A 144,179-nucleotide genomic window follows, 5' to 3' on the forward strand; every position below is an offset into this window, starting at 1 on the left:
AGACTACAATACAATCACACGTCACTGCAGTGTGGTCCTGGTTTATCACACTGGGTTCTAAAGCCAAAGTGAAAGTAAAGTCAGATTTATACATGTTCCACCTAACTGATATTTTTCTTTAATGCAATTTTTGCTTTTTTGAAAAAATCCATTTTATTTAAAAACTTGAAATCATTTTCTACTTAAAATAAATGTAATATATTGATGTCTCTTATATAACCTCATTTGAAAGGGAAGTGACGAGAGAGCTCAATATTATGGGTGAGATTGATATATTATTACCCATCCCCCAAAAAACCCCTACAAAAAACCCAGCAGACACAAAGACTTCTCAATTCTTCTCTTGGAACTAGTATTTTATGTAAACTTGTTTATAGATTTTATATTTATTTCACTTTAACAAATTGTTTCCAAAATTATTTGCTCGTTTTTTCACACCAATGCTGTATTTCCTCACAATACCCTTCTCGACTTTAGAATTCATTTTATTATCTAAAGTTGCACGTAAATAAATCATTTCTTTGCCTCACTGCCTTCCAATACAATTTCTGGAAGCCCATTATTCAGTACAGAGTGCTGTATTTTTAAATACCAATCACTTTAATGTTGACTTGATAGTAGTCTACTTCTTCCAGTAAATAAAATTGGATATATATAACATACAAAGCTTATATACATAGAAATTTTAAGTAGTAGACCACTAAAATTATATTTAACCCGAAAATGTTATCATCAATAATATTTCCTTCCCAACCCTAACATTCAACTTTTATGTTATATTGTTAACTTTTCAGCTATTTACTGTTAAGTTTTTCAAAGAGAAACTTGAAAGAAAAATATCATGAACACCCACATGGCATGCATTATGGCATTCTCCTTCAGTTTGAGTATCCCTCTCCTGAGAGATGTTATTCTTGGTTTCATTTTCATATCTAGTAAAATTAACAATAATTCCCTAACATCTAGTCTATTTTCAGATTTCTCCAGTTTTCTGAAAATTTTTTATAGCTGGTTTTACTTTTTGTTTTCAAGTTAAATGTAATATTCATGCTGTTGGGGCCCAGGGCAGGCTGTCCCAAAATATGCCTCAATGGCATATTATTTTTTTTTTTAAATTGAGGTATAGTTGATTTATTAATTTTGGGTATACAACATAATGATTCAATATTTTTATAGAATATACTTCATTTAAAGTTATAAAATATTGACTATAGTCTGGGAATACCTTGGTATCTCAGTGGGTTAAGGATCCAGCAGCTGTCAGTGCTGTGGTGCAAGTTCCATGCCTGGCCCTGGAACTTCTACAGGCCATGGGCTTGGCCAAAAAAAGAAAAAAAAAACCGAAAAACAAACAAAAAACCAAAAAAACTTACAAAAGAAATACTGGCCATATTCCCTGTGCTGTTCAAATATCCTTTTTTTTTTTAAATTTATTTTATACATAGTAGTTTGTACCTCTTAATCCCCTAAAGCTCCTCTTCCCACTGATTTGTTTTCTGTATCTGTGATGCTAATCAACATCGCTAGTCATCAGGGAAATCAAATCAAAACCACCATGAGATATCACCTGACACCATGGCTATCAGAATGGCTATCATCAAAAAGATAACACAAATAACAAATATTGCTGAGGATGTGGAGAAAAGGGAATCTTAGAATACTGTTTGTAATGTAAATTGGTGCAACCACTATGGAAAACAGCATATGGATTATTTTCCCCCTCTTTCCCCCTGAAAATGGAAAATAAACCTTCTATGTGAAGGTATTCCTCCCTATACCAGGAGGATAGAGTATATCGGGAGTTAGGGAATCCAAGGCTAAGACATCTATATAAACAAACTTTATTACTTCTTCCTTAGTCAGCTACCCCAAGCACAAGCCCCTTTGTTGTTAAACCTTCACAAATAATTGTTTCTTTATCTAAAAATGATACATAGATAGTCTGCTTCAGTTACTTGGGGGAGTTCCCAATTCTATGAGACTTTCATGTGTATGAATTAAATGGGTGCTTTTTCCCTCCAGTTAATCTGTCCCCTCTCAATTTAATTATTAGACCAGCCAAAAGAACCTGAGAAGGATAAATGAAATTTCATCCTCCCTGCTAGTGCTAAAAATAAAAAAAACAATCCACCAAAAGTATGTTAAATTCAAATTTGCCAAAAGGGCATAATTAATACTTATTTGACATTACAAAAGTGCTTAGTAAAATAAGACTAATAGGATTCTTAACATATGGGTCAAATATATCTCAACCTCGAAGTTCCCGTCGTGGCGCAGTGGTTAACCAATACAACTAGGAACCATGAGGTTGCGGGTTTGGTCCCTGCCCTTGCTCAGTGGGTTAACGATCCGGGCGTTGCCGTGAGCTGTGGTGTAGGTTGCAGACGCGGCTCGGATCCCGCGTTGCTGTGGCTCTGGCGTAGGCCAGTGGCTGCAGCTCCGATTCGACCCCTAGCCTGGGAACCTCCATATGCCACAGGAGCAGCCCAAAGAAAAGCAAAAAGACAAAATATATATATATATATATATACACACACATATATATCTCAACCTAAAGCCCAAGATCATTCCCAAGAGAGCCAGGAATGTGACCAAGAAAACTTTGTGCTGCCGTCATTATTTGACGATATTTTGTGATATACTCAGGCATCTTAGTCAAGGAATTTTCCAAGCAGTTGATTTATTGCGCTGAGTTTAGAGAAACATCTAAAGAAGGAAATGAAAACAGAAATCCAATTATTGTACTGTACATTACTGTATAAAAGTAAAAGCTTCTTTTTTTTTTTTTCTATGAGACTATAAGGTAAAACAATGTAATTCATATACTCACTAATTATTACATAGATACAAAAGCTACAGAAGTTTGGGACAAACAACAAAAATGTGCAGGGATGTTGTGAAGAAAAGTCTAAAGCTCTTTAAGAAATTTTTGAGAAGAAATGACATAATTTGTAGCTAAAAATAATCGAATTTGTGAGCTAGATGTTTCACGAATTAAGCACATGTGCCCTGTGGAAGGAGGAGGGCAGCCGAGGGTTTTATTTTTCTCAAAAGAAATTCTGGGACATGTAGAGAGAAAAATTGAATCATAGATAAATTATACAAAAATACATTTCTATTTATGTAGAAAATGTAATAATATGATAAAACCTAATGACAGTATGCTCAAAATTGTTCAGAGTGACTGATTTTCTACACTAAATATTAAGAGTCAACTCCAGGAAAACAAATAATTAACACACAAGCACAAACTATAATCCAGATAGTTCGATATTCAGTAAATATACAGGGAGTTCTTGTTGTGGCTGATCAGGTTATGAACCCAACTAGTATCCATGAGGATGCCATGTTCCCTGGCACTGACAGATAAGCCCTGAGAAGTGACCACTGGATTTGCCAGTACGGAGGTTGGTTTGACAAGTGCTGTCTTGTTGCTTTGACAAGTGCTGTCTTGCTGCTAGTGGGCTCCAGAGAGAATAGCTTTGTATGGAGTATAATCATATTCAATTACTATGTTGTACATCTGAAACTAATACAATATTGTAAGTCAATTATACTTCAGTTGAAAGAGAGAGAATTGGAGGGTGAGGAAACAGACTACAAGTATGCCTGGGTCTTATGAAATGCTTTGCTACTAAAGGGACCAGAATCACAGGGTGTCAAGTTTCACAGAAACCTCAGTGGCCTTTGCGCAAATAGTTAAAGTCAGAAAACTACAAAATCCATTCAAGTTTATATTATATTAGTTCTCCACAAATATATTAGTTCTCCACTCTGGGGAGAGCCCAGTTCTATGAAACAGGAGGATGATGGAGAGAGGACCAAAAAGGGACAAGGCATATCCTATCCTCATGAAGAATATAATAACCCTGAGAGACCCTATAGGGTGACAGTACTTAAATAAGGAGCATGGGCTGTTAGGCTCCTATAAGAAGGGGCACTGATGCTGAATGGAAGATAAGGGAAGATGGAAGTGACCATTTGGGCTTGAAGCATGAGGAAGATTTAACGAGCTGAATATACTTGTCAGGGAAACAATGAAAGTACAGTTAAAAATTAAACCATTGAGCCAATGAGATTCTCCCCTCTGGAAACAGAAATGCTAAAACTTTGGGCTAATCATTTACCTCCTGGGGATTAGGAAATTTGAAGAAGCTTAGAGAAATTTATTTGAATGGACTGAGGACCCTGCACCCTACCTCCCTCAGGTTAGCCTTCAATATTTTGCCCTTTATTACTCTGCTTTTGAGGTGGTAGGAATGGGTTTTTCCCATAGAGAGCAGCTTAATTTGCTATTTCAGGGTAGAGATTGTGGGGATGGAGAAAGGAATTCTTTTCTGAGATAATTCTGAAAATTAAGATAAAATGTCATTTTTCCCTCAAAGAAACAAGAGCTCCAGAACTCCAGGGAATAAAACTGGGACTAGAACCATCCAAAAAGATGGCTCAGGAGTTCCCATTGTGGCACAGTGGAAATGAATCCGACTAGGAACCATGAGGTTGCGGGTTCAATCCCTGGCCTCGCTCAGTGAATTAAGGATCTGGCATTGCCATGAACTGTGGTGTAGTTTGCAGACTCAGCTCTGATCCTGCGTTGTTGTGGCTGTGGCGTAGGTCAGCAGCTATGGCTCCAGATTAGACCTGTAGCCTGGGAACATCCACATGCTAAGAGTGTGGCCCTAAAAAGCAAAATAAATAAATAAACAAAAAGATGGCTCCCAGAGACCTGGAGGCAAACCAGCAATTTTCAGTTATATTTTTAGTGTTGATATCACTCCTATATTGAAATTAGACTAGATGACCTGCAGTTTAAGATATCTAAATTGGGCTTGTTTTTTGTGGAATATGTTAACTGAAAAAAATTGATCACATTACACTTAATGTGAATTGATTTACATTAATTGTAAGTTCTGGCAGAGTAAGATTTTCATCGGGGCTAAAAATTAAACAATCAGAATAGACTAGACCTTTCCAATTAATTTAAGTATGGGGAAAAGTAAAACAAATGCAATCCCACATGGCTTTGGGAAGTAGTTAATGAGTGAAGAGTTTGGGGCAGACAGCTTTTGTTTTGGGGGTCTAAATAAGAACCATGAACTCTTCCTAGTGCAGGAAATGTTCAGTGTTGAGACCAGACACAGATAGCATTTGATCTATTAATATCTCTGCATAGTACCTTAAGGAAGAATCTCTTTCTACAGTGAGCTAGTGAATGGCAAAAGAATAGGATGTGTTTAATGCACAGAAACAGTGTTGGCCAGAAAACCTGACAGGAACATTGATAGAAGAATGACTGGCCCAATTTCTTTGCTGATTCTTCCTCTTTTACCTGGTCTCTAAATAAATAAATAAATAAATAAGGTCAATGGCTTTCAAATTTGCATTTCTCCCTGGGCCATCTGTTCTAAGCTGTAGGCTCAGACAAAATATCTACTTGGCAATTTTCCCTTCGGGGTCTAACAGGCATCTCAAAGCCAAGGCATCCAAAATGAAACTCTTGTTTTCTTATGGAAAGCTGCTCCCCCTCTCTCATTTCCCTATCTTCATTGAGCACAACACCATTTACTCATTTGCTCAAGCTGTAAATCTAGGAGTCCCCAACTCCCCTCCCCCCACTCCTTTTATCACCCTTCCATCTACCTCATTAGCAAATCTTCTTGGCTCTAACTCCAGTAGATCTCTGGTCTGGTCTTTTGCATCATGACCAGCCTAGCCCAGGCCCCATAAACCCTTGAATAAATAGGTGACTACAACAGCCTCTTCCCAAGTCTCTTGGTTTCTAGTCTTGTCCCTTGTAGACCAGGCAGCCCAAAGCAAGATAAATAAAGATAAATCCAGTCCCCTGACCCACCCCATGGGACCCTACATGGGGCCCCTTTCCACAGCTTTGACCTCATCTCCCACCCTTGACCCCTCACTCACTCTGCACTGGCTACATTGATAAACTTGCTGGTTCTTTTGTCTGGAATGCTCTTGCTCAGAGCTGTTTCCTTCTCATCATTCCCATTTCGGGTCAAATAGAACTCGCTTACACAACCAGGTAAGGCAGTTCAATTTGGCAAAGTAGTCAAATTGACTTAGTCGCTGTCACTGCTACTCTTATTTTTTTCATGGTCAAGGTCATTCTTACTTTCTTTTCATTGTGTGCCCCTCCTAGAGACTTTGCTGAAGTTAACAGGCAGTGGAAGTTGGCAGTGGAGGGCGAAGGTGGGACACAGCTGATGTAGGGTAAGGGAATATAGGTGTGGACAAAATGGTGGCATTGTTGCAAGTTACCAGAAAAACTAGCAAGTGCTTCTGTAATAAGAATAGAGGGGGCAGTTTAATGAGAACTAAGTCCTTCAGTCATAGATGCAGGAAAGAGCTAAGGTAGCAAAATGTTCTATTTATTAGTTCAACAAATATTTACTGAATTGAATGAACCATTGGTCAGTGAACTATTAGGCACTGGTATGCTAGAGGAGTCCTTATAGGTATAATCCTTGGGGAAAATCCTACTCTGAAAGTATTTTGATGATGGCTATAACCCTTTCAATTAAACTGATTGTCCTAAAGTTAAACAAACATGATAAGCAAATTACTTTTATAAGGGGATATTCAGTCTTCTTCTTCTTCTCCTGCTTCTCCTTTCTCTCCTTCTCCATCTCCTTCTTTTTAATGGCTGCATCCGTGGCATGTGGAAGTTCCTAGGCCAGGCATTGAATCTAAGCCACTGCTGTGACTACGACACAGTTGTGGCAATGCCAGATCCTTAACCCATTGCTGCCACAGAGACCCAAGCTGCGCAGTTGGATGCTTAACCCACTGTGCCACAGTTGGAGCTCCCAGTCCCTTCTTTTGATAGGTTTATTCTCAGTTACCAGAGCCACTCTGTTTTGCCAATAAACAATGATTTGGATCTCAGTTTCTGAGTTTTAATGAGGACTGGAAGTCTCCTTGGTCTGTAACATTTGTGCTTTTGACTGATGTAATGACACTGTTCTGTTAGTTAATCACTACCAACTTCAGTTGAAACGTCTATAGACATTACACAATGTTTCCACTTACAGTTAAAAGCAATATCATAGAAGAATCAGATATATACTTGCTTTTATGTTAATTATTAATTATTGCAGTGCCTTTTAAAAATCTGCCTGTTCTTATCAGTATCATTTTATGTTTTAGAGTCTTATTTCTTCAGTTATTTTAAGAATGCTTATATAATGTGCTTATCAGTGTATTCTATTTTTGGAAGTTCTCAGCAGTTTAACCTGTATACATTGTCTGAGGACCTACTTTGGATGATCACTTCTTAGCTTGTTTATAGTTTTGGATCTTGAAGTCATATCAAGTGGAGCTTTGTCTTCAGTAATTCTCTGTGTTCTGTTTTGAACAAATCAGCCTGGGCCCAATACTTAGTTCAATTTTTCAGCTGAGAAAGAGTTCTCAGACAAAGAAGACAGGGTGCCTTACAACCTTCAACTCCCCATAATGTAGTTATGAATTTTTGTAATATTTAGGAGAGACTCAGGACAATGTAGCTGAGAATTATCACTGTCTCACTGTTGCAAGAGGCAGAGTTTTGAACCCTCTGAGGCTTTTGGCTCTATGTTAGACTGGCATGGGTCTAAAGCTTCATCTTTCATCCCCAAAGGGACCTAGGTCTCAAGCCCCTGCATCACTGAAATTGATGCTTCTTCCCCTGGCCCAAGGTCTCTGAAGAGTAAGTTCATAGCTCTAACCCTTAATGAAATCCATGTGGATATCTCTCACTATGTTTGGAGCTATGTATTTAAAAAGATGTTTGATATATTTGATCTAGAATATAAAGATTTTACCTATTAGATCTAATTATTCAGATAATTTAATCTACTGGAGTCTTCTGGGTGAAATTTCAAAGAAAACTGTTAGCCTTTAACATCCAGTTGATACTGATATTGGTTGAGAGACATGAGGACACAGAACAGGAAAGAATATGACAATCCATTAAGCCAATCCAGGCCAGACCCCTCATTTTAGAGAAGCAGACATGTGATGCTTCCAAAGCCACACATTTGGATAGTGATAGATTCTTGACAACCAATCAGGTCTCCTGAACCATAATCTTGCACTTTTTCCACCAAACATTTCCTCTTAATTCTTAGAAGAACTGAGTCCATGACATGTATGATATAGGACATCTCTCTCTGTATTTGCTTTTGCATTCTTTTGTTTCAGTAGGTAAATGGCAGTTCCTGGAAGAAGAGAACCAAAATGTCTACTACAGTAGAAGCTGAGGCCACAGAGGGTGGTACTATCAACGATGGTAATTTAAACATGGCTCAAGAACAAACCTCCAGGAGAGGTAAAATCATGTACTGGGGTATGGATAAAAATGGGATCTATGTCTCCTCAACTTCCTTTTTGGTGATATACAGCATCTTCTTGCTACCACCAATTGCCAAGCATTCTGTACATCTGTAAAGCACTTTTTTTTTTTTAAATCAAGAATTACTTCATTTCTTGCAAGAAACCCTGGAAGTATATAGGACAGGAGATATCAAGATATTATTTATAGTTAAAGAAATAAATTCAGAGCAGATGCTGAGTAGAAAATATGGAAAACAATCTTGGCTTTTCTGATTTTAAGTCTAGGGAGCATCCCATTAGCTCTTTCTGTTCTTATTAGATCCAGACTTGCCTCAAGGAGAATTGACTTTTGCTTTACACCGTAACATAGAAGTTACTTTTCCTCCTCCCTCTAAGTTATATTACACCTTTCAATAATATACCATAAGGGAAACTGTTGAACACCCTGTTTAATTCTAAACTTTTAATACATGACTATTTTATTCATTAATTCTCTTAAGGATATGGCTTTTCACAAGATAATACATTAAAAATTAAAACTTTAATCAAGATGGAATGCTTTGCAAGACTCAATATTTTAGCCACTATGTCTGCTGGGAAGTGAACATGTCTTGAGGAAAAGGAGATTCTCTTAATCTTAACCATCAAAGAAGAAATCAGGAGACATGCATTCTAATACCTCCTCTACAAATAACAATCATTTGGTCTAGAAGGAATATTGTTTGTTGCCTCAACTTCCTCACCTGTAGAATGGAAGAGTTTATACCCCTAAAACCTCATCCATTTCTAAATATTTAGGTTACGATTGGATTGTAATCCATTGGCGTAATTCTCCTATGCTAACTCTCTCTAAAAATCAGTTATATAGAGAACTAATATATAAAAACTTTCCATGGCACAGTATAGCACATTGGGTAAGAATATAGATTAGATGCCAGACTGCCTGTGTTCGCAATCTTTTTTTTACTTTTTTTTTTTTTATCTTTTTGCTATTTCTTGGGCCGCTCCCGCGGCATATGGAGGTTCCCAGGCTAGGGGTCCAATCGCAGCTGTAGCCACTGGCCCACGCCAGAGCCACAGCAACACAGGATCCGAGCCGTGTCTGCAACCTACACCACAGCTCACGGCAACGCCGGATCGTTAACCCACTGAGCAAGGGCAGGGACTGAACCCACAACCTCATGGTTCCTAGTCAGATTCGTTAACCACTGCGCCACGATGGGAACTCCCGCAATCTTGACTTTGCAATTTATGAGCTATGTGACCTTAGGCAAGTTACTTGAACTTCCTTTGTTTCAGTTTCCTTGTTTATAAAAATGAGTTGATAAAATAGTGTGTTTTTCCTTGAGGAATAAATTAGCTATAATGAGTAAACCATTTAGAACAATGCCTGGTATACAGTAAGCACAATATAAACGTGCCATTGTCACCTCTCACACGGTGTCCCCTTTTCAGCCCATTTTTCCTTTTTTTTTTTTTTTTTGCTTTTTTGGGTCTGTACCCACAACATATGGAGGTTCCCAGGCTAGGGGGTCTAATTGGAGCTACAGCTGCAGGCTACAGCCACAGCCACAGCAACCCAGGATTCAAGCCACATCTGTGATCTACACCACAGCTCACGGCAACGCTGGATCCTTAACCCACTAAGTGAGGCCAGGGATCAAACCCACAATCTCATGGTTCTTAGTTGGATTCGTTTCCACTGTGCCATGATGGGAACTCCAGTCAGTCCATTTTTTCAGCAGTCATTAGAAGAACTCTCTGTGATTATTTGTCTAAAAGTGGGACTCCATGTGGTCTTTCCAGTTTCTACTACAGTCTTCTAGGGCATCCACCCCACCATACTGCTTAGTCCTCCGGAGAATACTCCTTGACCTCAGCCTGTTATTACAAATGGGTTTATACGAATACTGGTAATCCTTTTTGGCTAAATATCTTCCCACCTGATAAGGCAGAACCTCAACTACTTCTTGAAGCCCCACCCAGTTATTTTGTTGAGTCTATTATTCATTAGTGTTTATGAATAAACCCTGCTGGCTGCTTCATCAGTTGTTGTCCAATATCAGTTTTCCTCTCATCTCTCTCTCTCTAGCCCATTCTTACTGGACACTGCTGGTTCTTCTGTATCACACTGCTGGGTCTTTCCCCCAGCACCAGTACCCCCAAAGGCTATGGACTAGACAAAGAATGAAACTGTGCTTTGGCCAGACCCATGCCAATTATGTCTGAATAAACAAATCCACAGTGAAAAAAACAAGACAAAACAAACAAACAAACAAACAAAAAAAAACAAAGGCTACTGATGTCTTTGCTGAGCATGACTGTTCTTCCGAGATACAGAATCAAATCCAGGTGTTCCCCTCCCCCTACTATGTGTCACATCCGGCCACATGGGTTCCATTCCTCTATTCTTAGAGATTCTGAGTGAAAAGAGCTGGACCTTTAGGTTCTGCCAGAAAGTGAGTCAATTCTCTCTCTCAGGCTCAGTTAAGGGTTCATGAGCCAGAGTAGGAACAGACATCACATTGACCTTCCTAACCCCTTTCCTCCCTGAGGCCCATGAGCTTCTGCCTGCATTCGATCAGATAAACAGAAGTCACTCTAGGAACTTCAAGAAAAAGGGGGTTTAATATAGGGGCTGGAAATAGTCCAGAGACTTTGGGAGGCTGAGGAAACAAGAGTCAGTTTAGTCACTTTAGGAGATCCTAAAGTGTAGGATGAATGTGACACTGCTAGCCTTCCTGTGCAGCACAGGGTGGCTGATTTCCAGGAGGATTCCCACAAGTCACAGTCAAAACCCCCTTGTCTACCATCACTGATCCTCATAGTCCTGTCTGTGGCTGCTTCTGGGTACAGTGGTTCTCATTGTGCTCAACCTCTCAGACCTTGTCTGAATTCCCTCACTATTGGAATCCTGCTTGCATGCAGGTTTCCTGGGATGTTTCTATTACTGTAAAGAACTTAGAAGGGCAGGGATGGCAGTGAGAATTAATATACAATAATGAATACTGCTTCCCTGCTCCTTAACAAAAGCCTACATGGAGGTAAATGTACCCCAGGCTGCATTAGGAATGTCCCCTAAAGATGAGTCTACAATACTATCCCCTTCTAAAAGTCACAGAAATCAATAAAACAAGCACAACACTTTGAGAAATATCTCCATTTAGGTTAAAATTTGGGAATTATTCCTACTACACACTATAAACTCTATGGCTCATTGATAAATTTAATGCAGTTTGGATGAATTAGAGAGGATGCCAAGAGCAGACAAAACTCATCCTTGGAGCATGCCCCAGTGTTACTGGGAGGAAAAGAGAGGGTGCTGTGAAGCCCCAGCTCATGCTCCCCCACTTAGAGCGACAGCATCTTTTCTCAGCTTGTAGACCACAGGCCTCAAGACAAGGCAAGGTGAGGTCCATAGTGCTAGGATATGGTAGGTGAAACTACTATATGCCCATATCCTGATGTTTGCCTCTGGACAACTTGCCATTCTCTCTAAAGATCTGCAACTTAACATCTTGGGGCCAGTGCAAAAGAGCAGAGGACAACATGCATGACTACAGAAATTAACCTGGAAATTTTGGAGGACTTTTTTAAAATTATGTCATGTCATTGAAGAGTTAAAGTGGAAGGATAGTTAGTTTCCCTTGAATTGGCGAAGACTTCTAAGATGACATCCTCCCACTGTCTGCTTCCTGGCCATGCACATACACACTATTGTCAGCACATGACTGTAGGCCTCCAACCAGCTAAGGTGACCATTGCAAGGGTTATAACACATGGGAACAAAATCACACATGATTGGCCTTTATAGTCCAAAACTTGGGGTCTGAGTGAGAATGACAATGGACCTATGTAAATACTTGGGCACAAAGAAACAGGAAATGTATATGGTAAGTAAAAAAGTAGATGATCACATAATGAGGCATCAAACACTGTTCTAAGCAGTTTATATGGTTTAATTCAAGGAAGGTACAACCAGCATCATCTCCATTTTACAGGAGCAGGAACTCAAGCATAGAATAACTCATTTAAATCATCCAGACACAAACATATGTTATCCAGATTCAAACTAGACTGGTTGGTTTATTTATCCTTATATTATAGTGCTGTGCTTATCTTATCTTGGGAAATCAAAGAATATTTTCATTTTCAATTTCTCTAAGTTCCCAAGAGTTAAAAAAAAAGCTTAGAGTGTATGAAGTAAATCAACATCGCATTTCCATTCAATAGCAATAAATGTTGAATTGTCCAACACTGCAGTAATATACGTATTAGAGAAAATTTCTTTACTAAGGATTAATTTCATTCCACATCCAGAATGAAATCTGCTGCATACATGTACTTCTGCTAACACTTAAGTGCTAGAGATAGATAAGAAAAGATGGAATAATGACCTAAACTTTGCAGAAGCATGTCTAGTAGGAGAGGTGCTGACTGATACTTCAACAGTTTAACCTGCCATATCAATATGATATTGAAAAAACTTCTAGGGTAAATTTTGTGGATGGGGGAGGAGAGAGTCTCAACTAAATGCTATCAGAGTTAAAATCAAAGGTGGGGAATCTGTCAATTCCTTGAACTTGACAAGAGTATTCCTACACAACAGGGAACAGTGCTGGCCACTTGAACTATGTGTGCTCCCTTGCAGGAACCAGGAAATGGGGCACCAACATGACTTGGTGACAGTGATCATGTATTATACCTCTGGGATTTCTCTCCAGAGGTATTCAATCCATCCTGCCAGCTGTTGTCAAACTAATGTATCTGGACTCAACCCCCGCGATAACCCCAGAATTCTCATGGATCACTGGCAAATTTTGTGCAAGCCTAGGTTACAGATCAACATGGTGTTTAACTACTTCTCTAGCCTAACCTACCTTTCAAATCTCATCTCTTCCCAGTCCCCAAACATATTAATCTTCCATGTTCCCTGTTTGCATATGGTGCCTAAAGCCATCCCAGCTGGTTTGGGACACTTGGGAATCATTTCCAACAATTTTTCTCCCTTGCTATCCATATCTAGTCAACTCCAGCTTCTAGTTAATTCTTGCTCTAACTCCACTTCTTTCCATTCTTGCTCTCACCAGCTCATCCCAGGACCCCCCTGGAAAACTCTGTCTTTTCTTTCTTTTTTAAAAATGTATTATTATTATTTTTCTTTTTAGGACCACACCTGTGGCATATGGAAGTTCCTGGGATAGGGATCTAATTGGAGCTGCAGCTGCCAGCCTATGCACAGCCACAGCCACAGCCACAGCAGATCCAAGCTTCAACTGTGACCTATACCCCAGCTTGTGGGGCAATTCTAGATCCTTAACCCACTGAGTGAGGCCAAGGATAGAACCCACATCCACACAGACACAAGGTGGGTTCTTAACCCACTGAGCCACAACGGCAGCCCTGAAAACTCTTTCTTAATGCTTGCTCTGGCAAATCCCATACATTCTTTGTCTTTGGTTGAGTAATGGTTCCGAAGGACTATACTCCCCTATACTCCCGGGGGGTATACATGTTTGCAGATAACTAGAGAGTAAGGTCTGCTCTCTCTATACTTTTTCTTCCAGACAAATGGCAATCTTTTCCCGCTTTCAGAATTAGGAAGGGTGGGAGAAAAGCACCCTGATTGTAAGACTTTCTGTATCCTTTTGTCTCAGGCTTTTGTTCAGTGCGTCATGGGCTGGCCCTTATCGTGCATCTCTGTAATTTTTCAATTTCCACCCAACAAATGAACATGAGCATTGCTATGCCAGCTATGGTGAACAACACAGCTCTGCCCACCCTACTCAATGCCTCTATAGAAGGGCCACCCACTGACTCCCAGGACAACTGGAATGAAACTCTGAAGGAAGTTAAGGCAGTGGTAAGTTTAATGAGTCTCTGGTTATTTCTTTGACTCAAATGTTTCAACTTAGGAGTTCCCGTCGTGGCGCAGTGGTTAACGAATCCAACTAGGAACAATGAGGTTGCGGGTTCGGTCCCTGCCCTTGCTCAGTGGGTTAAGGATCCGGCGTTGCCGTGAGCTGTGGTGTAGGTTGCAGACACGGCTCGGATCCTGCGTTGCTGTGGCTCTGGCGTAGGCTGGCGGCCACAGCTCCGATTAGACCCCTAGCCTGGGAACCTCCATATGCTGCGGGAGCTGCCCAAGAAATAGCAAAAAGACAAAAAAAAATGTTTCAACTTAAAGAGTTATATATTTACTGTCTACTATGTTCAAAGAACCATATTACACAAAAACATAATATGTATTTGAGAGTTTATCTTGACAGTGTTGATAAGTATAACTAGGGACTAAAGTTAGAATGAAGGAAGCAGATTTTTACCATTTAGTTAAGGTTAATTCCTTCCTCTACAATGGTGAAAATCACCACAAAATAAGTTTCACAGATTTAAGTCTACTTCCTCTTTCTTCCTTCACATATATATTTTTTTCATTTCCTTGGCTATGATGCTTTCTTGTTTCTAGGTTTTCTTTTTCTACAGGCTCTCATATTCTAATTGGCCAGGTAATTTTGTAACTGAGGAAACCATGTAAGAGGAAAGGGTATGTTGGGTATATACTTAGGTTTGTAGATTGGAGGAACTGGAGAGAGAGAAAAGGAATTAGCATTTTCTCTTACTCTCAAGTCCTCACAATAAAAATTGTCAACTCTCTAGCCAAAGATAAACAGTGAGCTTCTTTTTGTCATTAAGGCTGCTATATACGACTGGAGTCCTGAAATCCAGGGAATAATTCTCAGCTCACCCAACTATTGCTCTTTCTTGGCACCAATTCCCTGTGGATATATGGCTGAAATGTTTGGAGTCAAGTACTTGACTAGTGCTTGCTTACTTATTAGCTCAGTCCTGAACCTCTTCATTCCACTAGCAGCTGATACTGGAGTGACTTGGCTCATTGTCCTACGGATTGTCCAAGGCATAGCCCAGGTACCTGTTTAAAATATTTCTTAAGTAGAATATAAGTTCCCAAATGACCTCAGTCAGTCAAGAATCAACTTTTTTCCAGGTTATGGTATTAACAGGTCAGTATTCCATCTGGACCAGATGGGCTCCACCACTGGAAAGGAGTCAACTCATCACACTTAGTGTATCAGGTAATTGATATCCTAATTGTCACCTTAAGTGCACTGTCCACGAGTACTCTGTCCGGGCCTAGCAACAGAAGCCAAACATCGCATCCTAACTACTCTGTCTCCTTGCTCTAAAGCGATACCCTATGCTATTTTTCTTGGTCATAACCAAATGCCTCTGGGAAGCCAAACATTCTTGCAAATACTTTTAATTTCATTTTGGCTTTAGCACAATCTTGCAACTTAGTTATGTATAATTATTTCCATTTCACAATAAGGGAATTTGAAACACAAATAGACAAATAACTTGTCCAAAATCACATAGCTACTGAGTGGAGGAGCAGAATCTGTACCTAGGTAGCCTGGGTTGCAACTTAGCTCTGTGATGAAGTCAATCTGTATGAAGCACTCAGAACATCCTCATCCTCATCTCTTCTGCTTAGGATCAGTGCTGGGCTCCTGCACCATCCTCTTTATTGGTGGTTTCCTCTGCCAGACCCTAGGATGGCCTTCTGTCTTCTATATCTTTGGTGAGTTTGTGCTTTTCAAATACGTCTGATTTTAGGACAGAGACTACTCAGCATGATTTCTATGAGGAAAGTCATCTCTGGTTAACCAAATCCTAGTAGGTATAGATATTTATAAAATTAAAGATGATAGTGTTCAGAAATAATCATGTTGTGAATCTTGCAAATGACATTTGTTTCAATATTGTGAGTGTGTACTTAGAATAACCTGATGACTCTAAAGGCAGCATAACATTCCTTCCTGCTTCTAAATTGAACCCACAAGGACCTCAGAGGGGTTTCTTTCATAAGATGCTGAAAATGTAATCTTGGGGGGATTGTTTTTAGTTATGCTATTTATTTAATACATTCTTTTAAATTTCTTCTATTATTGCTATAAACAGAAAATTATAAGAATGTGACCTAATTATAGGTAACATATTAATTGGAGTAGAGAATCAACCAGTAGAGGCGGCAGGACAGAGTTGATCATGTGAGGCCTCCAGAGTGTACATGCTGCATAGAGAGATGCTGTGAAAAGTTTCTAAAGATATGTGAAACATTCCAGAGGCAATATTCTTCCACTTCAAATTTTTGCCTTTACCCAGCCCAGAGTGGGATCTTCCCAGATGCTTTTAGCTAATGTTTGTGTTTATTTGACTTTTGAAATGTTCTCTTGGAATCCCATCTGTAAACTGCCTGATTCCAGTGGAACCAGTAATTCCCACTGGTGTTTTCATTAGAGGCTAATACTCCTAAATCCAGGGCTCCTATAACATCAGGCCAATACACTTACTAGAAAAAAATTTATAAAAGATTGATTGCTATAGAATATCAACCTTCAAAGGCTCTGTCATGGAAACTTCAAAAGACAGGTGATAAAATTTTCGAGTAATGAGAGAGGCTTACTGTGCTCCTGGTTTTGAGAAATAGTAAGCAGTATGTACAAAATAAGAACTCACTAAGTATTTGTTGAACCAATGTTAACATCATCCATCCTCAGTGTGCAATAGTACTAACTTTCATCTCTTTCATTAACTTTTGCTTTTAAGTTCCTTGATGACAAAATTGTGTCTTTATATCCTTATAGTCTCAACATCTAGCAAAATGCCTGGTGTGTGGCAGGTATTCTGTATTTGTGCAGGACCATATAAAGAACAAGCTAGCAAGTGAACTCTCAACTTTCTTAAGATTCTAAGAAGGGAATTTTAAGATGCATCGCACTTCCACTCAATAGCAATGAATGTTGAATTGTCCAACACTGCAGAAATATATGTATTAGAGAAAATTTCTTTACGGAGGATTAATTTCATTCCATATCCAGAAATCACCTGTATAATCTGCTGCATACATGTACTTCTGCTAACACTTAAGGGCTAGAGATAGATAAGAAAAGACGGAATGATGACCTAAATTTTGCAGAAGCATGTCTAGTAGGAGAGGTGCTGACTAGTACTTCAATAGTAACAGTATTTTGAAGCACACGAGGCAAACACAGTAATAACTTTTCACAATGAGATCCAGTCTTAATCATGGTGCATTTCAAGACCTCTCCAAACTCAGTGATTTTAAACAACAGTCATTTAGTCTTTGAGTTTTGTGGGACAGTTGGGAAGCTCTGCTCTCTGGGTGTTTCATCTACTTTGGACAATGGAGCTGGAGCATGTTCTTCCTATACTAGTGGCTAAGACTCAAGAGGACAAGTGAACAAACCCAGGGCTTCCTAAGCTCTGAACTGCCCATGCCATTGATGAAAGCAAGTTACATGGCTAAGAGCAAAGTCAGGTGATGAGGAAGCACCCTCTACCTATGACGGGGCTATGCAAGGGATGGATGCAGGGAGGAGTGGAGTACTGGGGCCATTCTGTACAACCGCAGCAATTGTATCAGAGCAGAGTCAAACTGCTAGAACTCCAATCCTGTGCTAAATATTCTTTTCCTAGGTGCAATTGGCTGTTTCTCTTCTTTTCTCTGGTTTGCTCTCGTTTATGATGATCCCATGAATCATCCGTTTATCAGCACGAGTGAGAAGGAATACATCGTCTGTTCACTGGCTCAAGAGGTGTGTTGGTGAAACCCCTCTGCCATTTCCCTATGTCTGGATGACTGAGAAAAACTCGGGTCTTCAGAGATGAGGTATCGATATGTACTTTTTTCCAGGATTCTCCACCAGGCTGGTCTCTTCCCATTAAGGCTATGATCAAATCCCTACCACTCTGGAGCATTCTCATCTTTTACTTCACTGATTACTGGTATTATTATATTATAACATCATACACACCAACATACATCAGCTCTGTACTTGAAGTTAACATCAGAGATGTAAGTAAAGAGAAAACTCATTCTGTTCTTCTGTTGCTTCAAATGCAATTCTCTATCTCTCCTCTGTTCATGGTCTTAGGCCAAGGCTCTTCATAGGGGAAATGCAACCTGATTCAATTGAATTCTGATTCAATTTAATATGTCCTACTGCTTATTGTGGCAGAGTGTTAAGGCTCTAGGTCAACTTGATGGTTCATAGAATATAATACATTTTAAAGGAATTTTGCAAAAATTTTATGTTCAATCCAATCAACATTTGCAAACAAGATACTAGAATATCTAGAAGAAGCATAAATAATAAAGCAGTAACAAAACAAAGTCTTCCTTCAAGAAGGCTGAGACAGAGAAGCATAAACACACGTTGAAAATAAGACACTATGATAGACCTAAAGCCCCAAGTAGAAGTGGTACAAAAATCCTGTAGATAATGTTTTCTTAGATTTTTTTTTTTTTAGGGCGGCAGATGTGGCATATGGAAGTTCCCAGACTAAGCCACAGCCATGCCAGATCTGAGCCGCATCTGTGACCTATAGCTCACGGCAACACTGGATCCTTAACCCACTGAGTGAGGCCAGGAATAGAACCCGTATCCTCCTGGATACTAGTCAGGTTCATTTCTGCTTGAGCCACAATGGGAACTCCAAAAAACATTTTATTCGAGTGTAACATATAGAGAAAAATGTGTATATGACTATAGCTCTCTGATTTTTCACAAAATGAACAAATGCTCTGATCAACTGATAGGAGCCTGTCAGTTCCTATCAGATGAATGCCTCAAAACTGGCTTGTTAGTGACAGTTCACCTGTATTTGGATTAGTGTTTCATTCTTGTTCTTTGTACTCAAAAAGCAGTACTTTCATGTTGACTAACTTATCTCGTGAAACCACACTAAGTGGTCAACAGAGAACTGACCTTCTCAGAGTCTGGGGAGCATACATGCAAGCAGGCTGGAGGTACTAAGATCAGAAAGCCCAAGGGTAGAGTAACTCTGAGTCTTCCCAGAGGAGGATGGGGGCCAGAAGCAGGCAATGAAATCAGAACCACCATCCAGGGGCTCAGGGCACAGGAGGTCCAGACAAGCAGAATACCAGTACTGAGAGTGAGACACCCTGAGGCTAGTTTTTGGAAATGATTGGTCCCTGGTGTGAAACAGGGTGAGCTTTTTATCCTCAGAGGCCAAGGCTAAGGAAAAGGAGGATGGGGGAATGATGGGAAGGACAAAGTTGAAAAGAGACAGTAGAGTTTTCCCAGCTTGAGAAGTCAAGACATCTGGATTTGCATTGCTCTAAGAGTATTTTTCTCAGAAACTTGCATAACTTTGTGGTGACATTGGTTTATTCATCTGTAAAACAAACAGCTTAGACCAAGTAACAGTGAGATCCTTTTCATTGTTTGGATTACATGCAACAAAAAACGGTCTTTTTCCCTTACATTTTCTTTAATAGCTTTTTAATTTTGGCATTGAATTGATAGTAGCAGGGTTCAACATTTTAAAAACTATGTGAAAAGATAAAGAGTGAAAAATCTTACTTTCATTCCTGTCTCCAACCTGCCCTGTTTTCCCAGCTCATTCCACAGATAACTATTTTTTAATTAATTTATTATACATTTTTCCATTGCTTATGATAATGCAAGCATACATGAACATATATTCTTACTTTGCCAACTTTTATTTTGCATGAAACATTAAATATTGTACATGTTTGTATTCTTTTATTTTTATTTTTTTACATTTTAGGGCCATACCCACAGCACATGGAAGTTCCAGGCTAGGGGTCAAATTAGAGCCACAGCTGTCAGCATACGCCACAGCAACGGGGGATCCGTGCTGCATCCATGACCTACACTACAGCTCATGGCAATGCTGGATCATCGAGCCACTGAGCATGGCCAAGGTTGGGACCCACATCCTCATGGATACTAGTCAGATTCACTTCCACAACAATGGGAATGCCTTGGTATTCTTTTTTAAAATTGAAGTATATTTGATTTACGATTTTGTGTTAATTTCAGGTATACAGCAAAGTAATTTAGTTTATTTTTTAGATTCCTTTCCCTTACAGGTTATTACAAAATAGTTGGTATTCTTCATATACTATACAATGGGGATCTTTTCCTATTAGTACATGAGAAATTTGTTAAACAACATTTGGGTTATTTCCAATCATTGAGCAATGCTGCAGTGAGAACCTTGTTCATTCATCATACATTTGTACAATCAGTTCTGTAAATTTCTACATATCTGAATCAAGAGTAAATGCATTATAAATATATATATATACATATTTTTAAAATAGAAGATTTATATATTTTGTTAGTTTTAGGTCTACAGCGTAGTGATCCAATATTTTCATAGATTATACTCCATTTAAAGTTATTATAAACTATTGGTTATATCCCTTGTGTTGTATAATATATCCTTTAGCTTATTTATTTTTTACATAGTAGTTTGTGCCTCTTATTCTTCTACCCCTATCTTGTCCCTACATCCTTCTCTCTCCCCACTGGTAATAACTAGTTTGTTCTTTATGTCTGTGAATCTGTTTTTTACATTCATTCATTTTATTTTTTAGATTTCACATATAAGTGATAACATGCAGTGTTTGTTTTTTCAACTGTCTGACTTACTTCACTATACATAATACCCTATAGTTCCATCCATGTTGTTGCAAATGGCAGAATTTCATTCTTTTTTTTTTTTTTTGGTCTTTTTGCTATTTCTTGGGCCGCTCCCGCGGCATATGGAGGTTCCCAGGCTAGGGGTCTAATCGGAGCTGTAGTCTCCGGCCTACGCCAGAGCCACAGCAACGTGGGATCTGAGCCGCATCTGCAACCTACACCACAGCTCATGGCATGCCGGATCCTTAACCCACTGAGCAAGGGCAGGGATCGAACCCGCAACCTCATGGTTCCTAGTCGGATTCGTTAACCACTGCGCCACAACGGGAACTCCAGAATTTCATTCTTTTTATGGCTGAGAGTAACATTCCATTTTATATATACACAACTTCCTTATCCATTCATCTGCTGAAGGACACAATTCCCTTCTTGGCTATTGTAAAAACTGTTGCTATGAACACAGGGGTGTGTTTATCTTTTCCAATTAGTGTTTTCATTTGCTTTGGATATATATCCAGGAGTGGAATTGCTTGGTCATATGGTAGTTCTATTTTTAGTTTTTTGACGAACCTCTACACCATTTTCCATAGTGTCTGCACCAATTTCCATTCCCACCAACAGTGTACTAGGGTCCCCTTCTCTCCTATCATCTTCAACATTTGCAGACTTTTTTTTTTTTTTGTCTTTTTAAGGCTGCACCCATGGCATATGGAGGTTCCCAGGCTAGAGGTTGAATTGGAGCTGTAGCCACTGGCCTACACCACAGCCACATCTGCAACCTACACCATAGCTCATGGCAATGCCAGATCCTTAACCCACTGAGCGAGGCCAGGGATGGAACTTGTGTCCTTATGGATACTAGTCAGATTCATTTCCCCTGAGCCACAATGGAAACTCTTAGAGTCTTTTTGATGATAGCTATTCTGACAGGTAATGGATAATATGTCATTGTGGTTATGATTTGCATTTCTCTGATGATTAGCAACAGTGAGCATCTTTTCATGTCCTCATTAGCCATGTGCATATCTTTGGAAAAATGTAGATTCAGGTATTCTGCCCATTTTTTAATTGATTTTTTAAAATATTGAGTTCTATAAGATATTTATATATTGTGGAAATTAACCCCTTGTCAGTCATATCATTTGAAAATATTTTCTCCCATTCAGTAAGCTGACTTTTCCTTTTTTCCATGGTTTCCTTTTTCTTGGCTCTCTATTCTGTTCTGTTGGTCTATGTGTCGGTTTTTGTGCCAATACCATACTGTTTTGCTTACTGCAGGTTTATGATATAGTCTGAAATCAGGCAACATGATACCTCTACCTTAGTTCTTTTTTTTCTCAAGATTGCTTTGACTATTTGGGGGTCTTTTGTGATTCCATGTAAACTTTGGAATTATATGATCTATTTCAGTGAAAAAATGTCATAGATATTTTGATAGTGATTGCATTAAATATGTTGGTTGCTTTGGGTACTATGATCATTTTACTAATATTAATTCTTCTAATCCATGAATATGCAATATCTTTCCATTTGTTTGTATCAGCTTAAATTCCCTTTATCATAATCTTACAGTATAAGCTTTCATGGTAAAGGTCTTTCACCTTCCTGGTTAAATTTATTCCTAGGTATTTTATTCTTTTTGATACAATTGTAAATGAGATTTTCTTGAATTTTCTGATAGTTCATTATTAATATATAGAAAAGCAACAGGTTTCTCTATCTTAATGTTGTGTCCTGCAACTTTGCTTAATTTATTAGTTCTAATGGGTTTTTGTTGGAGGCTTTAGGGTTTTCTTTATGTAGTATCATGTCATCTGCAACTAGTACCAGCTTTACTTATTCCTTTCCAGTTTGGATGCCTTTTATTTCTTGTATGTTTGCTGTGGTTTAGATTTCCAAAGTTATGTTAAATAGAAGAGGCAATAATGGGCATCATTGTCTTGCTCCTGATTTTAACATCATTGAGTATGATGTTAGCTGTGGGTTGTCATAAATGGCTTTTATTATGCTGAGATATGTTCCCTCTATACCAGCTTTGATGAGAGGTTTTATCATGAATGAGTGTTGCATTTTGCCAAGTTCTTTTTCTTCATCTATTGAAATGATTGATTTTTATCCTACCCTTTATTCATGTGATGTTTAACATTGATTTGTAGATATTGAATCACTCTTATATCCTTGCATTTCTGGAATAAGTCCTACTTGATCATAGTGTACAATCCTTTTTATATATTGTTGAATTTGGATTGCCAATATTTTGTTGAGGTTTTTTGCTTCCATATTCATCAGAGTATTGGCCTATAATTTTCTCTTTTTTTAATAGTGTCTTTGTGTTTTGGTATCAGGGTAATGATGACCTCATTGAATGTGGAAGTGTTCCTTCCTCTTTAATTTTTTGGAATAGTTTGAGAAAGATCGGTGTTAGCTCTCCTTTATATGTTTGGTCAAATTCCCCTGTCAAATTGTTTGGTCTGGGACTTATGTTACTGTGAGTATATATATATTTTTTATTACGAATTCAATTTCACTAATAATTATTGGTCTGTTCAGATTGTCTAGTCCTGGTTCATTCATGTATGTTCTAGAAATTTATCTATTTCTTCTAGGTTGTCCAAATGGCATATAACTGTTCATAGTATTCTCTTACGATTTTTTTTGTATCTCTGTGGTGTCAGGGGTTATTTTTCCTCTTCCACTTCTTACTTTGTTTGAGTCCTCTCTCTTTGTCTTCTTGATGAGTTTGGCTAAAAGTTTATCAATTTTGTTTATTCTTTCAAACAAAGTGGTTTTGCTTTCGTTGATCTTTTCTATTGTTTTCTTAAAATTTATTTTTGGTCTCTATTTTATGTATTTCCTCTCTGATTTTATTATTTCCTTCCTTCTGCTAACATTTTCCAGTATATGGATTACATGCCAGACTATAAAACAAGTTTTATCAAATTTAGGAGGATAGAAATTATATCAAGCATTTTTCTAAAAGCAAAATGGTATGAAACTAGGAATCAATTATGTGAAAAACCTACATGCAGAGACTAGATTTTGGAGTGTTGTTTCCATTTTCATTTGTCTCAAGGTATTTTTTGATTTCTTTAATTTCTGTAATGACCCACTGATTTTTTAAGTAGCATGTTCTTTAGCCTCCACATGTAGGTTTTTCCCATCATTGATTTCTACTTTCATACCATTGTGGTTGCAGAAAAATGCTTGGTATAATTTTTATCCTCTTAAATTTGATAAAATTTGTTTTCTAGTCTGGCATATGATCCATACTGGAGAATGTCCCACGTGCAGTTGAAAAGAATGTGTATTCTGTTTTTTTTTTTTTGGATGAAATGTAATTCTAAGTGGCCTATTGTGTCATTTAAGATCACTGCTTCCTTACTGATTTTCTATCTGAATGATCTGTCCACTGATGTTAGTAAGGTGTTAAAGTTCCCTACTATTACTGTATTGTTTTCAATTTCCCCCCTTATGTCTGTTAATATTTGCTTTATATGTTAGGTGCATATATGTTAAAGAGTGTTATATCTTTTTGTATTGGCCCATTTATCATTATATAATGGCTTTGTCTTTTGTTACAGACTTTGTTTTAGAATCTATTTTGTCTCATATGAGTATTGCTGGTTTTTTCTTTTTTTTTTTGTCTTTTTGCCTTTTCTAGGGCTACTCTCCATGGCATATGGAGGTTCCCAGGCTAGAGGTCCAATCAGAGCTGTAGCTGCTGGCCTACACCAGAGTCACAGCAACATGGGATCCAAGCCACATCTGAGACCTACACTACAGCTCACGGCAATGCCAGATCCTTAACCCACTGAGCAAGGCCAGGGATCGAACCCCCAACCTCATGGTTCCTAGTTGGATTCATTAACCACTGCACCACCACGGGAATGCTGAGTATTGCTGTTTTATCATTTCCAATTGCATGAAATATCTTTTTCCATCCCCTTTTAGTCTGTGTGTGTCTTTAGTTCTGAAAAGTGTCTTTGTAGGCAGCATATAGATGGGTCTTGTTTTTTAATCAAATTAGCTACTCTGTGCCTTTTGATTGAAACATTCAGTCTACTGACATTTGATAAGCATGTACTTACTGCCATTTTAAAATTTTTTTCCTGGTTGTTTTTGTCATTCTTCTCTATTCTTCTTTTATTTCTTATGGTTTGATGATTTTTAGTGGTATGCTTGTGTTCTTTCTCTCTTATATTTTTGCATCTATTGTAAATTTCTGATTTCTGGTCACCATGTTCACATATACCAGGTTCATGTATGTTTACCTATATCTACTTTTAAAATGGTAGTCATTTAAGTTCAAGTGGTTGCTCCACAGCCTTTACTATATCCCTTTAATAGTAGCATTTTTCCTTTTCTATAGATTCTTACTTCTTTCAGCCTTTTCTTTTCCATTTGGAAAAGACCCTTTAACATTTCTTTTGGGGTAGGTTCAGTGTTAACTCTTTTAGTTTTTGTTTGTCTGAGTAGTTTTTCATCTATACTTCAATTATAAATGATAATTTTTCTGGGTAGAGTATCCTAAGTTGCAGATTTTCCCTTTCAGGACTTTAAATATATCATGCCACTCCCTTCTGGCCTGCAGTTTCTGAAGAAAAACCAGGTGATAGTCTTATGGGGATTCTCTTGTGAATGACTCTACTTTTCTCTTTTTGCCCTTAGAGTTCTCTTTTTAACTTTTGTCATTTTAATTATGATACATCTTGGTGTGGGTCTGTTTGGGTTCATCTTGTTTGGGACACTGTGTGGTTCCTGTACCTGGACATTTGTTTTCTTCAGTTTTGGGAAGTTTTCAGCCATGATTTTATCAAATATATTTTTGACACTTTTCTTTCTTCTTCTAGGACATGCCATGATTTGCTTATTGTCATCCTAGAGATCTCTTAAAACTCTTCTCTTTTTTCCCTTTGCGCAGTTAGTTGGGTGATTTCCATTATTCTATCTTCCAAATCACATGTGCATTCTTCTGTATCACCTTGACTGCTGTTAACTCCTTCTAGTGTATTTTTCATTGCAGTTATTGTATTCTTCATTTCTGGCTGGTTCTTTTTTATGTTTTCTACTTTCTTGTTAAAATTTTCACTGTATTCATATATTTTTTTCTCTAATTCAGTTAGCATTCTTACAACTAGTACTCTGAACTCTCCCCTTATACATTATTTTTATTTCATTAGTTATTTTTTTCAGTTTTCTCTTGTTCCTTCATTTGAATTAAATTATTTTATTATTTCATTTTCCTTTACTTTTGCTGTCTTCATGAAATTAGGTAAAACAGTTACCTACCCCAGATTTGAAGGAGTCTTTGTATAGAAGCATCCCTATTCAGTCTGCACATGAACACAAGTCTTCCCCCATAGTGTGCTGGCAACTGCCACCTTGGTAGGAGGTAGGGCTGGAGGTGGAGAGGCTAGAGCAAGAGTCAGTTGTGAGCCAGGGCCTCTCCTTGGTTTGGTGGCCCACACCACACTATTGGGGTGGGGATAGTTCCCAAGCTTCTGAGTCAGAAGCCCTGAGGGTTGGTCTGAGCTGGCTCGATTCACTACATGTGTGTACCCTCTTCCTAAGGGGGAATGGTGCTAGAGCAAGAGGAGCTGAAGTGGGTGCTCAGTGTAGGTTGGGGTGCAGGCTGTGGTGTTCCTGGCATCAGAGTCCTGGACCACTCCTGATCCATTGCCTTTGAAGGCAGCAGCAATGTTCAGATGCTCTGCTAAGTCCAACCTCTATCTTTCCCTCACAACCACACATTCTCCTTGGCCATGGCAGCCTTCTTCCCAGTGTGGGCTTCACTGGGAACATGTGAGGCTGGAGCAGGTGTTCTGCTTAGGCTAGAGTGTGCACTGGGGGCAGTGGTGGGAAACCAGCCAGAGTTCCTGTCAGTTTTAATCTGCTTCTTCTGACTTTTTTTTTTTTTTTGAGAGTAAGCAAGTATGTGCATGCTATTCATAAGTGGAGTAGGTTTCTTACAGTCCTGTGATCAGTCCCGTTGTTTTTCAAACAAGTTAAGGGACTTGTCCTCCTGGTGTCAGACCCCAGGGCTGGAGCACTCAGTATGTGGTTCTCACCACTCACTCCCAGGAAGGATCTCAGCCTGTGTAATCCCTCTCCTCTTCTGGTGGTGCAAGTCCTGATCTGACCAATTCTCTCCCAATTCCCAAAGTGTAGATCTTTTCTTACAGCCTTGGTTGTATATGAGTTTGTAGTCACCAGTCTCCAGTGAGAATTTCTCCACAGGTAGATGTATTTTTGATGTTCTCATGGGGGGTGGTGAGCTCTGCATCCCTCTACTCCACCATCCGGATCTCCCTCCCCTATAAATTTTTATATTTATTGTCAAATTGCCTTTCATAGGACATTAATAATATTTGGAAGTGCCTGATTCCCCCTAGCATCACCACAGATCATTTCAAAAAACTGTTGCATTTTTGCCAGTTTTGTCCATGTAAGATTGTATTTCACAGTGGTTTTACTATTATGAGGTTGGATACATTGTAATATGTTTAGGAATTACTTTTGTTTCTGTAAATTGTATATTGCTATCCTTTGACTATTTTTTTACTGAGTTTTATTCTTTTTAATATCTATTTCCACATAATTCATATATATCAAGCATTAGTCCATTTTTTTTCAAACTTAACTGTATGCATATTTTTCCTCAGGTACTAAAATTATATTTGCTCATTCCAGTAACTGGAATTTGTATTAAAGGTGATGTGTATATAAAGGAAAGCTATAGATGTAGACAGTGAACCCAGCGATCAGTCTGTGTCATGATGGGGGTAGTGAGCCATGTACCTTATCTCGACTCTGGTTCTCAGAATGGGATCCTGTCAGCCCTGCCATATGTTCCTGCCTATATCTGCATCGTCCTTGGAGGTCTATTGGCAGATTATCTCTTCTCCAGAAAAATCCTAAGACTCAATACCATCAGGAAACTCTTCACTGTCATAGGTAAGAACTGAGGTGGATACAGGGGTGGATATGGGATACTCAGGGCAGCCTCCTATTCACTTTGTGTTTGTTCTCCTGCCCCAGGGGTTGTCATCCCATCTGCATTCACTGTGTCCCTTTTCTGGGTCAGATCCAGCTTTGGCGCCACCATCGCCTTCTTGACACTGGCTTTTTCCTTCAAAAGCATTGTCCAATCAGGAGCCCTAATCAACTTCATGGATATTGCTCCTCGGTATGGACCCCTTTGCCTGATCCTCACAGAAGCTCAGTTCAGGTCCAGTATCCTGAAATCTGCTCAGATATATGGGTACAATGTGACATGTCAATGAGTCACAGGAAATTTCAGCACCAGCCCTACATTCAAATAATTCCTAAAAGGGATCTAAAGCTAGCCCACCACTGTGTACTTAGTTTTTGTAGGGGAAAACAGGAGGCGTCAGAGGCCACACTTACAGTTTAACAGCTGGAGACTCATACCAATCTCTTTCTATTGGGGAATGCAGCAGTTACAGAGCTAGATAAATGAAAAGACTCATGAAACATCACAGGGTGTTCTCATGGAAGGCTTTAATAAAGGTAGAGGATACAGGATAGATGGAGAAACATATACCTCTGATATAGGCAAATATCAGAAATGACTGAGACTTCCAAACATAGCTCCCAGAGACCATCTATAGACCATTCACAGTCAACAGGATACATTTCATCTTCAGAAAATGAACTACCAAAGTATATTGGAGATACCTTGGTCCCAGAGGAGCCAATGTCTCATCCAATGAGAGGTCTTTTATACCTAGAAATAAGGCTAAAATCAGGCAGGCTCCATAGCAGGAGCCAAGAGAACATATAAACTAGGTGCCAACCATCCATCTGTACATTTTGTATAAAGAATGTTGACAAGTTAGTACAGGCTACTCCTTGGACATCCCAGACCCTATCACTGGATTATACTAATCCCTAGTCAGTACCTTTCATTCAGATTTAACTAAGGGTCATTGTAACTCCAGGAATCCCCAGAGATAGGCAGAGAGTTGCAACAGATCAGCTGAGAGTAACATTTTGCTTACATCGGAATATTGTTTTCTCACACTTTCTCTTTCCTAGGCATGGAACCTTACTCAGGGGACTATCACAAATCTTTTCTTATTTATCGGGAACCATCTCTCCCACAGTTTCTGGATTTTTAATCAGTCAGGTAAGGTCAAACATTCTGATGATTATAATACTCACAAGAGTCTCCAAGAAAGGTCATCCAGCTTCTCATTCTCACCCTAGGCTCAACTCATGCAGAGAAATGACCCCCTGGTCAGAGTGTGAAGGGAAGGAGAATGCTCCATTGTATGATTTTATGCTCTATGAGTTCTTAGAAGATAAATTTCTCATGGTAATGATCAAATTTTCTAGCAATAATCATGGCATTTCTTGTAAAGTATAAAATGGCCAACCATTCTGATTTTTCTTGGGCTAAGGGATTTCCTGGGATGTCGTACATTCAATGCTAAAACCTTGAAAATTCCAGGCAATCTGGAAAGACTTGGTCACCCTATGTAGGAACTCATCAAATATTTATAGAACAAATGAGTGAAATGCTGAGTGAATAACAGAGTGAAGGAGCAATCAGCACCTTACATGTATGCTCATCAGTGGTTAGTGCAGAAATCTCTCTGCCCAGTATTGCCTGCATAGTGTTTTTACATTCATACAGACTTCCATTCTTAGAGATGCATTTAAATTTGTCAGAATGAAAAAATCCATCTGATGACTCGACAATTTCCTAAGAATCATACTGACACAGACGTGACTTGAAAGATGACATTCACATGCTATCATTCCTTAAGTTTCCTGTGGTTCCCGCCAGTAAGCCAGGAAAATGAATGGAGAATTACATGAAAAGGTAGTTTTTCTGACATCAATGCTTTCTTTTTTTGAAACTTCCATTCTCTTCCAGCCACTAACACACTGTTGAGAAATGGCAGTTTACAACAGAAATCTCAAACTGCCCTTGTTTCCCTTATTACCCACTCATTCACTCATTCCTTTCTTTTGTCATTCAACAAATATGCAGTGAACATTAGCATGTGCCATGCACTGTAAAAGTGAATAAAACAAACAAATGCCCATGACCTTGTGGAGCTGTTATTGTAGGAAAGAAACTGTTAGAAAACTAATGAACTAAACAAATACATGGTATATTAAATGGTGGTAAGTGAAAAGTAAAGAGAAGAAAAAAGGGCATAGTGTTTTTACATTCATAAGGAGTGGGTGGGATTTCAATTTTAAGTAGGGTGCCCAAGGAAAGGCTCATTGAAAAATAACATCTAAGCAAGGATGAGAAGCAAGCAAATGGATGAGACAAGTGGTTGAGGGGAAGAACATTCCAATGGAGGGAAAGGCCAGAGTACCAGAAATGTACCCGAATATTCTAGGAGCAACAAGGAAGCCCACAGAGGCTGGAGGCAGTAGGACATGGAGCCAGAGCCTTCCTGACCCAGGAGGTCCAAGAACTAGAAAACCATTAATAACATGTAGTTTCTTGCCTACAGGATTCAGAGTTTGGTTGGAGAAATGTCTTCTTGCTTTCATTTGCTGTGGGCATGGCAGGCCTGGTTTTCTACCTCATCTTTGGCCAAGCAGAGGTACAGGACTGGGCAAAAGGCAGACCTTCACCCACTTCTGAGCAAACTGAGTGATTCCTCAGATGCCAGCACTTAGATGGTCATTGTATCCTCATGGACATTCCCCTCTTATGTCTGTTTGACTGATTAGCTTTTCAACTTGAATGGACTTTGTTTCCACTATCTTCCCAGAGACCTTGGCTATGTAATACCGCAAGTTCTTCCTGGAGTTTTATAGGGGACTGGAAGGGGAAGGTGAATCATTTAACTGTGGGCTCCTGAAAGTAAAGGTGTATTTGAATCTTGATGGGTTCTCCACTCTTTCCACCATTATTGTGGCATAATAAGAAGTGTATATTTGGTCGCTATCCTCCATCTCTGGCACAGGGCTCCTAAAACCCTTGTAATTTCTTGGTTTTAGTCACTGGTACCTGATAGAAGAGCTCCTAAGATCTTTTGGTATCTCTGGAGTGACAAAAGTGTCTTTTTGGTGTACTAATGAGATGATTGGTTGCTAGAAGCTCTATGTAACTTCAGAATGGGGGTTGATTGACAAAAAGACCAAGGCTTGATTAGAAGGTTAGAACTTTCGGTTCTACCATCCCCTGTCTAGGGAGAGGAGAAGGGCTGGAGATTTAGTTTTTCATCAATAGGCAATTATTTATTCAATCAACTATGCCTACACAATAAAACCTCTGTAAAAATCCTAAACAGGGGAGTTCTGAGAACTTCTGAGTGGTGAGCACATAGAGGTGCTGGGAGAATGGTGCACCTGGAAAGGGCCTGGATGCTCTGCATCCCTTCCCACATAGCTTGCCTTCTGCACCTCTTCCATTTGACTGTTTTTGAGTTGCATTCTTTAATATAGAAACCAGTACTAGTAGGTAAACTAACTTCCTGCATTCTGTGAGTCATGCTAGCAAATTATCAAACCTGAGGAGGGGGCTATAGGAATCCTCAATTTCAAAGCTAAATCAAACAGAAATGTAGGACCTTGGGCACCTACTACTTTGATGTCTGGGTAGTTGCTATCAGAATTGAATTAAATCATAGGACATCCAGTTTGTGTCTGCAGAGAACTGCTTGGTGTGGGAAACTCACATATTTGGTGTCTTATGTATTTTGAGTAGCGAAACAATTTTCCTTTAGTTATTCTGGTAAAAGCCTCAGGGGCTGGAAGACAATTTCTTACCAAAGCAAAGGAAGCCAGAACCGTGAGAGAAGAAATTGAGAATCATCATAGGGGTTGTACCCAAATAAGACGAATCCTGAAAGCTATCATCAAAAGAAAACCTGAAACACAGAAACCACAGTGCATACAATCCAAAGTCCTGGGCTAAGAGGACAGAGCAGGAGAAGTCACCCTCATATTAAGTGAGGAGGGATGCAGAGCTATTCTGAGGTTTGTCATGGACTAGATGCCCAGGTGAAAAATGCCAGGGAGGCAAGGACAACAAAGGCTGTGTCCATTGTACCAAGAGGAAGAAACATGTCTGCAACTAATTGGGGTAGAGTAGGAGACTTCAACTCTTTCAGACAACTTGCTTTCTATAGATGCCAGCTTTTGAATCAGACCTCCTGTGGAACCCTGCAGTGTTGGGGCACTCTCCAGAGTCAGCTCTTTCACAACTATCTTCTTTCTGGCCATCATGACCTCTGTCTCAAAGCTGGCTTGCAGATCCATGCAGATTTCTTGTATCTTGGTGAACATTGTCCAATTTCTCCCCTACCCCATTAAACATTTGTTCCTTCTGCCATTCCTGTCTCAGACACCTTTCCTTTGCCCCTCTATTGGCATCCTACCTGCCTTTGGTGGGGCTCATTCATCTCATTAACCTAACACGTCTTCCAAAATGCAGGTATAAGACCCGTGCTGGCTTACCCCCATTCCAAATGCCTGGAGAGTGTGTTTGGTGGATCTGCTTTCATTAAGAACCCATTTGGGCAGCCTGGGGACCATAAAAGAGAGCACTAACTTTAAGCACTAAATAAATATTAATGAACATAAAACATGGGACATGGCAAAGACCAAAGCCAAACATAGCTTCAGGGAGCTCAACATCTCAAGATGGTGGATGACTTTTAATCAAATTACCACACATGTGAATGTGCAATGATTGGAATGAGAGGTATATCGGGCTATGCACATGAATGATAAGGGCATACAGGTGAGTCTGAGGGTGAGGGAGGGCCCCTACTACAAAGTTTCAATTCAACTGGGATCTGAAGATCAACAGTTAATGCAAGGATTGGATGGAGAGGATGTTCTAGGAATATGGTACAGAATAAGCAGTTTTGGTGGCAGGAGGGAGCAATCAACTATGGCCAGAGTACAGAGAGTAAGAGAAGCACAGTTTTTGAGGAAACTGTAGTAGGTAGAGTGATGGAGTTCAGGACAAAACATGGCACTTTGTAATATTAGCTATCTTAAGCTGAAGGAAGTTTTTTTAATGGTAGAAGAAGGAAGTACACTCTGATCTCTCCCCATTGCCCTACTTTCTGAAACAGGTCATAAAACTCCTATGTGAAAGGTGCCCTCTCTGCACCTGGAGGAAAGGAGACATTATCACCAGAGACAGAGAACTGGGGGCTAAGAAATCTGTACACACCAATCTGTTAAACTAACCCTTTTCTTCTGAGTCACTTCTTCACTATTTACTACCCTTTGCCCAAATCACTTTATCTTGTCAATTCTTCACAAGTGTATTGTTTGTCTAAAAGGTATAAAACCTTCCTGCTCTGGTCACTTCTTCAGGTCTTCATTCTCTGAGAGGGCTCCCTTGTGCATGTTAAAATTCAATAGAATTTGGATGCTTTTTCTCCTATTGATCTGTGTCTGTCAGTTTAATTTCCAGATTCAGCCAGGGACCCTAAGAGGGGAAAGGAAAACTTTCTCCTTTTCTATAAGAGTAAGAATGCACAGGGCACTGTGGGACCAGGGAGGTGCATTGATCTTTATCTGTAAATCAGTGGGAGGTGTTTCAATTGGGGCAGGGGAGAGAAGTAACCAAGGTTCTCTTTTTCAAAGGTTCCCCTACATGAGGGACTAGGTTGAAGTAGGAAGGAGTTCACCGTGTGGTCCAGGGCAGAGTGACAGCCCCTGATAGGAGGGGGGGATATGGTGAGAGATGAATAGATTATTTGACTTAAAGGATAAACCTGACAAGACTTGCTAAATGAGAGAGGGGAAGATGTCTGGAGTGACTCCTAGGTTTTGGTTTGATACTAGAAGGATGGGGGTGCCTCCCATTTCGAAAGAGATCATACCCAAGTGAAGGTGACAAGGGAAATGGATACATACATCTGAATTTCATATGGAAGATCTGGGCTCCAGTTATAAATTTAGGAAACATCTAGATGTCAGAGTGGCCATTAAAATTCTTAGCATGGTTGAGATTGCCCAGGATGACAAGAGAGTGTAAGAAGAGAAAGCCTGGGAAAAAACCTTCAGGAATGCTAACATTTAATGGCCAGGTAGGAAATGTTTAGTCTTAATTAAAAAAAAAAAAAAACAAAGGAAATGCCTAGAAAGATAGAAGGAAAATCAAGAGAATATGGTGGTAAGAAGGGGAAGGAAAGAGAGAATGTGTTCCTCAAATGAGTCAATACGCATCATGTCAAATTTGCAGAGATCAGGCAAGAAAAGGAGTGAGCAGAAAGTGGAAAAAGAAGTTAACTGCTATGAAGTTTGGCTGCAGAGAGGAAGAAAGAGACATTAGAGCATCTGCAGGAGGGTATGGAATCAAAGAAGTTTAGAAAGAGCATGTGTAAAACCTGTGAGAAGAATCCAATTAAGAGAATAAAATTGAGTATGCTAAAGAACATGGCTTAATGGAAAACTCCCTAGAAGGATGGGAGGAATTTTATGATCTACCAGTTGGGAGGATGATGAGAGATGGAGAAAGGGCAGCTTCTGCCTTTTCACCAGACAGCTTGCCATCATGTTCAATTCTGCTAGTGAGGGGTTCAGGGAAAGCTGACTGAGTACTTTTATTTATCTTGCCTCCTACTTGAAAGGGATTAAGAGAAAGGCCTCAAGTGCTCTTGTCAGACAAGAGGACTAGATTTGGTGAGACATCCTGCAGGTGGCCAGGCAGGGTGATCACCTCCTGCAGAGTAACTCCAATACCTCATATTGTTCCTCAACTGCTTCATTTATGACAGTTCTCTTTATGCATTCTGATTGTAAACTCCTAAGTTTCAGGAACTATGACATACATTACTCTGTAATATCTTTAGCACAGAAAAACATCTGGTACATTGTAAATGGTAAATTCGTGTGTGCGCGTATGTGTGTGTAAATGCTTGATTAGTCACTGTATGAATCAACAATGAAATGGCTTTGGGTGGTATGGGAGATCAGCTAGGGAAGAAACAGTGACCCTATTTTGACCCAATTTTAAATTCCCTTTGTTTCACAGAACGTAGGATCACCTACACTCATGGATTCCTTTCCTTATCTTATTTGATATTAAGATAATCAGAGACCAGGTCTGCTCCATTCTATTTCTCTAGAGATATCACAGCCAACACTAGGCCTCATCAGTGATGGTTAAGGTGTATGCCATCAAGGCACAGAATCTCTTGCTTATTTCTGAGCCAACCACTCTTCCTTTATTCATATATTTTCCTGGTCCTTTTCTTTAATTCAGAATCTGTTACTTCTCGTTGCTTCTGAAAACAAGTGACTTCTCCCTGGGCCTGACACAGGCTGTCCTTTTTTTTTTTTTTTTCGCTTTTTAGGACAGCACATGCAGTATATGGAAGTTCCAAGGACGGGTTGAATTGCAGCCACAGCTCCTGGCCCACACCACAGCTACAGCAACAACAGATCTGAGCCTTGTCTATGACCTACACTACAGCTCACAGCAATGCAGGATCCTTAATCCACTGAGCGAGGCCAGGATCGAACACATATCCTCATGGATACTAGCCAGGTTTTTTACCACTGAGCCACAATGGGAACTCCCCAAACAGGCTGTCCTTAATGTACAGAAATTCCAGCTGTTCCACTGGCCACATACCTAGGACATGGAGGAGTGAAAGCTGAAAATTATGGAGAAGCTTTTTCACAAATTCTGAGAATAAAATTTAGTCTTCTTGTGCCTTTTGGCTTATTTAACAATCATTTATAAAGCAAATGAGGCAGAGCAGAAGGTAAATAAACCTGAATTTAAAAATCAGACATGTTACATGTTATCAACAATACATGAAAAAAAGAGATGCCTAGAAGGTGGGTGTGGTGGCAAGGGATGGTGGTGGGATTGACCTCCTAGGAATCTCCACTCCAGCTTCTTCCTGGGCTGGTGACTGCCATGTGATGGTCCCTCTTCCTTTCGATTAGGAGATTAGTCCCAGAATCACCCAGCACTCTGTTTTACACTAAATTTTGTAGAGAAAAAGCAAAGCACATGCAAATGTCATTGGTGAGTCCTTGTACCCAGTGGATATAAGAAAGCTTTAAAATATTTCAAAGGAATAACGTGGCTTAGTATATTTTTTAAGTTTTCTTTCTTATCCCAATTATAGTTTATTCTGGGCATTTGTCACATGACCCATTTCTTGACATAAGACTGGTACAATTTTGTCGTACTTCCTTTCTCTCAAAAGTCTCTCTGCAAGTGGTCCAAAAAATTCCAACATTTTGCTAGATCCACACACATGGTATGAAACCATCCATCATTTGCTCTATATCTATGTTGTATCCTGAAAATAAAAACTGCACACTCATGGGGTTTGGGACTCACGTAGTCTGATATTGCTGTTCTCCCTAATGGGGGTGCTTTGTATTCTCAGTATTAACAAGGCACACTTTTTGTACTTGACTAAATTCCCATTCTTTGTAACAAGTTTGTTACTAAGAAAAATGAAAATAAAACTTCTTTTTCTGATCCTGAACCAACCACACACTTTGGTCCTGCTCAGAAGCATCCCCGGTCCTTTCAAAGAACAAACTACCATATCTTGTGGCAATTGGGACAGAGCAATCTGGAAACCTGGACTGAACCCAGCTTCACCTGGTTAGCAGGTGTGCAGATTTACTCCTCTGATGTAATGTTCTCCAAAATCCAAAAAGGGAAGTGGCTAAGGTGCTTAAGCCTATCTGGGGTGACAATGAGGAAAGCACACTAAAACATGTCATTCATATAAACAGACATTTTCTGAGTTTCCCAGTGGGAACAGTTCCTTACATTGCCTAATAACAGTCTACATGTCTTTCTAGTGTTAAGTGAATATAAGTATTCTTTTAACTTAGCAACTATAATGCATTTTATACATAGGAGGGAAAATGCTATATAACAACAGGTATTTCACCCATGACTGAGAAAAAAAGTTGACATTTCTAACCAAAATGTCACTGCTTTAAGTGCACACAGTCCATTGGAAGAAGGAAAGGTATCTCTTGTTTCATCTTTTCTGGGATGGCCTATATTTGACCAAATTTATGGTGAATAATTCTGTAACAGGGTGTATCATAATGTTACATTGAAGATTTGCTGTAGGTGGTGACATACAGTAGATGTAAATTTTGAAAGTTGGCGGGGGCTGTTAGGATATCTTACAGATATTGTTCAGGATGTGATAAGAAAAAAAAATCACATGGTGCTAAAATAAATTAGGATTACATAAAAGTGAAAGCCTCAGGAGAGTGGAGATGGAGAATGGCTTTGAAAGAATTTTTAAGTGTATGTTTTCACCCTAAGATCAGGAACAAGAAAAGGGTATCCACTCTTGCCACTTCTACTCAATATTCTATTAGAGGTGCTAGGCAGGGCAATTAGCCCAGAAGAAGAAATAAAAGGAATCTAGGATGGAAGAGAAGAAATAAATTTATGTTCACAGATGACGTAATTTTCCACATAGAAACTATAAGGACTCCTCTAAAAAAACTATTAGAACTAATAATGAATCTAGCAAGATTTCAGGATACAAAATCAATATGCATGTCATGTTTCTATATACTTGCAATGACCAATCCAAAAATTAAATTAATTTTATTTAAAGTAGTACAAAAAAGAATAAAAATACTCAGGAGTACATTTAACAAAAAAAAAGTAAGACCTGTACTCTGAAAAGTACAAAACATTGTTGAAGGAAATTAAAGAAGAGTTTTTTTGTTTTGTTTTGTTTTTTGGTTTTAGGGCTGCACCAAGGCATATGGAGATTCCCAGGCTAGGGCTCGAATCAGGGCTACAGCTGCCTGCCTACACCACAGCCACAGCAACGTAGGATCCAAGCCATATCTTTGACCTACACCACAGCTCACAGCAATGCCAGATCCTTAACCCACTGAGCAAGGCCAGGGATTGAACCCACAACCTCACAGATACTAGTTGGGTTGGTTAACCGCTGAGCCATGAAGAGAACTCCCTAAAGAAGATGTAAATGAACAAAAAAAAAATCCATGTTCATGGATTGGAGGACTTAATATTGTTAAAGCTTCTGACTTGATTCAACAATGCAATTTTTACTGGAATCACAGCTGTTCTCTGTGGAAGTTGACAAACTCAGTCTGAAATTAATATAGAATTGCAAGTGACCCAGAATAGCCAAAACAGTCTTGAAAAAGAAGAACAAAGTTGGAGGACTCACACTTCAAAGCTTTCTACAAAACGATAGTAATCAAGACAGAGTCATACTAGCATAAAAGTAAATTCATTTTATTTTTTGCTTTTTAGGGCTGCACCTGCAGCATATGGAAGTTTCTAGGCTAGGGGTCAAACTGGAGCTGCAGCTGCTGGCTTACACCACAGCAACATGGGGTCCTAAACCCACTGAGTAAGGCCAGGGATCGAACCTGCATCCTCATGGATACTAGTTGGATTTGTTTCCACTGCACCACAATGGGAACTCCAAGAATAAATTTATAAACCAATGGAATAAAATTAAGGCTTCAGAAACAAACAATATGTCTATGGTCAACTGATTTTTGACAAGTATGCCAAGATCATTTAATTGGGAAAGAATAGGCTTTTTAACAAATTGTGCTTGGACAACTGGATAGCTGCATTCTAAAGAATGAATTTAAACCTTTAGCTCATACCATTTACAAAAATTAACTCAAGATAGATCAAATATCAAAATAAAAGAGTTACAACAACAAAATTCATAGAAGAAAACATAGGAGTAAATCTTCACAATCTAAGACTTGGTATTAGTTTCTTAGATAAAACACCAAAAGCACAAGCAACAAAAGAAAAATAGATAAAGTGGCTGTCATAAATATAAATGTTAAAAAATTTTGCGAAGCAAGGAACTCTATCAAGAAAGTAAAAATACAACCTCAGAACAGGAGAGACTGTTTGCAAATCACATATCTGACAATTCCATAATCTAGAATATATAAACACAGCAACAAAAAGATAACGCCCCCAAAATGGACAAAAGACTTGAATATTTTTTCAAAGAAGATATACAAATGACCAATAAGCAATGAAAAGATGCTTAACATCATTAATCATTAGAGAAACACAAATCAAAACCACTTCAAACCCAATAGGATGGTTACAAGATAAAAACAAAGCAGAAAAAAACAAACACAAGGATGCAGAGAATTGGAACCCTCAGTGCATTGCTGGTGGGAATGCAAAATGGCGCTGCCACCATGGAAAACACAATATTCAAAAAGTTAAACACAGAATTACCATATGATTTCAAATTTACACTCCTAAATACATACCCAAAAGAACTAAAATTTTCACACAACAGGACACAAAGGTCTACAACAGTCTATTGACAATGGCTAAAAATTAGAAACAACCCAAATATCCATCAAAAGATAAATAAACAAAATGTGATGTATCCAAACAATCGAACATCGCTCAGCCACAAAGGCAGAGTAGTACTACTTGGTACACCATGAATGACACTTGCAAACAGTATGCTAAGTAAAAGAGGCTCATCACGAAAGACCTACTACATGACTCCATTTACATGAAATGTCCAGGAGAGGCAATTCTATGGAGACAGGAGTGACTGCTTAGAATTGGAAGGATGAGGAAACTGTGGTGATGGTTACATGTATCTAACTATAATAAGACTAACAATAATGACTATCTTGACAGTGTAACATCTTCTGGGCATGTCTTTGTAGGTGTATCACCCATGCGTGTATTCTTACAGACTTTCATTTTGCCAGTTTTTAAAAATTTAGTGTCTTTTAAGTCTCTTTTAATCTAGAGACTCCTCCATCACTTTTGTTTTTCCTTGTAATTCGTTTGTTAAAGAATCTGAGCCTTTTGACCACAGCTTGTATTTGCTGATATCTTTAGTTTGAAGGTGACCTTGGTGGTGGTGTGATCTTTCAACAGAATGAAACGTAAGATCTCTGTGATAACAGCCACTGATGCACGACCCTGGGTCCCTTAATTCACTGGGGTTTGCAAGATAGGGATATTCTATTTGTGTGTTAGTTGAACTGATTCTACAAAGAAACATTTCTCCTACCATTTATTTACCACCAACAGAGTTTAGAGAAGAAAGGCACAATACCAAATTCTCCTTTGAACTCTAATAGACCCTTTGTCTCTGCTATTCATTTGAAAACCATTCTAGGCAGGATCACCTTTAGGGTGCCTCTTACCAAACCCATTAGTAAATTCTCAGACTTTATATAATTTGACCCCGTGATAGAATTTGCCACAGATACTCATCCCCACCTTTTTCACTTTTCTTCTGCAACACTGCATTCTCCAACTGTCCTTCCCACTTCACCAAAGGCAAAGCTTCCCAGCTTCCCTTGCAAGTCTCCCCCTCTGTTCCTCACCTTTAAATGTTAGGCCCAGGTTCCCAAATTTATATCTCTAATCTCAGTATCTCCCCAGAATTCTAGAGCAGTTCATCTCCTGGGCTGCATGCCATCTCTATCAGGATGTCGAAGTTTCAAACTTTACCCAGTCCCCTCTTCTCCCCCAAATCTGCACACCTTATTTTCTCCTGTCTCAAGTCAGCAACAACACGGATTTTTGCTCAGGGGCCATCTTCATTCAGATCCCCTCTCTTTTGCATCCCCAGTTTCAAAATCTGTCCTTAATCTGATTGTTTCTTACCTTCAGAGATAGGTGTTTTGTCTTTCTTTAGCCCAGTCCTGAACTTCTGCTTTAGCAAATATAACGTAGAGAATTTGGCTTATCACATTAATGGCTGCCATCAGGAAGAAGATTTTAAACCAGGAAGATTCTGAATCCTGAGAAATTAAAGTGCAAAGTCATTATAAACTATTGGTCTTGTGGTTGTATTTTGTAGCATTTAAAATGCAATGTTAAAATTAATATAGGCTCAACTCAGGTCATTTAAACATAGCAAAACACACTCATTAGGAATAAAAATGTCAAAATTTCACGCTACAAAGATAACGACTATTTGTCCATGTTTTGGTTTATTTCAATGTACATATAATTTTTCATTATAGGTATATAACAGTGCTAATGCCAAGAATGTGTATGGTTTTTCACTGAGAAATATCTCATCAATGTTAGCATATCAGGAAATATTTGACTGTTCTTGGCTGGTTAGAAATACAGCATTTAGACTTATAGAATTTATAAAAGCATCCCTTATTTCTTTTTTTGTTTTTTCTTTTTAGAGAGGTTCCCAGGCTAGGGGTTGAATTGGAGCTGAGGCTCCTGGCCTATGCACCAGCCACAGCAATGCCAGATCTGAGCCACGTCCGAGACCTACACCACAGCTCCTGGCAATGCTGGATCCTTAAACCACTGAGCAAGGTCAGAGATTGAACCCCCATCTTCATGGATACCAGTCTGGTTCATTACCACTGTGCCACCATGGAAACTCCCCTTATTTCTTTATATTTCAGTTGTTTTTCACTTTTGTTGTTTCTTGGGTACAATAAGGTGTTATACTTAATATACTTAGTGTTACATACACAGCAATGTTTCTGAATAAGATTTATCAGACACCCTTTCCTTTTTATGAAATGGGTGACATTTTCTCTTTCAGCCTATAATATGATCAGTTTCATTAATACATTTTATTAATAGAACCACTTTTACTTTCATAGAAAATGGCTTAATCGTGGTGTCACATATATTTTAATATGTTGGTGGATTCTATGTATAGGTAATTTATTTTCTGCATCTATATTCAGAGATGACATTAAATTTCAGTTATATTACAGATTTGTTTCACCATTTTGCCCTTTCCTTTTTCATCAGCTGAGGCTAAGCTTTATGTAGTTAAATGTACAATGCATCATGATTGGGTTTTGGTTTCTGGTGCCATGCTTTTGAAGGATATTCTGCCCAAAGTTTAAATAATTATTAAACTCCTATTTTACTTTAGTAACTTTTCTTAATTTACATTTTTTTAATCATCTAGGATTAACTTGGGGGTAGATATGAGAACAGAGTGTAATTGCATTTTTTTTTTTTTGGAACTTGACCAAATCATCATCAGTTTCATTTAAAATATAACTAAAAGTAGACATGGAAGAAATAAAACAGTATGCTTCCTGCCAAATTAGACATTAAATATATTTGTAGTGATTTCTATAATTAAAACATGCCAAATTTGATAGGTAATAGGCAAACGAACTGGAGAGAGAGAAAAAATAAGATGCGCTTAGAAATATAATGATAAAGTTTGTGATAATTTTAATAGAATTCATTTTGATTTGACATTGAAGTCCAACCTAGAAACTTGATGTGTTTCTTCCTTCTAATATTTCACTGATGTTGCTCAGTAAGTGTGCAGATTTCTTCATATGGACTTGGCACAATTTTTGAAATACCCATAGGTATTTTGCAATATTGGTTAATACTGTGCTTTAGATTTTTCCACATTATGCTACCTGATTTTTTCCCCCAGAATGACAATAATATTCTCTGTATATGATGTTATATTTTTCCTCCACACTTATGTTGTCTCTATCTGTAATTTAGTTTTTTTGACAGTTGTGTTTGCTAACATTTTCAGAATGCTAAACAATAGCACACATAGCAAAGACACTTATTTCTGATTTAAAAGTATAAGAGAATAAAAATACTAATAGCTATTATGCATTGACCATATAAACATCTAACACTCGCATGCATGACCTGATTTGGTAATTACCTTAACCTCATGAGATTTCTATGTCATCTTAGACATTTAAAGCTGGAAACACTGAGATTTAGATTAAGTAATGTTTCCAGGTCACACAGCTTCTAAGTAGCTGAGCTAAAACTTGAATAAGATAGTTCAGTAGCTACTGACAGTACAGTTAAGTAGCTGATTCTTAATTGTTTTAAAGAAAACCCTTTTTTTTCTTCCTAATACTATTTTTCTTTGGTTAATGTTTACTTCATTTTTTATGTTCTCTTTACAACTGTCAATGTTTCTATGTCTTTATTTTAGGCTTGCATTTTATATATAAATAGCATATGAATGGCTTTTGTTTTGAATCCAGTCTTAACCTTTGTCCTTTAATTGCAGAGTATAGTCCATCTATATTTATTGTGAGTTCTGGTATATTTGGATTTCTAGCATCTGTTTGTGCTTTCAGTTTTTCTGATTTTCCACCTATATTCCTACCCACCTACCCCATTTCTTACCTTCTTTCACAATGAGGGGCTTTTGCTTCCTTTTTAAAAATTCCATGTTTTCCCTTCTCTCCAGGGTTGAAAGTTCCACACTATGTGTCTTAAAGTTGTAACACCCATACCAAAAAATGTAATATTAATCATTATATTAAAAAAAATTAGAGGGTGCAGGAGGAGGGAAAACAAGGAGTTGTTGTTCAATGGGTATGAGCTTCAGTCATGCAAGATGACAAAGTTCTAAAATCTATTATACAACAATGTGCATATAGTTAACAATACTAACTATACAATATTGTAAAACACTTAAACTTTGTTAAGAGGGTAAATTTATGCCTTTTTTTAACATACACAATTTAAAAAAGAAAGTTGAAGAAAAATCCTGTAGTCTCTCTTTAACTGATTCATTTTTAAAAAATAAAAGAACACCTGAGAAACAAAAACCAAGCAGGAGGCATAACTCTCCCAGACTTCAAGAAATACTACAAAGCCACAGTTATCAAAACAGTGTGGTACTGGTATCAAAACAGACAGACAGACCAATGGAACAGAATAGAGAACCCAGAAATAAACCCTGACACCTATGGTCAATTAATCTTTGACAAGGGAGGCAAGAACATCAAATGGGAAAAAGAAAGTCTATTCAGCAAGCATTGCTGGGAAACCTGGACAGCTGCATGCAAAGCAATGAAACTAGAACACACCCTCACACCATGCACAAAAATAAACTCCAAATGGCTGAAAGACTTAAATATATGACAGGACACCATCAAACTCCTAGAAGAAAACATAGGCAAAACACTCTCTGACATCAACATCATGAAGATTTTCTCAGGTCAGTCTCCCAAAGCAATAGAAATTAGAGCAAAAATAAACCCATGGGACCTCATCAAACTGAAAAGCTTTTGCACAGCAAAGGAAACCAAAAAGAAAACAAAAAGACAACCTACAGAATGGGAGAAAATAGTTTCAAATGATGCAACCGACAAGGGCTTAATCTCTAGAATATATAAACAACTTATACAACCCAACAGCAAAACAGCCAATCAATCAATGGAAAAATGGGCAAAAGACCTGAATAGACATTTCTCCAAAGAAGATATACAGATGGCCAACAAACACATGAAAAAATGCTCAACATCGCTGGTTATAAGAGAAATGCAAATCAAAACTACTATGAGATACCACCTCACACCAGTCAGAATGGCCATCATTAATAAATCCACAAATAACAAGTGCTGGAGGGGGTGTGGAGAAAAGGGAACCCTCCTGCACTGCTGGTGGGAATGTAAGCTGGTATAACCACTATGGAGATCAGTATGGAGATACCTTAGAAATCTATACATAGAACTTCCATATGACCCAGCAATCCCACTCTTGGGCATCTATCTGGACAAAACTCTACTTAAAAGAGACACGTGCACCCGCATGTTCATTGCAGCGCTATTCACAATAGCCAGGACATGGAAACAACCCAAATGTCCATCGACAGATGATTGGATTAGGAAGATGTGGTATATATACACAATGGAATGCTACTCAGCCATAAAAAAGAATGACATCATGCCATTTGCAGCAACATGGATGGAACTAGAGAATCTCATACTGAGTGAAATGAGCCAGAAAGACAAAGACAAATACCATATGATATCACTTATAACTGGAATCGAATATCCAGCACAAATGAACATCTCCTCAGAAAAGAAAATCATGGACTTGGAGAAGAGACTTGTGGCTGCCTGATGGGAGGGGGAGGGAGTGGGAGGGATCGGGAGCTTGGGCTGATCAGACACAACTTAGAATAGATTTACAAGGAGATCCTGCTGAATAGCTTTGAGAACTTTGTCTAGATACTCATGTTGCAACAGAAGAAAGGGTGGGGGAAAAAAATGTAATTGTAATGTATACATGTAAGGATAACCTGACCCCCTTGCTGTACAGTGGGAAAATAAAAAAATTATAAAAAAAAATAAAAAAATAAAAGAACATTTTCATTTCCCTCAGTCTTTCCAAGATTAGATACACTATTTTTCTTATACTTTAGCTATATCTTGTTTTTATTTATAACTCTATGTGTTGCATTATTAATAGTATTTTATAAAGTCAGTATTTAAAAATTTCTCCATTATAATCTTACATCTTTTTGTTGCATTAATTCCAAAATAGTTACAACATTTGTTACTAGAATGAATGGCATTTATATTTATTTCTAGTGTTCATAAGTATTGTGATTTAAATATATTAATTTCATTTTTGAGTAAACTTACTAAATTATTGTTTACTTTTCCTATTTTTAAAATTGTATTGGTTTTGTTGGTTTTCTTAAATAATTATAGAAGCATTGAAAAATTGAAGCTTTATTTTATTTTTTTATTTTTTATTTTTTGTCTTTTTGCCATTTCTTGGGCCGCTCCTGTGTCATATGCAGGTTCCCAGGTTAGGGGTCTAATAAGAGCAGTAGCTGCCAGCCTACATCAGAGCCACAGCAACATGGGATCCAAGCTGCGTCTGCAACCTACACCACAGCTCACGGCAACGTCGGATCCTTAACCCACTGATCAAGGCCAGGGATCAAACCCACAACCTCATGGTTCCTAGCCGGACTCGTTAACCACTGAGCCATGATGGGAACTCCTATCCTAATTCTTAAGTCTCTTATTTTTTAGAACAGTATCCAGAAGCTCTAGTACAATATTAAAAAGTGAAATAAAAAGATAAGTAGAATAGGCTTGAGCATGTAGAGTAGGTGTGAGCATCCTTTTCTCATTTGTCACCTTAAGGGAAATGCCTTATGTTTCTTCATTGTGTAAGAATAACTATGTATTTTGGTATATAAGAACTTCCAAATTAAATAATTTCCATTCCTTTCTTGGTGCTAATAGGAATTTTGTTTTAAAATCATGCGTAGCTATTGGAATGTTCTGCAACAATTGACGTAATCTTTTTTTTTTTTTTTTTTGGTCCATTCACCTTATGTGATGAATTATACCAGAAAATTTCTTACATTAAACCATCTTTTCTTTACTGGGATAAAATATGCTTGGTAATAATACATTGTTTTTTTCATATATTGTTGGCTTTGGCTAACTAATAATTTCTTTAGGACTTTTGCTTATAACTTCATAAGTAAAACAGGCCTAAAATTTTTTCTTTTATTGTTATCATCTGGTTCTAGAGTCAAGATTATACTAGCCTCAAATTTTTTTTTTTAACTTTTGGCATGAATAGTATAAGACAGGAATAATCTGTTCATTGAAAATTTTCTTTAAACACAGCTGGAATCCAGTCTAGGCCTGAGTTAATCTTTTGGAAGATATGGAGATGTTTGACCCCTATTTCAATTTCTTCTATTTTTATTCATCTATTCATAGTCTTTATTTTTTTTGAGCAATTTTGTTAAGTGATTTTTATTTTATTTATTTTATTTTTGTCTTTTTGCCTTTACTTGAGCCACTCCCAAGGCATGTAGAGGTTCCCAGGCTAGGGATCTAATCGGAGCCGTAACCACTGGCCTACACCAGAGCCACAACAATGGGGGATCCGAGCTGCGTCTGCAACCCACACCACAGCTCATGGCAAGGCTGGATCCTTAACTCACTGAGCAAGGCCAGGGATTGAACCTGCAACCTCATGGTTCCTAGTCGGATTCGTTAACCACTGCACCATGATGGCAACTCCAAGTGATACATATTTTAGAAATGCATTTGATCATCCAATTTTCCAAAGTTTTTGGCATAGAGTTGTTCTTAATATCCTTAGCTTTTAATCTATATAGTCTTTGAAAAAATCTCATTTTGCATTTTATTTATTTGAACCTTCTCTCTTTTATCTTGCTCCAGAATGTTTATCTTATTAATATTTTCCAGTTTCCAGGTTTAGATTTTGTGTAGCTCCTATTACTGTTTTATTAACTATGGAATTGATTTCTACTTTTACTCTTATTAAATCAATACTTATTATTTTGGTTTGCCTTTTTTCCCAAATTTTCTGGAGTTCTATGATTTCTGATTGTGAAATCATATTTACTGAAACTTTATGCATTAGTAAATTCTGGAGTATGGATTTAGGGTGAGTTTCTACAGAAAAAACTTTGCTTCCACTAGGCATCTGTGGACCATTTGAAATTCAATTCTTGTCTTATGGCATTTGGATCCAGTAGAGTTTGGATTGAGCATCAAACCCTTGAGAGGATTAGTTTATTGTATCAAATATTTGGAAGAGTCTTAATTCAATTTTTCCTCTCCTTTTGTAGTGAGGCTGAGATGGACAAGTCTCCTCACTGGGAAGAGACCTCAGACAGTTCTGGAGGCATGTTTCCTGCCATCTTTTGGGCAAGCCAGCTCAGGAGGTCTGAGTGAACTCCAAGCTCAGGGAGAGAAAACACACCCTGGTCTCCTGAGTTCTCTTCTAGTGAGGTTACCTCTTTGATCAGGGAGCTTCCATGGTTATAGTGATGTTTCCAGACTTTCTGATACCCTAAGTTCTAGCACATGATGGTGGAAGGCTTCTCTCTATGGGAGATTTGGCTAAGGTGAGTACAAATTGTCTTTCTTTGGCCAAAGTCATGGGATAAGGAACATTTGGAGGAAATGCCTGCACATGGCTTCTTCTCAGCCTGTAGGTTTTACTTCAAGTTTGTAGTAGTAGTGTGAGGTTTCAGTCCTTAGTGATTATAGATTTATGCCAGCATTTTCATTCTGAGTCTTCTTTTATGAGCAGTTTAGGGATATTATCTCTCACCCTCTGTCTGTCCAGTATAACTGAAGCTATAGATCACCCAGGATGGGCAATTTCCCCAAGGGATCCAGTAGCTTTAACAGTCATTTGCTTCTCTGGAATCAAGCTCTTCCTTCATTTTTAACCTCTGAAATTTCCCCTTACATTTTTTTTTTTGACATCAGGCATGCATTTAACAAAATTGTTAAAATTTGATAAGGCACTTAAAATTTTTTTAACATAGATTCTTGGAGCACAGAATTCATCAAATTATATTAGCAAAGATTGCAAAGCCAATCGTGTATAGTGTGTTGGAGAAAGTGTATTCAGGTGTATCTAAACCTAGTCATAATAGATCAGTCAATCCTGGCCACAATAAATCCTGGCCAAAGATGAATTAACCTAACAAATAATAATGAAACAGTATTAATGGTTAGTGGGTAAGTTATGGCTTAAGAAGAAAAGCCAGAACAAATGTGATGGTTCAGAAATGTTTACATGTTTTCAAATATTACTTGGATGATTATAGTGGTTTTGCCTCCACTAGGCAAGCAGCTTTGTGAACTGGGGTTTCTTATCAATTTATACAATATTTCTTAAGAATAATCCATATATTTGTCATTTCTGTTGCATCTTTTCCTTTTTGCATCTCCAATCTACCATCTGGGATAATTTTGATTTCTCCCTAAAAAACTAACTTTAGTTTTTCTCTCAGTGTTAGCCTAGTTTTGATGAATTTCTATTTTTGTTTGAAATGGATGAATTTAAATTTCATTTTTGATGATGGATTTCTTTTCATGGGTTGTAGAATTCTAGACTAGCAGTTATTTTCCTTCAGCACCAGATAAGGTAGTTAATTTTTTTTTTTTTTTTTTTTTGCCATGCCCACAGCATGTGGAAGGTCCCAGGCCATGGACTGAACCTATGCCACACAGCAACCTGAGCTGCTTGCTGCAGTGACAATGCCACCAACACCAGGTCCTTAACCCTCTAAGCTACAAGGGAACTCCATGTTTTAAGGGGTTTTATTTATTTATTCATTTTGTGTTTTTATTGCCACACTTGTGGCACATGAAAGTTCTCAGGCTAAGGGTCGAATTGGAGATGCAGCTGCCAGCCTACACCACAGCAGCACAGGATGTGAGCTGCATCTATAACCTATGCCACAGCTCACAGCAACACTGGATCCTTAACCCACAGAGTGAGGCCAGGGATTGAACCTGTAACCTCATGGATATAGTCGGGTTCATAAACCCCTGCGCCACAGTGGGAACTCCCCACATTTCAGGTACTTTTAAGAGGACATTTTCAGATAACTTTGTCTGCAGAAACAGAAATCAGCCTTCATAGAATTGTTTTTTGGTCATTTGAAAATTCTACTTGTTCCTAATTTTTCATTCCTTCTTGACAAAACTGTATCTTGTTACTTATGTTACTATTCACTCAGGCAATGACTTATTTTGATCAAGACCCCATACATTGTTAACAATCACAGAGGTCCACATGTGTTCCTATAACCAATGGTTAAAGAGTTACCAGCACAGCTACATGACATGTAACAAGAAAAAAATTGTATCATCTGTAAGTTTGGAGGGAATGATTGGTTTGGCCAAGTATAATATGGCCCCAAACTCATAACTCACCTCTTGCTGATGTTTCCTCTGCAATTTTTATCTGCATTACCTTCTTTTCCTGTGCAATTAATACCAGAAAAATAATTACCCTTGTCTGGATGTTCCTTACCTGACTAAGCATCATTCCAGTCAGAGTGGAAGAAACTAATCCTCCTGTTAGTCCAATTACATTTGTAACTCCTTTAAGAAATCCATAATATCTATACAAAAATGAATGACAATGCACAGATATAAATTGAAACTTTTCAATTTCATCTAAATTGTCAGATTTTTTGGTAAAGTTGTTTATAACATTCTGTTACTTTTTTATTCTGTGCTAAGACTTACCACAATACACCCATTTTCATTACCCATGTTGATAATTTTCCCTTTATTTTTCTTGATCTTTATTTCATTAATTTTATCAGTTTTCAAAGGAGCAACTTTGATATTGTTGGTTTTACACTTTTTCTTTGTTCTAATCTTCATAATTTCTTCCATCTACTTCCTTTGGGTTTTACTTGCTGCTTTTTTCCCTACCTGAGATACAAACATGACTATTGATTTTAAGACTTAACTGCCTTTCACTACATATGTGTAAAGCTATACATTTCTCTGGGAGTGATTTTAAATGCATCCCACACGCTTTGATATGTCATATTTCATTGTAATTTAAAGTATTTTCAAATTTCAAAAATGATTTCTTCAATTTAAAGGTGAATTTCAAAGCAATGGGTGTTATCTATCTTTTGCTTTTGATTGCAACCTTAACTTCACTGTGGTGAAAAATATATTCCAAATGATTTCAGTCATTTAAAATTAATTGCACCTTGTTTTATGATTCAGCATATTGTCAATTTCAGAAAACTGTCCCATGGGCAACTGAAAAGAATGGGAGTACAGTGTTCTACATAAGTCTATTAATTTTTGTTGTTTAATCATCCATATCCTTACTTTTTTTTGTCTACCTCTTTTTTTATATAAGCTATCAAAAGAAGTGAGTGAAAATCTCTTCCTTCCTTGTAAATTTGTCTAGTTCTTTGAATTCTCTCAATTCATGATGAATATAATTTAGAGCTGTATGATTTGGTTCCAAAAAAGTAGAATTCTGTTATTTTTCTCTTTACCGTTATGAAGCATCACTCTTTATTTCTAGTAATGCTCTGTGCACTAAAGCCTATTTTATCTGATATTAACATAGTTATCCCAGGTTTATTTTGATTACTACATGTTTGGCATTTGTTTTCCCATCCTTTTATTTCATCCTGTCTCTATCCTCATGCTTAATGTGTGCCTTTATTTGTAGCATAGAGGTGCATTTCTTTTTATGAGTTTGACAATCTTTTTACTTTACTTGGAATATTTCTCCACATTAATTTAACATAATTATGGATATACTTGTGGTTATATTTATCTGCTCACTATTTTCTATTTTATCTACCCTTTCTCATGGCACTTTTTATTTAGATTCATCCATTTTCATTTCATTTTCCTTCTATGACATTATTTCACTATTCTTTTCAGCACTGATGATATTATAACATGTACTCTTAAGTGTATTATGAATTGTAATTTTACTATATTTTCTATAATGCCAGAATATAAGAACATTTTAAACTCTAGGTATCTCCCTATTCTTTGCATTATTGGTATTTTTATCCCTAAGCATATTTTATTTCTTCCTGCATTTCAACTCACAAGATAATCTCTGTTGTTTTTAAATATCAAAGTCTTTTAATTATACATGCATTTTTCCACACTCCCCACCCCCATTTCTCCTTGGTCTGTCTTGCATTTTCAGGTTTCATCAGGGATAATTTCTTTTTGACTCAAAATTGCTTTTAATATTTCTTTTAGTGAAGATCTGCTGAAGACAATTTCTCTATTTGCCTGTTTGAAAAGGTTTTGCTTTGATTTTTGAAGAATATTTTCACTAGGCATAAAATTCTAGGTTGCTGTTTATTTTTCAGCATTTTATAGAGCTCATTTCATTATCTTCTGGTTTTCATAGTTTCTGTTGAAAAGTCCAATGTCAGGCTTATTATTGCCACTTGAAATTTAGCCTATCTTTTCTCTCTAGCTCCTTTTAAGATTTTTCTCTTTATCTTCGGTTTTCAGCATTCTAACTACATACATCTATTTTTTAAATTTACATTTTATCATAATTTCAGACCTTTGTGCATGTGTGAATGTCTTTCATTGCCTTTCAGTCATTTGGGGCTGTTTTCTGTTAAAATATTGCTTACATCACATTTTATCTCTTTTCCTTCTGAGACTCAAGTATAGATTTGTTGGCCTTTTTACTTAATTCCACATTTCTGCTATTTATTTTCTATTTTCTATATGCTTTGACTTGGATTTTGTTAATGATATATTTTCTAGTTTATCAATCTATCTTCTCTTTGTGGTTAATTTGTCATTAAACCTATCAAGAACTTCATTTCATATATTTTCCATTTGATTGTTTTTATAGATTCCAAATGTGCCTTTTCAACTATTTTCTTCAGTTTTCCCCCTGGTTTCTTGGGCATAGTAATCATAGGTATTTCAAAGTTCTTCTTTCCTGATAAGTTTAATATCTGTATCAGTTGTAGGACTCTAACTGCATTTTATGGTCATTGATCAAAGGGTCCTGTCCTTTGGCATACCTAGTAATTTTTATTTAATGCTGGACATCATGGAAAAAGATAAAGAGACTTTAGAATATATTTTATATATATATATATATATATATATATAAAAATATATAATTTTTTTTTTTTTTGCTATTTCTTGGACCGCTCCTGCGGCATATGGAGGTTCCCCAGCTAGGGGTCAAATCTGAGCTGTAGCCACCAGCCTACACCACAGCCACAGCAATGCAGGATCCGAGCCAAGTCTGCAACCTACACCACAGCTCACAACAGAGCCAGATCCTTAACCCACTGAGCAAGGGCAGGGACCGAACCTGCAACCTCATGGTTCCTAGTTGGATTTGTCAACCACTGCACCACGACGGGAACTCCTATATTATATTATACTTTTGACAGAAAAGATTTACTCTTTCCTCTTATAGATTTGGAGGGGAGGAAACTGATCACTTTAACCTAATTAGGAAATTAACTGAGATGAGGCTAGGTTTCAATTTTTTTTTTTTTGTCTTTTTGCTATTTCTTGGACCGCTCCCGTGGCATATGGAGGTTCCAAGGCTAGGGGTCCAATCGGAGCCGTAGCCACCGGCCTACGCCAGAGCCACAGCAACGCGGGATCCGAGCTACGTCTGCAACCTACACCACAGCTCATGGCATGCCAGATCCTTAACGCACTGAGCAAGGGCAGGGACCGAACCCGCAACCTCGTGGTTCCTAGTTGGATTCATTAACCACTGCGCCACGACGGGAACTCCCAAGGCTAGGTTTCAATTTTGAGAAGACTCCATTTACCTCTGGTACCCTGCCCCACCCTCATTCATTGGGTATAGCCCTCCATGGTATTAAATAGACAGCTCAGTATAGTCAACTATGTCTCTCCAGGCCCTGGTAGATTTTGATTCCTTAGTGTAGATTGTATGGGAAATTCTGCCATGTTTCTTACTGATTTTTAGCTTAGATTTTTTTTTCACCCCTACCTATTGAACTTCAGAACTCAACAAACATCTCAAGAAGAGAAACTAATTTTGTGTTTAAGTTCCCTTAATTTCCAGTTCTGTCACTCTAGCCCTGTGCAACTGCCAAATGCTTGGCTAATTTCTCTGTCTAGAGCAATAATCTGCTACCAGGGCCAAATCTGGAATATCAGCTTTTTGCCACTTTCCAGAATGGCAGCTCACCTCTTCTGATGTCTTTGGTCTTAATGGTTTCTGCTGCTGTCTGATGCTTTTTAGTGAATACTTATGGTATTTTATCTGGACTTTTCCAGTTTTACCCAGCTGGAATATATGTCATGCACAAGCTGTTCAATCCTATGTGGAAGTTTAACCATTTTTTTCAAATTTTGCTTTATGTTTGTAGAATGTCAGGTGCTTAGAAATATCATCTAGTGAATTAATTATAAAATACTCTTTTTTATTTCTCATAGTGTTATCTTGCCTTAAAGTCTACATTGCCTGATCTTCACCTGCTTCACCCCCCCCCCAATGGTTTTTGTCTTTTTAGGGCCAAACCTGTGGCATATGGAAGTCCTCAGGCTAGGGGTCAAATTGGAGCTGCAGCTGCCAGCCTACGCCACAGAAATGCCAGATCCGAGTTGCATCTGCAACCTACACCACAGCAACACCAGATCCTTAACCCCCTGAGGCCAAGGATGGAAGCTGAGTCCTTGTGGATGCTAGTCAGATTTGTTTCCCCTAAACCATGACATTTTCCCCTTTTTCATTACTTTTAATCTATTATGTTTTAGTTTTGCTTTTATTTCAATCTAGATTAATTTACAATTTGGAAGCTTTAGATCTTTTATATTTCATGTCTTTCTGATACATTTGACTTAAAATTACCAACATTCTATTTTCCCCATCTATATTATGTTCCTTTTAACTTCATTCATTTCTTTTTCATTGTTTTTAAAATATCATTTCCTTTACATTCTTATTATCCCTCAATAGTTATCATGGAGATTAAAACATGTATCCTTGACTTATTATAGTCCAATATAAATTAATATTTTAAAAATTTCCTTAATGAAATCACCTTAGGACATTTATACTTTCTCATCTTTTGTGCTATTTATTGTTGTGCATTTTTAAATTTTAATTTTTACTTAAAAATTATTATTATTATTTTAATAGGTATTTCCCCAATACAATTTTTTTCTACTATACAGCATGGTGACCCAGTTACACACACATGTATACATTTTAATTTACATGTTTTTATGCCCTATGGAGTATTACTGTTTTTGTTTTGTGAATTCAGTTATTATTAGATTTACTGTAATATTTTTTTCTCTCCATCTCTCTTTACTTGTTCCTATATCTCCATGCTTCATCTTTCTTTTACTTCTGCCTGAAGAATTTTCATTTAATAATTATTTCATTGGGAGTCAGTTGCTGGTGTATTCTCACAATTTGCCTGAAATGTTTACATATATTATTTTAATTCTTAAAGGAAAACACGGGAGTAATGATTTTTTCCCCTTTTTTTCACTTGTTAGGAATTGGCCTTCTAGCTTTCATAGTTTCTGTTGAGAATTCACCTATCAGCATTACTGCTGCTCCTTTGAGAGTAATGTGCCTTTTGTATATGGCTGTCTTTAAGAAAGCACTTTTTTTTTTTAGCAGTTTTGCTATAACAAGTCTAGGTGTGGTTTTCTATTTATCCTATTATATATTCTGTAACTATAACACCTTTAGTGACTACTTTCCCTTTTCAGATTCAGAAGTCTTCAGCATGCTGTGATGGTGGGAAAGGATTTAACCTATTTTTTACTGAAAGAGGTGCCTTCATTCCTTATTTAGAGACACACACAAAAAAAATCCCCAGTGTCAAGAGTCTTGAGAACCATGACAATTCCTCTGAAAATCGATTACACATCCATAGTACAAAACAGTTCATTGATCTGAGAGTAGCAAGGTGAGAGCTTCTTATGCTCCATCCCTCATGCCACCCAAACCTCAGACAGTGAGGTATTTGACATGGGAAATGAAAACAACCCTGAGATTGTTTTAATGCAGGCAATTTTTTGGACAGCAATTAGCTCTAAAATTGCTTATTCTTCAGTTGCAGTGGCCCATGGTGAAAGCATTTTGGAAGTGTAAATAGCTGCTGAAATAGACGTTAAGACTTTCAATTTTATTGATTGTATATTTTGGTGTAATAATGATTTAGTAGAACCTAAATAAGATTCAGATATCTGAACTCTATACTTCAGTCCCACATGGAGGGAAATTCAAGGGTGCATGACCCATCCATCAGTCAAAAATAATTGAAGGCAATTTAAAAAAACTTTTGGAGCCTCCCTTTAAGAAATTCAAGGGAATAACAGTGCCTTCTTAATACATCTTTAGACTCCTATGTGCTTTTCTACTCTTGCTACCCCCCAAAGAGAGGGTCACTACATTCCCAGATCTTCTCTCACTCAGTCTCACTTCCCAAATAGTATTCTCACAGAACCACATCTATGTGTCCCCTCCTCTTCCTTCCAGACCTTCTTTCTTGCTACTTTCTTTCAGCTCAAATTTAATTCCTTGCCTTATTTCTCAGTTATAGCAAATATCATATTCCCCTAAAAGAACAATTTATCCTCTAAGAGAACTCTTTAATAGTTCAGGGAAATATATGATTAGGAACATTAGGAGTAAGTGTCATTCCTAACCCATTAAGAGTTTAAGCAAGAGAAATCAATATGGTTGCATCATAACACACATATGCCCTAAGTATCGAGGATGAGCTAGCTTAAGAGACTAAGATTTTTCCAAATTGCACCCAGCTAACATGCAATTTAGGCCCAGTGGAATGATGCAACTCAGGCCAAGTTCTATGTTTTCCAAGTCATTGCTGGCTAGGCACTGGCAAATAACACTAGTGAGGCATTGTCTGTATCTAATAAGCTTTGGAGGCAGACATATGTAAGTATAAACTCTCCCTCTATGTCATCCCTAATCATACAACTTTACATACATTCATTTCTCTGGTCTTTTGTTTCCTCACCCACCCTATATTAGTAATATTATCTCACTCAGACTGGGGCTTGACAGACACAAAAATAATATTCAGCAAATGTCACAAAAACAGATATTTCTTTTATCTGTTTGTATATACATTTTAAAATTTATCTGCTTTTCAGAGTGCGTGTGGATCAGTTGGCATTTTGCATTCTATATCAAATAATCTTTTTATGTTTTTATATAATTCCAAATAATCAGAATGCCTGTAGGCACTTTTTTTTTTTTTTTGCACATTTTAGAGCCATACCTGTGGCATATGGAGGTTCCCAGGCTAGGGGGTTGAATTGGAGCTACAGCTGCCGGCCTATGCCACAGCTATGGCAACTCAGGATCCGAGCCACGTCTGCAACCTACACCACAGCTCACAGCAGTGATGGATCCCCAGCCCACTGAATGAGGTCAGGGATCAAATCTTCAACCTCATAGTTACCAGTCGGATTCATTTCTGCTGCGCCACAATGGGAACTTCCTGCAGGCATTTTTAAGGAGTGTCTCAGAACTGAGTAAATCAAATGGATGCATGTCTTCACTACTCTAGCACTCACTTAGTGTAGAACTGATGGGTTAAGATTCTTTACAAAATTGTGACAAAGTGGACTATTCTTGGTTGATTTTTACCTCTCTACCCCAGGGCCACTACTTTAAAAACTTCATAGAATTCTCTCCATATTGATCTATGTTCTCTAGGGAGTGCTGGCCCCATAAAGTACAATATGAACAGCACCCACTGAGTTGTGCAAATGGCAGAACTACTTCCTTCAGTCACAATAAATATATCTAACAGAAGATATAACATAGTAAAAAGAGGAAAATTTTTTTGCCAAACAGATTACCTGATTAAAATCCTAGGTAAGGAGTTCCCGTCATGGCTCAGTGGCTAATGAATCCGACTAGGAACCATGAGGTTGCGGGTTCGATCCCTGGCCTTGCTCAGTGGGTTAAGGATCTGGCGTTGCTGTGAGCTGTGGTGTAGGTCACAGACGCGGCTTGGATCCCGCGTTGCTGTGGCTATGGCATAGGCCGGTGGCTACAGCTCCGATTAGATCACTACCTGGGAACCTCCATATGCCGTGGGAGTGGCCCTAGAAAAGGCAAAAAGACAAAAAAAAATCCTAGGTAATATTCAACGCCAGTGATGAGATCTCAAGCTAACAATTTAGTATCCGAACTTCAGGTTCTCTAATTATAAAATAAACATTCCTAATTTATGGGATTTCATGAGGAGCAATAATATACAAACACATAAAATAAAATAATATTATTAATGAAGTAGTTATCACTTATAGATGTTTGCTATGTTCCAGGCACTATTCTAGTTCTTAACTATATTAACTTGTTTAATCCTGTTATGAGGTAAACATTTTCTTATTTCTCCTATTTTGTAGGTGAGAAATAGGCATACAGAAGTAAATAATTTGCTTGAGGAAAATGTTCATGAATCCCAGTAGTCTGACTCTATGATTTGTTCTCCTGATCATTTGGTTATTCTTCTTCATACACAAATGAGTTGCATACATTTACATATATCATTAGGTACATAATTATTACTTAAGTTTTTATGTCTGACTTATATGGATGCTTCTTCAGAATTTTTGTCCTGCTAATCATCAACTCCAAAATAGCTGAAATCTTAAAACATCCTTGAGAACTTGAATACAAGAAAGAAAGATTTTTAAAACCCTACCTGGGAGCAATATCCAAAACATTTATTAATAATCCACCCATACTAAAGCTTCCTGTTGCATTAGCAAGTGTCAGGAAAATCATAGTGGCATGGAAGCTGGAACTCAGGTAAAGCAGGCTTAGGCTGAAGATGGCAGGCAGCAGAAGTCCTGTAGAGTGATTCAGACAACAGAGTCAGGTGCATCCTCCATACTCCCCAAAGATGGGGGAGAGATACCCCCAAGTGTTTGAATGTTCTTGTAGTTCCTTACCTAGAGAAGTGAAAAGTTTCCGGATGGTGAGTAGGCTGAGAATATTCTTGGATAGGAAGACATCTGCCATATGACCTGCTAGGACAGCAAAAATCCAAGCGAACAAATGGGGGAGGGAAGACAGCAGCCCATTCTGAGGAGGGAATGTTATTGTGAGAGTGAGTATGAGTAGAGTAATGCCTACACTGAAATTCACTATCTAAAATTTATACTGTCGTACAGGAAACCATCAACAATACAACCTCAGAATTACTGCTGGGGACACACTACCCAAGAGAAAGAGAAAAACAGTTTTGAGGCCAGAAACAGTTATCACAATCTGTCTAGCTTTCTATTGTTAGTATCATGGGACCCTGAAAGGACCAGATGGTAAATAGGAAAACTGGGTTGGGAATGAGAAACGCTGTCCCTGGGGAAAAAGCTAGAGATGAAAATGTTAAGCATTGAAAACATGTATATGATGCTTCTTCTGGACCAGCTGCTGTTAATCCTTGCAACATATCCATGGTCTCATGGAAGATAAAACTGAATCAGAGAGAGCTTACACAGCCTCACTGTTAACACTGGTCCCTAGGTTGGGTTACTGGAAGTTTGTCATAGAATGACTCAAAGTGGGAATAGCAGACTTCATTTTTAAAGGAGCCTTTTCTGGTTATTATGGCATCATACAGGGGAAGGTTCCAGGCATCAGTGATTTTCCAAGTCAGATAAACAGTGAGGTACTAGCCCTTTCAGAACAAGACCTGAATCATGGGTTCACAACCCAGGACTCTTTTATTTTCCCCAGGGGTGGGGTGGGGGGAAGGATTGGTTTGAGCTGGCAAGGGTGCTAGAGCCTGGGCCAATTGACTTTCAGGGAAGGTTCTCAGTCCCTGTAGGGAACAATGGTGTTGAGCTTTAAGTAATACAGAAGGGTGATCATATAGTGAATGGGAGATAGGGAATCTGTGGGAACGTGAGTGAGTGTTTATTTTTGTGGGAGTGCTAGATACTGTGTCCACAACTTTTGCTCTGGGAAATGTTGACATAATAATTGGAAACAATGAAATCTCCAGATAAAGAACTTCAGCTCAACAGAATGGAGGTGGACAAGGGCTAGAGTCACAGGAAAAAAAAAGTGGGTGCAGTCCTTCATAAAGTGATGAACAAAAGGTGTACTTACCTCTCTTATGTTAATTTGAAATCTGAAGTTGATAAACATTGGTGTATACATACTCAGGATGCTATTTGTCCAGAAAAAAGCGAAATTAGTGAGGGAAATGATCCAGAGTGGAGGAGACTTAATCATAGCCTTGATGGGCAGAGATGGTGAATTTGAGCTGTCCTGGAAAGGAACCCATTAATACTTAGCACAGTGGACAAGCTGGAACACATTTCATTTGGCACAGAATCTGGGGGATACCAAAGTGAGCATGCGCATTCTACCTGCTGGTCGAGGGAGGACGTGATATATTCCTTCTCACCGATGCTTATAAATGGGTGATCCTTTGGGTATTCATAATACAGGATGAACCAGAGAAGACTTAAAGCACAGCCCACAGCACCTATCAGAGTAGTGCAAGTTAGAATTAGAATTGTTTCTGACTGTAGTGAATGTTTTTGCCAAATTGATGTTTTTTATTATTGGTTGGAGAACCTTGATCCCCTCTTTCTTTTTTGAAACTTTGCAACAAGGTTCACATTTTAATTGTTTTCTCTATATCCACAGCTGGCTCTCCCGACAGAATGAATTTCATAGAAATGGTGGCTAACCCTTTGGCCTCTCCTGATCTCTTAGTTTCTCTCTCTTTCCACTCAGGACAGCTGGGCCTCCTGGCTCTTAGGCCTTCACTCCACAGATTCCTAAGGTGTTCTATTTGAGAGTAGGGCACAGCTGAGCCCACACCAGGCTTGCTAATCACCCAGTTTTGAGAGCTAGGCCTTAGCCACGCTCCTAAGATATAGCCCAGGCCTTAGGAATTGTCCAAGTCCTCTAAGAGTTTGCCAAATTATTTGTTGTTTTGGGGTTTTTTTATATTAATTACCTGACTGGAAGGAATCCTCTGTTAGGATAGGAAGTAGGGTTCTAGAAGTGCACTTGTTCATTTAACAAGTATTGGTTAAATGCCCCTTATGTACCATGTACCATTCTAGGTACTGGGAATATAGCAGTGAATAAAACAGACAAAAAGCCCTGCCTTAACAGACTTTCCTTTCTAATGGATAAGAAAGAGAGATAATGAAAAGTAAATAAATAAAAAGTAGAATTTGTCAATGACAAGAGATATGAAAGGAAATTGTGGGGAGAGGAAGTAAGGAGTACCATGCTCAGGGAAGGCTAGGACATGAACATGGTCATGGACACTCCAGGCAGAGGGAGCAGTATGTGCCATGGTCCAGAGTTATGAGGCCAGCATCCCTTGGCAGGGAAAAGGTGAAGTTGGAAATGAATGAGATTGAGAGCTAATGAGATCAGACTATGTGGAAACCTAGAGTCATTGTAAGATCTTAGACTTCTACAAGACACTTTAAGACAACATTTAACAAAATGTTTTGACAACATATAATTTTCATCTTGTTCTGTGTCCTGAGATCCCAAACCCAAGACAAAAGGTAAGTGGATAGAAGTAAATACCTAGTAAATACACATGCAATACATATATTTCTATATATTACTGTATTCAACCCAGAGAAAATTCATTTGATGCTATTAGCTCTTTTTCAAAATGAGAAAACAGATGCTCAGAAAAGTCTACCTACTTGACCAAGGACATAGAGTGAGTAAGTGGTAACTGGCATGTAAGAATGGATCATATTGCCTGGGGACAGCAACTAGCCCTAGAAGGGAAGCTTGGAGAAAACTTTGAAGGAAGAGAGAAGTTAATGGCAAGCAGAAAAGGAGAGGTCTGCAAAAGAGAGTGAAAAACAATGGTCAGAAGGATGACCTTCAATGCAGGAAGAGGAACCTCAAACAGACTGAGATGAAAAGGAAGTGTCTGATCACTGAGGTTCAGTGTATGGTGTCAGAGGCAAAGGAACCAGGGAAAGGATGGTATTGTTGGGTATAGCTTAGAGTTCAGGTCTAATGTGGACTGAAGAACTTCCACTTGATACAGACATGGAGGCTTAGCCAACTCTAACATCTGAGAGGTATATAAAGAGTTTGGAAATCATCACTCCCAACTTCACAACAAGGAAAATGCTGAACAATCTAAAAATAAAATACTCTGCTTTGATCCATTAGAGACTTGAGGTCACAGGTCATATCACTGCTCCCCAAATTGGAGTGACGGACAGCCAGGTACAGAGAATAACAACTTCTCAGAACAGAAGCCCAGAAACAGAAAACTCCATTGGAACCAGTCAGTACTATGGTGGGAAAATCTAGCAATGGATGGCTTCCTGTAAACAAGTTTGAGAGTGCCAAAGTCTGAGGGAAGGGGGCCTAGTGCTATGCAGACCCTCACTTTTGTGAGTTTCCTGTCCTACCAGGTTCTCACAGTGTATATAGGAGGAAAATCCCTTAACTTTTCCTGGAGAGAAAGGGAAAAATAGCCATTTTGAATTACATCTAGAACATTCCTTTCTCAACAAAAATTGTTCAAAAGGAAACTATTTTACCAGAGCCTAACCAACTTAAGGGAAGGGCAATACACAACTCCAGCCTCTTCTTCCTGTCTCACTTAAGGGGAAAAAAAACTGAGAAGGACTTGTAAAGGTCAATCTCAGGGGCACAGTCACCAAAACACTGAGACCTAGTCACAGGACTATAGAACACTGTCTCCCCACATACACAACTTACCACAATATCATAAAGGTTAGTTAGTGGAAAACAATTGGAAGAAGTGAGTGTCTCAAACCTTTTTGGAGAAATCTCTAGAGAAACTCAAAGACAACAGGAGAGGCAAAATTAAAGACCTCAGAGGAAAGTGTAGTTCTGAAACTTATAATTACAGCACACAATAAGCACAGCCTAACCCCTAGCCAGAAAAACATAAAACCTCACTCTAAAGGGATATTTATCTCAGTTCCTTTTACCTAGCACATCTTGTTGAGTTTTCAACAAGAAAAAATATGAGGCATACTAAAAGATAAAAACATAGATTGAAGAGAAAGAGCAAGCATCCGAACCAGATATAGCAGAGATGTTGGAATTATCAGATCAAGAATTTAAAACAACTATGCTTAAAATGTTTATGGAAAAATCAGACAATGTACAAGAACATGATTAATGTTAAGTAGAGAGATGGAAACTCTAATAAAGTATTAAAAGCATATGCTAGAAGTCAAAAGACATGAACAGAAACGAAGACTGCCTTTCATGAGCTCATTAAAAGACTACACATGGTCATCAAAGAAAAAAATCACTGAGCTTCCAGAAATGTCCATAGAAATTTCCAAACCCAAATTGCAAATAGAAAGAAATAAAAAAGAACAGAATATCCAAGAATTGTGGGGAAATTACAATGGTGTAACATATGTGTAATGGGAACATCGGAAGGAGATGAGAAAGAACAGAATATTTCAAGCAATACTTACTGAGAATTTCCCAAACATAATGACAGATAGGAGAAGCTCAGAGAACACAAGCAGGATGAATGACCCCCCCACCTCAAATTTACATCTTAATATGTGGTTATCATATTCTAACTATAGAAAATCAAAGAAAAGAGAAAAATTTGAAGGGAGCCAGAAGAAAAAAACGATCTGGGGAGTTGGGTTTAAATATAGAATTCTTAGATTCCACTAGTCACAAATCCCTGATCACTGGTCTGGAGACTGTTCCTTCCCAGATCCACACCACCAGGAGTTTTGAATGGCTCTTTGTGGAAATTCTTGCCTTCCTCATCATGCTCCAACTACATTTTCTGCAAATAGTTTTGCCTGTCACGCCCATGGCCAAGTCTCAATTCAATGAATGCAGGGAAGACTCCTGCCAAATCTGAAGAAGTCTTGGTGGTATATGAGCCAAAAATTCTAGAATGATGATTAGAAGGGTCATGGGCCCTGATGAACCTATAATCTTGATACCAAGACTTCTATCCTATGATGAAGACTTGACTGAATGGGGAAGAGAATGGGCCGTCTACAGAGAGAACCCCTTTCCCGATAAAGTTTGTGTAGTATCACAGTACTGACACTTACTACTGATGGCTAATGCAATGATGAATAGAAATTAAATTGTGGAGATAAAAGACTTTATGGATCTGCTCGCTGTGTGTACTGGAGGTCTTCTGTTTGTCCCTCTAGGACAATTCTCCCACCCCCTTTTTTTTCCCTGTCTTTTTACCATTTCTAGGGCCACTCCCATGGCATATGGAGGTTCCCAGGCTAGGGGCTGAATCGGACCTATAGCCGCCGGCCTATGCCAGAGCCACAGCAACTCGGGATCCGAGCTGCATCTGCAACCTACACCACAGCTCACGGCAATGCTGGATCCTTAACTTACTGAGGAAGGCCAGGGATCAAACCCACAACCTCATGGTTCCTAGTCAGATTCGTTAACCACTGAGCCACGACGGGTACTCCTCTCCCACCCTTCTTTACCCTGCTTTGGCCATAGATGGCTGACTTGAATGAACATCAATAAGCTCCCATGTCCTCTGCTTTCCAAAAAGATTTGGGCAGCAGAAAGCCTGAACAGGAGATGAGAGGAAGAAAGTTGAGTGAGAATAGGGTGTCTCTTCCTTTAGTTATCACCTTCTTAGCATCACCTCATCTATATGCCCTTTCATGAAAAGTCCTGGGTCCTCTCAAGGCAGTCATCTCTACAGGACTCTCCCCTAGTGACTTTCCACCAACTACTCCCTTGCTTGTCCCTTTGGACCTGGGGATGGCATTAGCTTCCATTTTGCTAGCTCCAGATTACTGCTCTATCCCTGTGATGCTGCCATATCTTATTTGTCATTTTAACTAATCACTTTGTAAATAGATCCTTCTGAAATAAGCATCTGTAATTTTCCTTACCCATCAAATAAGCATAATGTCAACATCCATAGTCCCTTATTCACAAACCTGAAACTAGGATTTGAAAGCCAAATGAGAATTTCATGTTTCACCTCAGAAGTTAATGTGTTTGATTATGAGATAGAGTTCCAAAATAGTATAAATAATATACTCATATTATCTTTATTCTGATCATCGCTTTCTCCAAGAATTTCATATAAGGAATATGGATCTGTAGCACTGATGCTGTAGATTTGTGAAAGTTATATAATAATGCATGTATAATTCTGAGCATGATGCTTGCTTATAATAAGAAATTAATGAGTATTGACTGCTTTTTCCTTCAATGGGATTTATGATTTTTAATACTGCTAATTTCACATAAGTTGTAGATGGTTTTTATTTTTAATTTTTTAAAAATTTTGAATAATGACTGGGATTTTAATAAAAAGAAACTCACCAAAAATATAAAAGACCATGGGCCATCCTAGGGAGTCACAGATGAATCCAGTCATAAGCATGACAACACAGGGTCCTAGGAGAAGACCTAATAAGAAGGCACAAAGAACCCCCCCTAATGAATGCAGGCAAGTAGAGATAAGGTAGCCTCATGGTAGGAGTATACAATTTCTAGTGAAATAAATTTTTATAACACTAATACTGAAAAGAAAATAATAAAGTATCTTCTCTTTTTAAATTTAATCTTTATTTTATATTGGAATATACTTGATTTACAATGTTATGCTAGTTTCAGGTATTAATCAAAGTGATTCAGTTATACATATATCCATTCTTTTTCAGATTCTCTTCCCATATAGGTTATTACAGAATATTGAGTAGAGTTCCCTGTGCTAAGCAGTAGGTCTTTGCCGATTATTTTCTATGTAGTAGTGTATAGTTAGTCCTAAACTCCTAATTTATCCTGCCCCACTACTTTTCCCCTTTGGTGTCTATAGCATGTTTTTTAAGTCTGTGAGTCTGTTTCTGTTTTGTGAATAGGTTCGTTTGTATCATTTTTTTAGATTTCTCATATAAGTGATATCATATGGCATTTGTCGTTCTCTGACTCACTTCACTTAGTATGATAATCTCTAGGTGCATTCCTGTTGCAAATGAATGAGAGAAAATATTTGCAAAGAAAGTGGCTGACAAGGGATTAATACCCAAACTATACAAATAGCTCTTGCAGTTCAATGTCAAAAAACACACAACCCAATCAAAAAATAGAAGATCTAAACAGACATTTCTCCAAAGACGACATACAGATGGGCCAAAAAGCACAAGATGCTCATCAATGCTAATTATTAGAGCATTACAAATCAGAACTACAATGAGGTATCATACCAGTCAGAATGGCCATCGTTAAAAAGTCTATAAAGAACTGCATTGCTGTGGCTGTGGCGTAGACCGGCAGCAACAGCTCCAATTAGACCCCTAGCCTGGGAACCTCCATATGCCATGAGTGTGGCCCTAGAAAAGGCAAAAAGACCAAAAAAAAAAAAAAGAAAAGTCTATAAAGAATAAAAGCTGGAAAGGGTGTAGAGAAAGGGAACCCTCCTGCGTTGTTGGCAGGAATGTAAATTGGTATAACTACAATAGAGAACAGTATGGAGGCTCCTTAAAAGACTAAAAATAGAACAACCATTTGATCCAACAAGCCCATTCCTGGGCATCTATCCAGAGAAAACCATAATTCAAAAATATACATGTAGGAGTTCCTGTCATGGCTCAGTAGTTAACGAATCTGACTAGGAACCATGAGGTTTCAGGTTCAATCCCTGGACTTGCTCAGTGGGTTAAGGATCCAGCATTGCCGTGAGCTGTGGTGTAGATCACAGACACGGCTCAGATCCCGAGTTGCTGTGGCTCTGGCATAGGCTGGCAGCTACAGTTCCGATTCGACCCCTCGCCTGGGAACCTCCATATGCTGTGGGAGTGGCCCAAGAAATGGCAAAAAAGACAAAAATATATATATATATATATATACACCCCAATGTCCATTGCAGCACTATTTACAATAGATAAGACATGGAAGCAACCTAAATGTCCATTGACAGAGGAACGGATAAAGAAGATATGGTACATATATATACAATGGAATATTACTCAGCCACAAAAAAGAATGAAGTAATGCCACTTGCAGCAATGTGGATGGACCTAGAGATTACTGTTTTTTTTTTTTCCCTGTTGTTTGAGATAAGGAAGCCTCTTCTCAATCCTAGACAGTTTCCATATCTTTAAAGTGAGGATGGTTTCCAAAACTCTTGACAGTTCGAAACACATGTTTCTATGGCTCTTAGGGCAGAATATGCTACAACGAAATGACAATTCTAGGCCCTTAAGTCATTACCTGATAAACTCAGAGAGGTAAGTCGGCCTTGTTCCAAGGGAGGAGCCCACTTGGTCCATATTACTTGCTGAGCTGTTAATGTTACCCCCTGAAAGAAGAATGATTAGAACATTTTGTCTCTGATACTTTCTGGGAATTTAAACTCTTGGTTCTAGTTTTTGCATTATCTTAATACCTGGAATAGTCCCTTGATTATTCGGCATACAATGACAAGAGTTTCTCCAAATTCAGCTACTGGTGGGATGAGCAGGGTAAAGAGAGAGCTGAAGAATAATGCAAAGCCAATCATTTTCTTTAAGGAGTATATTCCAGATAAATATCCAGCAGGAATTTGGCTGATGAGTACACCATAGAAAATGGAACTTAATATGATCCCCTGGATTTCAGGGCTCCAATTATACACAGGGTTCTAAAAAACAAAACAAAACAAAAAAACAGGAGATACATCTAGCCACTCTACATATGATTTACCATGATGCTCAGGAATGTGGGAAAACTGGTCTTCCACCTTACCCCATGTAAAAAAGCTGCCCTCTGTAATGGGAATTCTTTGTTCCTTTATAACATCATTTTTTTTGTGTATAACTACATCTTATCATTGATATCTTCAACTACAATGAAAAGTACTTTCAGTCAAAGGTAGAATCTGTTCTGCCAGTACATCTTACACCACAGACATTTAATACCTGTTTTTTTTAATTTTAGTAATAATTGGCATATTACATTAGTTCTGGGAGTACAACATAATGATTAAATGTTTGTATACATTGAAATGATCAAAGTCTAAATAACATTGATCATTACATATACTTACAAAATTATTTTTCTGGTGATGAAAACTTTTAAAATCTACTCTTTTACCACCTTTCAACTCTACAGTACAGTATTATTGACAGTATGATATGCTGGTGAACATATATCATTCCCATAACTTATTTTTATAGCTGGAAGTTTGCACCATTTAACTCCCTTTACCGATTTTGCCCAAATGGCTCCCTACCCCCTCTACTACAGGCAACTACAAACCTACTCTCTGTTACTATGAGCTGTTTTTTTTTTTTTGATTCCACATATAAATGAGATTGTATAGTATTTTTCTTCATCTATTTCACATAGCATAATGCCCTCAAGGTCCATTTGTGTTCACAAATGGGAAGATGCTATAATTTCATGATTAATATTCCTTTGTATATATACACCATTTTGCTTTATCCATTCATCCATTGATAGACACAGACTCTTGTAAATAATGCTGCAATGATCATGGAGGTAAAGATTTTTTTCAAGTTAGTATTTTATTTCTTTTGGAAAAATACCCCGAAGTAGAAATTGCTGGAGCATACGGTAATTTTAAAAAAATTTTGAAAAACTTCATACTCTTTTCCATAGTGATTTCATAATTTACATTACACCACCAACACACAAGCGTTCCCTTCTCTCCACATCTTAGCCAACACTTATTATTTCTTGTCTTTTTTTTTTATAATATCAATTCTGACAGGTGGGAGGTACTACCTTATTGGTTCGATTCACATTTCCCTGATGATGTTGTGCAGCTTCTCATGTGCCTGCTGACAGTTTGTATGTCTTCTTTGGAAAAGTATCTGTTCAGATCCTCTACTCAATTTTTAGGTTTTTTTTTTTTTCTGTAGAACTGTAAGAGTTCTTCATATATTTTGGATATTAACCCCTTATCAGTTTCCTTTTCATTTTGTTGATAGTTTCCTTTGCCATGCAGAAGCTTTTTTGTTTGATGTAGTCTCACTTCAGTTTGCTTTTGTTGCCATTGATTTGGATGTCAAATCCAAAGGGTCATAGCCAAGACTAATTTCAGTGAGTTTTACACTTATGTTTTCTCCTAGGAATTTTATGTTTCTCGGTCTTATGTTCAAATATTGGATTCATTTTGAGTTAATTTTTGTGTATAAGAAAGGGATCCAAGTTCATTCTGCTTGTAGCTTTCCAGTTTCCCCAGCAGCATTTATTGAAGAGATTGTCTCTTCATCAAAGTATATTCTTGCCTCCTTTGTCATAGACTAATTGCTTGCATAAGTATGAGTTTATTTCTGGACTATCTACACTGTTTCATTATTGATGAGTGTGTTTATGTCAATACTATACTTTTTGATTACTATAGCTTTGGAATATAATTTGAAATCAAGGAGATTGATGTCTTCAGCTTTTCCTTTCTCATTATTGCTTTGACTATTCTGGGTTTTTTGTAGTTTCACACAAATGGTAGTATTGCTTTTTCTATTTCTGTGAAAAACGTAATTGGAATTTTGATAAGGATTTCATTTAATATGTAGACTCCTTTGGGTAGTATGGACATTTTAGCAATATGATTTTTTCCAATCCATGAGCACAAAATCTGTTTCATTTGTATCCTGAATTTCTTCCATCAGTGTCATATAGTTTTCAGTGCATAGGTGCTACATCTTAGTTAAATTTATTCCTGTATATTTTACTCTTTTTGATGCAATTGTACGTAGAATTGTGTTTTTACTTTTTCCTTTTTTGTCTTTTTAGGGCTGTAACCACAGAATATGGAGGTTCCCAGGCTAGGGGTCGAATTGGAGCTGTAGCTGCTGGCCTATGCCACAGCCCCAGCAACTCGAGATCCAAGCCAAGCCTGCAAACTACTATACCACAGCTCATGGCAAAGCCAGATCCTTAACCCACTGAGTGAGGACAGGAATTGAACCTGTGTCCTCATGGATGCTAGTCAGACTTATTAACCATAGAGCCACAAGGGGAACTTCCCATGGATCATATTTTTGACATACCTTTATGTTATCCTGGAGCTCTTTTGTGGAGATGTTGGACAAAGCATGCGGCTCTGTGCTGTTCACCATGGCGATCATAGTGAGGCTTATACACACACGCTGTGACATTACCACAACATTACAGAAGAGCAGTAAGATAGCAATTCCGTAGCGAATGGAACAGAACTTTGGAACTGGAATGAAGAATGGAAAGTTTAACATAGCTGAGGTAAAAAACATACTTTACCTTTAGGAAGGGCCTCTCAGCAATTTGGACCGCTTGGTGTCAATTTAAAATTTTATTTTACTAACCGGCCTTTGAGAAATTATGATACAATAGGAAGATGTGAGACTGATCTTATAATTTCATACCCCCTAACACCTCATCCCTAATGGAATCTCCCAGAAAATTAAGCCAGTCCTTGAAGTACTTTGACTCATGTCTATTTTAAAGGAATTGTTTACAAATATCCTGAGTTACACTTGAAAATAAATACCCTTAATAACAAAAAAAGCCCTTCCCTCCAGTAAACTGCTTTTGTCTCCACATTTACATGAATAATCTGGTTGGGAAACTGATGCACATTTCCAAGTAACATTGCATTTAAAAAAAAAATGCAATGAGAGTTCCTGTCCTGGCACATCGGAAATGAATCCAACTAGGAACCATGAGGTTGTGGGTTCAATCCCTGGCCTTGTTCAGTGGGTTAAGGATCCGGCGTTGGCATGAGCTGTGGTGTAGGTTGAAGATGTGGCTTGGATCTGGCGTTGCATAGGCCGGCAGCTATAGCTCCGATTTGACCCCTAGCCTGGGAACCTCCAGATGCCACAGGTGCGGCCCTAAAAGGACCAAAAAAAAAAAAAAGCGGTGTATTTAAGGTAGTTTCAAGCTAGAATACTCAGCGCTATGTTGTTGTAAAGCCAAATAAATTCATCAAGAGTAGAACGTAGAAAGTCGAGAGAGGCATATATATGGTCATATGCTTTTGAATAAATATACTAATGAAATTCATTGGAGGAAAGTACAGTCTTTTCAACAAATGGCACTCAAGAGAAATAAAAATATGTGTCTACAATAGGCTGGTGCTGAAACATTTATAGCAGCTTTATTCAAAAACAGCTGAAGTGGAGTACCTGTCATGGATCAGTGGTTAATGAACCTGACTAGTATCCATGAGGAAGCTGGTTCAATCCCTGACTTTGCTCAGTGGGTTAAGGATCTGGCGTTGCTGTGAGCTGTGGTGTAGGTCACAGAAACAGCTTGCATCCCGCATTGCTGTGGCTGTGGTGTAGGCCAGCAGCTGTAGCTTTGACTCGACCCTTAGCCTGGGAACCTCCATATGCCTCGGGTGTGGCCCTAAAAAGGCAAAAGACAAAAAAAAAAAAAAGCTAATGTTTGGAATGGATAAACATACCGTAGTGTATTAATACAATGGATATTACTCAGAAATATAAAGGAAGCACTGATACACTGCACAATCTGGATGAATCACAACGAAAATATACTCAAAGAAGATAAATGACAAAGAGTGCATGCTATTTTTATGTACATGATTTCTATCAATTTCAAAAAATAGGCAAAATTCATTTATGTGACAAGATATTAAAATAGCAATTTCCTGTTGGTGAGGAGGACAAGGGACATAGTGAGACTCGAAAGTAGTGTTCTATGAGTCATGTTCATAAGGTTATTTTTAAAATTGAAATATAGTTGATACACAATATTAGTTTCAGGTGTACATCATAGTCATTCAATATTTTTATAGATTATTCTCCATTTAAATTATTATAAAATAATGGCTATATTTCTCTGTACTGTACAAAATATCCTCATTACTTATTTTGTACATAGAAGTCTTTATCTCTTAATCCCCCATCCCCATCTTGCCCATTCCTCCCTTCTCTCTCCCCACTGTTAATTACTAGTTTGTCTCCATATCTGTCAATCTGTTTCTCTTTTATTTTTTTAATTCATTAGATTCCATATATAAAGGAAAATATAGAATATTTTTCCTTCTCTGACTTATTTCACTAAGCATAACGCCCTCTATGTCCATCCATGTTGTTACAAATGGCAGAATTCCATTTTTAATGAATAATATTCCATTATGTGTATATGTATATATATATACATATTCATATACACACACAAAACATCTTTTCTATCCTTTCATCTGTTAATGGGCACTTAGGTCACTTCTATATATCTTGACAATTGTAAATAATGAGGCTATGAACTTTGGGTCCATGTATCTTTTGGAATTAGTGTTTTAGTTTAAAAAGAAAGAAATCTTGCCAACAATATGGGTGGGTCTCAAGGGCACTAATCCTAGTTGAGTAAGACAGAGAAAGACAAATACTGTGTATCTCTTAAGTGTGGAATTAAAAAAAAACAACAACATCAAGCTTGACGTTCCCGGCATGTTGCAGTGGAAACAAATCCAACTACTATCCATGAGGATGTGGGTTTGATCCCTGGCCTTGATCCCTCAGTGGGTTGGGGATCCTGCATTGCTGTGGCTGTGACAGAGGCTAGCAGTTGCAGCTCTGATTCAACCCCTAGCCTGGGAACTTCCATATGCCACAGGTGTGGGCCTAAAAAGCAAAAATAATAATAATAATGATAATAATAATTAAAAAAAATAAAGTTCCATATACAGAGAACGAATTAGTGATTGCCAGAGGTGGGATGGTGGGGTGGAGCAATGGGTTAAAGAGGTTAAAAAAATCTATTGGAAATTATGTGGTTTAATGTCTAAATAACAAATGTTCCAGAAAAGGTTTGTGCCAAATAGATTTCTACAAATAAAATTGCATCTTAAAATAAGTAGAACTTGTTTCTGTGGGTTGAATTCATTATAACTCAAATAACTGTTATGGATCGGTGGTAGGTAGAATAATGCCCCCACACATTTCAAAAAATGTGAAGAGAGAATCTATGATCGCATATCAAATTGGCATATATCCAAAAGCACACTTGCTGGTAAGCTTGCAAGAAAAGAGGAGGGAACCTGCATTGTTACAGCACAGTGGAGGGTAATTTGGTATTTCTTTAGTTCTATTTTTTTTTTTGCCTTTTCTAGGGCCTCTCTAGCGGCATATAGAGGTTCCCAGGCTAGGGGTCTAATTGGAGCTGTTGCTGCTGGTCTACACCACACCCGCAACCTCATGGTTCCTAGTCGGATTCCTTAACCACTGCGCCACGATGGGATCTCCCTTTAGTTCTATTTTTTAACTGTCTATGGTTGGGATAAAGAAATAAATTTGACTTTTAAATACTGATGCTATAACCAGCTAGCTAGCCAAAAGTTAATATTGTTTCTAAAAATTCATTTGCTAGTTTTGAGAGATTTTCTATGTAGGAACTGTACATATAATGCTGATTTTATTTTTTTCCTATCCCCCTATCTTTAGTTCCATGGTCTCACTGGATCAGAACTACTAGTACATTATTGACGGCCTCAAGCATCCCTGGTTTTATGCCATTGTTCCTGATTTACACAGAATGATTCTAAAATTTCTACATTTTGGATAATGTTTGAAGGTTTTGTTATCAATGTGCTTTATGCATTATAAAGTATATTTGTTTTCTATTGCTGTGTGAAAAAAATTTTACACCTTTAATGGCTTAAAACAACAGCCATTTATTTGCTTACAGTTCTGTAGGTCAGAAGTTTTAGCCAGGTATGGTTGGATTTTCCACTCCTGGTCTCAGAAGCTAAAATCAAGGGATCAGGAGCCCAAGATGAGTTCTCGGCTGGAGATTCTAAGGAAGGATTTATTTCGGAGCTCACTCAGGTCATTGGAAGAATTCAGTTTTTTTCCAATTCAGTACTAAAGCTGCCATTTCCCTGCTAGTTTGTCAGCTAATTGCTGCTCTCAGTTTTAAGAAGCTGTTCTCATTACTTGTCACATAGCTCCCTCCATCCCCAAAACCAGCAAGGAAGAATCTCCTTTACACTTCAAACCTCTTTAACTGCTCTCTGACCCCTAGATCCAAATTTAGAGCTCATGTGATTAGATCAGTTCTACCTGGATAATTTCCCTCTTTCAAGATCAGCTGATTAGGAGCCATACTTAGATCTGCAAAATCGCTCCCAGCAGCATTAGGATTTTAGGGTTTGCTAATTAGAGGAAGGCATGTGTACACCAGGGGCCAGAATCTTGTGGGAAGTCTTAGAAATCTGCCTATTACAATTCACCCTGTGGTCACAGAATATACATGTTCAGCCCATCACAAAACATACTCATCTCCTCCCAAGGTTCCTAAAGGTCTCATGTCATTACAGAATCAACTTAAGTCCAAAATCTCATCAAAATCCCATTAGCTCAAACTTACAAAATTTTATCATCTACATAATTTACAACTGGTGTAGATGAGCCTTCATAAAAGTAATCCACCCCTGGGTACAGTATCTATCTGTGGATTTGTGAAAAAAATAGAGACAAATTGTATGCCCCCAATGGTGGGACAGGCACAGGATAACTGATACAGACATTCCAGTTCCAAAAGGGGAAAAATGGAGAGTAAAAAGGAGTCACTGATCCATAAGGGTTTTGAAATTCAGCTAGACAAATGTTAGATTTTTCTCAAGGCCTGGGAATAATCATTGTGACTCTTGGCTCCACCCTCTGAGCTCTCTACTTCATCCTCTGCACTTTGGTTCACTCAAGACTGCAAAGGCGCCATCTTAGAATTCTGCCTATCACATATTCATAGTTACCTAGCAGTTTTCACTGGGAGTAAATGTTTATCTCAAAGATATTTTTCTCTACCCATTGAGGTTGATCATGTAGTTTCCTCTTTAATTTGTGTTGAATGACAATTATCTACTTTCTAATATAAAACTATTCTTTCAGTCCCAAGATAAAGTACACTGTGTGATTTTTAAAAAATTTTTACAAACTGATTTTGTTTTGCTAATATTTTATTAGGGTTTTTGTGTCTTTTTATAGTACTGTTAATTTTACTTTATATACTTGAAGCTATTTTATTTAGTTGCATTAAGTATTTCTTATAAAATCCCACTAAATTGAATTTTAAATCATTACATACAAGTTTTGAAGAACTGTTTGAAGCAGTAAGAGATTTGAAACAAATTAGATAAATCAGTAATTAAATTATATTCATTCCAATTCATATGCATCTCCAAAAAATGAAGAGCAAGATCCTTAGGTATAAATGTGGGATATGACTTAGATATATTGTTAAGTGAAAAAAAAGCATTATTGCCTGTAAAATTAGTTTTCTGGACTGATCTCCCTTTGTAAACAGATAAGCGTATCAGGTAAACTATATTTAAAATAACATTTCATTGAAAGTGTGAATGATCTGGCAGGAAAGATTCAGGCCAAAGGTCTAGTGAAGACAGAGTCCTCAAGGCATAAAACCATCAATGAAGGCAGATTTTTGCCCTGAAGACATTTGATCTCAGGGGTTTCTTCTCCTTCCCAGGGAACAGGAAAAACAGGAGTCAAATACAAAGACCTGGCAATGGGAAGATCTAGTAAGAGACCATCTCCCTAAATGTTTAGATGCTAAAGACTTACTGAGTAGGCAAAGGGTAAATGCACTGCCTGACATGTCCATGCAAACTGAAAAAAATTTCTGCCCTGTTTGAACCTTGGAACAGAGCAGAAGGAAAAAAAAAAAAAAGCCTCTGAAATTTAATCATCACCCAGCCTCTCGTTTGACTTTAAACTCACTGTCCTTAGGTCATCTGAAAAACATCTCAAACCACGCTTGTATACACACATACCCAGGATGACTTGCTCCAAAGCTTTCTAAACAACCTCATTCTTTAAAAAAATTATCAAAAGGAAAAGGGAAGTGAATAGTCTTGGAAAGCTGAAGGAAATACTGGGAGAATCCCTAGAGGAGGGGAAAAGCCTCTACAGGGCAAAGGTGAAGCAATTCTTATTGTGTGTGGAGGACGACTTGTCATGGTCAGTTATCTGTGACCTTTTGAGTTTTGTTCATTTTTTTTCCTCCACATTTCCCCAAGAAGAACATGAACTACTTCTAAATAAGTCTTGAGTTAAAAAATACATCATACTGGGTGTTTGTTCCAAGGTGCTTGGGACTAAGTAAGAGTAGGATATTGAAGGTCAAATTCATGGAAATTTAGAACAAAAAGTATATCCCTGAACATATTTATCAGAAGAGAAGAGAAAACTCAAAGACTTGGAAAATGAACAAAGGGACAAACCCGAAGACCCTAAAAGGAAGAAAATGTCAAGAATAAGGACAGAAATCCTTATACACATACACCCACACACACATATATATACATTTATATATATACATATGTGTACATTTAAAAGCATGTAAACATTTATACATATAAACATATAAATGTTTATATCATTTACCTATTTTATATGTTCATGTATAAATATGAATGTAGATGAAAGGGATAATGTAAAAATATCAAATATCAAAATTGATATAAGAATATAAAATTTAATAGACTACTAACATTTATATAAATTGAAAAAGTATACAACCTGTTGCCCACCCCTTCCTCTGGGATTTTTGTCCCCATGACATGCACATAACTCTAATTTGACAGGAGTAATTCCTTATTATAGTTTTCTCCCTGCCCTACTCAAGATAAACAATTGATCTTAAAAAATGTTCTGTAAAATCCAACTGTTGTATTCCAAGGGTGCAAAGATTCAAGAACATTCACCCTGCCTCAGTTCCATCCATGGATACTGCCAAAGTCATGGACCTCTTTATGATATTCTCCATAAGCTGACAAGTGTATAAAAATCAAAATATCATAGTTAAGATACATGGATTCTTTTTCTACAGGGTTTTTCTAATGGAAACCCATAACAGGGCTTGTGTTTTTCAACCCCATTTCCTGAACGCTTCTGAGATCTCTTACATTTATGGGGGGGAAAAATCCTCTCACATGGAAACTATGCTGTCCTATTCAAGAAGAAGAAAGCCTATATGATGGAACAGAGAATAATTCCTACCTTTCTTGGGAGGGACCTGGTTATCCATTTGCATAAGGGTGCTCCAGTTGCTTCTCTTCCTGCTGAAAAGTTTGTTCTCTATCCACTGCAAATGCAAAACACATTGACATCAGCATAATGTAGGGAGGAACTGATCAAAATCCACCTACCACTCCTCTATGATTTAAAACATTAATCAAAAGGAAACTTGATTTGTCACACTTAGCACACTTTCAATTCTATCAAACATTTGCTCTGTTTTTTCACTTTTATGATATTTTTGCTGATTCAAAATATACAGAAAACCTGAAAACTATAGAAAATAAAAAATTCTGTCAAATCGTAACTCTACATCCAGTGAAGAAATCCCTCAAAAGTGAAAGAGAAATAAAGATGATCAAACAAACAAACCTGAGGGAATTTATTGCCAGGGAACCTATCCTGCAGGAATGTAAAAAGATTTTTCAGACAAAAGGAGATTGCTAAGGGTCAGAAACTTTGATGTATAACAAGAAAGGAAGAATGTCAGGAAAGGAATTAAAGGTAAAGTAAATTCTTTTATTTTTCTTATATCTTCATAGAACTAAAAGATCTGTTTTTTTAACAGTGCCCTTATAAGGAGAGGCAAATAATTTGCTACACCCTCCCCATTACCCTGGACAAATCAACCCCAGGTCTGCATTTGCTGGTGGGAAGCTCAACAGAGTGGGTGAATCCAACGAAGTTTTGACCACATCAGCTTATGTGACACCAAAAAAACACTTAAAATTCCTAGGACTGCATTTGCAAACTATTTTTAAATGAGTAATTTGCCAATCACCGTTATTACACATTGGAACATCTTTTGGGACTGCTCTTTATTTCAGTACACAAACACACACACCACTACCATATGCACCACAAATACATTTACACATACTGTCTATCTCATACACCACAGACACCATACAATGCACACTTTTCTTTCCTTGTCTTTTCATGTAACTCTCTACTTCACACTCACCCCTAGAAATGTTTAATTTCCCTTGTAAAAAACCTGTGAAAATAAATATCTTTCCCCCAAATTTCCCAAGATTACAAAATACCTTTGACAAGATCTCTAACAAAGAAGCCCACCTTATTCATCCTTCTGAGGAATTATACATTTTATTTAATGAGTTACGTATAAACATCTAATCACTAACCTGATTCAGGACAGACAAGCAATTCTTTCCTTGTGACGACTTTCCTCACAACTTCCAAAAATCCAGAAATTCCAAATTTGCTTATTTCAGTCACCTAAATCCTTCACTATATCCTTTGATCTCCCTGGGTCAGTTAAAAACTTAATTTTTAACTTCACTTATATTCTTGCCTTGAATCTTCAGGGGAGGAGTGCTAGTGTTAAAATCATCCAATGAACTGGAAAATTCATAGAGATATGCTAGTAATTTCATAACCATAATAGATACCTCCCAGTCTCTTTCCTTACAAGGAGTTAGAACCTGCCTGGTCCTTAAGTGTTCCCAGGATTTTTCTATTGAGGGTGGCTCTGCATGTACACTACTATTTGGAGAGGCATATTATGGCTTTCCCAATGTCTTATAAATTCTCTATTGGTTTCCCACTCCCTTTCCTCCCTCCTTTCCCTTCTGCCTCTTTTCCTCTTCTCTTCCTCTTCTCCTGCCCCCTTTCACCTTCCCTCTCCTTCCCTCTTCTCTCCCCACTTCATTTTTAACAAAGGTCACATCTGTTTGATATTCAAGCTACTCAGAAAGAGTATGAATTCCCTCATCACTTCTGCAATGACTTAAGTTCTCCTGGTTCAGCCTCCTGTCTATAGCAGTGCTTGGGAGCATCTTACCTTGGAACTCTTTGAAGGCAACCTCCTATCAGATAGGAATATCTAAGCCCTTAATGCAAGAATTTTGCACTATAGCTTCCTACATACTTAAGCATTTTTTTTTTTCCTTTTGGAGTTGCACTCACGGCACACAGTGGTTCCCAGGCTAGGGGTCAAATCAGAGCTGCCTGCCTATGTGACAGCCACAGCCACACTGGATCCAAGCCATGTCTGCAACCTATACCACATCTCATGGCAATGCCAGATCCTTAACCTGCTGAGCTGAGGCCAGGGATTGAACCTGAATTTTCATGGATAATAGTCGGGTTTGGTAATCGCAGAGCCATAATGGGAACACTGCATTTTTGTTATCTTTTCAAGTGCATGTTACATGTTTGGCACACAAAAGATGCTTATAAATTAAACTAGTCATTTTCTTCTTAAAGCAGTACTGAAAACCTTCAACCCATTTGCTCAAGAGATTTTGATATCTTGCCATATTCAGCTGGAATTTTTTTTCTTCTTCTGAAATCCATGAAAGTCTGATTTCCTTCTGGCTATTCCAGGGTGTTTGCATTGCTTGTCCTGTTTGTCATGAAGGCTGGCAATTTCTGTTATTTTCTGGAACAGGAGGCCTTTTATTGATTGGATGTCCCAGGTCAGCCATTGTTTAAAGTCCATGTTTCAAGTAAATAATGTTCCTATCAAGTGTCAATATCCCCAGTTCTAGGTACTGATTACCTAGGAAGGAACCATTATCCTGTTTGCTGGCCCCAAAGCTTTACACTGCTCTCTGATATGATTTGAAATTATTTCTGTATTCTACATCTAGATTCTGTGTTTTCCTTATCAAAAATTTTTTTCTTTTTAGGGCCACACCTGCAGCATATGAAGTTCCCAGGCTAGGGCTGAATCAGAGCTACAGCTGCCACCACAGCCATGCAAGATCTGAGTTGCGTCTGCTACCTACACATCTCACCGCAACACAAGCCCTGAGCAACCCCAGGGATCAAACCTGCATCCTCATGGATCCTAGTTGGGTTTGTTATCACTGAGTCATGATAGGAACTCCTCTCAAATTTGTTTAATTTAACATTTTATTATGGAAAATTTCAAACATGTAAAAAATAGCCTGGTCTAATATAATCACATACCCATTCACCAGTTTCCACAATTTCCAATATTTGCCCATTTGATTTTCTATATATTCAATGGTTGTTTTCCATAGTATTTTAAAAGTAAATCTCAGACCTAATGTCATGTCAACTCTCTTATAAAAAGCACAGCATGGATATATGTTTCATTAGGACTTTAAAAAATATAAAATGCTATCAGCACATTTAATAAATAAATCAGTACAATCTAATTAAAGTTTTCTTTACTGCTTCAAAGTTATCCATTGATAATTTAAATGAGAATCCAAACAAGATCCACATATGGCACTTAATTGATATGGCTCATATGTTTCTTTAATTCCATAACAATTCTTTCCCTCATTTTCTATTTGCTGTTATTTAAAACAATAAAAATACACAGTCATTTGCAAAATGATGCTCATAATTTATCTGGTTAATTGCTTCTTGGGTCATAAGATGTATTTCTTCATCCCTTACATCCTGGCAACTGCTAGGTATGTAGATAGAGTTGGTTAGATTCAGAACAAGAATACATCCTAGTGGAGCTGGATGCTTTCATCATAGCATGTTTTCTCACTTTTAGTGAAGATTGATCAGTGGGTTCAGCTATTCTCACTTTGACTTATCCACTAATAAAGCACTTATCAACCATTCACCTGTGGTTTTTAGCAGTTGCTAATGTTACCTAGACTTGTTATTTCTTTACAAGTTGCAAAATGGTGATTTTTGTAATTCTATCATGACTTCATTTACAAGCTGGAATTTTCTACAAAATAGGAAGTTCACCTTATCAAATATTTAGTTACCCTGAAATATAGATTTAATAGGAAAGTTAGGATACCTTATAAAATTTCAGAATAATTTAGTGCCTTAGTAAGGCAACCAAGTAAAATTATGACCTCATGGAATTTATTTGAAGTATTTCAATCCATCACAGTCCTTATTCTTTTTTGATGCTCAAACTGTCTCTTCTTTGGCCAGTAGGAGTCCCTCTAAGCTGATTCTTGTGTCATTACGACATGACCTTAGTGGTCTTGGATAGCTTGTTTTCTAGCACAAAACTTTTCTAGGGTCCTCTTAGGTGTTTTCTGTTCTCAGACCTGGACTTTAAGGAGTGCTGGTACCCTTCAGAATGAAATAATATTTAGAGATCACACTCTGGGCACTGGGGTACTCATTACTTCTAGGCCTTTTCAGAGGAAGAACTAGAAAAAGTGTGTGGGGTTTTTTTTTCTTTAGGAAAATAAGCTATAGAGAGTAGGAGAAGACAATAAAGCAGTATGATGTGAAGTTCACCTACTCCCACAAAAACCCTGAAAATACAACTAACATGTAGAATGATTTGCACAGAAAATTTGAAGAAGGCTGGTAAAAGACCTCAGGAAGTAAAAGAGCAAGAAAATCTTCACAAAACAAGGTAGGACAAAAGAAAGAAGAAAAAGGAAAAGAGAAAATGAGAAAGGAAGTGGGGTGGGACCAGTACCACTAGGAAGGAGCTGGTAAAGAAAAGCTCCTGCACCCTGGGAAGTCCCCTCACTGGTGAGGAGATCACCTGGGACAGAGGAGTAACTTTAGAGTCTCAAAAGACAACACAGTATTTGGTTTAAAACAGTTAAAATGGAAACAGTCCTGCACAAATGGTCAGTGCTACCGTCCTGCCCTTCCTAGCCTGATATGATTTTCGGCTTGTGTGGGCAGGGGTGGGCTTTGGAAATCAGACTTAGAACTGGGACTACCTGTTCTGGGGGTTAGGAGGGTGGGATAGGGTTGGCTGTGAGGAAATGGCCTGGAGGGACTAGAATCTAAGGAAGTTACATTCGAGGGCATAAGCTGAGGAAACTGGGACGGGTCTGGAGGCCAGGTGCCATTGTTTGGAGTTGCTGGAAGGAAAGGGCATGATCCACCACTACAGCTGTGCTCTCTGCACCTGCTGTCAGGCAGGAGGACACTGCCTACTCCAGCTCCAGCTCCAGGGACAATAGCTCAAATAGCTGCTGCTCAGCAATGGGAAGAACAGCCTCCACCCCCCATCATGGCTGCAGAGAGCAATCCCACAAGCTTCCTGGCAAGGGGAGGGGCCAGAAGAATGACATCCACTCCTGCAGCTACAGAGAGTGCTCCCACAAGCTGCCCAACAAAGGGAGGGACCCTAGGAATGGCTATAGAGAGCTCTCAAGAGAGCTACCTGGCAAAGTGAAGAGCCATGGAAGTAGCTGCTGACTGCCAGCTACAAGGAATGGTCCTGAGAGCTGCCAGATAACAGAGAAGTCATGGGAGCCACTTCCACCACCCCCAACCCCACCAAGAGTAGTCCTGAAAATGGTCAACCACTGCTACCTCCCCTCATGGACCCCACCCCTAGCAGTCATCTGGTCCAGAAGAAGTACTGTGGTACTGGAGCTCCCATCACATGCTCTGGGTACATTTGAACTGCCACCACCTCCTGAGAACTCCAGGGCTGGGCACCAGCTGCTGCATCTATACACCTGCTTGTCAAAGGGACCATAAACATAAAAAGTTAGACAACGAGACAGCAGAGAAACATGTTCTAGATGAAGAAACAAGATAAACACACACATAAATAAAGAGGAGATAGGCAATCTACCCAAAAAGGAATCCAGAGTGATGATAGTAAAGATGATCCAAGATCTTGGAAAAGAACTGAGGCACAGATCGAGAAGTTACAAGAAATGTTTAACAAGATCTAGAAGATTTAACGGAACAAACGAAAGATGAATAGTACAATATCTGAAACAAAAAATACACTAGAAGGAATAAATGTCAGGATAACAGAGGCAGGAGAGTGAATAAGTGAGGTGGAAATCACTCTCGAAGAAAAGAGAATGAAAAGAACTCAGGAGAATCTAAGCGACCTCTGTACAACATTAAATGTACCAACCTTCTCATCATAGGGATTCCAGAAAGAGGAGAGAGAGAGAGAAAGGGCCAGAGAGAATATATGAAGAGATTATAACTGAAGATTTCCCTAATATGGGAAAGGAAATATTCATTCAAGTTGAGGAAGCAGAGAATCCCATACAGGATAAACCAAAGGAGAAATACAGTGAGACACATACAATCAAACTGACAAATACAAAGAAAAAATATTAAAACCTTAGGGAAAAGTAACAATTAACATACTAGGGAAGCCCCTGTAAGGATAAAAGTTGACTTTTCAGCAGAAATTCTGCAAGCTAGAAGGGAGGGACAAGTTATATTTAAGGTAATGAAGGAGAGGAACCTAGAACCAAGAATACCTATCAAGGCTCTCATTCAGAGACAATGAAATCAAAAGCTTTACAGAGAAGTAAAAGCTAAAAGAATTCAGCACCACAAAACCAGCTTTACAACAATACTACAGGAGCTTATCTAGGTTGAAAAGAAAAGGCCACAACTAAAAATGAGAAAATTATTAATGTGAAAGCTCACCAGTAATGGCAAACATACAGTAAATCACATAGGTGTCACATACAAATAAGATATCAAAACCAACACTTGTGAGACAAGGAAAGTACAAGCTCAGGAAATTGAAAACATTTGAAATTAAGGAAACCAGCAACTTAAAATAATTTTGCATATATTCAGAATGCTGTATCAAAACCTCATGAGAACCACTAACACAAAAAGGTCTATAAACACACACATTAAAAAAGAAAAAGCAATCTAAATACAACACCAAAGATACTCATCAAATCACAAGAGGACAAAACAGTAAGAGAAGAAAAAAGTCCAAAATCAACAAATCCAAAACAATTTAAAAAATGACAGTAAGTACATATGTATCAATAATTACTTTGACTGTAAATGGATAAATGCTTCAACTAAAAGACATAGACTACCTGAATGGATACAAAAACAAGACCAGAATATACTCTGTCTACAGGAGACCCACTTCAGATCTAGGGACACACATAGACTTAAAGTGAGGGGATGGAAGAAGATACTTCATTGCAAATGGAAATCAAAGAAAGCAGGAGTCTTAATGCTCATATCAGACAAAATAGGGTTTAAAATAAAGAATGTTACAAAAGACAAAGAAGGATATTACCTAATGATCAAGGAAGGGATCAATCCAAGAAGATATAACAACTGTAAATATATTTGCACCAAACATAGGAGCACCACATTATATAAGGCAACTGCTTACAGGCAAAAAAAGGAGAAATTGACAGTAATACAGTAATAGTAGGGGACTTTTACACCCCACTTACATCTATGGACATATCATCCAAACAGAAAAATCAATAAAGAAACACAGGTCTTAAATGACACATTAAGATAAACATTAGACCAGACTGACTTAATGATATTTATAGAACCTGCCATCTGAAAGCATAATACTCCTTCTAAAGTGCATATAGAACATTCTTTAGGGTAGATCGCATCTTGGGCCATAAATAAAACCTCACTAAAATTTAAGAAAATTGAAATCCTATCAAGCATTTTTTTCTGACCACAAAACTATGAGAATAAATATCAACCACAAGAAAAGAAAATCTGCAAAAAATATAAACACATGGAGACTAAACAATATTCTACTAAACAACCACTGGATCACTGAAGAAATCAAAGTTACCTAAAGACAAATGACAATGAAAATACAACAGTCCAAAACCCATGGGACACAGCAAAAGCAGTTCTGGGAGGGAAGTTTATAGCAATACAATTTCAGTTCAGGAAATAATAAAAGTGCCAAATGAACACCTAAAGAAACCAGAGGAAGAACAAAAAATAAAACCCAAAGTTAGAAGGAAAGAAAGAAAAATTCAGAACAGAAAAAAATATGAGATAGAGACAAAGGAAATAGAGAAGATCAATGAAATTAAAAGCTAGTTCTTTGAAAAGATAAAATTGATAGAACTTTAGCAAGACTCATCAAGAAAAAAGGGGAGGAGGCTCAAATCAATTAAAATTAGAAATGAAAAAGTAGAAATTACTGGCACCACATAAATACAAAGTATCATAAGAGACTACTACAAACAACTATATGCCAATAAAATGGGCAACCTAGAAGAGATGGACAAATTCCAACACTGAACCAGGAAGAAACAAAAAATATGACTAGGCCAGTCACAGTACCAAAATTGAAAATATGATTAAAAAAAAAATTTCCAAAAAGCCAAAATCCAGAACCTGATGCTTCAGAGGTAAATTCTATCAAATATTTAGAGGAGTTAACACCTATCCTTCTGAAACTCTTCCAAAAAATTGTAGAGGAAGAAACACTCCCAACACATTCTATGAGTCCACCATCACTCTGATACCAAAACCAAAGACACCACACAAAAGAAAGCTACAAGACAATATAGTCAATGGACATATATGCAAAAATCCTCCACAAAATATTAGCAAACTGAATAGAATACATTAAAAGATCATACACAATGATCAAGTGGGATTTATCCCAGGTATGCAAGAATTTTTCAATATACACAAATCAATGTTATATACCACATCAACAAACTGAAGAATAAAAGCCATATGATCCTCTCAATAGATGCTGAAAAAGCTTTTGACAAATTTTTTTTTGTCTTTGTCTTTTTTGTTGTTGTTGTTGCTATTTCTTGGGCCGCTCCCGCGGCATATGGAGGTTCCCAGGCTAGGGGTTGAATCGGAGCTGCAGCCACCGGCCTACGCCAGAGCCACAGCAATGCGGGATCCGAGCCACGTCTGCAACCTACACCACAGCTCATGGCAACGCTGGACTGTTAACCCACTGAGCAAGGGCAGGGATCAAACCCGCAACCTCATGGTTCTTAGTCGGATTCGTTAACCACTGCGCCACGACGGTAACTCCCCTTTTGACAAAATTTAACATCCATTTATAATAAAAAAAAATTCTCCAGAAAGTTGGCATATAGGAAACTATCTCAACATAATAAAGGCTGTATATGACAAACCCACAGCTAACATCATCTCATTGGTGAAAAGCTCAAAGAATTTCCTCTAAGATCAGGAACAAGACAAAGATATCCACTCTTACCACTTTGATTCAACAAGTTTTGGAGGTCCTAGCTATGGCAATCAGAGAAGAAATAGGAAAGGAATCCAAATTGGAAAAGAAGAAGTAAAATTGTCACTGTTTGCAGATGACATGATATTATACACATAAAACCCTCAGGAAGCTACCAGAAAACTAGAGATCAGTGAATTCAGTAAAGCTGTAGTGTACAAAATTAATACACAGAAGTTTCTTGCATGTCTATAACTTAACAACAAAAGATTAGAAAGAGAAATTAAGGAAACAATCCCATTTAGCATCAAAAATAATAAAATACTTAGGAATAAACCTACCTAGAGAGACAAAAGACCTGTACTCTGAAAACTATAAGATGCTGTTGAAGGACATCAAAGATGAAACAAAAGATGGAAATATATACCATGCTCTTGGATTAGAAGAATCAATGTCATCAAAATGACTATACCACCCAAGGCAATCTACAAATTCAGTGCAATCCCTATTAAATTACCAGGGGCATTTTTTTTTCACAGACCTAGAACAAAAAATTTTTAAATTTATATGGAAACACAGAAGACCTTGAATAGCCAAATCACTCTTGACGAAGAAAAACAGAGCTGGAGGAATCAGGCTCCCTGACTTCAGACTATAATACAAAGCTGCAGTCATCAAAAAAAGTATGGTGCTGGCAAAACAAAACAAAAACAAAAACAGAAATACAGATCAATGGAACAGGATAGAAAGCCCAGAAAAAAAACCCACACATCTATGATCAATTACTCTATAACCAAGGAGGCAAGGATAGACAATGGAGAAGAGACAGTCTCCTAAATAAGTGGTGCTGGGAAAACTCGACAGCTATAAGAAAGAATGAAATTAGAACACTCTCTAACACCATATACAAAAATATACAAAAATAAACTCAAAATAGATTAAAAACTTAAAAACTCCTAGAGGAAAATAGAGCACTCTGACATAAATTGCACCAGTATCTTTTTTGATCCACCTCCTAGAGTAATGAAAATAAAAGCAACAATAACAAATGGGACCGAATTAAAAGCTTTTATATAAAAAAGGAAACCATTAATAACACAAAAAGGCAATGACAGAATGGGGAAAAAAATCTTTGCAAGTAAAGTGACCAAGGGATTAATCTCCAAAATATACAAACATCTCATACAGCATTATATCTCCCAAAAAAACCCAATTAAAAAATGGTCAGAAGATCTAAATAGACATTTCTCCAAAGATAGATAGGAGGCTCAAAAGCACATAAAAAGATACTCAAAATAACTAATTATTAGAGAAATGCAAATCAAAACTATAATGAGGTATCATTTCACAGCAGTCAGAATGGCCATCATCAAAAAGTTTCTGAGCAGTAAATGCTGGAGGGGGCATGGAGAAAAGGGAACTCTCCTACATTATTGGTGGGAATGTAAGCTGATGCAGCCACTATAGAGAACAACATGGAGTTTCCTTTAAAAAAACTAAATATAGAACTACCATATGATCCAGCAATCCAAGTCCTGGAATTTATGGAGAAAACCATAATTCAAAAAGATGCTTGTACTCAAGTGTTCACTGCAGCACTATTTATAATAGCCAAGACATGGAAGAAACCTAAATGTCCACTGACAGATAAATGGATAAAGAAGATGTGGTATGGATATAAAATGGAAAATTACTCAGCCATAAAAAAATAATGCCTTTTGCAGTAATGTGGATGGACCCAGAAATTAAACTAAATGAAGTTAAAGATCTAAGATCACTAATATGTGGAATACAATATAAATGATACAACTGAAGTTACAAAATAGAAACAGACACAATGATTTTTGAGGCCTAACTTATGTTTACCAAAGGGGAAACCAAGTGGGGGGTATAAATTAGGGGGTTGGGATTGCTATATAAACACTACTTTATGTAGAATAGATGGGTAGCAAGGACCTACTGCATAGTACAGGGAAATTTACTCAGTACCGTGTAGTAAGCTGTGTGGGAAAACAATCTGAAAAGGAATGGATATATGTATACTGATTTACTTTGCTGTATGCCTGAAATCAACACAACTTTGTAAGTCAACTATATTCTAATAAAATTTTTAAAAAAGAAAGTTATGAATTCTGTCCAATATTTCCAGTTCATAGAGAATGTTAGAATGATTTTGTAAAGTTCCTTAATTTTATACTCTTGCATTTTTCCCTTATGCTGAGCATCATGGTTCTTTCTGAACGTAATTACTTTTCTTGCTTTATTATAAAATGCTCACATTAACATCAACATACCATTAATATTACCAAAATAAATTTGTTGCTTCTCTTAGAAGCAGACCTTGAGATTAAGATTTCTAAATATCTATTAAACAGGCAGTATTTTCAGACAAAAAAAAATAGAATAAAAACAGCAGGGAAATAGGGAACAGGGCAAAGAAAGAAGACTCAACAAGGGTGTGGTAATAAGCAAAACCTGGAGGAAGGTAATTTGGAGTTAATTCTGCAAGGGAGCAATGAACACAGCCTAGGCCATACCTCAGAGTTTTCCTAATCAAGGCTAAAGGAAGTATTTCTGTGACAGCCTCTAGCAATCACTGGCTGCCTCTAGGAGGTCCTGAGTCCCCAGGCACTTCTATCTTTCAGTGATTACAGGTCAAGTAGGTTCCAGCAGCCCAAGGACAGCCCTCAGACCAAGTGAGAGGTGTTCTGGCTGTTGCCAGTGAAACACAAGTTTGCATGCAGCAAAGTGTAAAGGACTGTTAGAAATGTAGACAGAGCACTGACAGCTTCTGTTACCCTTCACATTGCTCAGATCCATTCTCTCTTCACATTAAGTTCATAGCACTGATTCTTCAGAAAGAAAAGAAATTAAGACCCTCGATGCTGGAATCAGTCCCAAGGATTCATGATCTTTTTTCATCCATCCATTCCAGATCTCCTCTCTTGGTGAGCACTTTTGCTACTTTGCATTGCTTACAGAGGAGGGTGACCAAGTAATTCATAACTTTGTCTGACGTATATGCGGTCATTACCTATTCATACTTAAAATGGGCTTGCGATTCCTTGAGCTCTAGACATTTGTCTCTCTTCTTACTATATAGTAGCAACCAACTGTCTTATGATGATCAGGGTCAATTACTCCTGCAACTATGGTGACTCCTCTCTTTCGTACTAGCAAGAAGATCCTAACATAAGTCAGCACTCCTGGTTTTAGACTTATAGGAAGCCTTCCTCTGCTCCAAGAATGAGGAGTTCTATACATGTTGAAAATAAATTTGTTCTATTAACGATATGCCGTCTGGCACAACACATGCAATTAAGGCTGCCATTGGATTAAATCTATAATAATCCTCCATCTTCTGTTACATTCCATTGTTGCTGGGGCCACACTGGTGAGTTGAATGGGATTATGATAGAGACTATCATCCCAGCATCCTATCAATATTTTAAAATGGTGTTATTTTTGGCCATTCCACCTGGAGTACAGTAATGCATCTGAATTACTAATTTGGGAGGGGTGGAAATTTTCAGGTGTCCCATTTAGGCTTATATAACATGAAGTCCTGAGTCACGGCGTTGTATTCCATATTGATAAAATGTCCCTTACCCAGCCTGACATTCTGCCCCCAAACCCTGGTCCCATATTCCAGGCACACTCTCCTTATCCCTGACACTTAGGTGGTGAATAACCCCTTCCCTCCCTTATCGGGACCAGCACTACACCAGTTAAGTCATACCAAGACCTGACCTAGTTTTTGTTTAGTATTAGACTTATTATTTGTCAGGTATTAGAAGAAATGAGAATAGAAGTATTTTCTTCCAAGGCATCTGTATCAACTGTGCTTTATACATGGTCTTCAGGCAAAGGGAGGCTGCTATCTGCCAGCACCAGTTATGGCCACTTGTGCAAGGTAAGTTTCAGGTTCACCCCAAACTTGACTTTAGCATTAAGGGTCTCGCTATGCCTTTGAATCCAGTATTCTTTGTGTCTCTGCTAGTCTGAAAATCAAATCCCAAGTCTGATCTTCAGAACAGGTTTTCTCTCTGGCTATTGGAGATCTTGGTATCTTTAAATGCTGCCAGGGAGCTTTTCTGACTTTCACACACTGCCCTGATGTATTCTCCTGCATGAGTCCCTCAGTGGTACTGACCAGCAAGCCACCAACTTCAAATCTGTTATAATTGCTATTCCCCCCACTTCTCAACATTAGGAGTATTGACTAAGCCAGTGAATTCCCCTTCACCTGTATCCCATTTCCCATCCCAGTGTTCCATGGGAGAGGGCCAAAGCACTCATGATGCTACAGTAGGCCAGGCTTATTACCCAAGCTCTAACATCAAGTGGGTCCCTGTGCTATCTGGCTTGTGAGGGATTCAACACCACAAGTCTACCCTGAGAGCCTGCATCCTAGGTCTCCTCATAGAAACAGCTGTCTTAGTTCAAATTCTCTAGACATATTCCCTTCTAGACAAATTCTCTTCGGACATATTCTCAGGAAGAAGTGACAGAAAGGTAAAATCTGAAGGGATTATCAAGGAGGGTCCAGATCAATTCTTTGGGGAGTTTGGGAGACTGTGTAGACTTTGCCTCAGAGATGTCTGAAGTAGGAATAAGGAAGCTGGAGTATTTATATCTCTTGCACTGAATTATTGGCCTCCTGTTCCCAGGAGGACATAAATGCCCAGGCGTGTTCATATTTGTGGGCAAAACAGGCTCCTAGAACCTGAGGGCATCTCTCCAATAAGGAAAATAGGTGCCAGGTGAGGAATGAAAGATCACCACAAAGTGGTATGCAGTTCTGATGAAGGAAACTGGGGCTGTGTGGTGTAATTACTAATTGAAGATGTGTTACTTTTGATGGGAAAGAACCTCCACATTGATTTTTTTTTTAATCACACATATAGCTACAGTAGGTCTTGTCTCAGAATGACCCTAAACTGTTTATTAATAATTCATATAATCCAGATAGGCCTCATTTAGAGAGGAATCCAATGGGGTAGTTCTCATGAAGAGCCTCTTCCTAAGTAACTAAATGAGTAGCTTCTTTCCCTGAAGGTGGGGAAAATCTTTAAAACAATTCACAACTTAACCAAAGGGACGATAGAGACAGACATACAACATCAGAATTGTCAGTTCAGTAACCATGGCATAGGAAATGAAGAAAAGCAGTTATTGGGAGAAGTAAAAGTGAGTGTGGCTCAGCCTCTAGGACTGAGGAGAGAGGGAGCTGCAGGTAAAAACCAAAGGAGCAATTTTACCAAAATTTCTTTAAGACATACCAAGAAGTTCTGTTTGGAGACTAATGTGGTGAATTTGTCCTGGGGCCACACATACCATGTCAAAAGGCAGGCAGGAGATGGCAGCAGAAGGTTACTAGTTATAGGGGGAATTGATGTCAGGTTGGCTCATCAATTACCAGGGAAAGCAGCAAACGGGCATGCCCCTTACCACCTGTTTGATGAGTTCTAGTGGAGGGAGTTTTTTTTTTTTTTTTTTTTTTTGAGCCACACTTGTGACACATCGAAGTTTCCATGCTAGAGGTCAGATGGGAGCTGCAGCCACGGGGGATCCATGCTGCCTCTGTGACCTACACCACAGCTCATGGCATTGCAGGATCCTTAACCCACTGAGTGAGGCCAGGGATTGAACTCACATCCTCATAGATCCTAGTCAGGTTTGTTACCACTGAGCCATGATGGGAACTCCAGAGTGAAGATATTCTCAAGGTAGAACAGTCATTAGCCTGGGGCCAGGGCAGGCAGGTAGGAAGATCAATCAAATGAGTAGTGTGTAGGTGAAGCAAGTGTAGGTGAAGCAAGCACTGGTGGAGCAGCGGATGTACAGATAGCAAGGGAACACCCATCCTGAGTGGCCCGACCATACACTCCACTCCTTAAAACTGTGGAGGAAGCTGCCTTTTATAGGGGAATTGACGTAAGTTTGGCTCAGCAGTTATCCTGCACGACCCTTACAATTTCGGTCCACTTGTCATCTGCGTTATCCCTGGGGTCAGGTATGTAGAGTCTCGCTGCAACCCAATACCAGAAATGCACACAGACAACAGCAGCTAATGAATATCAGGAGTCCAAGAGGTAATACCCCCATCCCCCCCACCGTGGTTTGCCCCCACCTGCAGTGCCATCCCTCCTGGCCACCCTCAGTCCCCCCAGATGGTGTCAAATGGAACCGCAGTACAGCAGATCACAGGTTAATGTAATGCTGCCTTCCCCAGTAGGGAGCCCAGATTAATTCCTTTCATGGTTTTAGGCAGACAGGTGAAATCTGTAAGCCTAATTTCCTTCCCCATGAAGCGCAAACCCAAACCACGGGGTTTTACCTGGGAACAGGTCCTGTGGCAAGAGCAAAAGTGAGTTATTGTCCTGAGCAATGGTTGCCAACAGTCCTTTGGTGGTCAGAAGTTGAGCTTGGATGGCATAGGCTCTGGGATGTGCCCACATTTGAGGGAGCAGGTTTCAACTTTTTAAGCTGTTCATCCACAGCCTGGCAACAGTGGGCTTGTAAGGCAGGCCAAAATGCCAGGGTATGTCTTTTTTATCTGCCCATTCCTGAACCTCCAAAGTAGATTCCTTGGTCACCATTTTTGTCCATGGCTGGGGCAGGGAGTGTCCTGTATGCCATGCACAGCTGTTTTAGACCCTCAACAGTGGCTTATTCACAAGCCATCCCAGGGCAGTTAGATGAGCCATGAGCATAGGGCTACTATTTTTAAACTGGAAAGAGTCCATGCAGTTAACAGGCTATCATCAATGCAAAAATGAAAAGAGAGACATCTCTCATGGTTGCCATCTTCCACAGGGCCCCACATGCTAGGGGACAGCCTTCTCGGTGGGACATCCCTCCTCATTTCCCAACACCTTAACACAGGAGTTTCCTCCTGGCTGACTCACTGATTATTGGGCTGCACCATGCAGGCCTGCAAGCCTCATAGTTGTTCAGACTCGAGACAGAAGAACCCAGAGACAGCGACATGGACATCAATAGCTTATTGGATGGGACATCTTACAACATCTGAAGAAAGACCCTGGAGCAACATCCCCATCATGTGTGGTGGTCAGGTGAGCAAGATGCGACAAAAACCTCCACTACTGGGGTGGTGGTGTGTGGGAGGAAGGGTGGAGGAAGGTGCCTTTTATAGGGGAATTGACGTCAGTTTGGCTCAGCAGTTACCAGGGAAACCAGAAGCTAGGGCTCATCATTCACAGCCCCTCAGCTTAATGACCATCATGAGGGCAGATGTTTCCCTTTAAAGAACTAGGAGGTAGAGTCATTCTGGCTTAAGGGGCAGGGGGAGAGCACGTTCATGTGAGGAGGGTGAAGGTGAAGCAGGTATAGGTTGAGCAGGGAGGTAGAGGGAGCAAGAGAACAGCCATCTTGAGTGGCCTAACAATACACTCGACACTGGGGTTTTAATTGTGTTCACCAGATATTCATTAAGGGCTTACTTTGAAGACTGAGTGAAGCATGGCACAACCTTGGAATGTCATGGTCATCAACATGTTGATAGTATCCAATTAGTATTCTCAGTGCCAAGATTAAGAATCTGTCATTCACATGGATTGTCTCCAAGCTTCCAGTGAAGGGAGGCAGGGCATTAAAAATGGGTTCACATAGGAGTTCCCGTCGTGGCTCAGTGGTTAACGAATCCAACTAAGAACCATGAGGCTGTGGGTTCGATCCCTGGCCTTGCTCAGTGGGTTGAGGATCTGGTGTTGCCGTGAGCTGTAGGTCACAGATGTGGCTCTGGCATAGGCTGGCAGCAACAGCTCCGATTAGACCCCTAGCCTGGGAACTTCCATGTGCCATGAGTGCAGCCCTAGAAAAGGCAAAAAAAAAAAAAAAAGAGGAAATGGGTTCACATAGTCTATGGGCTTGAAAATATTAGCCAATTTTATCCATAATTCTGTTAAAACCACTATCCATCTCTATTCTGTTGGACTCCTCTAGTGCTGGTTGATGAAGTGATGGAATTGTTTAGTATTGCTAAGGCATAGCTTAAGTGGGAATATATTTAATTTGGGCTAAAAATTAGAATGCATTTATGTGGTTTGGGTCAATAGCGGGCATAATTAAATTATTGGTAGCTAAAATGGTATAGGAATAGCTTCCTGGGATAATTATTATATCCTCCACAGTACCTACTCATGTGTGTAAGAGAGCATACAAATAATGAAAAGGAGTGAATCAAAGGAACATATCAGCAATGGTTTTAAATTTCTTGTTGGTTTGACACCAGATATTGACATTGCAATGATAATAGAAAATTCATAATAATAAGTCCCTTGTTGGGATTTTGAGAAATATTTGAGCTTTATTGGAGGGTGAAGTCCTGGTAGGAGTAGGTTATGGCACTCTTTCCCCACCTAAATGTGAGTCATTTCCCCCCATTTCTGCTCCAGATTGATGTTGCCTGGGGAAACGAAGGTTCCACAATACATGTCATTATTCTTTTAATATCACCTGCTACCTTCTGCTCTTAACAAAATAGTTCAGTGGTTTTACCCTTACAAGCTCACTTCTTGTATAATGTAAATTATGCCTATTTAAAAATTCACATGAAAGCAACTACAAGAACAATGTGGTATGAAAAGCTGTATTCCTGATGATGAATTACATACAAAGTCATGGAAATGGAGATCAGAATGTATAGTCTGAAGTCAAGGAAGCAGAATACAAGCAAAAATCCATCCTAAGTCAGCACATCCCAGCTCAAGTGGGTAGGCCAGATGGCTGAATCCTTTATGGAGGACACTGGTCGCTTCTGGCCAAATAACCAAATTGAAGAATTCAGAAATGATAAAGGTGCTCTCCTCCAGTTCAATTAATTTGCTAGTATTGCTCACAGAACTCAGAAACTAATTTACCTACTAAATGATCAGTTAATTACAAAGGACTTTAACAACAAGGTCCAGAAAAGTTCCCAAACACAAGAGTTTCTGTCCCTGTGGAGCTGGGGCCTGGCACACAGAGGCTTTCTGGTACAACAAATTGGAAGCTCTCTGAACCCCCTGTTCTTTTGAGGTTTTTAATGGAGGCTTTATTACACAAGTATAAATGGTTCAAAAATTGGCCATCGACAGTTGATTCAACTTCTAACACCTCTCCCGTCCCTAAAGGTCAAGAGGGTGGGAAAATTCCAACCCTATAATCACAAGTTGGAATCCCCTTGCAACCAGCCCCCAACCTTTGGGCATTCCCAAAATAACTTCATTTATATAACAAAAGACACTTATCACTTGAAATTCCAAGGCTTTTAGGAGCTAGGAAGGGACAAAGACCAAATATATAATTTCTACTATAAATCACAATATCGCACAAGACAACACCAAATGCATAGTCATCTAGACCTACTAACCCATCAGTAAGCTCCCGTGTGGGCCTTTTAACACCCAGTATTGTCTCATATGGACTTCGCAATCCTTGGTGTACTGATTCAGTCCTGTGCAACCCCGATATATTCTCATAAGGACTCCCAGTCCTAACCCACCACTATCCTGCATATGGACTTGTATGAATGAATTGCCATGCACACAGATCAACCCTTCACTCACAAAGACAAAGCAGGACCATAATCCCATTCGAAATGTCTTCCTTCTTTCATAATCATCCCCATTGTACCTGTTTTTACCTATTTTTCTTCATTGTTAAGCAATTAATACAGGTGTCCCTCCTCTAGGGAAGATTATAAACAATTGGATCGAGAAAACACTTTTGCATGTGTTTTGGATTTCAGAAAAGAAAACAGAAATAATTTTTTAAAATTTGATTGTAATAGAAAAGGAAAATTGCTGTATTAAACCTTAGGAGCTTTCACTGTATAGTCTACAACTTAAAAAAAAAAATACACCTAAAGGTAAAATCATTTTAATCAACAGATTCAATTTTGTCATCTTTTATTTTTGAGGTAGACATATTAAAAAAAAATTAGTTGTTTTACAATGTTCTGTCAATTTCTGCTGTACAGCAAAGTGACCCAGTGATACTTATATACACATTATTTTTCTCATATTATTTTCTATCATGTTCTATCACAGGTGATTGGATATAGTTCCCTATGCTATAGAGCAGGACCTCATTGCTTATCCATTCTAAATGTAATAGTTTGCACTTACTAACCCCAAATTCCCAGTCCATCCCACTCCCTCCCCCTCATTTTAATAATATATTTAATAATCAATATCGTGCTGTTCATACAAAATTATGGAGCATTTAGGTTACACTGCCTAACAAGGAAAACTTACAGGCTTCATTAGCACCAGGTGAATTTTTTTGGGGACATCAGTGGCATAGGGAACAAAGAGGGTTCATCAAACAAAAACATATCTATTTTGGAATTCCTTAATTTAGTTCAACAGTGTAGGCAGCTTGCATTTTACTAAGAAAAAAATGGACTCTCTTTTTTTTCCCCAATTTTTTCCCCAATTTTTTGTGGGTATGATTAACATACAACATTGTGTAAGTTTAAGGTGTATATTGCAAAATATTTATATTGCAAAATGATTACCACCATGGTATTAGCTAACACCTCCATCATGTCCCATGATTACATTTCTTTTTTGTGTTAAGAACTTTAAAAGAGTAAAAGATTTACTCTTTTAGCAACATTTAAGTGTATAATACAGTCTTAACTAACTATAATCATATTCAGGACATTAGATCTCCAGAACTTTTTTGTCTTATAACTAGAAGTTTGTATTCTTTGAACTTTTTCCTTGTCCCCCAACACCTGATAACTCCCATTCTAATTTCTGTCTCTGTGAATTTGACTTTTTATATTTCCCATGTAAGTGATATGTGCCTTTATCTGACTTAGTTCACTTAGCATAATGCCTTAAATTCCATCCATGTTGGGCAGAATTTCTTTGTCATGGCTGAAATGGATAGATAAATGGATGGGATGGATGTATGGATAGATGATAGATATGATGTGATATGATATGATATGATATGATTAGACAGATATGATAGGTATCCATTCATCATTGGTGGACGCTTGGGTTGTTTATATATTTTGGCTATTTGAATAATGCTGCAGTGAACATAGTAGTACGGATGTCTTTTTGAAATACTGTTTTCCTTTCCTTTGGATATATATGCTCAGAATGAACGTTGATGGATCATGTGATAGTTCTATTTTCAGTTTTCTGAGGAACCACCATACTGTTTTCCAATAGCGGCTGCACCAGTTTACCGTCTCATCAAAAATGTGTCCCTTTTCTCCATATCCCCACCAACACTTGTTATCGTTTATCTTTTTGATAATGGCCATTCTAACAGGTGTAAAGATATCATCTTTGGTTTTGGTTTGCATTTCATTGATGACGAATGATGTTGAGCATCATTTCAAGGACGTTTTGGCCATTTATATGTTTTCTTTTGAAAAATGTCTATTCAGTTCTTCCACTCCTTTCTAAATCAGATTGTTTCTTTGTTACTGAGTTGTATGTGTTCTTTATACATTTTGGATATCAACCCCTTATCAAATACATGATTTGCAAATATTCTTTCCCATTAAATAGGTTTCTTCTTCACTAAAGGGACAATTCATGTTTCTGATTTTATATTTTCTTTCTATATATTCAAAGCAAAGCCCTGTATCTGAATCCTTATTGTGTTTTCAAAGACCTTGCTTCATCTTTCCACCCAGTCCTTCTATCTATAACTTCACTCCTGCTCCACTGTTTCTTCCCCAAAGCCTCCCTCAGGCCAGTCCCTTTACCCCTTAGGTCACTCTTCCTTTCTATTTTCCTTTGGCTATGTTCCTCTTCACAACTAAACTTTGTAAAATAGTTTCTTGCTTTCTCTGCTCTCTCATTCCCACTCACTCACCAACAAACCGCAAAATGACCTGCCTACCCATATCTCTGCTAAAAATGTCATGAAAACCCTACCAATGAACTTCTAATCACAAGATAGTTGTGTTTCTTTCCTGACCTCATGTAACTGAATTGCAGTAAACTAGTTGCTGATCTTTCTTAAAGGCCATGTTCATGAGTTTCCATGATAACTGTGTTCTCCCATTGTTCCTCACACATACAAGCCTGACCCTTTCAGCTCTGTTACATGTGGGCATTTCTTATTCTGCCCTCTCCTGAATGTTGGCATTCAATCCTTGGCTTGGTGTTTTTTCATTCACAGGCTCTTCATGAACACAAACATTGAAGGCTTCGGTACTGAACATCTGTACCTTTATACATCTTATAGCTTTGTCTTTATCCTAGTCCTTTTATAAATTTCAGATTTATGGACTGGCTCTATGCTGGGCTTGCTATTATGCATTGAATTGTGTCTCCCAAAAAGATGCTGAAATCCAAATGTCACCTCATTTGGAAATAGGTCTTTACAGATGACTTTCTCTCTCTCATTCCCATTCATTCATTAAGGCATTAAGGTGGTGTCTTTATAAAACAGGGAAATTCTGACACAGATACAGATATAGAGAGAGGGAAGATGATACAAAAACACAGAGATAAAGCTATCTGCAAGCCAAAGAATGACTGAGGCTACCAGAAGAGAGGCATGAGGCAGATTCTCCTCCACAAACCTCAGAAAGAACCAACTCTGCTGAAATTTTGATTTTGGACTTCTAGATCTGTGCGATAATAAACTACTACTGTTTAAGCCACTAGCTCATGGTATTTTGTTATGGTAGCCCAGTAAACTAATATACTTACCCACTTGTTTATCCCACTTTTTTACTAATGCATGTCCCAAAGTCAGCTCATTATCTTCCTCTGAAAAGGGCCCTTTTTCATTCTCTGGCTTAGTTATTCAGACCACTCTCTAGCCAGTATTTCAGGTTAGAAACCCAGGACTCCTTAACCCCTATCTTCTCCTGCATTTATCTAACCAAATGCCATGATCTTTTAATCCCAGCACCTAAACATGATTCACGTCACTTTTCTTTCCATCCCAGTTCCTCCAGCCCTTGTTCAGTCCTCAGTGCTACTGTGTAGACCATTGACTAATCTTCCTGATTCTAGAATTAGGCAAGAGTGTTCTATCTGGAGAGAAAATCTGCCCATGTCACTATTGCCTGTGGTGTACCTCTCAAGCTCCCTAACATGACAAACAAGACCTCCATGCTCTGATCACACCCACCTCCCTAAGTTAATCTTCTGCCCTTTACTCACTGATCATGTAAGCAAGCGATTCCCTTCAGAAGCCATTCTTTTTCTTGTTTATATGCTTTTTCACAAGTTGGGCCCCAAAGTGGAAAATTTTACTCTAACACTCCTCAGTTAACATTTAGGTCATGGGAATTCCTGTTGTGGCTCAGCGGGTTAAGAACTCGACATAGTGTCCATGAGTATGTGGGTTCGATCCCTAGCCTTGCTCAGTGGGTTAAGGATCCGGCATTGTCACAGCTTGTGGCATAGGTCACAGAGGCATCTTGGATCTGGTGTTGCCCTGGCTGTGGTGTAGGCTAGCAGCTGTAGCTCCAATTTGACCCCTAGCCTGGGAAGTTCCATATCCTGAAGGTGCGGCTATAAAAAGAGAAAGAATAAAGCATGTAGCTCAAGAATTACTTGCAGAAGGAGAGCTCCTCTCTGTTCTTCAGCTTAGCATTAGAACACCTCATCTGGTCTCCCTTAATGATGTGCATGACCCCCTGCTATTGTACCTAAGACAATGCACTGCTGTGTATTATTAAGTCTGTCTTCCACATTTGAATGGGGAATAGTGATGGTTTCTAATTTACTCTAGTGTTCCAAGAGCCTCAAGTCTAGACTATGCAAAAGCTCAGTAATTGTTGTTGTTTATTCAAATTTGATCTTCTATATCCTTGCCCTAATTTTTCACTCAGAACTAGTGCCCTTCAGATCCCTTCTATGCAAATTAACTTGATGGCTATGACCTCTGTTCTACCTGTTAGAAATCACCATGGGGAGCAAGCTAGAACATAGTTGTGGCCCCTAGGACCTACTGATACCTATAAAATATAATTTCAAGAAATAGAATCTACTTCATGTTTTGAGCTTTATATATGATTTTACTGAAAGTAGTTGAATCCTAGAGGGGAAACATAGCAGACTCACACTGGGTAACTTGAAGACAGTGTTAAATGAGACCATTTATACAGAATTGGGAAGATGGTAAGGAAACCACAGATAGTCTGGAGAATCCCAGAGCTCACAACATAAAGGCCAAAAAAAGGTCTGAAAGAATAGAGGAAGAGGAGAAGTTGACAGATGTTGGGAGAGGGCTCTCTGCTAGGAGCTGTGAACTGTAGAGGAAGGATCAGTCACCTGCAGTGCCCACTGGGGGGAACCTTAAAAGATAAACACTCCTTCTCCCCATTCTCCTGCCTCCAGTCAAAATCCAGCAGAAGCCAGTGGACAAAAACTGTGGGATGCAAAGCACCTAGGTCAGCCTCCTGGGGTCTGAGCAGGATGGAGGAGAGTAGAACACAGAAAGGAGCACATGGACAATATCCAGCCCAACAAATATAAATTAATATTCATTTTCTCAAATAGAAGGAATCATCACCCTAGTGAGTTTACTGCCCTCAATTAAGAGTTTCTAAATATTGTTTCCTGTTTCGAGATCCAGAAACCATGAATCTAGCCTACAGGCTCCCAAAGAGCATCTCCTCTCAATACACTGTTAATTCTTTAAAGATGATGACTTTGTTCTTGGCTACCATTTTATTTGAATTTCCATTCATCATATATTTTCCTTAAAAAGAAATTTGAGTAAAATAAAGATCTCAGATCTGAAAAGAGCCACAGCAAGGAAAATTCCATCTGTTGGTATTTCCATCACTGAAGTCTTCTCATTTATGAAATAAGATGCTTAATGACTTTCCATCCAAGGTGGGATAACTAAGAAAGAAAAAAGACATGGCATCAACATTTTAAATAGTGCTTCTCTGGTTATAACCATAGATGAAATCATTATTCATTACCTTTATAAATGAGTGAGTTTCCTTTCTTTGGCCCAGTCTTGGACATCTGCTTCTCCAAATATAAGGTAGAAGATCAGTCCTAATGCATTAATGGCAAAAGACAAGAAGAAGATATTCCTCCACCCAAATTCAGGGTCCTGGGGAGACAAATCTTCCAGTAAATATTACCCCTTTCAGCCCTTTTTCTGTGAAATTCATATTAATAGTTTAGAAGACAATGTTCACTAGTGGGTTTTACGTAGAAATTCATTTCCTGAACACAGCTTAACAGTTGGATGGAAAGAATTTCAAAATAGATTCAGAATCTTCTTCATAAAATGGATTTAGGGATGTTTACAAATAACCTCCAGAAATGCATCTGTCACTGTTTATAAAGTGCCATACATTTTCTCTTTTGCATGAATCATGACAACATAAATGCACTAATAACATTTCTTGTTTAAATGCAAGAAGAATCTTGCAAGAAGAAGATTGTAGGCTTTTGAGCTAGACAGGCCTAAGAAGAATTCTGATTTTACATCCTCTCAGTAGGACATTTTCTATCAGATTTTAACTATCAGAAAATGAGGCTAATTTTCATTTTCATAATTGGTATAAGAATCAATGATTAAATAATATTACTGCATATGAAATACTTAAAATAATACCTGCATGTGTCAGATACTTAAATATGTTTGCTTTCATTATCTCTTTCTTTTTGCATGGTTATGTGAATGAAAATTTCAAAGTGTTGCAAAAGATATGGCAAGGTATATATACTCAGGGACTCATTATCTTCTTACATGACATCCATGTGGCTGTGTGATTTCAAAGACTGTATATTACCAGTGAATCGCAAGTTAAGTGCTTTGGCTTCAGAATGAGTAAAGACAGAGGTCATGAAAGAAATTGTTCTGTGTTTTTCTTTGCCAAGCTGATCTTCATGATAAAGTTATCCACAATTTAATTTTATTATCCAAAATGTGAAAAAAGGAGTTCCCTTGTGGCAAAGTGGGTTAAGGATCTGGTGGTGTTACTATAATGGCTCAGGTCATTGCTGTGGCATAGGTTTGATCCCTGGCCAGGGAATTTCCATATACAGCAGGCACAGCCAAAAAACCAAGGCAAAAACCCCCACAAAATGTGAAAACATTTTTTTATGCCATTATCATTATGAATGGATTTGGCAGAGTGTTTTAAGAGTCCTGGATAAGAAAACTTCACCTGATTGAGGAGAAATCCACTGATAGTGGGTACCACGACAGCAGAGATCTGTGCAAACGCCCTGGAGGCTCCCATGAGAAAGCTGGAATGCCTGTGGGTGACAGGAATATGTTCCAGGCTAGATCCACAGATTCTTGGCAGTATCCTTCAGCCCTGCTCTGCACATGAATCCATCATATAGTAATCCTGTCAAAAAGGACCTGCTCTGTGTATCTTCAACAAGAGGCGCTAAGACAAATCAATAAACCCCATCCCCCACATACCTGAAGAAATGGTCACAGGCAATCAGCGGTCTTTGACCATGATTCATAATTTCACAGAATTTGGGGCTCCTGGAAGGCTGCAGGGTAAATTTTTTGCAGAAAATATAAGAATGAGAGTGGAGATTACCGTCTTACCTTGGGGCAATGTCTAAGGCGTTGATGTACATCCCTGGCTGTGACAACAGGCTTAGTCCAGAGGAAAGTGTCAGAAGGCACACTGCTATGATGTAGTTGGAGGCAGCATAGGGCAGAACCACAAGGAGTATTGAAGAGGGGATACTTCCTAATGAATGAGGAACAGACAAATTAAACAAGATACATCTTTGGCTGTTGTAGGCCTCATGAATTATCAGAACTTTTGGTCCTGTTCTTACCTAGAACTGTGGCAACTTTCCTCACGGTAACAAGCCTAAAACTCTTGGTCAGAAGGAAATCTGCCAGGTAGCCTCCCAGGATACCAATGACCCAGGCAGTAATAAAAGGAAGGGTAGACAGAAACCCACTCTGAGGGGAAAAAAAATCAAATAAACCATCACAGTAGAGGCTGCGAGACCACACCTTGTGTGGATAAAACACTAACAGTCATTCTGACAACTCTGAAGTCATACTTTCATAAGGAAATCGGTAGCATCTTCTATCATACCCTCAGAAAAGCTACTCACGTGACTCTTAGGTTATTTCTTGGTAATAAAAATTTTTCTTTTAGAATGATTTCTGAAGGCAGAGTAATTCTCAAGTCATGCAAACAGGAGAAGGGGTTCGAGGGAAATATACTCACATCTCTGATATTGATGTTGAACACAGAGCTGATGTAAGTTGGTGTGTATATAATCATTGTGTTGAGTAACCACTGATGGCCGAAACAGCAAAAACATATGGACCAGAGGGGCAGAGATCTAACCATAGCTTTAACGGGAAGAGACTGCTTAGAAGAGCTGACCTGAAAACAAGTTTACTGATAAGAAGCATAAGATCTGTGACATGCTCATACATTCATTCTTAGTCACCCTGCTAAATCCAGATGCTGACATAAGCTCTCTGGACAAAGCTGGAGTTTTTATGAGTACCTGTTGGGCCAAGGAGGATGTGATGTAGTCTTTTTCTACAGTGTTTATCCAAGGGTGAGTGACAGGGTCATCATAAACCAAAGCAAACCAGGGAAGGCAGCAGACACAGCCAACACCTCCTGCAAGCAGAGGTAAAGTTGGTAGACTTCTATGGGAATTTCTTTTACATTAAGACATTTTCTGATATGGATCCTGGGAAAAGCTCTTGCTCATAATAGCCCCTTTCCATCTCTCAAAAAATTCACATGAATATCACCGCTTTCTAGAATCCATTCATTTACATTTCTTGAGACCTTAGGAATGGCAACACCGGATCCCCAACCCACTGAGTGAGGCCAGAGATCAAACGTCCATCCTCATGGATACTCGTTGGATTCATTTCCACTGTGCTACAACAGGAACTCCAGCAATAAACTTTTTTGATGCTATTAGAAATGGTACTGTTCTCTTTAATTTAAATTTCTGATTCTTTCAACTATTGTCTGTCTAAAAATATTCTTATTTTGCCTTTGTTTTTGAAAACTTTTGTCTTTTGCTCTAGAACTCTATGATAACAGGTTTTTTTGTTTGTGTTTGTTTGTTTGTTTGTTTTGTAGTATTTGAAAGATGTTGTTCCACTGCCTTCTTGCTTGCATTGCCTTTGATGGTAAAGTTATAGCCATCTTTATCTTTGTTCCTCTGTATATATTTTTTCATTTTGGCTGCTTTTAAGATTTGATCTTTACACTGGTTGTGTGCCATTTGATTGTGATATAACTTAGTGCAGTTTTCTTCATGTTTCTTGTGCTTGAGATTCATTAAGCTTTTTGGACGTGTGAGTTTATAGTTTTCAACAATTTGGAAAATTTTCAGCCATTATTTCTTCAGATTTCTTTCTGTGCCCCCATACCACTCCTCTCCTTTGGGCACTACACACCTTACTGATGTTCTTATTTTATTGTTATTTTTTTGTGTGTGTAGTTCATTCTGAATAGTTTCTATTGCTATTTTTTTTCTCTTTCAGATTCCTTTCCCACATAGATTATCACGGAATATTGGGTAGACTTCTCTATGGTACACAGCAGGTCCCTGTTGGGCAATCACTCATATACCTCAGTGTGATATGCCAATCCCAAACTTCCAATCCATCCCTCCCCAAACCCACCCTTCCCCTTTGGTAACTATAAGTTTGTTTTCAAAATCTGCGAGTCTGCAAATAAGTTCATTTGTATCCTTTTTTTACACTTCCACATACAAGTGATATCATAAGATATCTGTCTTTCACTGTCTGACTAACTTCGCTTAGTATAATAATCTCTAGGTCCATCCATGTTGCTGCAAATGGCATTGTTTCATTCTTTTTTATGGCTGATTAATATTCTATTTTGTATATGTACCACATCTTTTTTTAATCCATTCTTCTGTTGATGGATATTTAGGTTGTTCCATGTCTTGGCTATTGTAAATAGTGCTGCAATGAACCCTGAAGCGCATGTATCTTTTTGAAATATGATTTTATCTGGATAGATGCCCAGGAGTGGGATTGCTGGATCATATGATGGTTATATTTTTAGTTTTTTAAGGAACCTCCACACTGTTTTCCATAGGGGTTGTAGCAATTTACATTCCCACCAACAGTGTAAGAGGGTTCTCCTTTCTCCATACTCTTTCCAACATTTATTGTTTGTTGACTTTTTGATGATAGCCATTCTGGCTCATTGTAGTTTTGATTTGCATTTCTCTAATAATTAGAGATGTTGAGCATCTTTTTATGTGTTTTCTGGCCATCTGTATGTCTCCTATTGTTACTTTTCAGTTCATTAATCTTTTCTTCCGTATATCATCTGTTACTAATTCAATCCTTATATTGTGTTTTTATCTCCAGAAATTTGTTTTAGGGTCTTTTGAAAATATATTTTTCATGTCTCTACTTAACTTTTGAACAAATAGAGTTATGTTATAATATAGTTATAACAACTTTTCCTTTTTTCAGCCATACCCATGGCATATGGAAGTTCACAGACAGGGATCAAACCAGTGCCACAGCAGTGACAACACTGGATACTTAATCACTGTACCACAAGAAAACTCCCTATAATAACTGTTCTTGTCTGCTAATTCTAACACTTGTGTCAATTCCAGGTTGGTTTTCAATGATTGATTATTCTCCTTATTATGGATTGTGTTTTCCCACCTTTGTCCATTTCTGGTGACCCATGGTTAGAGCCAGACATTACGAATTATACCTTGTTGGGTGCTGAATATTTTTGTATTCCTGTAAATATTTTTGAACTTTGTTTTGGGAAACAGTTAAATTATAGGGAAACACTGATCCTCATAGGTCTGGCCATCATCATTTTTTAGAGGGATCCATGAGACTGCATCCCACAGAGCTAATTATTTCTATTTAAGGAAAGACATTTATGAATATTCTGCCCAATGACCTAAGCATTATAAATTTTTAAAGTCTCTCTTATGGAAACAGGCACTAGCCCTGATTCTTTATAAGTACTGGACGCTATTCTTTCATCTTTTCCAGTGATTTTCCCCTGCCCTGGCCTCAGATGATGTCTTCATACACATACCCTTATCAGTGCTTTGCTAAGTATCAAGGGTTATCTGCTGATAACCAGGGTTTTCTCTGTGCATAATTACCTCCTACTAGGCACTTTTTCCTGCAAACTCTACCTGCCTTACTCCTTTGGTGCTCTTAGCTCTTTTTCCTCAACTCTGATTCTTCCATCTCTCACAAACCACGGTTCTGCAAATCTGTCCCCTTCTTCCTGCTAGGGCAGCAGATTTTACCCAATAACTTTGTGTTAGGAAGGCATCATGGTGGGTTAATAGCATCATAGAGAGGAGGACTTCCAAATTCTTCACTGGTGTAATTAAAAGAATTAACGTATTTCTTTAATTCTTTCCTACTATTACATTATGACATTTTGTCTTACTAGGATTTTTCTGTCTTGACTCATTTACTCCAGAAAAGTACACATAGATAGATACTCAGAAGAATCTCCCTCAATATGAAAACCTGGGAATGAAGAGACAGTAGCTTACCAAAGATATAGAAGACGAAAGGCCACCCAAGGACTTGACTGATGAGACCACCCAGGAGGATGGCAATGCAGCTTCCCAGCATCATTCCTGCAAAGAGAGGGTAAGCTGTGGTGCTTTGGACTGCCAGCTGAGAGATGCCTACAGAATGATGGATGACTTGTTACAGAGCAGTATCACCAAGAGATGAATATAGTAAAATACATGAACTTCAAATTTGTGATTGAGTTTATATGTTCTCCTAAGGCCCACTTTTTTGGCAGTTCCCTAGATGATAACTGTGCTTCCTTTTATGCTATTTTATTTTTTAATTACACAATTTATATAACATATGCTTATTTTAAAAATAAATTACAAAGCACCAAAGTCCCCTGCACATGCCCCCTAATCCATGCCCACTCTTCTCTCTAATGTTAGCTATTAGCAAAAATGTATTATCTGAGGTATAATTGTATACCTTGTCCTCTCTGCACACACATATAATATATATCCATATACACATGCATTTCTTTGTAAATGCATTTATATAATAAGTAGACAGAAAGCTTAATAGATTTGTCTATGGATATGCTAATAGCACTGTTTTAATCTCCATGGCTTTACAGAGTATTCTCATATATAGTGGGGTGCATTTCCCTTTTACAACTTTTTCAAAACTAGGCTATATTTTTTTCATTTTCCTTTTTCTTTTTTTTTGTCTTTTGGCCTTTTCTAGGGCCACACCCACAGCATATGGAGGTTCCAAGGCTAGGGCTCTAATTGGAGCTCTTGCCGTCAGCCTATGCCAGAGCCACAGAAATGCAGGATCTGAGCCATGTCTGAGACCTACACCACAGCTCACAGCAATGCCAGATCCTTAACCCACTGAGCGAGGCCAGGGATTGAACCCACAACTCCATGGTTCCTAGTCAGATTCGTTAACCACTGAGCCACTACAGGAGCTCCTTTTTTTTTAATTTTCCAACTTGTCAAATTTCATGTATATGTATGTGAGTTATGGAGTTCTCTTATGGCACAGAGGGTTAAGGGTCCAGCGTGGGCACTTCAGCAGCCTGGGTCACTGCTGTGGCATGGGTTTGATTCCTGGCCTGGGAAATTTCATATGCTGCAGGTGCAGCCAGAAAAAAATAGCTATGTGAATTATTATTAATTTTAAATAAGCAGGCTCATAATGAACCTATTGTTCTGTGACATTTCTTATTCAGCAATTGTTCTTATAAATATTTCTGTGTCACTGAATTTCTACCTACAGTGTTATTGTTATTTCTGATATAAACTATCACTTCTGAACATAAACAGAATTTATTTCTATACAGTAAAATATCATTAGTAGACTTGCTTAAATCAAAGACTGTGCATTTTTTATTTTGACAGATGCTACCGAAGTATCCTGCTAAAGGGCCATACCAAATTAAACTGCCAACAAAGATTGTGTTTTTCCTTATTTCTTGACAACACTGGGCATCCTCAAAGCTTCTAAATATAGTTTTCCAAATATGAATGCAAAACAGTAGATCATTGTTTTCTTTTTATAGTGAAGTTGAATATTTTTTTCTATGTTTGTCATATATGATCCTTGGGTTAAAGGTATACGTGTGTGTGTGTGTGTGTGTGTGTGTGTGTGTGTGTGTGTGTGTTTCCATCACCTATGAGACCTGCCTCAAATATGAGCTATCTTCTGTTTGGTCTGCTTAGTCTTCCTTCCTTAAGTTTCTGAGCTCCTTAAGTGGTTACAAGGTTTCCTGAATAGATGTGCTTTTGTGGGCCCTTTAGAGGAAGACACAGTACGTTTTGTCCTAGAGGCTGGCAGTACCTGGGCCCTTTCACTGAGGGCAGGGGCCTTTCTGCAGAGTCCTCCTCTAATCTCATGGGCTGTGTGATGCTGTTCACCAATGGTACCTGCTGAGGAACTCAGCATCAGTGGAAATGGCAGCTTCTCTAAGAATTACTGAAGCAGGCAGGTAGGTTCAGCCTACTCCACCTGTTGATAGGTTCCTTCAGTGATGTTTAGTCTGGGCCTCCTCAGACACCATTAGCTCTGTGTTCCCAGAATGGGTTCTGGAGGCCATCTACGGGCCTGCTAAAATATTCTCCCAACACCAAAGACTAGGAAGACTCTAGAACTTGCAGTCTTGTAGGTTCCCAAGATTCCTCTAGAAAGTCAACTGACCTATTCCAGGTGCTCTATCCCTATTTAACAGGAAATGAGAGGAAAGGTAGTTGCCACTTCTATAAGGCCACTGCATTCATTCCAAATCTTTTAAATTTTCCTTCATGCTTGCCATCTCCTGAATTTCTTGTATTGCATTCTGGGATAATCTCTCAATTTATTTGTCCAATTCACTGATGTCATACCTCTTCACATAGGTATTCTGACCACTCATTTCAATTAAAAATATTTTGATCACTCCTGGAAGAGAACATAGGCAAAACATACTCTGACATCAATCTTAGGAATATTTTCTCAAGTCAGTCTCCCAAAGCAACAGAAATAAGAGCAAAAATAAACCAGTGGGACCTAATCAAACTGACAAGCTTTTGCACAGCAAAGGAAACCAAAAAGAAAACAAAAAGACAACTTATAGAATGGGAGAAAAGAGTGTCAAATGATGCATCTGACGAGGGCTTAATCTCTAGAATATATCAGCAATTTATACAACTCAACAGCAAAAAAGCTAACAACCCAATTGAAAAATGGGCAAAAGACCTGAATAGACATTTCTCCAAGGAAGATATACAGATGGCCAACAAGCACATGAAAAAAATGCTCAACATCCCTGATTATTAGAGAAATGCAAATCAAAGCTACCATGAGATATCATCTCACACCAGTCAGAATGGCCATCATTGATAAGTCCACAAATAACAAATGCTGGAGGGGGTGTGGAGAAAAGGGAACCCTCCTGCACTATTGGTGGGAATGTAAGCTGGTATAACCACTATGGAGGTCAGTATGGAGATACTTAGAAAACTATACATAGAACTACCAAATGACCCAGCAATCCCACTCTTGGGCATATATCCAGACAAAACTTGCCTTAAAAAAGACACATGCACCTGCATGTTCACTGCAGCTCTATTCACAATAGCCAAGACATGGAAACAACCCAAATGTCCATCAACAGATGATCAGATTAGGAAGATATAGTATATATACACAATGGAATACTACTCAGTCATAAAAAAGAACAAAATAATGCCATTTGCAGCAACACGGATGAAACTAGAGACTCTCATACTGAGTGAAGTGAGTCAAAGAGAAAGACAAATACCATATGATATCACTTATATCTGGAATCTAATATACAGCACAATTGAACCTTTCCACAGAAAAGAAAATCATGGACTTGGAGGAGAATGGACTTGTGGTTGCCAAGGGGGAGGGGGAGGGAGTGGGGCGGGTTGGGAACTTGGGGTTAATAGATGCAGATTATTGCCTTTGGAATGGATTAGCAATGAGATCCTGCTGTGTAGCACTGGGAACTATGTCTAGTCACTTATGATGGAGCATGACAATGTGCAAAAATAGAATGTGTACATGTATGTGTAACTGGGTCACCATATTGTACAACAGAAAATTGACAGAACACTGTAAACCAACTATAATGGAAAAATTAAAAATCATCATATAAAAATATTTTGATCATATTTTTAATTAATAACAACTGTTTTAAATAGCAGTATGTTCTTTTTAAATGAATGTCATCTACACATATTCCCTTGGCTCTCTCTGAGGTTAGTTGTTAATACTTTAAAATCTTGTCTTAATTCCTTTATTAATTTCTTTTTCATTTGGGTTGGTTCTTAAAGTTTCTGAGTTTGGTTTTTCTCTTTCATGCTCTTGGTATCCTTCAAATGTTTGAGGATTTGGGAAGGCTAATCCTTATTTATATTTGAGGACATCCCTTAGTCAGCTGTGACTGATTTGGAAAGTCACAAATCAGAGCTTTGTGACTTTAGTCCAAAGTAGTCCAAATCAGAGCTTCCGTTCCCCTATCATTGAATATAAGCTCTGATGAGAAAGACTAATCCTCCGGGGTTGTGAAGGGCTCTAGAGAGGCCCAGGGTCAAGCATGTGTGTATACATGGCTTGTTTTCTGGACTTGAAGAGTCCCTGGCTCTCCTACCTTTGTTTTCTTACCCGTCACCCATACTTTGGCAAGCTCTAACTTGTTAGCCATGCTCTTTCTGTTTTTCATTTTTTTCTCAATGTAACTAAAACCTCTTCCTCCAGAATTCCAGGCACACTGTCTGATAATGCTTCTCATTATCAGAAAGCAGTTCTCAGGACAAGTGAGAGCAATTCCAAAGATTAATTTGGAATCATACCTTACACTGAACACTAGTATAAACTCCAATATGTCAGAAATTTAAATATAAAAAATGAAACCATACATAGTCAATAAAAGCCATGGTTGCATGCTTCTATAACATTTCCAACTATAACTCAAACCCAGAAGCCATAAAAGAAAAGAATGATCAATTTGACTATATAAAAATATTTTTTTTTAAAAAATGTCAAAAAATCAGGAGTTCCCGTTGTGGCGCAGTGGTTAACGAATCCGACTAGGAACCATGAGGTTGCATGTTCGATCCCTGCCCTTGCTCAGTGGGTTAACGATCCGGCGTTGCCGTGAGCCGTGGTGTAGGTTGCAGACACGGCTCGGATCCTGCGTTGCTGTGGCTCTGGCGTAGGCTGGCAGCTACAGCTCCGATTCGACCCCTAGCCTGGGAACCTCCATATGCCGCGGGAGCGGCCCAAAGAAATGGCAAAAAGACCAAAAAAAAATCATTATAAGCAAAGTCAAATCACAAATGACAACCTGGGAGAGGTAACTGAAAGTCATGTCACAGACCAAGGACCCATTTCCCTAATTTATAAATACTTGATCAATATTAAGCAGAAGACAAAGAACCTTGCAATAAAAAAAATTGTCAAAGAACTCATTGCAAGAATGTTGGGTTGTAGTGGCCTCATTTCAGTTTTATGTTTTTACCTGATACAGCAATGCTGCAGAGTCGGCTTCGTTCATGCAGAGGACTCCATTTTTCCCAGAGTGCAAACTGACCCCCATATCCTGCCCCCTGAAATGAAAATAAAGTTCTTGATATGTGGTCCCAAATAGAAATTCATATCCAGCTCATATTTATAAAATATCTGGGTACCAGGTTCAGGCCCTGAAGTATTCGAGTTGCAATGAGGAACACTAGTCCAAGGTCGGCTGCCAGAGGGGTGAAGAGAACGAGAAGTGAGGATCCAAACAAAGAAACACCAACCACTCTCTTTGTTCCTACTCTTCCAGCCAGATATCCACTGGGAGCCAGTGTCAGGATCATGCCATAGTTGATAGAACTAAAGATGATGCCCTGGATTTGAGGGCTCCAATCATACACAGGGGCCTTAGAGAAACAGAGAACATTTTGGTACACCATTTACAGGACGGCTCTTTCATAATTTAAGAAGCCTCATTAGATCTTTCATTTGTTTTCAAATTACAATTTCCTCAATGAAAACTTTTTAACATAGAATAAATATCCAAACAAACAAATGGCAAAAACAAGACCACAACTTAGATCTTGCATTGCTTACCCCTGTAGGAAGACTCTTTGGGGAATCATTTAGGTCATCAAATGGGTCAAAAGGCAGCCCCTCAGTGGAGTCGTTAAACTGGGACTGATGGTTTGTGCTGTTGACCATGGCTACCATGGTGATGTTCATGACAACATTTTGTGCCACTAGTACGAAGTTGCAGAGATGTGTGATAAAAGCTATTCCATAGCGAGTGGAACATAAGCTTGGAGCTGGAAATATTATAACATTATATTAGCGCTTTCCTTATTGAACCATTGTTTATTTTTCACAAGTTATAATGCAGAAAGGTATCAACTAAGGATTTAAATGGCACTTCTGTTGGCTTTGGGGAAGAAAGATTACAAAAGAAGGGAATCATTGAGATGAGTCAAAGGGTATTTTATAACACGGCTTTATAGACCATGACTTACTCTTAGGCATTCTGTTCTTCCTTCAATTATGTCTCTCCCGTTCCTAGGTTATTGTAGTCTATAGCTGATGAAATACTCATATTTAAAAATATACATGTATAATGGAATCACTTTGCTGTACATCTAAAACTCATACAACATTGTAAAACAGCTATACTACAATTAAAAAAAAACTCTCTTGCCCAGGTTATACATACATACATACATACATACATACACACACATATAGAAATATAGAGGATATGTATTAAAAGTAATAATACATATAAATATGTATACATGAACATATTTATTTTTCTTTTTACAATTGCATTTGCAGCATATGGAAGTTCCCAGGCTAGGGGTCAAATCCAAGCTGTAGCTGATGGCCTATGCCACAGCTGCAGCAACACTGGATCTGAGCCAGATCTGTGACCTACAACACAGCTTGTGGCAATGCTGGATCATTAACCCACTCAATCGAACCCACATCCTCAGGTTCTTAACCCACTGAGCCACAACAAGAACTCCTATGCATACATATTTAAATTATACAATTTATACTACATGCATTATGTATAATATAATAGATACACAAATACACATATTATACATAACTCATATCTTAAACATTGAAAGAGTTGTTCTTTGACGTAGATTTATTCTCATATTATTCAGTCATTGAGGGCAAACTTTCATTTACATTTTGAAATTAAAACTCTATAAAGATTTTCTCATTAGAGAAAAACTGACACCCACAAACTACGAAAAATATAGTGAAAAAATAGCAGAAAAAAAATGAGCACAAAATTAAATCATCTGGTTTTGTATTTGCAGGAAATACAGCTATTGCCAGGAAGAAGTTATTGTAATAATGCAGAAGTAGGGAACTGTGGACTAAGTGGTAGCAGCAGAACTAAGATGAAAGAAGATCCCAGAGAGATCGTAGTGTGGGAGTAACCAAATCTTGGGTTCAGTTTTACAGATGGGTTTGGGAGGGGCACTGGAGAGGCTCTTGTTCTAAACAACTAGAAGAATGGAGTTGCTGTTCACTGAGGAAAAGATTCTGTGGGAAAAGTTTGGGGGCATTATTGGACAGTTAAGACAAAGATGCTTTTTAAGCACCCAAGAGGAGATGTTAAAAACATTTCTGGATATACAATTCTAAATTTTAGAAGAGAGGTAGAGGCTGAGGCATTAACACTGGGCATTAATAACCTATGGCTGATACTTGAAGCCATCATATTTAGGAAATGACAATAAATAGAGAAGATAACCAAGGATGGACTCTAGAGCTCTCCAATGCTTTGAGGTTGGATAAATGGAGAAAAAACTGGCAATGGAAACTGAAAAGGAATGGTTGGTGGGGTAGGAAGGAAACCAGGAGAATGTGAAGTTCTGGAAACCAAGGGGAAAGGGGTTGACTCCTACAGGGAGGAGGGAGTCAGCAGGTGTGTCTGAAACTTCTCACAGGTTGTGTAATGTGATGACTGAGAAGCAACTCATTTAATTCTCACAACAATCCTATGAGGCAGCTACTACTACTATTTCTATTTTACAGGCACTGAGGGGCCAGCTAACAGTATAGCTCAGGTGTCTATGCCCTTAAACACGGTACTGTGTGTATATGGTGGCTTGTATTTCTTGGGATTTACAAAGGAGCCTTTCCCTCAAGATCATACTCTTTTCTTTTTAAGTGGAGCAAAAATCTTTGCAATGAATGGAGAGGAAGAGGACGGAAGAATTTGGAAGAAACTGGAAATATACACTGCAATTAGACTGAGCTCGAAAATAATATCTTTGGGAGTTCCCGTCGTGGTGCAGTGGTTAATGAAACCGACTAGGAACCATGAGGTTGTGGGTTCGATCCCTGGCCTTGCTCAATGGATTAAGGATCCGGTGTTGCCACGAGCTGTGGTGTAGGTCCCAGACGCGGCTCGGATCCTGCGTTTCTGTGGCTCTGGAGCAGGCTAGCGGCTACAGCTCTTATTAGACCCCTGGCCTGGGAACCTCCATATGCCGGGGGAGCGGCCCTAGAAAAGGCAAAAAGACAAAAATAAATAAATAAATAAATAAAATCAATCTTTGTAAAGGTTTTCCTTTCTTTGCAAAGGAAGGCTGGATGATAACTTCCTATGCCAAATCAAATTAACTAATAATTTATCTTTTCTTGTGGCTTCTGATTTCCCCAATTTGCTTTGGGATCTTGGAGGCCAAAGGCTCCTGAAAGGAAGTGTCAGCAAACCAGGAGACTAATGGCTCACAAATGGGTGAACACCTGCCTTATGAGACTGCTGAAAGATACACTAGAGGGTGTATTTATTTATTTATTTTTAATTTTGGGGTGGGGGACGGCACTCATGGCATATGGAAGTTCCCAGAATAGGGGTTGAATCAGAGTTGTAGCCAGCAGCCTATACCATAGCCACATCAATGCAGGATCCAAGCCACGTCTGTGACCTACACCATAGCTCATGGCAATGCTGAATCCTTTAACCCACTGAGCGAAGCCAGGGATCGAACCCATGTCTTCATGGATACTAGGTGAGTTCATTACTGCTCAGCCACAGCAGGAACTCCCTAGATGGTGCATTTAAAAGGCTTAGTCTGGTGCTTACTGCATATTAATGTTCCCTACAGGCTACTATACATGTCCTTAAAGTTATTTGTTTCCTGCATCTATTATGAATGAATTATTCCAGATGTGTCTACTTTGATTGGCACCCATGCTGTCCTGGCTGCTAAATAATTTCAATGATTACTTCCAACTATATGAAAATGTGTGAGCTTGTATGTATGTGTGAGAGTATGTGTGAATGAATAAATATCTTGAAGATACAGTATTTACCTTCTGGAAAAGGGCATCGACACAGTGAATCACGGACTTTTGAAATTTGAAATTTATATTCAGTACTACTCTAATCAGAATCCGGGAGACTTCACTTTTTACTTGATGTGACAGACTGATGCCAGGGTGATCCCCAAAGATTCCCACGTCATGGTGCTCACATATTTGGGTAATCTATTCCCCATGAATTGGGACAGGTCATATGAATTACTTCTAAACAGGAGATGCCACTCCATGATTACATTGTATTATGTGAGACTCCATCTTAGCAAACTGAAGCTAGATACTCTTCTTGTGGGCTTGATGGAGGAAGCAGAAAGTTGGAGAAGCCCTCATGGTAACAAACTGTGGGCAGGCTCTTAGACTTGAGAGTGGCCTCCAGCCAAAATCCTCCCACAATCCAGGCCCCCCAGCTGTCTAGCTGTAAGGAAATGAATTCTGCCAACAATCTGAATGAGCTTGGAAGTGGGTGTGATGAGAAAATAGCTATTTTGAGTTGCTGAGTAGGCATTTACAGTACAGCAACCCTGCTCACATCTAGAGTCTGATATTTGGGTAAGGGACTGAGTTTAGGATTTCAAGTTACTGCTTTGCTTTGACCTGGACACCTTAAAAATAGCCACTTAGAGCTGAGCCTGTGAAAAAATTGTGACCTCTATACCAATCACCTTATAATTAGGTGCTCGCTACCCTGTATTCTATCTCCTGCTTGCCTGTGACCCAGGGTGGAGGACACCCTGTCCACTGGCTCACTGCAATGACACCCTCCACCTTCCACCCATTTCTGGCTATCTGTAAGTAATAATCTTGTGACTTTACTTCTTTTGGGTGAATGTACTAGAAGTGTGCCTTCAATCAAAATGATCCTGAGGTTTTCACTTCCCAAAGTGGGAGCTCAGATGCTGAGGGAGCTATATGCCAATCCCCTGAGGGTAGCTTGTGTCCTCTCATGCAGGTCATAATCTGCATATCCTTAATTTAATAACCAGTTTACAGCCCCCCCAACACAATGTATCTTCCTCAATTTAGCCTCCAGATGAGAATGCAATCTGGCCAACTTCTTGATTGCAACCTTGTGAGACCCAGAGAAGAACCAGCTAAGCCAAGCCATGTCTGGAATTTTAAGCCACAGGAATTATGACATAATAATTGTGTGCTATTTTAGGCCATTAAGATTGTGGTAATATGGGAGTTCCCATGGTGGTGCAGTGGAAACAAATCCAACTAGGAACCATGAGGTTGCGGGTTTGATCCCTGGCCTCACTCAGTGGGTTAAGGATCTGGCATTGCTGTGAGCTGTGGTGTAGGTTGCAGACACAGCTCAGATCTGGCGTTTCTGTGTATCTGGAGTAGGCTGGGGGCAACAGCTCCAATTAGACCTCTAGCCTGGGAACCTCCAGATGCCATGGGTGTGGCCCTGAAAGGAAAAAAGACAAAAAAAAAAAAAGATTGTGGTAATATGTTTGCAAAAATAGAAAACAAATGCAGTGAGTAAAAAATAATAAGGACCGACTACATGAATCAGCAGACTACAAGAATTTTTTATGGGGGTGGAGGGCAAATATTGAAAGATATTTGCTTTATAAAGATTTGAAATTTGTCATGAGGGTAAAATGCTAAGACATCATTATACTGAAGAAAGAATAAGCCAAAAAAAAAAAAAATCCAAGGAAGACTATCCACAAAAATCATACAGAAAAGGATGATTGTAAAGGATGTTGAATAAAGGATGTTGTGGCTAATGAAGGAAGGTAAAATTATGTAATAAGTGGCGATGAGATAACTAGTTAAAATATATGAAAAATAATGTTGGAGCAACATCTCAAGTTTTAAAGTCAATATATTATACAATAATACTGCATTTTGTCAAATTGAAGTTGTTATTGATTTAAGATGCATCATTTTTCGCTCCACTAAAAATCAATTGATTAATCAACAAATCAAAATCAATCTAAAACTAAACTCTTGTTTCCCCTCCAATCTTGCTCCACCCAAACTCCTTTCCAACTCAACTGATAGAAATTCCATCCTTCCAAATACTTTGCAATTTATCCTTGATATCTTTCTTTCACAGCCTACATCTAATCTATCTAGAACATACTATTATCTTTACATTCAAAATGTATATAAGTATTCACCCACTTCTCACCAGGGTCACTGCTGTCTTTTGGCTTATAGTTTCTTCCATGTGGTTCTAGCTACTAATGTCTGTTGCTTGGATTTTTGCCATAATCTTCAACTTGAATTTCTGCTTCCAGTCTATTCTCAATACAGCATTTGGAGTGCTCTAGTCATTCCGTAAATTTGATCACCCCTTTTTCTGCTCAAAATTCTCTATGTGGCCTCACTTTTGTTCAGATTAAAAACTAAGGTCTCTGTAGATGAGAGACCTTAGTCTCCAGTGGAAATAAAATATTTATAACCATTGCTTCAAATTTTTACTTTTCTTAGGAAAAAGCCCTGAGGAAGTAATAATCCAACTGCAGATAAGTGTTATGTTAAAGGATATTATGATGTATATATATAGACATAGATAGTTATATAGAAATATACAATATGTCATATCTATCTATCTATCTATCTATCTATCTAGTAGGAAAGCAAAAAACCAAACTCCACAACTTAAATATCCAAAGACAGGAGGATTTTTTCAGGTAAATAATATTTTATCTATTGGATATAATAATAATAACACATATCCTTTGGAATAATAATATGGACTATTGGAATAGTAATACATATCCTTTAAGAATAATGACTGTGAAAAGGGGGGGGGGATTCCTGTTGTGGCTCAGCAGTTACTAACCCAACTAGTATCCATGAGGATGTGGTTTCGATCCCTTGCTCAGTAGGCTAAGGATTTGGTGTTGTCATTAGCTGTGATGTAGGCTGCATATGCAGCTCAGATCTGGAGTTGCCATGGCTGTGGTGTAGGTGGCAGCTGCAGCTCTGATTTGACTTCTAGTCTGGGAACTTCCATATGCTGCAGGTGTGGCCCTAAAAAAGCAAAAAAGAAAAGAAAAGATTGTATTATAAAACAAATGGAAGAGTATGTGTGATTTGAAACATATAAAACATAATATACACAGCACAGAACTATGTCAAATATACATATAAAGGCAGGCAATAAAAACAAAGTACAGTGGCTGATTTAAGCTTATTAAAATCTTTTTACATTTCTTGATTTTTCAAGGTTTCTGTAATTAATTTTTTGTACTTTACATAATTAAGTGATGCAAGACTACACAATCCTATGTGTAGATGATTTGGTAGCAGTTTTCAAAAATGTAAATGCATATGGACTAAGATTAGAAGATAATCATCAAAAATAAAATACTTTTTTAGAATAACAGTGTTTGTTCCCCTCATGCATTTGCAAATGTGCATTAACAGTACTTGATTTTTTAAAAGAATTAAATAAATAAATGATATGAATTAATTTCTTCATATTATGACATTGTAAAAATTCACCATAAAATCCTAAAACCACATAGCTGGGGTTGAGTTTACCTTTCTTGGGACTGAGCTTCTCATCCCCTTGTGTATCTTGGAAGTACTTCCCCACTGTGGAATTCAACTCTTTCATGGTGTTCATCATGTTCCTCTCTCCTGATGATGGTTTTTCACCTATCAGGGTGATATATTATCCAAGGTGTCAGCCACAAGAAAAGAAACTCCTTTGAAACATTTAAAAAGTGGGCAACAGACAAACAAATCTGGACCATTCCATCTGGATGGGGTATAAGGAGGATCATTACTCATCCTTGGCTCAATATAATGGGTATACTATGCCTAGGTCTTGGAACTGCTTATTATTTAGGATCTAGAATGCTGTGTACCAGTTTAAGAGAGCTGGACTCGGGGCCAAGCATTTCTAAGTTCAAATCCAGGCTTGTGAATTACCTGACATGCCAAGTGCTACCAGGAGCAAATTTGTATGTTTCATTTTCCCATCTATTGATAATAATAACAATAACAACAGCAATAGCAGCAGCAGGACCTTCATCAAAGATTTGTAAGGATGCAATAGACTGTGCGTGCCTAGTGCTCAGCTGTTGCAAGACATGTTTCCTTGAAAACTCCATCTTGTCCTTCTTTACTTTATCCCATCTTCTTGTCTTACTTTATCCCATCTTCCTGCTTTGAAAAACAGTCACAGTGCTGGCAAATGACTTAAGTTTAAGAGCAAAGACCTAAAGGCATAAGTGACTTAAGCTTAAGAACTGTTATGTGCCTAGAGGTCAGAGTAAGAGCTTAACCCTTTACCACCTAAGTGGCTTTCTAAATAGTAATTGTTAGTTTAACTATTAAGGCCACTCCTCACTTGATCTCATCTAAAGAGCACAATAAAAGCAGTGTGGTTTCTTGAGGCAGGGCACTCTTGGTCCCTGAGACCTTGAGTTCCCTGGCTCCCACCTCGACTTAAGATAAATGTCTCTGTGTCTTGTTTTATGTTAACTACTTTTCCTTAAGGTCCACAGCACCCGTTCTCCAGCTCCATCCTGCTGAGCTGGCCCCGGCAAGTGGCGCCCAACGTGGGGCAGGCTCACAAACAGGCAGGCACGAGGAACGAAGGATCGCGACTACAGCGGAAATTTTATTCACTGGAAGTGCTGTGGAGCCCTGAGGAGAGAGGAATTTTGTGTGGCCACGCTAAAGAAATCCTGCAGATAAGTTCCCTCTCTCAGGTATTTACGGGGTAAAATGGGAAACTATAATCCTTACATTTGTTTGTTTGGACAACTCCTTAAAAAGGGGGGTGCAAAAACAAGTGAAAGTAAGCTTTCGAAACTTTTTCAGACTATTGAGAAACATTGTTATTGGCTTTTTACATCAGAAACATTATATTTAAAGATATGGGAAACGATAGGAATGGAACTTAGGATGTTGCATGATGAGGGCATTCAAATTCCTGTGTCCATTTGGAGTACTTGGAACTTAATTAAATCAGTTTTAGAACTTCCAGAGACCACAGAGGACTTAGAGGAAGGAGGGGAGTTTACACCTTTGTTGGAAGAATCTAAATATGCAGTCCCTGAACCAAATTATCATAGAGAATATCTGGCTCCTGAGCCTTCGGCTCCAATTGTTGATTCTGATATTCCTCAATCGCCTCCTATTAGGAGTAAGGTGATGAGGACTCATCAAGCCTCTACTTCCAGGGTTGTAAAGAAAATGAGCGCTATCCCTGAACACCACCTATCGTCCATTCAACAGGGAATTTTACAGGCTCAAAGGGAAGGCGATTTGGATGCCATACACTTAGCCTTTCCAGTAACTGTCAGGGAGACAGTGGCTCCAGGCATTGATCCCGCCAACCCTGATGGAGTTTACGAGTTCATTCATGAGCCCTTTCCTTTTAAAATACTTAAAGAATTAAAACAGGCTGTTCAAAACTATGGTGTTAATTCTCCCTTTACAAAAGGTTAATTGTGGCAAGACAGGACATATTAAAAAACAATGTCGCGCTCTTCCACGAGCCCGACCTTTCTTTCACGGAGCTTCAGCACCTTCTAGTAACAATAATAAACAGCCCAGACTATGTCCAAGATGTAATAAAGGAAATCACTGGGCTAACCAGTGCCGGTCCATCTTTCATAAGGATGGAACCCCCTTGTTGGGAAACTACCCTCGGGGCAAGCTTCCAGCCCCGTCAACCAAGGAAGCATTCCCCATTCAGAACAAGAGCCAGACTCCCTGGAACTACGCTCTGCACCAGAGTTCGACATCACAGTAGATCTCCCTAGTGTACAGGATTTAATTCTCCTTCCTAGTGAAACTCCTACTTCTATTACAACCAAATTGGAAAATCCATTACCATCAGATACAATAGGATTGCTAATAGGAAGGGCAGAGCTAACAGAACAAGGAATTCGAGTTCATACCAGGATATTGGATAATAACGGGGATGATAAAGTACAAGTGATGGTTTCCACTGCGATTCCTTGGAAAATTAAAAAAGGGGATCGGATTGCTCAAATCTTAATTTTACCTAGAGTCCAGAAGAAAAAAGACAGGAATAATTTTAGACAGAAGAGATTCAATACCGCAGGAGGGGCAGGAGTGTTTTTATCAGAAAATGTCCTAGAGGAACGACCCACTTGTCAAGTTATCATAAATGGGAAGTCTTTTAGAGGATTGATTGATACTGGTGCTGATGTTTCAATCATTAGCCATTTACACTGGCCAGACACGTGGCCTCTTCAGCCAGCTGATGTTGAAGTCACTGGGTTAGGAAAAGCAGAGGGTCTCAAAAAGAGTGCCCAATGGCTTAATTGTGAAGGACCAGATGGGCAGCCAGCTAGATTGAAACCTTATGTTGCTCAACTCCCTATCAATCTATGGGGGAGAGATTTATTACAACAGTGGCATGCAGAAATTTACTTACCACCAGTAGATCAATATAGTCATCAAAGCCAAAAAATGTTGCAGAAACAGGGTTACATTCCCGGATTGGGATTAGGAAGACATCATCAGTGGAGAGTGGAACCTATTGAATCTGAGGTTAAAATGGACAAATCTGGTTTGGGATATCGGCCTTTTCATTAGTGGCCACTGCTTGTAAAAATAATTATGCTTCTCCTGAACCTATTCGACTGAAATGGACTACAGAAAAACCAGTTTGGGTTGAGCATTGGCCTTTTTCTTCAGAAAAATTAAAGGTTTTAAGTGATCTTGTCCAAGAACAATTAGAGAAGGGCCATATAGAAGAATCAAACCATATCATGAGCAAGCTTGTGAAGCATCCTCTAGACCCCAGAAGGAGGATGATAAAGGCTCATCTTCCCACTTGAGGTCAAATCAAACATCTAACCCGAGAAGCTGAAAATCTACTAAGAAAAGGAAAGCCTCTCACTCCAAATAATTTGGTCTTAGCTCTCTTTACTTTGGTTTCCATCGCAGTGAGTATTCTCACAACTGGCATAGGAATCATTTTATTACTTGTATAGTACAGGAATTAAAAGCCTCATGAGTAAAACCCATTAAAAACTATTGAAGGTTTAACAAAAGAGTCCATCAGCTTTCTTAGCAAGACTCAGAAGGGCATTGAGAAAACATACAAAGGAACCCAGAAACAATGGAGGGCCAAATAATTCTTAGGATAAATTCATAGCTCAGCCGGTGCCAGATATATGGAGAAAGCTCCAAAAATTGGCTTTTGGCCCTGATCAGGATCTGGAGCACCTCCTCAGAGTATGTTATAATTGGGGCCAGGAAGAATGAAAGGAGAACAAGAAGAGAGACTGAGAAAAGGCTGAGGCTCTAGTTATGGTGCTACAGGGAGTCAACCTGGGAGTCTCAAAGGTGAGAGGACTAGGGCAGAGACCTATGCCCGGAGTCTGTTTCCTCTGAGGAAAAGAGGGACCCTTTAAATGGGAATGCCCCAAGACTCAGATCACTGGAAGAGGGATTGCCCCTGAAGACGAAGGTCTCTGTGGTTGACCCCTCAGGTCCAGGATCAAGACTGATGGAACATTTCCATAATGGCTCCTGTCCTTATCACCACTCAGCCCTGGGTGACTCTAAATGTAGGAATACAGAGCTACTTTTCAGTCCTCCTCTCCAATCCTGGGTCCCTCCCTCATGAATCTGCCACATTTATATTTCTGGCAAGCCGGTTACAAAATTCTTTACACAACCTTTGAGTTGTGACTGGGAATCCATTTTCTTTTCTCAATACCTTTCTGATTGTTTCAGAGTCCAACTCCTCTTTTAGAAATTCCTAAAATATGGAAGGTAACTACATACACGTTGTTACAGTTGTCAACCTAAGGTATAACATCTTATCGTACCTAGGTTTAACAGAAGTCAAATGAGACACTGAAACATTAGTTACTAAACAGAAACTAAAGGTCTTTAGAATGATTAACCAATATGATCAGTGCCACCTGAGATGGTCTCTATAAGAAAAACTTGTTTTTAGAAATTATAAAAGTCAGTCCGTGGTTGCTTTAGAAAAGTAGGATATGTGTGTTTTCAATATAGAAGGAATGAGGAATGGAATTGCATCTTATTAAGGCAAAAGAAAGATAGTCTGTCTTCAGCTGATTGCTCTGCTTGGAAAATAAATGACAGACTAATATGGATACAGAAAAATATATAAGGTGTGTGGCAAGTGGACATTGAGAAGTGAATTTTGAACATGGTGGGGACTGTTTAGAATAAATTTGAGTAAGTTAACTTGAAGGTGATGCCATAAATCATACTGTTCAAAAGGACATAAGGTAGCTTTCCATTGCATGCTGACCAAGGCATACAAATGTTTCATAACCAGCCAGAGAAATCAGAAGAATCATGAGTTACTTGTGCTATTATAAAATCTAAATGTTGTACTCCTGATTGTTCACAGAATGTGTCTAATTCCCTGCTAGATCATCATCAGTAGATTCATGAGCTGTCAATCCAGCTCCAGCTTTTGGAGCTGCCCTGTGGAACCAGCTGACCTCCTCCTCCTGGTGAAAATGTTTCTTTGAGGTATCCAAAGCAATGTATCAAAGCCCACTTGACCATTCCATGAGTAGAGACCTAACTGCTTCCCCTAACGACGCCCCTTTTCAGCAGGAAGAAGTTAGAGCGGTCGTCGCCCCTTTTCCCACAGTTAGAGTCTCCAACTCAAAGGGGGGGAATTAAGGTAGATTTTTAACTCAGGTAGTCAGTGTAGGGATATGGGCTTTGATACATTCTTTGTGGCTATTTATTAACATTTGTAAACTGAGGGTCGCATAGCAAGCCCAACTGCTATAAAGGTTGTGGGTATTGCCCCATGGATCCATCACATCAGAGTGAAGAAGGTTGAATCTGCTGCTGACATGGACACTGGGGAGGCTGTACAGCACCTCGAGAATCTCTTCATGGTCAAGTTCCAGAGACTCCCTTCACCATCATCAGAGTGCTAAGCCCTGCTCTGGCCACCTGTGGAAGTTGGTCAGTCTATGCACAGCAGAAGCCCGAGGAGTTCCACGTGAGACTTAAAACTTGAACTCTGAGACTGAACTTGGACTGTGTTCTAAGAGAATAATTCAAGAAGAAATGAAAAAAGTTGCAAGACCTATTTTTGTCTTCCCACAAAAACAAAAAGGGGGAGATGTTGCAAGACATGTTTCCTTGAAAACTCCATCTTGTCCTTCTTTACTTTATCCCATCTTCTTGTCTTACTTTATCCCATCTTCCTGCTTTGAAAAACAGTCACAGTGCTGGCAAATGACTTAAGTTTAAGAGCAAAGACCTAAAGGCATAAGTGACTTAAGCTTAAGAACTGTTATGTGCCTAGAGGTCAGAGTAAGAGCTTAACCCTTTACCACCTAAGTGGCTTTCTAAATAGTAATTGTTAGTTTAACTATTAAGGCCACTCCTCACTTGATCTCATCTAAAGAGCACAATAAAAGCAGTGTGGTTTCTTGAGGCAGGGCACTCTTGGTCCCTGAGACCTTGAGTTCCCTGGCTCCCACCTCGACTTAAGATAAATGTCTCTGTGTCTTGTTTTATGTTAACTACTTTTCCTTAAGGTCCACAGCACCCGTTCTCCAGCTCCATCCTGCTGAGCTGGCCCCGGCACTCAGCAAGTGGTTGCTATATAATTTATTGTCATCATTGTTAGAGCTACTTCAAATGAGGGTCACCTTGGAGCTGTGCTCCTCTGGCCTCCTCTATTGCACCTGAGAATCTGGCTTCTGGTAGCCCTGACGACTCTCATACTACTTGCCCATTTAACCCTACAGTGAGTATTGCTGATACGTGTGCCATCAATAGTTAGACACTTGGGTAATGAGATGATACAATTTTTATTGGATAAATTTGACATGTAACATTGTATAAATTTAAGAGGTAGATCATGTTACTTTGATATATTTACATATTATAAAGTGGTTGCTGGTATAATGATATATATCACCTTAAATATTTATAGTGGGGGGGCAGAGCAAAATGGTGGAGGAGTAAGAGGTCACGCACATCTTCTCCCACAAACAAATAAAAAAATTCATCTACATGTAAAACTGCTTGCACAGAACATCAACTGAATGCTGGCAGGAGAACTTAAACCTCCAAAAATGGCAAGAAACTCTTGACATAATTGGGTAGAACAAAAGAAAAAAAGAGAGATAAAAGGAATCAGGATGGGACTAGCATTCCCGAGAGGGAGCTGTGAAGGAGAAAAGGAACCCACCTCCTGGGAAGCCACCTAACTGACAAAAGATTGGCTGAGTCGGTGGGACCTCAAAGTCACCGAGAAAAGCGTAGCAGCTGGACTGAGAACAGCAAAGCAGAGTGAGAGCCACACAGACCATCTGAACCACCAGCCCAGACACAACAGCCTGAGACACTTGGGTGGGGGCAGGGTGCTGAGACTCAGGCTCTGGAGGGCCCTGCAACTAGGAGTAGCCTGTGCCACATTCCTGCAGGTCCTTGCTGCTATTGAGAACCCAATGACCAGGCACTGACTGCTGGCCCTACCCTTTACCTTCTTCTCCCTGAAAACACACTGAGCATCCTGGGAACAACAGCCTGCTCACATCAAAGAAAGAGACAGCAAACATTCAAACTCCCACACCAAAAATAAATAGTGACCCCCCCCCCCCAAAAAAATACAAAGGGGTATTATTGCAAAGAAGTAGCCTTACAAGACTACAGTTTGGCTTCCCCGAACTCACAGAAAAAGAAAAACACAAGCAAGATGAAGAAGTACAGAAAACATTCCCAGTTAAAGGAACAGGAGAATTCGCCTAAAGCAGACAACAATGAAACAGACCTCTGCATTCTGACAGACATTGAGTTCAAAAGGGAGGTATTGAAAATACTGAAGGAATTAAGAGAGGATATTAACAGTAATGCAGATTCCTTTAGAAAGGAACTAGAAAATATGAGGAGCCAAGAAAAACTAGAAAATTCATTTGCAGAGATACAAACTGAGCTTAAGGCAATAAAGAGCAGAATGAATAATGCAGAGGAACAAATTAGTGATGTGGAAGATAAAATAATGGAAATCACCCAATCAGGACAGCAGACAGAAAACCAAATGAAAAAAACACAAAAGCAATATAAGAGACCTATGGGATAATATAAAGCAGGCCAATCTACATATAATAGGAATTCCAGAAATAAAAAAAGAAGAAAAGGGGATTGAAAATACATTTGAAGAAATTATGGCTGAAAACTTTCCAAATCTAAAGCATACTGATATCAAGATACAGGAAGCACAGAGGGCTCCCAAAAAGCTGAACCCAAACAGGCCCACACCAAGACATATTATAATAAAAATGGCAAAAGTTAAAGATAAAGAGAGGATTCTAAAGGCAGCAAGAGAAAAGCAAAGCATTAATTATAAGGGAACCCCCATAAGGCTATCAGCTGATTTCTCTACAGAAACACTACAGGCCAGAAGGGAGTGGCAAGATATATTTAAAGTGCTGAAAGGAAAAAATTTGCAACCTAGAATACTCTATCCAGTAAGAACAGCATTTAAATTAGAAGGGGAAATAAAGAATTTCTCCAACAAACAAAAGCTAGAAGAGTACAGCAATAAAAACCCAATCTAAAAGAAATACTGAAAGGGCTTCTCTAAATTAAAAAAGAGAGAGAGAAAAAAAAAAGAGAAAGAGAAGAATTAGGATGGAGGAAACCACAATTTGAAAGCGATCACTTAAATAAGCCATCATACAGATCTAAACATGAAGGTGTTAAAAAAAAAAAAAAGACATCAAAATCATACAATATGAGGAAGGAAAGTAAGAAAATATAATTCTTTTTTTTTATTTTAATGATGTGTTTGAGCCTATATGACTATCAGGCAAAAGCAAGCAGATATAGGAAGGGCTTAATGTGCTTAAAAAACAGGGCAACCACAAATCAAAACCAAACATTAGATTCACAAAAACTGAAAAGTCCTCAAGCATAAAATAAATGGAAACCATCCAACCTGAAAAAGAAAAGAAAAGAGAAACATAGAATCAACTGGAAAACAAGGTTTAAAATGGGAATAAATACGTATCTATCAATAATCACCTTATATGTTAATGGACTACATGCTCCAATCAAAAGATACAGAGTGGCACATTGGATAAAAAAACAAAAACTTTCAATCTGCTGCCTACAAGAAACTCACCTTAGAGCAAAGGACACATATAGATTGAAAGTGAGGGGATGGGAAAAGATATTTCATGCCAATGGACAAGGCAGGAAAGCAGGAGTTGCAATACTCATATCAGACAAAATAGACTTTAAAACAAAGGCCATAAAGAAAGACAAAGAAGGACACTATTTAATGGTTAAAAGAGCCATTCAAGAAGAGGATATTACAATCATCAATATATATGCCCCTAATATAAGAGCACCCAGATACCTACAACAAATACTAACAGACATAAAAGGAGAAATCAATGGGAATACAATCATAGTAGGAGACTTTAACACCCCACTCACAACAATGGACAGATCCTCTAGACAGAAAATCAATAAGGAGGAGTTCCCATTGTGACGCAGTGGTTAATGAATCTGACTAGGAACCATGAGGTTGCGGGTTCGATCCCTTGCCTTGCTCAGTGGGTTAAGGATCTGGCATTGCCGTGAGCTGTGGTGTAGGTTGCAGACGCGGCTCAGATCCCATGTTGCTGTGGCTCTGGTATAGGCTGGTGGCTACAGCTCTGATTAGACCCCTAGCCTGGGAACCTCCATATGCCATGGGAGTGGACCTAGAAAAGGTAAAAAGGCAAAAAAAAAAAAAGGGGGGAAAATCAATAAGGCAACAGAGATCCTAAAGGAAACAATAGAAAAATTAGACTTAATTGACATTTTCAGGACATTACACCCAAAAAAATCAGAATACACATCCTTCTCAAGGGCTCATGGAACATTCTCAAAAATTGATCACATACTGGGGCACAAAGCTAACCTCAACAAATTTAAGAGTATAGAAATTATTTCAGATATCTTCTCTGACCACAATGGCATGAAACTAAAAATCAACCATAGGAAAAGAAATGATAAAAAACTTACTACATGGAGACTAAACAACATGCTACTAAAAAACCAATGTGTCAATGAGAAAATCAAGATGTAAATTAAAAAATACCTCGAGACAAATGATAATGAAGACACATCCACTCAAAATCTATGGAATGCCACAAAAGCAGTTCTCAGAGGGAAGTTCATAGCAATACAGGCCTTCCTCAAAAAAGAAGAAAAATCTCTTTGACAACTTAACCCACCACCTAAATGAGTTAGAAAAAGCAGGAGTTCCCGTCATGGCGCAGTGGTTAACGAATCCGACTAGGAACCATGATGTTGCGGGTTCAGTCCCTGCCCTTGCTCAGTGGGTTAATGATCCGGCGTTGGCGTGAGCTGTGGTGTAGGTTGCAGACGCGGCTTGGATCCCGCGTTGCTGTGGCTCTGGCGTAGGCCGGTGGCTACAGCTCCGATTCGACCCCTAGCCTGGGAACCTCCATATGCCGTGGGAGTGGCCCAAGAAATAGCAAAAAAAAAAAAAAGAAAAAGAAAAAGAAGAACAAACAAAACCTAAAGTCAGCGGAAGGAAGGAAATCATAAAGATCAAAGAGGAAATCAATAAAATAGAGATAAAAAAACAATTGAAGAAATAAACAAAACCAAGAGCTGATTCTTTGAAAAGGTAAACAAAATTGACAAACCTCTGGCTAGACTCACCAAGAAGAGGAGAGAAAAAACCCAAATAAACAAAATCAGAAATGAAAAAGGAGACGTCACAATGGATACTACAGAAATACAAAAAACCATGAGAGAATACTATGAACAATTGTATGCCAACATATTTGACAACCTGGAAGAAATGGACAACTTTCTAGAGACTTACAGCCTGCCAAAACTGAATCAAGAAGAAATAGATCAAGTGAACAGACCGATCACTAGAAATGAAATTGAATATGTCATAAAAAACACTCGCTGCAAATAAAAGTCCAGGACCGGATGGCTTCACAGGTGAATTCTACCAAACGTACAAAGAGGAACTTATATCCACACTCCTTAAACTTTTTCAAAAGGTTGAAGAAGAAGGAATACTCCCAAAGACATTCTATGACACCACCATCACCCTAATTCCAAAACCAGACAAAAAAGAAAACTATAGGCCAATATCTTTGATGAATATAGATGCAAAAATTCTCAACAAAATTTTAGCCATCTGAATCCAACAACATATAAAAAAGATCATACACTACGACCAGGTGGGATTCATCCCAGGTACACAAGGATGGTTCAACACATGCAAATCAATCAACATCATACACTACATTAACAAAAGAAAAGTCAAAAAACCACATTATCATTTCAATAGATGCAGAAAAAGCATTTGACAAAGTCCAATATCCATTCATGATAAAAACTCTTACCAAAGTGGGTATAGAGGGAACATACATTAATGTAATCAAAGCCATTGATGACAAACCCACAGAAAATATAATACTCAATGGAGAAAAGCTGAAAGCCTTCCCACTAAAATCTGGAGCAAGATAGGAATGTCCACTCTTACCACTGCTATTCAACATAGTACTGAAAGTCCTAGCCACAGCAATCAGACAAACAAAAGAAATAAAAGGCATCCAAATAGGAAGAGAAGAGGTAAAACTGTCACTGTATGCAGATGACATGATACTATATATAGAAAACCCTAAGGATTCAACCCAAAAACTAATTGAACTGATCAACAAATTCAGCAAAGTAGCAGGATATAAGATTAACATTCAGAAATCAGTCGCATTTCTGTATACTAACAATGAAATATTAGAAAAGGAATACAAAAATACAACACCTTTTAAAACTGCACCTAAAAAAATCAAATACCTGGGAATACACCTGACCAAGGAGGTAAAGGACTTATATGCCAAGAACTATAAAACATTAATCAAAGAAATTAAAGATGTAAAGAAATGGAAAGATATTCCATACTCCTGGGTTCGAAAAATTAATATTGTAAAAATGGCCATACTACCCAAAGATTCAGTGCAATCTCTATCAAATTACCCATGACATTTTTCACAGAACTAGAACAAACAATCCAAAAATTTACATGGAACCACAAAAGAGCCAGAATTGCCAAAGCAGTTCTGAAGAACAAAAACCAAGCAGGAGGCATAACTCTCCCAGACTTCAGGCAATATTACAAAGCTGGAGTCATCAAGACAGTGTGGTACTGGTATCAAAACAGACAGACAGACCAATGGAACAGAACAGAGAACCCAGAAATAGACCCAGACACCTATGGTCAATTAATCTTTGACAAAGGAGGCAAGAGCATAAAATGGGAAAAAGACAGTCTTTTCAGCAAGCATTGCTGGGAAACCTGGACAGCTTCATGAAAATCAATGAAATTAGAATACACTCTCACACCATGCACCAAAATAAACTCAAAATGACTGAAAGACTTAAATGTAAGACAAGACAACATCAAACTCCTGGAAGAGAACACAGGCAAAACATACTCTGACATCAATCTTAGGAATATTTTCTCAAGTCAGTCTCCCAAAGCAACAGAAATAAGAGCAAAAATAAACCAGTGGGACCTAATCAAACTGACAAGCTTTTGCACAGCAAAGGAAACCAAAAAGAAAACAAAAAGACAACTTATAGAATGGGAGAAAAGAGTGTCAAATGATGCATCTGACGAGGGCTTAATCTCTAGAATATATCAGCAATTTATACAACTCAACAGCAAAAAAGCTAACAACCCAATTGAAAAATGGGCAAAAGACCTGAATAGACATTTCTCCAAGGAAGATATACAGATGGCCAACAAGCACATGAAAAAAATGCTCAACATCCCTGATTATTAGAGAAATGCAAATCAAAGCTACCATGAGATATCATCTCACACCAGTCAGAATGGCCATCATTGATAAGTCCACAAATAACAAATGCTGGAGGGGGTGTGGAGAAAAGGGAACCCTCCTGCACTATTGGTGGGAATGTAAGCTGGTATAACCACTATGGAGGTCAGTATGGAGATACTTAGAAAACTATACATAGAACTACCAAATGACCCAGCAATCCCACTCTTGGGCATATATCCAGACAAAACTTGCCTTAAAAAAGACACATGCACCTGCATGTTCACTGCAGCTCTATTCACAATAGCCAAGACATGGAAACAACCCAAATGTCCATCAACAGATGATCAGATTAGGAAGATATAGTATATATACACAATGGAATACTACTCAGTCATAAAAAAGAACAAAATAATGCCATTTGCAGCAACACGGATGAAACTAGAGACTCTCATACTGAGTGAAGTGAGTCAAAGAGAAAGACAAATACCATATGATATCACTTATATCTGGAATCTAATATACAGCACAATTGAACCTTTCCACAGAAAAGAAAATCATGGACTTGGAGGAGAATGGACTTGTGGTTGCCAAGGGGGAGGGGGAGGGAGTGGGGCGGGTTGGGAACTTGGGGTTAATAGATGCAGATTATTGCCTTTGGAATGGATTAGCAATGAGATCCTGCTGTGTAGCACTGGGAACTATGTCTAGTCACTTATGATGGAGCATGACAATGTGCAAAAATAGAATGTGTACATGTATGTGTAACTGGGTCACCATACTGTACAGTATAAAAAAATTGTATTGGGGGAATAACTATTAAAGAAATAATAAAAAATATTTATAGCATATTATTGCCTATGTTCAATAAACCATACATTAAATCTCTATGGCATTTATGAAATGCATATTTATGAAGTTATTTCTGCTAAGATCAGGAACAAGACAAGGATATCCACTTTCACCACTGTTACTCAACATAGTTTTGGAAGTCGTAGCAATGGCAATCAGAGAAGAAAAAGAAATAAAAGGAATACATATTGGAAAAGAATAAGTAAAATTATCACTGCTTGTGGATGACATAATACTATACCTAGAAAATCCTAAAGACATTACCATAAAACTTAGAACTCATCAATGAATTTGGTGAAGTTTCAGGATATAAATTCATATCCCTTTTTTAGAGAGTTATTATGGAGTCACGGCTTTAAAATAAATTACTTTATCCTACTTGAGTGTGGCCTTTGGATGTATCTATTTCTATTCTTTTTTTTCTTAAATAATGTTATTGAGGTATAAGTCATGTACAACTATGCTTATTTAAAGTGTATAATTCCAGGAGTTCTCTGGTGGCCTAGTGGAAGGATTCAAGTGCTGTCACTGCTATGGCTCAGGTTCGATCCCCAGCCTGGGGATTTTCCTCATGCCACAGACATGGTAAATAGATAAATAAATAAGCACATTAAATAAATATAAACTGTATAATTTCAAAAGTTTTGAAGGATGTATACCTATGAGACAATAAATGCATCAAAATAGTAACTTCCACCTCACCCCCTAAAAGTTTCCTCCTATCCTTTTGTAATCCTCTCTTGCAGCATCTCCCAGCTCCACCCCATTCATCTTGCTCTTCCACCTCTGGCTAATAATCTTCTTTTAGCGATATAGATTAGCTCACATTTTCTAGAAATTTAATAGAAATAGAATTATACTCCGTGTCTTTACTTTTTTCCCTGACTTAATTCACTCAGCATAATTATTTTGTGATTCGTCTCTACTGTGCATATTAATACGTCATCGTACTTTTCTGCATGGCTTTACCAAAATTTGTTTATCCATTCACCTTTTGTTGAAAAATTGCATTGTTTGCAGTTTGTGGCCGTTACAAATGAAGCTGCTATAAACATTCATGCATAGGACTTCATTTAGACATGTGCTTTCATTTCTCTTAAATACCTATGAATGGAATGGCTGGGTCATATGGCAAGTATATGTTTAACTTTTTAAGAAAATGACAAATTGCTTTCCAAAATGGTTGTATCATTTTACATTCTCACTAGCAATGTGTGAGAGAGTTCCAGATCCTCTACATATTCAACAATTTGCTGTGGTCAGTTTTTTTAATTTTAGACATTCTAGGATATATAGTAACATCATGGTTTTAATTTGTATTTATCTAATGAGGTTGAGCATCTTTTCATGTGTTTATTTGCTATCAACATATTTTCTTTGAAGAGCTGCCTCTTCATATCTTGGCACAGGGTACTCTAATTCCATGGTGTGGCCAGGACTTTAAAAATAGGCCTTTTACACCTGAAACTAACACAATATTAAAACAAACTCTACTTCAATTTTTTTTAAAAAATAGGCCTTTGTACCCAGGGAAATTGCCCTAAGTGCAAAGATTGTTTGGGAGATCTTTACTAAGTGACGAAGATATGGCCATCTACATTGTCTTGCACAACCTGGCAGTATAAACAGGGATATGTTGTTTTCATTAACAGCTTTTCCCCACGTGTGGTATTTATTCTCACTTCCATGTTTGTTATGATGTCAGTCAATGTAATTCTGTGGCTGGGAGACTTTACCATCAACTCTGCTGTGGACTCTTTCGACTGGAACATTCTCAATGTCAAATTACTTCCAGTTTTCTATTATCTTTATTCTAGACAACCAGGTATGCCTTGTCTTAGGTATGCCTTGTCTTAGAAACCTAAGTGCCCAATTCCAGCAGATGTGATCACATAACATGGTGATCACTCTCCTAGGAGATTTTATAATTTATTTACTCCCACAGCTAAACAGGTGGTTGAACATAGAAAATAGGGATCCACATAAAGGAAAGTTCTGAGAACATTTGGCTGCCAATGGAACATCTGAATTCCAGGGAAGCTTGGTGACCTCAAGAAAGTTTTCTGGGAGTTCCTGTTATGGCTCAATGGAAACGAATCTGACTAGCATCCATGAGGATACAGATTTGACCCCTGGCCTTGCTCATCGGATTAAGGATCCAGAGTTGCTGTGAGTTGTGGTGTAGGTCAAAGATGTGGCTTGAATCCTGGTTGCTATGGTTGTGGTGTAGGCCAGCAGCTACGGCTACAATTCAACCCCTAGCCTGGGAACCTCCATATGCTGCTGGTGTGACCCTAAATCCACACACCAAAAAAAAAAAAAAAAAAAAGGAAAAGAAAGAGAGACTTTTCTGGATGCCCTGGCAGTGAGGTTGCAAGGGTAATACAATTCCACTCCAGTTAGCCTCCAATACCTAAGGCTGTAAAAAAGAAACTATATATGTGTGTGTATATGTATATATATGTGTGTATATATAAACACACATATATATAGTTATATATCATATATGTTTTGTATTATACGCACACACGTATATTTTTTAACAGCTGCCTTATTTTCCACTATTGGTCCAGAAAATCCTGCTGGTTGCTTGAGTCAGGGACGGTATGTGGCATCCTGAGATGCTGCATCCTGAGATGTTCGAAGCAGTGTCCACAGGGAATCACACTGAGGTTCACCCTTCTACAGAGACCACTAGGTATAATGACTTGGGGCGGGTAGGGGGGGGCTCCTACTAATAGCACTCTCTCTCATTTCTCTGAGGCCACAAATACCACCAAAAAAATTATAACTTCTACATCTCTGCCTTGAGGATTCTCCCTGACCACCTCCTTCCAATTGTCCCAAGCCCACCTGCCACTCTCCACTGGTCCTGGAGACCATCATCTTGCCTCACTGCAATATTTCCTCTTCTATCCCCAGGCATTTTAGGTTGGTTAAATTTCACACCATGGCACTGGTTCTGACTCAGCATTCTTCATTCCACTAGATGCTGTCTTAGGCCAGAGTCATCCCCAGCCCTGTCTCGTGTCAATGCCCAGAACCTTACCTAATCTGGGTAGGAAACTAAGGCAATGAACTTGATTACAGAAAGGCTGGAGTCCTTCAGGACACTGGCAATAGCCTGGTGGCTGCAGTGAGTGTGCTCGGGAGAAAATCCCTGCTCAACCTTTGTGGGGAGAAATGATTCTCCATGTAAGGAATAGAATTTCGTTACCAGTGGTTTCTTATCTGGAATGTTCCTTCACAACTACTCTACAACTCTTCCTGTGTGTCCTACCAACTGCTGCTACAATAGAAATTATGATGTTACTGTTAGTAATTGTTAACCCAGGCAATTTACATCAAAATGTAATTCCTCAAACTCAGCCTGTAAACATCTCACCAGATCACCTGTTTCTTGAAATTGTCTTTCACAATTGCCATTGTCTCAATTGTGGAAGACACTCAAAGTTTATAGGTGATGGGTGAAAAACTTCAGCTTTCTACTTCTATCTCTCTCCTCTTCTCCTTGTTAAGGAAACAGGCTTTTACATTTTCATGCACATTTTAAAAATCAATATGAGAAAACCTGCAACTTAGAGAAGGGTATACAAAAATTGCCAATTGTTACACAGAAAGGACCTTTGAGATCTTTTGTAGCAACACCAAAATAAGTGACTAAGGAAGTTCCCTTCATGGCTCAGCGGCTAACAAATCCGACTAGTATCCAGGAGGAGGCAGGTTCAATCCCTGGGCTTGCTTAGTGGGTTAAGGATCCGGCATTGCTGCGAGCTGTGACACACGGCTCGGATCCCGAGTTGCTGTGACTGTGGCATAGGCCGACAGTTGTAGCTCTGATTCGATCCCTAGCCTGTAAGCACGGCCCTAAAAAAGAAAAAAGAAAAAAAAAAGAAAAAAAAAAGAAAAGTGACTTACCAACTTAGTGTCTAAGGGATGACTTCACCTTAGAACCTGCTCTGCTCTCTTTCCCTCCACAGGTTTACTGGAGGCAGCTGGGGGTGCTTTGCCACCTGGGGCTTGAACAGCTAATCATTAATGAGACTCATCAACTATGGAGTTGAATGAGAAGGCTTCTGGCCAAGTGGTCTTTGGAGAAATTTTCAGGAAAAGTGTGCTTGAGGACTCGGAATGTGACTCGCCTTGGCAGTTGCAAGGGCTTCTCTGCCGTGAGATTCTCGACCTTTCCTTAAGTCCTATCTCTTCAAAACCTCAGATACATTCTCTAAGACATCTGCATTGTTTTTGCTTTGCTTTGTTGTATCTTTAATGGTGGTTCAGTTTTGAAAAAGTTAAAAAAGAAGCTATTATAATTAAATAGAGACATTTAGTACTTTTTTGTTTTTCCTCTTCTTCACTATTTTTGTGGGTTTTTTTCCCTTTGAAATCTTGTTATTTTTTTTTCCTTTGAAATACTGAACTGCAACATTGCAGATAAACTTGAACTTCTGTTGCTTTCCTTGGTCCTCTTCCCTTTCCTCACACATACACACAGGAATAACAATAACAAAAATATCTCATGTCGGGAGTTCCTGTGTGACTCAGCGGGTTAAGTATCAGAGCATTGTCACTGCAGCCACCCAGGTCACTGCTGTGGTGTGGGTTCGATCCCTGGCCTGGAAACCTCCACACTTCCACAAGCTGCAAGTATGGACAAAAAAAAGAAGACGAAGAAAAAACAAAAGAAAAAAAAATCTCACATTGGTTTAGTGAAGTTTCTCCATATTTTTCTATTTTTGCTGTCTATAGGTAAGTTCACAAAGTCTATAAAATAATACAAATTTCTAATATTTGTGTACATGTCATACAGTTCAAACCACTCTGTAACTCACTTTGGGGAATAAGCAACATGAATTTGGAACATCCACAGAGGCACAGTGAAGGCCAACCTCTCTCAGTTTCTTTTGGTTGACTTGTTTTTACCTATATTCCTAGGTAAAACATTCTCACTGCTTTCCAAATTTGCATGTGGCTCTGCTTGTCTTTGTCTCAGAGATGAAGCAATGCCTTCAGATCCCCAGCTTTAGGTAGATGGTTCATTTTCAGCTCCGTGCATTCTCTGTGCTTGCAGACCAGACTCCTTTCCCTACAAGAGCCTTGGAATCTGTCTCTGCCATGGAGAATTAAACCTAGTTCTGCACTCCTATGAGCTCTTCTGGCTTAAGCTCCCACTCGTTGCTTTGATTCTAAGTTCCTTCTCACTGCTTAGTTTATGGTCCCTGCAGAAAGCTCCTTTTGGTTTTGAGTTCAACTATTTAAACCTATTTGGACTCTACTGTGGAAGAGTAAACCACCTCCCAGGATCCTGGTGGAGGAGTGGGATCCTAGCAAAGTCTATCACTGAGATCAAGGACTCTGAAAGAGGTGCCTGGGTCTTGGGGAGTCCAAGCTGCTTTTTCCAAGCATTTATTATATGTCCTCCTCACAATTCTTTCAGTTGAGTTTTATTATATTCATTATGAAATAAGAAAAGAAAAACAAATTTGTCCATCTGCATTTTGGGAATTGAAGCATGGATAATCAAAGTCAATTATGTAGAAGTAAGGAATGTAAATTTCTTTCTTTTTCTTTTTTGTTTGTTTTTGTCTTTTTTTGGTCCTCTCTAGGGCCGCACCCATGGTATATGGAGGTTCCCAGGCTAGGGGTCTAATCAGAGCTGTAGCCGCCAGCCTAGGCCAGAGCCACAGCAACTCGGGATCCGAGCCGCATCTGCATCCTACACCACAGTTCCTGGCAATGCTGGATCCTTAACCCATTGAGCAAGGCCAGGGATGGAACCCACAACCTCATGGTTCCTAGTCGGATTCAATAACCACTGAACCACGACAGGAACTCCAGGAATGTAAATTTCAACTTTCTGTGTAAAAGATTTTTCCCTGAGTCATTTTTGATGGACTCTGGACCCTACAATAAATAATCAGCAACTTTACAATTCAAATGCATCTAACCTTGCATTACTATCCAGGTCAGAAAATGTGACTTGGTTTTGCAATTTAATTTTTAACTTCATTTTAAAATGCTCATGAGTTGTTTGTTCTTGCATTCTACTTAGTTTGATTTGTCTCTGTTCCAGCTTTGCCTCATTTCTATAATTAATTTTTAAACACTTAAACATAATTGAAATATTTTCTTTTCTTAGATTGTGATATCCGCCTTTAAAAAATTTATGTTTCCCTTTTGAAATGGGTTGGTTTTTAAATTACTTTGCTTTAGTCACAAGAATTATTAGAGAGACTAGGGTACACATTTCTCTTTTAGTAACTGTTAAGGTTACCCTCCAAAATATTTTCATAAGACTGTGAACAACTGTTGTTAATAATTAGACACACAACAACTCAGCAGAATGTTGGCTCTGAATTTGAGTAATGTCTCAGAGGGCACCAATGTACAATCCCATTGTGATCACAGAAAGCCTTTGCTGTGTCTAGTCTAGAAAGCCAGGATGGATCCTGTCAGAGGAAGCACCTCTCATGTGCACAGTCTGCCCCAAACTCATAATGTCCAGCAGTGATTCAGGTGATTCAAGGGCAGCTGTCAAGTAATCATACCAGATGAATCTAAAAATCTTGAAACGGGGAGTTCCTGCTGTGGCACAGTGGGTTAAGTATCCAACTACAGCAGTGAGGGTTGCTATGGAGGTACGGGTTTGATCCCCAGCATGATGCAGTGGGTTAAAGGATCCCAGGTTGCCACAGCTGTGGCTCGGAATCAATCCCCGGCCCCAGGGAACTTCAATATGCCATGGGTGTGGCCATTAAAAAAAATCCTGAAATGAAAGACTTGACCAAATGATAATGGTCATTCTCTGGAGCTTGGCTGCTTTTTCACACACATTCTAAATCATGAAAGCAAATGACATGTTATGTCTGCTCATAACCTTAAGACCCCATCATGATACTGGAAACCCCTTTTTTCTTCAAGTTCAAGTCAAACTCCTGTTTGGCCTCATCATCTCTATAACTAATGGGGTCAGTCTGATCATCAAGCTCATACTGGAAGACCATCTCTACTATTTTTGTCTTTTATCAGTTGAGCAGGATGGTAAGTTTTTTCTTATCTACACAACACATTCAATTATGTGCTAGATTGCCATACTGCAGATACTCCTTGCTTCTGTCCTTAGATATGGCTTTCTTCTAGTCAACTTCCTAGTTTTAATGCCCCTTACTTACTTCAGCAACTACAGACTAGAAATGACTAGCTAAAACTGCAAAATCTTATGCTATTGAAGACAGCAGCCATGGGAAAGGAAAGAGAACATTAGTGACAAATATAATTTTTAGGAGAAGACATGGAAGACAATTACGAGTGCTAATCTGTTGAGGGGTTATGTGTTTACAAATAAGATGGTGAACAAAATTAATTTGCTATTTGTGTTGTAGAAAGAATCTCAGAACTATCAGGTAAGTAAGATAACATTGCATCTTCTAATTAGCCTGGGTTCTATAAATTATACTATGCTTAGTTTACCTCCAGACACATTTGCTGACCATCTGGGTCTAGGAACAAGTGTATTTTATTTTGATTCTCACTTATTCAGAGATCATTGAAAGCAACAGGGATTCATCATGAAATAAAACAAAACCACTCACCGTATTTTGCATATAATAAAAAATCAATACATGAAAGTCATCATTTGCCATCATTATTATTATTACCAACACCTTTGAAATGTAATGCTATTCATGATGGAAAGTAATTTTTTAAAATCCACCTTATTCAAAAGAATCAAATATAATTAAATTAAAAAGTTGGGGTTAGCAATCTACATCAGGAACCATAGATTTCTACATGTAGTTCAACAAAATGATAAAGGAAAGCATTCCCTGCAAACTGAGAGTAGATTGAAATTCAAATAAAATTTAAATTGAAATTAAAGAACATTTATAAAACCTAGAAAAACATTCCACACGAAGGTGAACTTTCCTGTTAAAATCAGGTACATAAGAGAGATGCTTGCTACCACATATTTTTAACACTAGACTGGAAAGTATAGCTAACATAACACAGGAGAAAAATGGGAAATGATTGGAAAAGAAGGAAGACTATAATTATCAATAGATGATACTATTGTCTACATAGAAAAACAAAAATTCTATACATAAATTACTATAATTTATAAGAGTGTTGTGTTTGACAGATATAAAAGTGACATTTAAAATCAGATTGCGGAGTTCCCGTCTGGCTCAGTGGTTAACAAATCCAACTAGGAACCATGAGGTTGTGGGTTCGATCCCTGGCCTTGCTCAGTGGGTTAAGGATCTGGCGTTGCCATGAGCTGTGGTGTAGGTCGCAGATGCGGCTTGGATCCCGACTTGCTGTGGCTCTGGTGTAGGACAGTGGCTACAGCTCTGATTAGACCCCTAGCCTGGGAACCTCCATATGCTGCGGGAGTGGCCCAAGAAATCACAAAAAGACAAAAAAAAAAATTTAAATAAATAAAAATAAAAAAATAAAAATAAAATCAGATTGCATTTTTAGTTACCAACCTCAAACAAAATGTGATATTATAAAGAAAAGGGTATAATTCACAATAGCAATAAAGGAACACAATAGCAACAAAAAAGAACTAAGACATAGGAACAAACCTAACAAAAAATATGGAAGCATCTTTACATAGAAAACTGCAAAAGTATTAAAGTAGGACTAGGAGTTCCCATCGTGGTGCAGCCAAAACTAATCTGACTAGGAACCATGAGGTTCTAGGTTCGATCTCTGGCCTTGCTCAGTGGATTAAGGATCTGGCATTGCCGTGAGCTGTGGTGTAGGTCACAGATTCCGCTCAGATCTGGCATTGCTGTGGCTCTGGTGTAGGCTGGCAGCTACAGCTCCGATTAGACCCTTAGGCTGGGAACCTCCATATGCCGCGGATGCGGTCCCGAAATGTCAAAAAACATAAATAAATAAAATAAAGCAGGACTAAATATAGAAACAACATTTTCATGAACAAGAACGTTCAAAAATATGAAAATTTCAAGTCGGCCCAGAATAATCCATAGATCAAAGGCAACTACAGTCCATATTCCAACATGATTTTCCATAGAACTGGACTAGCTAAATGTATTTTGAAATAAAGATAGCAGTTATCTCTTCCTTTCCAATTCTTATTGTTTTATACTTCACGGCCTCTTTAGTATTTGGCCTTTCAAAAAGGACAGCTTAGAAAATGATTGTTTAACCACATAATCACTCCTCATTACTCTACAGGGATTAGCGGCACCATTTCTCCCCTGAACTCCAGAGTCAAAGGGTTTGCAGGTGTCTCACTCATTCCAGATCAGACTCTATTCCACAGTCCAGTCTGGGAACTGACCTTAGGTTCTGGTTGTTAGATAATAGTAGTTGTCAAAGAAGCTTAAGATAGTCTAGTCTTAGATTTAATAAAAGCAAGTGTTTTGTTTTTTTCTTTGTTTTTTGTTTTTCTGGCTGAAACCATGGCATATGGAAGTTCCCAGGCCAGGGATTGAATCCAAGCCCACCTGTGCCCTATGCCAAAGCAGCAGCAACACAGATACTTAGCCCACTGTGCCAAGGCCAGGGATTGAACCCACACCTCAGCAGTGACTGGAGCCACCATAGAGACAACCGCTGTATCCTTAACCTGCTTCATCAGAGTGGGAACTCCCTAAAATCAAGTTTTTAACTTTGGCCACATGTGAAGACATTTATGAAACCTACCGCCAGGCGAAGTGACCAAGCACACTGTGTCTGAGGGTGTCAAGGCCATCAACAACTATGCCAGTTGGGAGTTTTTTTCAACTAGGACTTGAATATCATAAACCAAAGACAGTTAAGAGCCATATTAGTTTTTTAAATTAAAGTTCTAGTTAATGTGGTTTTTGCTAATAATTCATTTGTTACACTAATAATTCATTGGTTGTGAATCACCCAGTCAACTAGTAAGTTAACACAGCAGGGAAAAAAAGTCAGTTTAATTTTCTCTCAGCATCAACACCTTCCCTTATGAATAAAATAGTTCTTTTGCAGTTTTTATTCCCAAGGTTGTACAGTACTATGTGTATGTGCTCTAATGAAATGATAGGTTCTATCCTTCTACTTTTGGATTAGAGGCTTTAAATGTCATTTCATGCCATGTTTAAAGCTATTCTTCAGTGTTTAAATACCATCTTCAGACCTACTGTATAACACAGGGAACTATACTCAATATTTTGTAATAACATATAATGGAAAAGAATATATATACATGACTGAATCTCTGTGCTGCACACCTGAAAATAACATGACATTGTAAGTCAACTACACTTCAATAAATAAGTAAAATAAAAACCATCTTCATAATGTTCTCAATCTTTGATAGTATCTTGATTTAATCTGTTACCTAATATGCTAGTCTAGTACCTTGTCTATAAATTGTTTAGAATTTTTCTAATTTACTGAGGATTTCAATCAGTCCTGGAGACACTGGGGCCTTAGCCCAGGTGCCATGTTTTCCAAAGTCATTATCCACCCCCAGGTCAAATAGTTTTTGCTCAATTCAGGGGTGGTCTCTAACAACATTTGATTGTAGGTAGGGGATATATGACCCAAACTAGGCCAACAGTATTCCACATGGACTTAGATTAAGGGGGTCAATCTCTCAAGTTGTTGAAACTGAAATCTACAAAAAATAGTTGTAGTAGGGAACATCATTTCATAGTGCTCTTGGTAGAAGCTATAATCACCTACTAGGCTATCTGGTTGCCTTTTGCTTCCTGAGTGGTTGATACCAGAGTATTAATACCACCCAATCAGGGTGAGCTCCAAGAAGCTCATTTACATGTATCCTTTTTTCTATTTTTCATCCAATCAAACGTTGGTTCCCCCAACACCTCATTTGAATTCAGCAACTAGAAAATAGGTCCCACTTGGTACCAACTGTTATTTTTTTACCTCAAAGTAATGGAAGGCTGGGTATATTACACCCAGGGCTCCCTTTAAGGATTTTGCTATCTCCATAAATTATTCTAAGAAAAAAAATATTTGCTATCTCTTAAGAGGACTCTAGGAAAACTGCTACCAAGATAGAAGATTTGCAGGAGAGATGACTTAGAAACAAGTAGATGTCCATCTAATTTACTGACCTTTTGAAACAGGTGTAACACAACATGGGCATTTCATCCAAGTATATTGAGAACTATTTGCCAAAGATATCTTCAAGCATTTGGTAGGAGACGACTCCCACCTGGTTGATTGTTACTGGTACTGGCCTATTAAGGGAGATCTGATTGTCTATGAGTCTACTCTTGCCCAGGGAATTGACTAAGCATGTTGTATCTTATATGATATCAAGACCATCGTCAATTATGCCAGCTCTGCCCAAAGGAGCTGCCATTAAGAGCATTTAAACAGCATAAAACAAAAGGATCTTTTCAGAGCCATCAACATTTTCAGTTAATAGTTATCACAATGTATTTGTATTCCTAATATAAATATCTTTTTGCGTTAACTCTTTGTGAATTGTCCGAGGTCCTGTAAAGTTGACATTCTTAGTAAACTTTGATCCTTTCTACTTTAAATTGTCTATTATCTTATGTGATGTAAAGTATCTGGGTATAACTATAAGAAAGAATTTTTTCCATTATACTTTCCCACTGCTTTTCTTTGTTGGAATGCTATTGATAATTTGTGCTGTAATACTGTATTTGGCCACCTTGCTGAATTCCATCATTTCAGTTTTCTAGGTTTTCTCTAGGATTTTCCAGGTAGAAAGCAAGCTGTCAAGCAGTTGAGTAGTGTCTAAGCAGCAGCACAGTGGAAGCTGCTAGTCTAGCTTGCCATATTTTCAAATGTTTGGCCAGGAGGGAAACAATGAGCCCAAATGTCTTTAGACAGTTTATTACTTATATAAACACCAACAATAAATTCAACATGGTGTCACCTTCCTGTTTCCTTAGTACCACAGGATGACATGGGGCTGGAAGGGCCAGATGACAAATGACACAAGGAGGGGGTTGGTCTGTCATTGAGGAGCCAACTAAGCTTCATCCAAGTAATTTTATAGCCTGCATTTGTAGCCAAAGGGTAGACATAAAAATTTCTATGCCTCCCAGGAACCAGAGAAGTGATGAATAAGAAACTGCTTCACAGACGCCCCCCTCAATCCAGGTAACTTTCACCCAGAAGGGGAGACTGATGGGAAATGGCCTTGTGAGTTTCTGACAAGACTGCCTCTTTAAATGGTGCTGGAACAACTGGATGTGCCTATGCCAATGAAAGAAGCTAGAGACATTCCTCACACTTTATACAAAAACTAACTAAAAATAGATAAGAGACCTAAATGTAATACATAACAGCACCAAACTTTTAAGGTAAACTACGGGAGAAAATCTGTAGGAGTTGAAATTTGGCTTAAAGTTTTAGCTATAATACCAAAGTGTGATCCATGGAGGAAAAGAAAAAATTGATAAACTGACAGCGGGCTAAACTCAGTGACTTATCTTTAAAGAACAGAGTAAGGCAAAGGAAAATATGAACTTTACAGGGGAAAGACCTGGCAAACAGCACCTCAACCAGGTGATAAAAGTTGACATCACAGTGGTAACATGTGAATATTACGTATCCTCTGATATGATGTGATGAGAAGAACACTTCACTTCTCTGGTATTATTTTAAAAACCCACAACTCAACACTATAATTGTAAGAAAAACAAACCCAGATTGGAGAACATTCTACAGGGTACATAGCCAGGACTCTTTAGTACTGCTAAGATCCTAAAAAACCAGAAGGACTAAAGAAATCTGGCAACTAAATGCAAGGTGGTACTCTGGATCGGACCCTGAAATAGAAAGAAAATACTGATGGAAAAAGTGGTAAAATATAAATAAACTCTGGAATTTAGTTAATACTAACATATCAGTGTTAGCTTCTTACTTTTGACAAATGTACCACAACAGTGTAAAATGCTAACAAGTGGGGAAACTGGGTGAAAGGTAAATGGGAACTCTATACTATCTCTGCAAATTTTTTGAAAATTAAAATTATTCCAAAAAAATTATATGCTAATTTAAGTCAGGATAAGTGTTACTCTGGGAGGCTTAGGGACAGGAAAGGAGCCTGAAGGGTCTTACTAGATGGTAGTAGCAGTTACCTTCTTAATCTGGCAACTAATTATATGGGTCTGTGAAAATTTAGCTTGTTGATATGTGCCACTTTCTGGATATAAATGATCCTTCAATAAAAATCATTTAAAATGAGATGATTGTTATTAACTCTCCTCTTAAGTATTTTTAACTCTAAAATTCAGAAATTTTTAACACTTAATATTGCATATTTTGAAACACAAGTTCTATTTTAAACATGACATTATTTAGAATATGCAACACAATTATGTGGATTGAAATTCAAAACTAGAAAAGAGGGCAAAAACAAGCAAACCAAAAAAAAAACCCAAAAAACAAAAAACAAAACAAGCAAAAAAACTGTTTAGTCATGGTCTC

At 38.4% G+C, this 144,179-nt stretch overlaps 3 protein-coding genes across 5 annotated transcripts; 1 reads left to right on the forward strand and 2 right to left on the reverse strand.

Annotated features, from left to right (window-relative positions):
• The first annotated feature begins 8,232 nt into the window (after positions 1 to 8,232).
• On the forward strand, positions 8,233 to 30,477 carry SLC17A4 (solute carrier family 17 member 4). The gene is given in 12 exon segments (XM_047797411.1): positions 8,233 to 8,323; positions 13,986 to 14,191; positions 15,022 to 15,255; positions 15,335 to 15,422; positions 15,842 to 15,928; positions 17,848 to 17,966; positions 18,065 to 18,226; positions 27,668 to 27,800; positions 27,885 to 28,032; positions 28,905 to 28,995; positions 30,344 to 30,452; positions 30,455 to 30,477. Coding segments are annotated over 12 exon segments (1,491 nt in total).
• A 5,088-nt stretch (positions 30,478 to 35,565) lies between these two features.
• Positions 35,566 to 75,961, reverse strand: SLC17A1 (solute carrier family 17 member 1). Its single transcript, XM_047796369.1, has 12 exons — positions 75,882 to 75,961; positions 68,916 to 69,088; positions 66,305 to 66,538; positions 66,130 to 66,217; positions 64,240 to 64,326; positions 59,280 to 59,398; positions 59,017 to 59,178; positions 57,855 to 57,987; positions 57,605 to 57,752; positions 49,411 to 49,501; positions 40,465 to 40,601; positions 35,566 to 35,797 (listed from the first exon to the last, which is right to left on the reverse strand). The coding sequence occupies exons 1-11, from the start codon at positions 75,913 to 75,915 to the stop codon at positions 40,467 to 40,469; spliced, it is 1,404 nt and encodes a 467-aa protein (XP_047652325.1). The 5' UTR covers positions 75,916 to 75,961; the 3' UTR covers positions 35,566 to 35,797; positions 40,465 to 40,466.
• Positions 75,962 to 98,764: 22,803 nt separating this feature from the next.
• Positions 98,765 to 117,722, reverse strand: SLC17A3 (solute carrier family 17 member 3). 3 transcript variants are annotated; one of them, XM_047797169.1, is made up of 12 exons: positions 117,610 to 117,722; positions 110,860 to 111,071; positions 110,436 to 110,669; positions 110,267 to 110,354; positions 105,273 to 105,359; positions 102,234 to 102,352; positions 101,945 to 102,106; positions 101,541 to 101,670; positions 101,302 to 101,449; positions 100,904 to 100,994; positions 99,701 to 99,746; positions 98,765 to 99,617 (listed from the first exon to the last, which is right to left on the reverse strand). In XM_047797169.1, exons 1-12 carry the CDS (start codon positions 117,695 to 117,697, stop codon positions 99,589 to 99,591), a joined length of 1,434 nt encoding a protein of 477 aa, XP_047653125.1. In that variant the 5' UTR covers positions 117,698 to 117,722; the 3' UTR covers positions 98,765 to 99,588. The 3 variants fall into 3 exon arrangements, with proteins under 3 accessions (XP_047653125.1, XP_047653124.1, XP_047653126.1); XM_047797168.1 differs by having other exon boundaries at positions 99,701 to 99,837; XM_047797170.1 differs by lacking the exon at positions 98,765 to 99,617 and having other exon boundaries at positions 99,731 to 99,779.
• Positions 117,723 to 144,179: the final 26,457 nt, after the last annotated feature.

Source organism: Phacochoerus africanus, chromosome 9 (assembly GCF_016906955.1).
Source record: "Phacochoerus africanus isolate WHEZ1 chromosome 9, ROS_Pafr_v1, whole genome shotgun sequence".
Taxonomy (NCBI): Eukaryota; Metazoa; Chordata; class Mammalia; order Artiodactyla; family Suidae; genus Phacochoerus; species Phacochoerus africanus.

Excerpts from the sequence above, each read along its gene's own strand:
- SLC17A1 (XM_047796369.1), bottom strand. The coding sequence starts at position 75,915 with ATGCAAATGGATAACCAGGTCCCTCCCAAGAAAG. Across the intron at positions 59,399-64,239 it reads CATGGTCTTTTATATTTTTG|GTGCTGTGGGCTGTGCTTTA; the intron begins GTGAGTTTCTTT and ends CTACTCTGATAG. Across the intron at positions 57,753-57,854 it reads GAAACTTTTCACTTCTCTAG|GACTTCTGCTGCCTGCCATC; the intron begins GTAAGGAACTAC and ends ATCACTCTACAG.
- SLC17A3 (XM_047797168.1), bottom strand. The coding sequence starts at position 117,697 with ATGATGAACACCATGAAAGAGTTGAATTCCACAGTGGGGAAGTACTTC. Across the intron at positions 102,107-102,233 it reads CATCCTCCTTGGCCCAACAG|GTCAGCTCTTCTAAGCAGTC; the intron begins GTACTCATAAAA and ends ACTTGTTTTCAG. Across the intron at positions 100,995-101,301 it reads GCCTTAGACATTGCCCCAAG|GCATTCCAGCTTTCTCATGG; the intron begins GTAAGACGGTAA and ends TGTCACCCACAG.